General features: G+C 41.5%; 3 protein-coding genes across 6 annotated transcripts in view; 1 reads left to right on the top strand and 2 right to left on the bottom strand.

Annotated features, from left to right (window-relative positions):
• LOC110527655 (transmembrane protein 74B) overlaps positions 1 to 4,782 on the bottom strand; it is a 5,088-nt gene extending 306 nt beyond the window's left edge. The window contains exons 1-2 of the mRNA XM_021609071.2: positions 4,147 to 4,782; positions 1 to 3,131 (exon numbers count right to left, since the gene is read on the bottom strand). The exon at positions 1 to 3,131 is cut by the window's left edge and continues 306 nt beyond it. Of these exons, the coding sequence (XP_021464746.1) occupies positions 2,334 to 3,074 (741 nt within the window). The 5' untranslated portion in view covers positions 3,075 to 3,131; positions 4,147 to 4,782 and the 3' untranslated portion in view covers positions 1 to 2,333. The remainder of the gene's footprint in view (positions 3,132 to 4,146) is intronic.
• Positions 4,783 to 17,341: 12,559 nt separating this feature from the next.
• Positions 17,342 to 34,689, bottom strand: psmf1 (proteasome inhibitor subunit 1). Its single transcript, XM_021609072.2, has 7 exons — positions 34,444 to 34,689; positions 33,242 to 33,394; positions 33,041 to 33,123; positions 26,023 to 26,199; positions 20,246 to 20,299; positions 19,690 to 19,848; positions 17,342 to 18,257 (listed from the first exon to the last, which is right to left on the bottom strand). Exons 1-7 carry the CDS (start codon positions 34,570 to 34,572, stop codon positions 18,206 to 18,208), a joined length of 807 nt encoding a protein of 268 aa, XP_021464747.2. The 5' UTR covers positions 34,573 to 34,689; the 3' UTR covers positions 17,342 to 18,205.
• A 22,489-nt stretch (positions 34,690 to 57,178) lies between these two features.
• On the top strand, positions 57,179 to 119,529 carry LOC110527657 (RNA-binding protein 39). 4 transcript variants are annotated; one of them, XM_021609075.2, is made up of 17 exons: positions 57,179 to 57,850; positions 58,323 to 58,385; positions 58,568 to 58,631; positions 60,153 to 60,202; positions 60,336 to 60,509; positions 78,009 to 78,074; positions 78,185 to 78,280; positions 85,292 to 85,409; positions 85,752 to 85,910; positions 98,232 to 98,369; positions 99,999 to 100,064; positions 102,007 to 102,211; positions 117,828 to 117,914; positions 118,227 to 118,335; positions 118,514 to 118,619; positions 118,705 to 118,783; positions 118,903 to 119,529. In XM_021609075.2, exons 3-17 carry the CDS (start codon positions 58,599 to 58,601, stop codon positions 119,001 to 119,003), a joined length of 1,587 nt encoding a protein of 528 aa, XP_021464750.1. In that variant the 5' UTR covers positions 57,179 to 57,850; positions 58,323 to 58,385; positions 58,568 to 58,598; the 3' UTR covers positions 119,004 to 119,529. The 4 variants fall into 4 exon arrangements, with proteins under 4 accessions (XP_021464750.1, XP_021464748.1, XP_021464749.1 ...); XM_021609073.2 differs by lacking the exon at positions 58,568 to 58,631; XM_021609074.2 differs by lacking the exon at positions 58,568 to 58,631 and having other exon boundaries at positions 85,752 to 85,904.
• Positions 119,530 to 121,896: the final 2,367 nt, after the last annotated feature.

Raw genomic sequence — 121,896 nt, forward strand, 5'->3', positions numbered from 1 at the left:
GTGCTATCATGTCAACTCATTGTCGTCTTTGGCATGACAAAGAGCGGCAAAGAGTGGCATGACGGCAAAAACAGACTGGTACCCAAACTAAGTGAGAAGGTATTGAAGTGTATTCCAGTTGTGCATATGTGAAATGTATGTATTCACGTGTAATAACTGAAAACTTAGACTAGCAGGGCCTTTATGAGTCCAACATCTCTGTAGTAATACAACATTACCTAACATTCATCAAACACAATCAGATTAATATGGACATTCAACGGATCCTCTCTATTTAACAGTTTGAATAACAACCAATGCAACATTACTCTTGGTCATAACCTATAGACAGACACTTTATTGATTGTTGAAAACACCATTATAAGAAAAAGCCGCCTAAAACCTTGAACTGATATCTACGGCTAGATTACTCTGCAAGTTTCATCAATGTACAATACTTATGAGTAGGCCTATGACGTGAACAGCAGCAATTGTGGAGGTCAAATATTTTCTACGATACATTGATCCAACAATGGTTCTGTATATATACTGTATATAAATAGTTGTTAAATATCTGTAAACTTAATTCTCTGATATATTGTCTATATTTGTTGTGAATATAATATTAACTCCATGATTCAAAATTAAAACAATGGCCACCTTTACATAACTTACAGTATTTATGGCTAATAGCAGTAAGCCAGATATTTGTAATTTCTTCCAGGAAAATGTGCTCCTCCGTTCCAAAAGTGCACTTGCCAATATAGACCAACAATGAGTATACAACACAGCATTTGAATTATTTGATTATTATATATTATTTTACTTAGTATTATTTATATTTGTTATTATTGTTTCACTCACTTCTCTTTGACCTGCATTGTTGGAGCTCTGAGCATACGAATATCAATGTACCCTGCAAACACATCTAACCCTGTGCATGTGACTAATACACTCTGATTTAGATGTGTTTTTATGTTGGGCTATTACATTTATTACATACACTGAATGGATATCAACTTCGCAGTTGAATTGTAAGAGAAGACAAATTGCCAAATCCTTAGCCTCAGTTGATGTTAAAGGAGCCTTAGCTTTAAATCATTAATATGCTTTCTGAGCTTTATAAATTGTCTCATTCAGTTGCTCTATATGTAATGCATCACCAGATGGTAAGAAAATCATCATCTGTATACTAGTACTTTGTTCTTACCACTTTCTTTATAAGTGATTAGCTTTCTCCATTAAATCATTTGAAAAGGCCTTTGGTTTGCATTAAATAATATGGTCTGTAGTAATATATCATTTGGATAATAACTGTTATCTGGAGGCGATATATTTCATTATCATGAATGTTTGATATTTATAATAAATAAATATTGTGCTGCTGCTGTTTAACATGCTGATTTGAAAAGAGAGAGGGGGGAGAGAGAAAGAGAGAGTTTTATTCTTCCAGCTCCATTATTCCATTGCAAAGTTTCATAAGGACTTCTATGATATATGATATATGTTACCAAATGGCTCTAATGTATTTTTAAAGATAAAGGCTAAATTTGTAGCAAACAACTGGGACAATTATAGTATATAATTATGACCCCATTTCTTTGGTCAAGACCTTGCATGATGGTATGTGTGTGTGGACATTCTCCTTAACATGTTTTGGAGGAAAAGTTGTTGCCGGTTCTCCACATTTGGTATATATATTTCTACATCATTATGAAATAAAATAATCTGTTGTTTTCTTAAATTCATCAAAAACCTGGCCCAAAGCCTCTGATGCATATCTAACATTTCACTTGCTTCGATGTTATTGTTTGTGCTGCTGTATATTCTTGCCAAGACCCCGTTATAATAACAACCAACAGGTTAAGTGGCTCCAGTGAGTTGCTACATATTTAACTTGGCTTATTGGCTCACATGAGCTTAGAATGTTAGCATATGTGTACACAATTTACAGTGACTAACTTTTTAAGGCATTGTATCCTTACATGATAACAATAACAACAACAGCATTTGTAGGCCTATACATATTGTACATGTTTTGTTCATTAACAATGTGATAAATATAGTATCCAGACATATATTCAAGTCTTGAAAAGATGCTGATAGCCATCTGTTTACAGCATGTCAAGTTAGCCCATACAATGAGTTCCTCAAAGGGGCCCATTGTGCTTTTCAGTTCCATCTCAGTCTCTGATTTGATCCTACATCCAACAATACATGATGTGTAGTTCCAGATGTGCTCTTAGTCTTAACCACATTCAGCTTACCTTGCTTGCTTCACTTTTCACAAAGCCCCTCAAGCAATGATTACAACCCTTCACATAGTCTGTGGATAGAAATGTGCTCAGATTGTGCTACTCCTGTTGGGTCCCACTGGACATCTGTGTTCCATCTGTACTTATGGCTGGAGCTGTGGTGCCAGTGTGACTAGGTTCACATTCAACAATAGATTCTGCCCCCTCGCCCAACTGTCTCATCCGCAGGTGAATCGACCCGTACGTCTTCCTGGGTTGGACAAAAGTCCTCTGGCGGTACAGCTCACCTTTGCATATGGACACCATTAGCAAGATGGACAAGAGCATTCCCCCGAGAGTCAACAGTCCCAGGCCTGCTATGATACACTTGTCGAGGTGCGAGCCCAGTTGTGCGTAGTACATCTCCAGTTTCTCCATCTGACGAGCTGACACCAGGTCTGGGTTGACCTTAGCCTCTCTGGGGATGGTATAGGCAATGATTACCAGTACTATTCCACCCACCAAGAACACCAGGGCAGATATGAACCCATAGTCGACAGAATGGTCATTGAAGTCAGTCACATGGCCCTCCTCAGACCGGGGTGACAGCTCATTTCGCTGGAAAGGCTGGGGTTGTGTCTGGTAACCCCTATCATTAGACATGGACCGATGAACACTCGAGCTGGCTGGGTCACTGAACCTCATCTCGTGCTCTTCTTCCTGATATGACGTGTTCTCGATTCCAGCTTTGGGCGCTGTCCGAGGACCTTGTCCCGGAGTTGTAGCGGCCTCGCAGGCAGCGCGCTTGTCCCCATCCCCCAATTCATGGAGCTCTACGGATTTCACAGACTCCATGGACATTCAGTGGATCTGCTCATGTCGTTAAATTATGCCACCCTTAATTATTTTGCTGAACACCTGCAGAAATGTGTGAAATTATGAAATAGACATTGACATGTAGGCTTATTACGCATGCAGTGCCTGCCTCTCAAATTTGAATAGTCCACCATATTTAGTGAAATCTAAGCGTAATTTAAATCGAAATAGAATATTCTAGGTTAACAAAGGCCACAATATATTTCTTTAAATGAGATAGAATAACATATGCAGTCGTCACAAAGCAATAAGTATTTCAAATTAAAGCGTTGAAGTGTGTAAACCTTGGTCATGGAGAGCGCATTCCTTAATCAGGAAAATCACTGCCTAGAAGTGCACTAATCACATTGAACGCTGGCAATGTTAACAATCCAAACCCGCATTTACTGATCCATGCAGGCTATTTTAATTATACGTATATTAAACACTTCACTGTTGATTCGCAGATTGTAGACAATTTATTTGGGAATAAATGCATCCCTCCCACCATTTAACCTCGATGGAACGCCACCATGTAGTGCTACTGCTGGTAACACAGATGCTCCGATTATCATTAAAAAGGGTGGAGAGAGTCAAAAAACGTTGATATATTATTAACAAGAACAACCTTTTTCATTATCATAATCATAGCTCATCTGCTAATTGTATGCTACCAGATCTAGAGATTGACGAGAGTCTAGCTGTGTAACAATAGACTGTAGGCTAAATATTTACCTCAAACAGTCGGCTACTGACACATTTTCTATATGAATTAGGCCTATACATCATCAAATCCCTTCAATTTTAGGTTTAATAGTTTTTAAAAACAGTGCACAATCAACACTGGGATGACCTTGATGACCATCACAATAACGTTGCCTATTTATTAGATGAAATGTTACGTTTTAAGAGGTCGATATCTATATATAGGCCTATGCGTCAATGAATCAAAGAGGACAAATATTCAACAATAATCACATTAGCCTACAATACTATAACAAACATCCCATGCATAAAAAACAAACGGCCTACTCCTCTCTTGATATATCAATATTAAACACAATAAAGAAAAACCTACCCCAGGTGTTGATGCACCAGTGATAAGATTTTTTTTGTACAAAGATGCCGGTTGCGAGTGAGACGGAAAGACCTCGAGAGCGACTGGCCATGCGCAAACAAACAGCGCCGTGAAATTGGTGGTTGAAGGCGAGCGCATCGCTTCAGTCGGTAGTAGAGCCTTCAGTCATATTAAAAGCATAACCTGCACACACAGAGCTGTAACTACATATGAGTACGAGATCCGGACCTCGGTCATTTTTCCTCATTTGTAAAAATAAAATAAAAACTATATATAGCCTGTTTATATATTTTATACACAATCAATAAATACATTACGGATCAACATCTAAATATTATTCCCAGCATTGATCAAAGCTCAGAACGCTTATAGGCCTATTCTTGATCGACACGTGTCATTTAATTTCACAGATAGAACAATGAGACAAAAATGCATTCCCTTGGCTTTTCCACTCACTACAAAACTTAGTCCACTCTGCAGTCGGAGAAGATGTAACGAGATGGATTACATTTTATCTCAATACAATTTTCTGTTCCCAAAACTAAAATCTGTTACGAACAGAGTGAACTAAGTTTTGTAGACCTTACGCTTTGCCAAAGTTTCAAAAGATTGCGTTGTTTTGAAGGAGTGCAAATGCGAATTCAGTTATTACACACGCGCACTTCACAAAGTAGGCGTTCCCTAATGGTAATATGCAAATGTATGACAGAACGCGCCAATAGGATCTCTCTACCTCTGCTTGGCTCCGCCCATCTCATTGCTTGTTCTTCCACTATGACTCATTTGTTACCATTTGAAATGACAGGCTGTGGTCTTTCGTGGTTTATTTATTCATTTATTTGCTTGTATCATGACGTGTGAAAAATGTAACGTGGCAAAGTTATAACTTGACATTTGAATACATTCAGCACTATTTGCAAGCGTGCAGCTCAATTTGAGGTGCAACTCATTTAATAAACTTGCGACAGCTGAATCTTCTGTGAATAAAACATACATTTTACAATGTCGAAGCTGCATGCTGAAACAAGTATAGGTACAGCCCAAAGTATGGTTAACTTCACACGTGAAGTGTGTGGAAGTGGGCGTGTCAACTGAAGTGGGAGGATCAGCAGCGATAGGCGTCACATGTGCGCTCTGGTTGTGTTTGAAAGTTGGCGTGTCAACCGAAGTGGAGGAACAACAGCAATAGGCGTTAAACAAAAAGCCAGTCTTTGTTGTTGGAGAATCATTACTGTGCCGTTTGAATGTTAATAACATACAGTGTATAGTTGTCTAATGTTTGTGGGGCATATAACTTGTTTAATGATACTCCTCAATCACTACGATCAATAAAATATTTTCTTGAGTGTAATTTAAACAGAGCTGAGATTTGCTTCAAAGTGCATTCACCCTATTGCTTACACCTATCAAGTTGTTTCAGATATACACAAGTGCCTAGGGAGGAGGGGTTAGGGTTTCTTCTGGTCAGGGCCTAACTACACTGGCCCAATATTCACATTGCCTAGAAATATCACTTATCGGGACAGTGGTTTGGGTGTTTGTCATTAGTGCTGGTGACCTGGGTTCAAGACCTGTTAGGGGATACACCCTACTCTCATATTCTTAGAAATCTACTATATGTTAATGTTATTATTGCTGTTTTAAATATAATTTATCAGACATTTCAATTGTTTTTGTCAAAATGTAGTTGTATATGCATATTTGTTTATTATCATAATGTGTATAGATTTCTATGCATTTCTGGAACTTTGGCTACCGGCTTTATGGCTTTGTGCACGACCTCCAGATGCTTCTTCAGGTTTGATGTGGTGTTTCTGGACAAAGAGATCAATGCTGCCCTTGCAGAGTTTGCATTTGGCTAAAATGTTGTTCTCTTTCTCCTCGATTAACTCAAAATAATGGGACCATATTCCCAAGGAAAAGGTTAAGTGGGGTAACAACACAGCTTTAAGACAGCATGAATTCTGTTAGCATTAGACAAGGCTTTAAAAAATATATATAACACGTCGGTAGAGATATGCTTCTGAAAGTAATATATAGCTTACTTGAAAAAGTAACGAATAATATTACAATATTTGAAGACAGTAACTCGTTATATTACTCTGTTACTCATAAAAGTAATAAAACTGTAAGTAATATATTACCCCCAACACTGGTCCCAAGCTATTCTATTGCAATTTGTCTATTTTTACACATTCAAACTTGGAGATGGAACTTTGTGTTGTGTATTGTTTTGGAATAACTGGCAACATCATTGCTTAAACGGCAAATGTGAGAAAGTTTCTGATTTTCTAAGAATATGGCAACTATGTTCTGAGTACATTTCAGAAGCAACACTACCACCTGGGCCATGTTTCGGCAACAGTCCCGTTAGTTCTCTTATAAACTGCTTACACAGACAACTTATATTTGGATGATTTAGCTTATTCATTATTCATAATTTATTCATCATTATCGTTTTGGTTCATGCATGTGACCGACCAATACCTCACAAGGTTTCTTCTCTCCAAGTTGAAACACTGAAACTGAGATATCCCTTTCATTCTCAAAACAAGGTTCTGGGCATACTGACAAATTGCAGATACTGATAGTGAGGATTCCTCCGAAGCACGATCAATCAGTCACTTACATAAACCCAGAAATTGGTCATTAGAAAAGCACAAACATAACATTTTCCATCACACAGTTTGTGTTTTATGCCAATTTTCTGTATAAATAGCCTGTATATATACAGTATATATATATATATGTAAACAGACCATAAAATGTCAAAATGTTTGGTTTCTTGGAAAGCTGTGAGTGCAATTATGATCAGTACTTGTTGCATTTAGGCCTACAACAACTTATAAGTGAAATAATCTGTCTGTCAACAATTGTTGGAAAAATTACTTGTAGATGTCCTAACCGACTTGCCAAAACTATAGTTTGTTAACAAGAAATTTGTGGAGTGGTTGAAAAACGAGTTTTAATGACTCCAACCTAAGTGTATGTATACTTCCGACTTCAACTGTATATCTCGAAACAGTCATGACTATTTAGCAAAAATAATTGTCAAGTTTTTTCCCAACTATTTTCTTAGTTACGTGATTGTATAACTAGCAAAGGAGTTTTGAAGTTGAGGGTGCAGTATTTATGAAGTTTGGCAATGAGAATGAAAACTAGCAAAGTTCAGCAAGTTAAGCCAGGGAAAACCGGGAAAATTAGCTCGGGCCTAGTGCGCATGTGCGCCCATGCACAATAGTCTATTTCAGGAGACATATTGCAGTTTCTCTGCCCTGATATCAGGAGCCGGCGGCAAAAAGTTTGATTAAATAAATCAGACGACTCACATTTAAGGATAGTGAATCTATATGCAATTCCGAAATCAGCTGTAACTGTCAATAGTAAAGCTTAATACAATGTTTGAGTGAACCCTGAACACAGAAAATGAATGGTGAAGTCGCTTCCAGACACGGTAGACTACTCCTCACCACTCTTTTTTTAATTTGTATTTCACCCCCCTTTTTGTCCTCAATTTCGATCCTGTCTCATCACTGCAACTCCCAAACGGGCTCGGGATAGGCGAAGGCAGAGTCCCCCGCCAGCTTAACCCGGAAGCCAGCCGCACCAATGAGTCGGAGGAAACACTGTTCAACTGGCGATAGGTGTCAGCCTGCAGCCACCCGGCCCACCACAAGGAGTCGCTAGGGCATGATGAGCCAAGTAAAGCCCCCTCGGCCAAACCCTCCCCTAACCCGGACGACGCTGGGCCAATTGTGCACCGTCCTATGAGACTCCTGGCCATAGCTGTAGTAACGCGCCACTTGTAAAGCTGCGCCACTCTGAGGCCTATCCTCACCACCTTATTAGCTATAGAGCTCAACAGCTTGTAGTCTTAAAAACGTAAATGAGTTACCGCTGGTTCATTCAGCCATTCCTATGGGGAAAGTGAATGGGGAAAGAATAGAGTTTTGGGAGAAATGCAGAAATAAGGTCTGAGATTAACACAAGCTATGGATATCTTATATGTTTTGTTCTATGAGATAATTCAGAAAGTTAACATGACCTTTGTGAATGATGAAGCTTTTATGTGTTTATGTGCTTTTTTTGATTACATAAATGCTTCAAAAGTCACAAAAAGTGATGATAACTGGAGAAGATTATCTCATATAACAAAACATGCATTATAATGCAAAACATGATGTGATGGCGACAGATGAATGGCACTAGAATGAGCCTCAGGATATCATCACGGTATCTCTGTGCAAATTGTTGTCTGTAGCTTATACCTGCCCATACCATAACGCCACCGCCACCATAGTGCACTCTGTTCACAATGTTGACATCAGTAAACCGCGCACCCACACGATGCCATACCCGTGGGCTGCGGTTGTGAGGCCGTTTGGATGTACTACCAAATTCTCTTAAACAACGTTGGAGGTGGCTTATGATAAAGAAATTAACATTCAATTCTCTGGTAATAGCTTTGTGGACATTTCTGTATTCAGCATGCCAATTGCACATTCCATCAAAACTTGAGACCTCTGTGGCATTGTGTTGTGTGACAAAACCGCACATATTATAGTAGCATTTTATTGTCCCCAGCCTAAGGTGCAACCGTGTAATGATCATGCTGTTTAATCAGTTTATTGTTATGCCACACCTGTCAGGTGGATGGATTATATTGGCAAAGAAATGCTCACTAACAGGGATGCAAATAAATGTGAGCAATTATTTTTAGAGAAATAAGCTTTTTGTGCATATGGAACATTTCTGGGATCTTTTATTTCTGCTCATGAAACATGGAACCAACACTTTACGTGTTGCGTTCATTTTTTGTTCAGTGTATTTAGGCTTGCCATAACAAAGGCGTTAAATACTTATTGACTCAAGACATTTTAGCTTTTTTGAGGCTCAGTGTATCTCACCGTGTGTCAGCTGGTTGCAGGAGGATTTAATAAGTGCCCTGGTGTTTAAATCCACAGGATGAATAGCTATTCCCAGAGCATAACATATGCCCACAGGCAATCTGAGATCCATCCCTCCCTTCTCCCCACTCCTTTCCCTCCCACTCTCTCTCTGTCCTTACACAGCCAGTCAATGACCTAGGAAGCCATCTAAACCCCTGAGGACACATTCAACCCGGCTGGGGTTTCAACAGCACTGGGCTAGATGGAACCACAAAGCTTTTTATCATTTGGTCCCAGTCTTAACACCACACATTACATCGAGTTACTGGATATGAGAGGCTCTTCTTCTTGCTGTTGGCATCTGTGAAGAGGAGGAGCAGGACGGGAGAGTTTGGAGAATGTGAGTCAGCCATGTGATTACTCACATTGATTTCCGTTACATCTGCTCTGTCCCACTACATCATTAAGGGAGAGGGCTCCCACAGCGAATTGACAATTCCAATTTAGCAACTTTCAAGAGATTGATTATGTATATTTGGTTGGATGTTGGAGAGACAACAGTACAGCAGGTAGGTGATCCACTAGGGTTGAACCATCCTGTAGTTGGAAAACACAGAGGTAACACGTAGGCCTACTGTAACATGTACAGTGGGGCAAAAAAGTATTTAGTCAGCCACCAATTGTGCAAGTTCTCCCACTTAAAAAGATGAGAGAGGCCTGTAATTTTCATCATAGGTACACTTCAACTATGACAGACAAAATTAGCAAAAATAATCCAGAAAATCACATTGTAGGATTTTTTATGAATTTATTTGCAAATTATGGTGGCCTGTCAGGTGGTCCAGCATCCAGTTGCAGAGGGAGGTGTTTAGTCCCAGGGTCCCTAGCTTAGGGATGAGCTTTGAGGGCACTATGGTATTGAACGCTGAGCTGTAGTCAATGAATAGCAGGAACTCCTTTTGTCCAGGTAGGAAAGGGCATTGTGGAGTGCAATAGAGATGGCATCATCTGTGGATCTGTTGGTGCGGTATGCAAAGTGTTGTGGGTCTAGGGTTTCTGGGATAATGGTGTTGACGTAAGCCATGACCAGCCTTTCAAAGCATTTCATGGCTACAGATGTGAGTACTATGGGTCGGTATTCATTTACGCATGTTGCCTTAGTCCCTGTGCCCAAGAATACTATGGTGGTCTGCTTTAAACATGTTTTTATTACAGACTCAGTCTGGTTGAAAATGTCAGCTGGGCAGCACATGCTCAGAGTACACATCCTGGTAATCTGTCTGGCCCTGCGGCCTTGTGAATGTTGACCTGTTTAAAAGGTCTTACTTACATCGGCTATGGAGAGCGTGATTACACAGTCGTCCGGAACAGCTGATGCTTTAGTGTTGCTTGCCTCGAAGCGAGCATAGAAGTAATTTAGCTCATTTGGTAGGCTTGTGTCACTTGGCAGCTCGCGGCTGTGCTTCCCTTTGTAGTTTGTAATAGTTTGCAAGCCCTGCCACATCCGACAATCGTCGGAGCCAGTGTAGTATGATTCAAATCTTAGTCCTGTATTGACGCTTTGCCTGTTTGATGGTTTGTCTGAGGGAATAGAGGGATATCTTATAAGCGTCCGGGTTACAGTTCTGCTCCTTGAAAGCGGCAGCTCTACCCTTTAGCTCAGTGCGGATGTTCCCTATAATCCATGGCTTCTGGTTAGGGTATGTTGGTAGGTCACTGTGGGGACGACGTCATCGATGCACTTATTGATGAAGCCAGTGACTGATGTGGTGTACTCCTCAATACCATAGGATGAATTCTGGAACATATTCCAGTCTGTGCTAGCAAAACAGTCCTGTAGCTTAGCATCTGCGTCATCTGACCACTTCTTTATTGACCGAGTCACTGGTGCCTCCTGCTTTAGTTTCTGCTTGTAAACAGGAATCAGGAGGATTTGCCAGATTTGCCAAATGGAGGGCGAGCTTTGTACGTGTCTCTGTCTGTGGAGTAAAGGTGGTTTAGAGATATTTTTCCTCTGGTTGCACATTTAATATGCTGGTAGAAATGAGGTAAGACGGATTTAAGTTTCCCTGCATTAAAGTCCCCGGCCACTAGGAGCGCTGCCTCTGGATGAGCGTTTTCCTGTTTGCTTATGGCCTTATACAGCTCATTGAGTGCAGACTTAGTGCCAGCATTGGGTTGTGCTGGTAAATAGACAGCTATGATAAATATAGATGAAAACTCTCTTGGTAAATAGTGTGGTCTACAGTTTATCATGAGATACTCTACCTCAGGCAAGCAAAACCTTAAGACTTCCTTTAAACCTCTATGGGATTGGTGTCCCTAATCCGGACGGTTGTTGCTAACGTGCGCTAATGTGACTAGAAGGAGGTTGTATACAACAGCAAACTTTCCAGAAGATAGACATGTCTTATATGGGCAGAAAGCTTAAATTCTTGTTAATTTAACTGCAGTTTCCAATTAACAGTAGTTTTTACAGTGAAAAATACCATGCAATTGTTTGAGGAGAGTGCACAAGAACAAAACACTTATCACTGCAACTGGTTTGACTCATTCTCCTCTGAAGGTAAATAATGCATTGACACTCCGTAATCTTTCTCCGATTTGTCATCCTGAGGGTCCCAGAGATACAATGTAGCATAGTGTGTAAACTTAATCTATTACCATAGCATTTGTGCATGCTCTCTATAGTTATGTACTTGAAAATCTATCAATTGACACTTTGGGAAAACTCCTGGCAGACTTAATACAAAATATTGTGCAGTAATGTAATTCTTCACTGGATCAGTCTGAAACTTTGCACACACACTGCTGCCATCTGGTGGCAGCCAAAATCTAAATTACACAGACTTATCTGAAAGTATGGCCTTCTGCATTTCAAAGATGGAACAAAAAAAAGAGAATGCATGTTTTTGTTTGTATTATCTTTTACCAGATCTAATGTTATATATTTTCCTACATTAATTTAACTTTTTCACAAACTTCAGTGTTTTCCTTTCAAATGGTATCAAGAATATGCATATCCTTGCTTCAGGTCCTGAGCTAGAGGAGGTTAGATTTGGGTATGTCATTTTAGGCGAAAATAATTTTAAAAAAAGGGTCCGATCCCTAGAAATCCTTCGCATCCGACTCGTTGAAGACAAATTATTTGTCCAGTACGAAGTGAATAATCGCTGTCCTGATATCCAGAAGCTCTTTTCGGTCATAAGAGACGGTGACAGAAACATGATGTACAAAATATGTTACAAATATCACAAAAAAAAAACACACAACAGCACAATTGGTTAAGAGTCTGTAAAACGGCAGCCATCTTCTCAGGCGCCATTCAGGTAGTACAATGGTATTTTTCTAAGGCCAACTTACAAAATGTTCTTAGCTTTAAAAATGATAGGCTGCCAGAGTTTTACCTATGACTTCAGGAACAACATTTTGGATTATTCTGTTTATGTAACCAATTAGTGAACACCATTTCTTCTGCTTCCAGGTTGCTGACGATAATAGAATGGCTTGGAAATATAAGTTGTGTGCAACCCCATTTCACTTCAGAACACATTTACTAAAACACTATCATCTAAAGCAGTTATTCCTCGAGTCCACTGCCATGTCTTTATGAAGATTGTGTTTGCACATTTCAATGCACTTCAAACTCCTCTATCGCAATAAGGCAGGTCAGAAATACTGTTGGTCAGGAGCATGCATCTTTTGACTGCCCTCTGTGTACATTCAAGCAACCTTTCTTGTAATCTGTACTCTCCAGTCACCTTAGGGGAAATGTAAAGAAGCATGAGATGGTGGCATGCCCATTTAAGAGTTGCGATTACCGCACAAATGCATACTCATTTAATTCACACAAGAGTAGGACACACCAAGTGAGTGTTAGGTCAGGTTTCCGTGATGACATTGTCTGTCAGCAAACTGATAACTCCCCTGCCACTAGCTCAGATGACTTAAATGAAGAATGTCCCGGCCAGAGCACAGAAATAGATGCTTCAGACAATGATGACACTGGTGAATTGAGGAATCAGCTGAAACAAAATGGAACTTTATTTTAGAAAAATGCAGTCTATCCTTCATGTGTCAGATACAGCTACAAGAAATCGTTTAACACTTAAATCAGATTTTCTCCAAGTCCCAACCATTAATCAAGGAGGCAATTAACGAGGTATTGCAGAAGCATGACCACTCTATTAGTGATACTACCCTTAATGAAGTTGTCAGTGCGGTCATAGACAGTGATATTCTTGCCAGTGGTAGTGCTGAAGGTGCACAGTTATCTTCCAAGAGGAGAAAAACATTTGTTGAGAGAAACTATCCCATGGTAACGCCATTTAGACTTCGAGCAACCTGCACACACAATGGTGTATGTTCCAATACTTTAGATTCTTTAAGAACTGTTTAAAAACACTGATATTCTAAGCAAGATCTCAGCAGCAAATATTGAGCCAAGTCACTACAAGTCCCACAAAGATGGTTCATATTTCCATGAAAATGACATTCTCAACAGGAGAACTTAAACTGTCACTCCAGCTGTACAGTATATTGATGAATCAGCCTCACACGCTTAACAGCTTGCTGCAATGTGTAAAGTGACAGACCTCCAAAAGTATGGTTACGCAGCTGTACTTGTACCATTATTACATGACATTCGTTCTCTTGAATAGGATGGCGTTTTTATTGATTGGGGGGTGGGGGTAATAGTCTTTTAGAGCAGAGTATGTTTGTAGATTCTGTATGGCCACCAACAAACAGATTCAGTCCAATAAGGAGAATTTAGCCTGACAACTAAAGCCTGTTGAGCTGTCTCTTTGCCCTAAAAGAGATGATTCACCTTAAGTACTTCACTTTCGATTATTTAAACAGGAAGATAGCATTGTTTCCATATCAGCACACAGACAAAGTTGATAGACCACAGCTCATTCCCAAGACTTTCACCTATAAAGGTACAATAGGAGGAATGGACATGAGGGTGATGGTTCATGGGCAGTTTTGATGGACTTGAAAAAAAAGTGGTAGAATTGGCTTGTGTCCAGTGTTTACATATGAGACCATTGAGTATTTGCAGTGTAAAATTAGTGACCATAGACAGATTCTTAAAGAGATCTTCCCTGAGTATAGACTTCGCCATAAACATCACCATGTCGAGCACTATCCCAACCTTAAGTGTTTTGGACCCTTGGTGCACCTCTGGACTATGCGGTTTGAGGGCAAATATTGTTTCTTCAAAAGTATTGTACACGACACACAGAACTTTAAGAACATTTTGAAGACATTGGCAAGCAGACACGAGTACTTGATGGCTTATCTCAGTCCTCCATTTTTTCACACCACAGACCCAAACATGTCTATCCTAGTTTCACCACTACATTGAGGGAGAGACGACTATCAACACAATCTGCACTACATCGAAGGTCACCGTTGATGGCACAGACTATGCCCCTGGTTTGTTTGTGTCAGTTGGAGTAGGTGGGGGGGCTGCCTCAGTTCTGCAAAATTGCTCACTTGTAGATGATAGCTCATAGGAACAAGGATGTTCTACATACCATGACTCAATGACTGCATAGAAAATAAACATTGTTATTCACAAGAGATCTCTTGTGAATAACAATGTTTATTTTCTATGCAGTCATTGAGTCATGGTATGTAGAACATCCTTGTTCCTATGAGCTATCATCTACAAGTTAGCCTGTCTGTCCAATTGCAATCTGAGTTCAACGACACTGTCACCTTTTCTGCATACAACATTGATGTCCAGCTGCTGTTGACCCCCAAGAGGTTCATTCGAGTGAGAAAAATGTTGAACAATTTATGGTGTGTCATTATTTGTTTAATGAAGTGTTACCATTTGTATTGTTTTGATATTCCAAGTGCAACCTCTCAATTTGTGGATGTCATTAAGGCAGCCCCCTGCACCTCTCCAATTCAGAGGGAATGGGTTAAATGCGGAAAACACATTTCAGTTGAATGAATTCAGAAGTTCAACTGACTAGTGTTAGAGTTGTGTCAATTCGAATCTGGTATCAGGATAAATATGACATTGAGTCAACGATTGTATACTATGTATTTTTTATTAGCTAAGCAATTAGTGCCATGAGGCCGAAGGAATTGTCTGTAGAGCGCAGAGAAAGGTTTCCAAAAACAAAGTGGCCAAAAACACAAATGGAAGAAGTTAGGAAGCACCAAGACTCTTCCTAGAGCTAGGAGCCCGGCCAAACTGAGCAATCAGGGGCCCTGGTCAGGGTTCCTCTGGAGATGGGAGAATCTTCCAGAAGGACAACAGTCTCTGCAGCGCTCCACCAATTAGGCCTGTATGGTAGAGTGGCCAGACAGAAGCCACTCCTCCATAAAAAAGGCACATGATAGCCTGCTTGGAGTTTGCCAAAAGGCATATCAAAGACTCTCAGACCATGAGAAACGAGATTCTCAGGCCTGATGAAACCAGGATTGAACTCTGTCTGAATGCCGAGCGTCACGTATGGAAGAAACCTGGCACCCTTCCCACGGTGAAGCATGGTGGTGGCAGCATCATGCTGTGGGGATGTTTTTCAGCGGCAGGGACTGGGATACTAGTCAGGATCGAGGGAAAGATGAACGGAGCAAAGTAGAACAATCCTTGATGAAAACCTGCTCCAGAGCACTCAGGACCTCAGACTGGGGTGAAGGGTCACCTTTCAACAAGACAATGACCCTAAGCACACAGCCAAGACAACACAGGAGTGGCTTCAGGACAAGTCTCAATGTCTTTGAGTGGCCCAGGCATGTCTCAGACTTGAACCCGATATCACATCTCTGGAGAGACCTGAAAATAGCTGAGCAGCGACACTCCCCATTCAACCTGACGGGGCATGAGATGATCTGCAGAGAAGAAGAAATTCCCTAAATACTGGTGTGCCATTCTTGTAGCGTCATACCCAAGACGACTCGAGGCAATAATCGCTGCCAACGGTGCTTTAACAAAGTACTGAATAAAAGGGTCTGAATACTTATGTAAATTAATTTGTGTTTTATCCTTTGGCAAAAATCTCTAAAAGACTGTTTTTGATTGGTCATTATGGGGTGTTGTGTGTAGATTGAGGAAAAAAATTTAATCCATTTGAGAATAAGACTAACTTAATAACAAAATGTGGAAAAAGTCAAGGGGTAGGAGTACTTTCCGGATGCACTGTATATAAAATATATATAATTTCCCTTCATTTTAAACTCTCCCCTAATTGGAGTAAACTAATGGACTAGGCTACTACTTCTAATTTATACATTTCACGGACCTAGTATATTTTACAATAATTTTTGTTTTTAATCCTATCCTTCAGCTATCCTCAACCTCTCCCATCAGTCTCTGAAGACCATCCAGTTTTGATTTCAATTAGAATTTTTTTTGCCAAATAAGTTGCACTCTCATTTCCATTGACACTAGCGGGTGGGGAATGAGAAACAGAGGAGAAAGAGAATAGAGACAGAAAAAGAGGGTTCTACTAAGCTATATGGAATTGTTGAGGTCATACCAAGGATCATTTAGCCATTTGATTTTGAATGAAAGACCACTTGATTTAAAAAAAGGAAAAAAAAGTGGGCCTTATTGCCATTAGCCCACACAAACGCATTGAATAACATTACATGGAACAAGAGAGTTCCCACCAAAAACCTAAAGGAAGTTTGTTCTAAAGCGTCCGTCCAATATTGGAGATATAGAGATTATCAGGAAACAATCCCCAAAAAATGTTAACCCCTTATTTTAGACACTAAACAGTCTCCATACATACTTCCATTATTTTTTTTTAACTGGTAGCGGGGGACCTGAATATGATTTCTCTGTGAAAACGAAAACTGTGTATTTATCATAATGCTATCAAGGCAATCTGAGGATACCTACTTTTTAGTGTTCATGTTATTTCATCTTGCAGAAATCTGTATTTACAATTTTTGGAAAATGTACATTTATGAGAATCATCGATTGTCCAGACATATCCCATTATGCTGGGATAAACTTATATCCACTCAGATTACGTGGTATGAAAGTTCTAGAAAAAGGGAAGGAAATGACCCTTTGGCATCTCTTTTCCCAATAGTGAACGCATTTGCTACATACTTTAGTTTTATGCTCTTGTGAAGGTGAGCTGTAATAGATGGAGCAAAGAAAATGATATACTGTGACTAAAAATAGAGGGCAGGATTTCCTGAGCTCACTGAAGGCCGTTATTCAAATTGAGTATTTGACAGCTTCTAATGTAACCTATTCATTCTACAGTGTTTTTGCATTCCAGAGTTGTTTTTTTAAACACAAAAACAATTAAAATAGTAATAAAAAAACAGAATGTAATAAATATTTTATTACACCATTTTGCTGGACATAAACCAGTGAAGTCTGAAAAACATTTGAATAAGATGTCAGTAAAAGCAAACTATTATGTTAAGTTGAGTAGCAGACATAACTTGGATCAATCATTAAGTTCTAATGCTGTAGGTGTTTCCGAACGACTTAGATTGTAAAACAAATTGGACAGGTTCTCACATTTTACTTTTGTGGACACAAGCAGCAAAAGCCAGTCTTTGCAAGCAGCATTTGAAAATCAGAACAAATATTAGCTGCTTGAACATTTGACTATGAACTCCAAAATGTTTAAATTAGAACCCCACCAAATAAGCCCCCCCCAAAAAAAAAAAAATTGTACAAAGTAGCTTTATTCCTCACACTGAACAAATTAGTCAAACAGTTTTATTAAAAGGGATTCTCCAGTACTTTTGTATACTTTTTAAGCCAGTAGTTCAGAAGGTAGTGTCACCTATGTGCACCACGTTATTGCTCTCTCTAACTCTGCTGTTTGTGCATCTTGCTAGCGGTCACTTGCATGACGAGGGCTGAAGCTCATTGGTTGAAACCGAATTGCTAAGGGGCTGGCCCACATGAGGGAAAATGACAAAGCACAGCTTCCAGAAAAACAGTTACTTTCAAACTAGGGATTTCGTTGCTAATTCAAGCAAAACAAATTCTGCACATAGATCATGCATGAACAAACTACACATTGAGCTGCCAGGAAGTGTCAAAGCGGGAGGTATTTTTTAAATATATATATATATATATATCAAAATTCCAGAGCCTGTCTAAGTGTGTATTCCTCACATTAGAGACAGGAAGTGGTCCAGGAAGTGTGAGGAGCGGAGGAGTGCCTTTTCTTCTACATGAACATGTCATCATAGCCTGGCGGCGGCATGTGATCTGGGTCTGGCCTGGAAACCACAGAGCATAATACAGTCATACATCCATAAATAATACTCGTCGACAAGTGCCCCACTCAAGACATACCTGGTGGGCAATTTCTGTGACGGCCCACCACACCAGCCATTTTTTCACTCTTAGATGACAGCCTAGAAGAATTTAACCTTGACTTCAGTTACATAGACTGACATATTGCATCTCAAATACCTGTGTGTTTACATTAGCCTTCACTTTCTTACCTAACATACAGATGAAAAGCCATCTCTTTTCCTAACTCAGGCACACTTGGATTGATTTGAACACCGGAATGTTATTTATTGTGCACTTATTCATGTCAAATAAATCCCATAATATAAAAGTGAGGTTACACGCTATAACTAGTAATAAATACATAATATTGAAGGCATTTATAAATATTATGAACAAAAATAAAAACACAATTTCACTGAATTACAGTAAATTAAAATAAATGCATTAGTTCGAATCTATGTATTTCACATAACTCAGCAGTGGCGCAGCCGTGGGTGGGCATAGGCTCACCCACTGGGGAACCAGGCCTAGCCAAATCGGAAACACTTCTCCCCCTCCCCCACACAAAAATGGCTTTCTTACAGACAAAAATACTCCTCAGTTTCATCAGGTGGCTGGTCTCAGGTGATCCCGCAGGTAAAGAAGCAGGATGTGGAGGTCCTGGGCTGGCGTGGTTACATGTGTTCATGAGGGCGGTTGGACATGCAGCCAAATTCTTTAAAACAACGTTTAAGCTGCCTTTGTTTATGGTTGAGAAATTATCATTAAATTCTCTGGTAACAGTGCTGGTGGACATTCCTGCAGTTGGCATGCCAATTGCATGCTTCCTCAAATTGAGACATCTGTGCCATTGTGTTGTGTGACAAAACTGCACATTTTAGTGGCCTTTATTGTCCCCAACACAAGGTGCACCTGTGTAATGATCATGCTGTTTAAATCAGCTTCTTGATATTGTACACCTATCAGGTGGATAGATTATATTGGCAGAGGAGAAATGCTCAGTAACATGGATGAAAACAAAATGGTGCAACCAAAAAAAAAAAAGCTTTATGCGTATGGAACATTTCTGGGATCTTTTATGTCAGCTCATGTGCTCAAACTTTACATGTGCCATTATATTTTTCTTCAGTGTAGTTTATTCACCATCACTCCTACAAATGTAAGCTAGTAAGCAATAAATAGATGTATTACTTACACAACTTTCCAATTATGCATTAATGATTAATAAGGTGTACAGTTCATACATTAATACTGTAAATAATGAATATAATCAATAGTTCAAAGTCTGTAAATATCAACATATTTCTAGCTTACTAACATTTACAAATGTAAAAATACTACTACTTATGAATGCCTTCTAAAATGGTGGACATTAGTAATACCCAAAATAAAATTCAAGAAAATAACTCCTACCCAGGTCTGTGTCTTCCGACAGGCCCAAAGGGGTCAAAGCGGGCCCCGGGTGGCACAGCTCCTGGCGGCAGGATGCCAGGGAGCCCACCAGAGGGGTCAAACCCTGAGCGGGGATAACCAGCCCTCAAAGGGTCCACGATCATCCCTCCTCCACGACCACTGGGAGACACAGAAACAGAGCCGTCATTGGTCTATTGCATTAGATAGAACATGCTATTTGCTGTGATAGTGACTCAATAATAATCCACTTTCCTAATATTTGAGCCTGATCTTCATTGTCCGCATAATTTAAGGCATGTAAATTAAAATATATGAAGATAAGATGTCAACCAATTTTGAATAGTCCTTTAAATGAATACCATCTACATAGTCAAGGTGGTTGGATTAATGTCTTTAGCGCCTAGTGCTTTAAATTCAAAGAAAACAATTGCTTTGCAGTTAAATGTACAGTACACAAACATTTTTGGTAAAAAAGCCCAGCCATAGTGAGTAATGGTCCAACGCCTGCTTCATTGTCTCTTGTTCTACCATTGCTGAGTGCAGGAGGGAAACTCACCCAAAGGGATCCAGATCGGCTCCACCTGCAGCGAAAGGAGCCATGGGGTCTGGCCTGAAAAACACATGACACCACTAGAGTGTATCACAAAGCAGACTTCACGCTATGGTCTTTTAAAACCTACTTTGTTAAAATAGTGAGTTATAGCTTGCAAAATAAACAAATGTGAATCTGGGTGACAACATGAGGAAGTTTTTTTTCCTACATTAGGACTGTTTCACTCAAGAGATTAGGTCTGTGTCATGTGGTATCGTAACACACACGGAAAATTAAAGACCGCATATAGTTGCACCCATGCAAGGTATTGTCAGATGTCAACTAAATCTATTGATCCAAAGTGGAAAACTGGTTGATTTGATTGTACAGCCAACAACCAATTCACGTCAGCTGCCAACTAAATTCAATATCATTGTACATTCAACGTTGTGCCGTTCGCCCGCAGGGGTCTTGATTGAAAAACAAAATGTGAAAAGTATGCATGCACGTCAATATAGTATCACTTAAAGTTGAAGTCGGAAGTTTACATACACCAAATATATATATTTAAAAAAACTTAACTCAGTTTCACAATTCCTGACATTCCCCATCTTGGGTCAGTTATGATCACCACTTTATTTTAAGAATGTGAATTGTCAGAATAATAGTAGAGAATTATTTATTTAAGCTTTTATTTCTTTCATCACATTCCCAGTGGGTCAGAAGTTTACATACACTCAATTACTATTCGGTAGCATTGCCTTTAAATTGTTTAACTTGGGTCAAAATTTTGGGTAGCCTTCCACAATAAGTTAGGAGAATTTTGGCCCATTCCGCCTGACAGAGCTGGTGTAACTGAGTCAGGTTTGTAGGCCTCCTTGCTTGCACAAGCTTTTTGAGTTCTGCCCACAAAATGTCTATGGGATTGAGGTCAGGGCTTTGTGATGGGCACTCCAATACTTTGACTTTGTTGTAAGCCATTTGGCCACAATTTTGGAAGTATGCTTGGGGTCATTGTCCATTTGGAAGACTCATTTGCGACCAAACTTTAACTTCCTGACTGATGTCTTGAGATGTTGCTTCAATATATCCACATAATTTTCCTGCCTCATGATGCCATTGATTTCCATTTTTCGGCACCAAAGTACGTTCATCTCTAGGAGACAGAGCGCATCTCCTTACTGAGCGGTAAGACGGCTAGTGTTTATACTTGCGTACTATTGTTTGTGCAGATGAACGTGGTACCTTCAGGCGTTTGGAAATCGCCCCCAAGGATGAACCAGACTTGTGGAGGTCTGCAATTTTTTGTGGGGGGATTTTCCCATGATGTCAAGCAAAGAGGCACCGAGTTTGAAGGTAGGCCTTGAAATACATCCACAGGTGCACCTCCAATTGACTCAAATTATGTCCATTAACCCATTAGAAGCTTCTAAAGCCATGACAATTTTCTGGAATTTTCTAGGCTGTATAAAGGCACAGTCAACTTAGTGTATGTAAACTTCTGACCCACTTGGAATTGTGATACAGTGAAAAGTGAAATAATCTGTCTGTAAACAATTGGATGAAAAATTACTTTGCATGACACAAGTAGATGTCCTAACCGACCTGCCAAAGCTATAGTATGTTAACAAAAAATTTGTGGAGTGGTTTTAATGACTCCAACCTAAGTGTATGAATGCTTCCGACTTCAACTGTACATATAAATACACTTTTTTTCCCAGAAGACTATAGCTTTCAACCCTGGAACTGAAACATGTATTCATGGTGTATGGTGGCAAGGCCCACAGCAGGAGAGTGACTATCCCTTTTAATGAAGGCGAATGTTGCAACCCTAGAAGACTCTACAGGCGATGTGAGCTGAACTCGAGAAATGCCACCCATTGGCCTGCATTTTTGAACACCTATAACTGCCATTTAAATACATTTTTTTTTTTTTTGCCTTAAGTTAAATAAATATAATACGTTTATAAAGTGGCACAGCGTCCACCTTACATTTTTTGGGAAGAACACCGGATAAATTTACAGTAACTTCAGAAAGCACTCATACCCCTTGACTTATTCCAAATGTAAGTGTTACAGCCGGATTTCCAAATGGTTTAAATTGATTCCTCACACATGCAATTTCAGCAAATGAAGTACTAACATCTAATTTACATAAGTATTCACACCCCTTAGTCAATACTTTGTAGAAGCACCTTTGTTGGCAAATACAGCTTTGAGTAGTCTTGGGTATGTCTGGATCAGCTTTACACATCTGGATTTGGGGATTTTCTCCCATTCTTCCTTGGAGATTCTCAAGCTCTGTTAAGGCAGATGGGGTGCGGCAGTGAATGGCAATCAAGTATTTCCACAGAATTTAAAATGGGATTCAAGTCTGGGCCACTAAAGGCCTTTGACATTCTTGTTCTGAAGCCAATGGAGACCACTGTGCTCTTGTCTCATCACAATTCTCTCAGATATCTATGGATAGTTCCTTGGACTTCATGGAATAGTTTCTGCTCTGACATACTGTCAACTATGGGACCTTACAGTTAATTCGGAATGTATTCAGACCCCTTAACTTTTTCCAGTCTTAGCCTTATTCTGGACCAATTTTTTTTTTGTAAGTTAAAAAAAGTACACGACAAAGCTAACAGGCTTAGAAATATTTGCTAAATGACAAAAAAAATGCTAATGAGATCAGGTGCACCCTGTTTCCATTGATCATCCTTGAGATGTTTCTTCATCTTGGACTCCACCGGTGGTAAATCCAACTTAAGACATGATTTGGAAAGGCACACGTATCTATACATAAAAAAATGTTTAAAAAATTAAAAAGCCCCACGGTTGACAGTGCATGTCAGAGCAAAAAACAAGCCATGAGGTTGAAGGAATTGTCCGTAGAGCTCAGAGATATGATTGTGTAGAGGCACAGATCTGGGGAAGGGTACCAAAACATTTCTGCAGAATTGAAGGTCCCCAAGACAGTGGCCTTCATCATTCTTAAAATGGAAGAAGTTTAGGAAGTGTCTTGATGGTTCCAGATTTGGCCGCCCGGCCAAACTGCGCAATCGCAAGAGAAGGGACTTGGTCAGGGAGGTGACCAAGAACCCAATAGTCACTCTGACAGAGTTCCTCCTTGGAGATGGGAGAACCTTCCAGAAGGACAACCATCTCTGCAGCACTCCACCAATCAGGCCTGTATGGAAGTAGCCAGGCAAAAGCCACTCCTCAGTAAAAAAAAAAGGCACAACAGCCCACTTGGAGTTTGCCAAAAGGCACCATGAGAAACAAGATACTCTGGTCTGATGAAACAATGGTTGAACTCTTTGGTCTTTATGCCACGCGTCATGTCTGGAGGAAACCTGGCACCATCCCTACGGTGAAGGATGGGTAGCAGCATCATGCTGTGGGGATGGTTTTCTAGCGGCAGCGAATGGGAGATTAGTGAAATAATTGTTGGGAAAATGTGTCACGCACAAAGTAGATATCCTAACCAACTTGCCAAAACTATAGTTTGTTAACAATAAATGTGTGGAGTGGTTGAAAAACAAGTTTCAATGACTCCAACCTAAGTGTGTGTAAACGTCAACTATACGTGTGAAATTTGTTTCGATTTAGAAAATACCATTATCATGCACCTATCTCAAAATGGGCAGCGGGGAAAAAAATAAATCTCAATCTATGCACTTAAAATAGCAAATGGAGGACAATTTTCCCATGGTTCATTTTCATGCCAGCCAAGTAGGCTATACTCCTGCTGTAAAGAGAAGCAATGTGCTTAATATTAGGAAAGTTGCATAGCCTATAGAAATGTTGCGCAACATGACCACTCATGAAGTTCGAGATTAGATTTGCATTAATGTCAGTGATTAGAGGGACAGAGTAACAGGCATTTATCAAATTTGGTAGACTAATGACCAGGTAATACGGTGACCGTAACAACCCTAGCCATACCTTACTTCATTGATAAATTACAGAAATAAGAGTCACCAGATCCAATCACCAGGTTGACTAACTCTGGAGATCCCTCCATCTCCACTGAGATAAAAACAGATTAACTTTTTTTTTTTTGCACCTTACTTGTGGACTGATCTCAGAACTCTGAAGTAGGATGTTCTGGTGCAGTTCAGACAGCTGTTTGATTACTTTTTTAAACTTAGGAATGCGTTTATTTTTCCATGATCGTGTTTTGTAAATAATAAAAAAATTCACATGTAAATGTTTATTACATTGGAATTGTAAATATGTATGATTGTGTGCAGGGCTCCCTTGTAAAATAGGCCTTGGTCACAATGGGATTCCCTGTTTAAATAAACTGAGTATACCAAACATAAGAACACCTTGCTAACATTGAGTTGCAAAACATTTGGCCACCAGAACAGCCTCGATTCTTCAGAGCATGGATTGCTGGCCCATGTTGACTACAATGCTTCCCACAGTTTTGGCAAGTTGGCTGGATGTCCTTTAGGTGGTGGACCATTCTTGACCATACTGTTGAGTATGAAAAACACAGCAGTATCGCAGTTCTTGACACACAAACTGGTGAGCACGGCTACCATACCCGGTTCAAAGGCACTTAAATCTTGTCTTGCCGATTCACCCTGAATAGCGCACACATACACAATCCATGTCTCAAGGCTTAAAAATCTTTCTTGAACCTTCTCCTCCCCACTGATTGAAGTGGATTTAACACGTGAAATCAATAAGAGAACATAGGTGAAACCTAGTCAGTCTCATGGAAAAGGCAGGTGTTAATGTTAAGTATACTCAGTGTACATTCAAATTAAATTCTGTCCATAGTAAATGAAAACAGTTGACAGACTACTGTGTGAAGCTTTAACCTACCCTATCATATGTGACAGAACGGCTCGAGTCGTCTTATGTAGCAAAATTTGAAATTGTTTACATTGGATAAAAGACTCAGAAATCAAAAATGGTATATCATACACTAGAGTTGAGAAACAATGGGACAGTAATTCTGCTCTGAAAGTTGATAAACCCCACTTATGAGAAAATGGCTCTTGAATGTTTTGGTACACCTACTGGAGAGCTCTGTCTACAACCATTCAGCATCGTTCACACGCTCTTAAGCTTTAGCCCCACCCATCTCTTTAAGGATTAAAATGAGTCCATGTGCTAAACAGAGTGAGTACAGTTGTCATAGTGACATCATTTTGTCTTCGACATCAAACTTGTCCTGGTGGTCCAAAATAGCATAATTGGTGTATTTTACCACCAATAAACCAATAATTTTTAAAAAATGTAGTATGTCAATATAGCAAACCAGGCAACTAAAAGAAACTTCTAAACAATGTTTTGGCTCATTTCTAGCTTGTTAGCTAGTTAGATAACGTTAAGTAAGCTGGCTAGCCAGTTCAAATAATGACCATATCAAATAGCTGACGTCTTCACTTAAGCTAATCTGTATTCATTATTACATGAAAATAAACGTAGTCATTATTTACAAGTTAATGGCAAGCCAATTACAGAAATTAGCTTACGGTTGGTTGCGAGTTAAGAAATAAAAGCAAGGCCTTCTACTGGAGAATTTTTGAAATTGGACACGAAGTGTTTACATTCAAATGCCACTCCTGTAAATTAGTGACGTGCATCACCTACTTTCCTGAAACGAGTAACATATACATAAATACCATTTTGTAATGTTACTAGGCTAAACAGTCAGTATAAATCAGTGACTACAGCTGATATAGTTAGTATATTAGGGGTATTCAAGTCATGTTCTTCTTTACTAAGGTGAACATCAACTGGCCCAACATTCACTAGTTGAAGAACCCTGTAGTAAGGTATGTTGTACAAACCAGTTAGGCTGCCTACTGGTCTGTGGATGCCTTGTGGGAATGCGGAGAGGGTCACTGTCCGGCTGGGAGTCATTGGATTTCTCTCTGCTACTCTTGTCTTCCTTTCTTGGCGCAGGCACTGAGGGAAGGAGCTGGCTCTTCACCTTCTGAGACAAATCTTCTGCATTCTTGAATACACTGACAGAGGGGAGGATCATGTCAATACCAACACATTTTAGATACTTATAGGAATAGTAAGGTTCATTCTGTACAAATCTGGAATACAAATTGTAATGCATGAAAATGTATTTTGTCGCAAAGAGCTTTGATTCATTCTTGTCATTGGATCTACACTGAACAAAAATATAAAAACACAAGAGCAACAATAAAGGGTTTATTGAGTTCAAAGATATCAGGCAATTGATTAGGTCCTAATCTATGGATTTCAAATCGAATTTTATTGGTCACATACACATGGTTAGCAGATGTTAATGCGAGTGCAGTGAAATGCTTCTGCTTCTAGTTCCGACCGTGCAGTAATGTAACAATTTCACCAAAGTGTAAAGGAATGAATAAGAATATGTACATATAAATATATGGATGAGCGATGGCCATGCGGCATAGGTAAGATGCAGTAGATGGTATAGAGCACAGTATATACAGTGGGGAGAACAAGTATTTGATAACCTGCAAAATCGGCAGTGTTTCCTACTTACAAAGCATGTAGAGGTCTGTAATTTTTATCATAGGTACACTTCAACTGTGAGAGATGGAATCTAAAACAAAAATCCAGAAAATCACATTGTATGGTTTTCAAGTAATTAATTTGCATTTTATTGCATGACATAAGTATTTGACACATCGGAAAAGCAGAACTTAATATTTGGTACAGAAACCTGTTTGCAATTACAGAGATCACACGTTTCCTGTAGTTCTTCTTGCCCACTCCTCCATACAGACCTTCTTCAGGTTTCGGGGCTGTCACTGGGCAATACGGACTTTCAGCTCCCTCCAAAGATGTTCTATTGGGTTCAGGTCTGAAGACTGGCTAGGCCACACCAGGACCTTGAGATGCTTCTTACGGAGCCACTCCTTAGTTGCCCTGGCTGTGTGTTCCGGGTCGTTGTCATGATGGAAGACCCAGCCACGACCCATCTTCAATGCTCTTACTGAGGGAAGGAGGTTGTTGGCCAAGATCTCGCGATACATGGCCCCATCCATCCTCCCCTCAATACGGTGCAGTCGTCCTGTCCCCTTTGCAGAAAAGCATCCCAAAGAATGATGTTTCCACCTCCATGCTTCACAGTTGGGATGGTGTTCTTGGGGTTGTACTCATCCTTCTTCTTCCTCCAAACACAGCGAGTGGAGTTTAGACCAAAAAGCTCTATTTTTGTCTCATCAGACCACATGACCTTCTCCCATTCCTCTTCTGGATCGTCCAGATGGTCTTCGGCAAACTTCAGACGGGCCTGAACATGCGCTGGCTTGAGCAAGGGGACCTTGCGTGCACTGCAGGATTTTAATCCATGACGGTGTAGTGCGTTACGAATGGTTTTATTTGAGACTGTGGTCCCAGCTCTCTTCAGGTCATTGACCAGGTCCTGCCGTGTAGTTCTGGGCTGATCCCTCATGATCATTGATGATTGACCGTCATCTTGAACTTCTTCCATTTTCTAATAATTGCACCAACAGTTGTTGCCTTCTCACCAAGCTGCTTGCCTATTGTCCTGTAGCCCATCCCAGCCTTGTGCAGGTCTACAATTGTATCCCTGATGTCCTAACACAGCTCTCTGGTCTTGGCCATTGTGGAGAGGTTGGAGTCTGTTTGATTGAGTGTGTGGACAGGTGCAGTTAATACAGGTAATGAGTGGAGAACAGGAGGGCTTCTTAAAGAAAAACTAACAGGTCTGTGAGCCAGAATTCTTACTGGTTGGTAGGTGATCAAATACTTAATCTCATGCAATACAATGCAAATGAATTACTTAAAAATCATATGTGATTTGTGTTTTAGATTCCGTCTCTCACAGTTGAAGTGTACCTATGACAAAAATTAAGACCTTTGTAAGTAGGAAAAAATATAAATCAGCAGTGTATCAAATACTTCTTCTCCCCACTGTACATATGATATGAGTAATGTAGGGTAAGTGGCATTGGTGAAAGTGACTAGTGATACATTTATTATATCCCATTTTTTATTATTAAAGTGGCTAGAGATTTGAGTCAGTATGATGGCAGCAGCCACTCAATGTTAGTGATAGCTGTTAAACAGTCTGATGGTCTTGAGATCAAGAGACTGAAAAACAGCTTCTGTCCCAGCTTTGATGCACCTGTACTGACCTCGCCTTCTGGATGATAGCGGGGTGAACAGGCAGTGGCTCGGGTGGTTGTTGTCCTTGATTATCTTTTTGGTCTTCCTGTGACATCGGGTGGTGTGGGTGTCCTGAAGGGAAGGTACCTTGCCCCCGGTGATGCGTTGTGCATACCGCACCACCCTCTGGAGAGCCTTACGGTTGTGGGCTGAGCGGTTGCCATACTAGGCGGTGATACAGCCTGACAGGATGCTCTCGATTGTGCATCTAAAAGTTTGAGTGTTTTTGGTGAAAAGCCCAATTTCTTCAGCCTCCTGAGGTTGAAGAGACACTGTTGCACCTTCACAACACTGTCTGTGTGGATGGACCATTTCAGTTTGTCCGAGATGTGTACGCCCAGGAACTTAAAACCTTCCACCTTCTCCACTACTGTCCCGTCAATGTGGATAGGGGGGGCTCCCTCTGCTGTTTCTTGAAGTCCACAACCATCTCCTGTGTTTTGTTGATGTTGAGTAAGAGGTTATTTTCCTGCCACCACACTCCGAGGACCCTCAATTCCTCCCTGTAGGCCGTCTCGTTGTTGGTAATCAAGCCTACCACTGTAGTGTCATCTGTAAACTTGATGATTTGAGTTGGAGGCGTACATGGCCACGCAGTCATGGGTGAACTGGGAGTACAGGAGAGGGCTGAGAATGCACCCTTGTGCAATAAATGCAGCCTCAGGATATGTTGTTTCCAGTTAACATCAAGTCCAATGAGGTTCTTTCAGGGCAGTTGAGGTGTCTGCTTGGTGGGGGGGTGGGATACACAGGGCTGTGATTATAATCGAAGAGAATTATCTTGGTAGATAAAGCGGTCAGCATTTGATTGTAAGGAACTCTAGGTTAGGTGAACAAAAGGACTTGAGTTCCTGTATGTTATTATAATCACACCATGACTCGTTAATCATAAGGCATACACTCCCGCACTTCTTACCAGAGATGTTGGTTTCGATGCGTTTAGAATCCAGGTGGCTGTACCGACTTTGATAACGTATCCCGAGTGAGCCATGTTTCCGTGAAACAGAGAATGTTAGTCTCTCTGGAAGGCCACCCTTGCTCGAATTTCGTCTACCTTGTTGTCAAGAGACTGGACACAGGCGAGTAGTATACTCGGGAGAAGTGATCCCGTCTAAGGAGCCTGGCCAGAAGGCCACCGTTTTGGGTCGCCTAATGGGCTCTGAGCCATTGTCCTGGGTGGTGGTCCAAACCGAGGATCCGCTTGGGAACGTCGTATTCCTGGTCGTAATGTTGGTAAGTTGACATTACTCTTACAGTGGGGCAAAAAAAGTATTTAGTCAGCCACCAATTGTGCAAGTTCTCCCAATTAAAAAGATGAGGCTTGTTATTTTCATCATAGTTACACTTCAACTATGACAGACAAAATGAGAAAAAAAATTCCAGAAAATCACATTGTAGGATTTTTAATGAATTTATTTGCAAATTATGGTGGAAAATAAGTATTTGGTCAATAACAAAAGTCTCTCAATACTTTGCTATATACCCTTTGTTGGCAATGACAGAGGTCAAACGTTTTCTGTAAGTCTTCACAAGGTTCTCACACTGTTGCTGGTATTTTGGCACATTCCTCCATGCAGATCTCCTCTAGAGCAGTGATGTTTTGGGGCTGTTGCTGGGCAACACGGACTTTCAACTCCCTCCAAAGATTTTCTATGGGTTTGAGATCTGGAGACTGGCTAGGCCGCTCCAGGACTTTCAAATGCTTCTTACGAAGCCACTCCTTCGTTTGGGATCATTGTCATACTAAAAGACCCAGCCACGTTTCATCTTCAATGCCCTTGCTGATGGAAGGAGGTTTTCACTCAAAATCTCACGATACATGGCCCCATTCATTCTTTCCTTTACACGGATCAGTCGTCCTGGTCCCTTTGCAGAAAAACAGCCCCAAAGCATGATGTTTCCACCCCCATGCTTCACAGTAGGTACGGTGTTCTTTGGATGTAACTCAGCATTCTTTGTCCTCCAAACATGACGAGTTGAGTTTTTACCAAAAAGTTATATTTTGGTTTCATCTGACATTCTCCCAATCTTCTTCTGGATCATCCAAATGCTCTCTAGCAAACTTCAGACGGGCCTGGACATGTACTGGCTTAAGGAGGGGGACACGTCTGGCACTGCAGGATTTGAGTCCCTGGCGGCGTAGTGTGTTACTGATGGTAGGCTTTGTGACTTTGGTCCCAGCTCTCTGCAGGTCATTCACTAGGTCCCCCCGTGTGGTTCTGGGATTTTTGCTCACCGTTCTTGTGATCATTTTGACCCCACGGGGTGAGATCTTGCGTGGAGCCCCAGATCGAGGGAGATTATCAGTGGTCTTGTATGTCTTCCATTTCCTAATAATTGCTCCCACAGTTGATTTCTTCAAACCAAGCTGCTTACCTATTGCAGATTCAGTCTTCCCAGCCTGGTGCAGGTCTACAATTTTGTTTCTGGTGTCCTTTGAAAGCTCTTTGGTCTTGGCCATAGTGGAGTTTGGAGTGTGACTGTTTGAGGTTGTGGACAGGTGTCTTTTACAACGATAACAAGTTCAAACAGGTGCCATTAATACAGGTAACGAGTGGAGGACAGAGGAGCCTCCTAAAGAAGAAGTTACAGGTCTGTGAGAGCCAGAAATCTTGCTTGTTTGTAGGTGTCCAAATACTTATTTTCCACCATAATTTGCAAATAAATTCATTAAAAATCCTACAATGTGATTTTCTGGATTTTTTTTTCTCATTGTCTGTCATAGTTGAAGTGTACCTATGATGAAAATTACAGGCCTCTCTCATATTTTTAAGTGGGATAACTTGCACAATTGGTGGCTGACTAAACACTTTTTGTCCCACTGTATATCCAATAGTTCTTCCTGGCTGTATGTAACAAGACTTAAGATTTCTTGGGGTAACAGTAAGAAATAATACTTAAAAAATAATAATGCTGCATAGTTTCCTAAGAACCCGAAGCGACCATCTGTCAGCGCCAAATCACATGACTGAATAGAGATATGCGTCAGTTGGTCACAGATACCTTAAAAAGTAGGGGCATGGATTAGAAAAACAGTTAATATCTGGGGTGACCACCATTTGTCTCATGCAGCGTGACATCTCCTTCACATGGAGCTGATTAGGCACCAGTAGAATGTTGTGAGGAGTTTCTGGACATTGGTGGGTACTGGAACATGCTGTCGTAGACGTCAATCCACAGCATCTCAAACATGCTCAATGGGTGACATGTCTGGAGAGTATGCAGGCCATGGAAGAACTGGGACATTTTTGGCTCTCAGGAATTGTGTACAGATCCTTGAGACACGTGGTCATGCTGAAACAAGAGGTGATGTGGCAAATAACCGGCACAAAAATGGGCCTCGGGATCTCATCACGGCATCCCTGTGCATTCAAATCGCCATCGATAAAAAGCAAGCATGTTTGTTGTCCATAGCTTACGCATGCCCATACCAAAACCCCACCATGGGGCACTCAGTTCACAATGTTGACATCAGCAAACCTCTCACACGACACCATCTGCCCAGTACAGTTGAAACAGGGATTCATCCATGAAGAGCTCTCTTCTCTAGCATGTCAGTGGCCATCAAAGGCGAGCATTTGAAGTCAGTTATGACGCCAAACTGCAGTCAGGCCAAGACCCTGGTATGGACGACAAGCAAGCAGATGAGCTTACCGGAGACGGTTTCTGACAGTTTGTACAGAAATTCTTCAGTTGTGCAAACTCACTGTTTTATCAGCTTTGCAGGTGGCTGGTCTCAGACAATCCATGTCGGTAAAGAAGCAGGATGTGGAGGTCCTGGGCTGATGTGGTTACATGTGGTCTGCGGTTGTGGGGCCGGCTGGATGTACTGCCAAATTCTCTAGAATGACGTTGGAGGCAGCTTATGGTAGAGAAATTAACATTGCATTTTCTGGCAAGAGCTCTGGTGGACATTCCCAGTCAGCAAAACTGCACATTTTAGAGTGGCCTTTTGTCCCCGCACAAGGTGCACCTGTGTAATGATCATACAGTTTAATCAGGGGCTGCAGGTAGCCTAGCTGTTACAGCATTGGACTGGTAACAGAAAGGTTGCAAGATTGAATCCCCGAACTGAGAAGGTACAAATCTGTCATTCTGCCCCTGAACAAGGCAGGTGACCCACTGTTCCTAGGCCGTCATTGAAAATAAGAATTTATTCTTAACCGACTTGCCTAGTTAAAATAAAAAAAAATACTCAATATGCCACCCCTGTCAGGTGGATGGATTATCTTGGCAAAGGAGAAATGCTCACTAAAAGGGATAAACACGAAATTAGAGATATGCTTTTTGTGCATATTGAACATTTCTGGGATCTTTTATTCTTCACATGTTGGGTTTCTATTTTTGTTCAGTGTAAAAGGATTGCTGAGAAATATTTACTTGAAGTTGCGATATTTGGACTTAGCCAGGCCTCATCGAAGACTCTAGGCAACAAAGCAAGAATTGGTGTAATATAAAGATTTACAGCATGGCCTATAATATGGAGTAGTATTTCGGTAAGTCACTATATTTTTTGTGTGTGGAAAAAAAATATTAAAAGAATGTGGTACAGTGGATTTCCCCTTAGCCAAATACTTATAAATCTGTTGTTCGTCACTTTTGCTCCATTAAGTACGGTTCAAATTGAGCAAGACTTCAATACATCCCCAAAAATATGACATACTGACCAACCTTTCAAATGTCTGCAAATGATCTGCATCCACATAATCACTGACATTCATTGTCAGGTCTGACACCTGTTCAGTGGCCGAGTCCTGACACAATAGAAAAGAGTCACACTTAGGCCTACTTACTGTGAATGTAGGCTAACTACATTTCTGAGAAATAACCACTTAAGATTTGAAATAACATTTTGAATAGCTGTATAGTTACCATTAAGTTGAAGATCAAGGTGGAATCCACAGTGATGGCTTTGACCAAGAAATTAGACTTGTCATCATTTGACTTGTACCGAAGGGTGTACAATTCCTTGCTGTCATTCCACCCTGTAGGAAGCAACTCCGACTTCTTGTCACCACTCCGAGGCTGAATTAAATGTAAATAACAGATTTATTCATTCATAATTACAGGTATGCATCGTCACGTGTCATGTTGCATAACGTCAGACCCTCTCAAGATAACTATTTAAGGCCACAATCATGAGTGTTTCAGCCCAATGTTAACCCCGCCACTTTTTAAAATGTAAACAAAGGATGAGGCTGAAAGAACGTAATCACACATATTCATAGATGGATCAGATACAAAGAATGACGGTTCTAGCTACAGATTTTAAGAGCAAAGAACTTGATTTAACCAAACAGATGTGGTATCCATTGTAATTGGGGGTTACATGTTAGGTACGGTTAGGCGTAGTACAGCATTTCAACCAACTTTAACTAGGCGATAAATCTTCGTTCTCGTTTCGGTCAAACATGCATCTCCTAAAAAGTGTCCAGTTGCAGGTGGTTAATTTACGCAAAAAGGCCCGAAGAAGTGTGGTATATGGCAAACAACGCGGAGTGCCTGGATACAGCCCTTAGCCGTGGTATATTGCCATATACCACACACCCACGAGGTGCCTTATTGCAATTATAAACTGGTTACCAACGTAATTGGACCAGTAAATAGTATTATCGTTTGGTCATACCTATGGTATATTGTCTGATTAGCGTGTCACAAAATCTAACTAGAGACCTGATTGGCAAGCTAATTCACAAAACACATAAGCAAAATAATTAGTATTAGTTACATATTGCCATTCATACAAATTCAAGAAATTTATTGATTTGTCAACCCAGTTTGCTGACACCATCACAACTAGCTACCAGCGACAGATTAGCAGTCTGACATGCCTTGCTAACTAACTAGCTAGCTATTTTTAGCCAATTGACAACAGTACCAACTAATATATATATATATATATAAATGCTTGTAAATTAACTAGCCAACTATAGTTGGTTAGCGAGGATACATGTCAGACGGCTAATCTGGCGTTGTTAACAAATTGGGACGTTGTCAGTAAACTCTAAAGCACTTAGCCATAAAACATGGAATTATAAATTAAATCATTTGTAGCCTGCAGGCATCACACTCACCTCATCTCCTAACCCAAGGCATTTGTACCCACTCTTTACAATTTCCCAGTGAACAAAACACACAACGACGTCTTGTGGACAGGTAATACTGCCTGCTACGCAGCTGTACAAAAGCTCTAAACCAGCCATCTTTCGGAAAGTTATGAATCGATAGCAATGTTTGACCGAAAACGAAAGACTTGCGAGAGGCACGGCTGTTTATGTTACTCATTGGGTCGATCTCAATGGCTGAACAACGCGATCTCTCCTTTCCCCTTGTCTCCTTCTCAAAACCCATTGGATGAGAAAACCAGAGGTACCGCCCCCTGACCGTCTCCTCCAATGTGTTGTGAGGAGACGAGGAGAAAAGACGCGAGGACGATACAATTGAGATATTCCCATTTTTAGAATGTGAAAGTGATCCCTGGGGGAAGTGAACTCATCTCAGATTTTCAGAAAATGATGCCTAAAAAACAGTGTCTCGTGAAATATATGCCACTCAGAAGAGGCTTTCCATAGCATTGTACAGTACATTGACTGCATACATTTATAATAGGGCTATGGGAACGTGATCCCTGCGAGAATTGAGGACCACAATACGAGTCATACCCATAAAGCCTAGCGGTGACACCCGGAAATGATTCCAATCGTTTTTCCACCATTAATTTTACCATAGAGGATTTTAGAACTGCTTCATATAAGGTCTGTGTAGGCTTATCCTGCAGTGACTTTTGATACTGAGCAAATCTTTCTCGGACCAGGTCACTTTTGTCAATATATTCACCTGTATACTATGTACCAGATTGTAACCACTACTCAGTGGTGGAAAAAGTACCCAATTGTCATACTTGAGTAAAAGTAAAGATACTTTCATAGAAAATGACTTGAGTAAAAGTCACCCAGTAAAATAATACTTGAGTGCAAATCAAAAACTATTTGGTTTTAAATATAGTTAAGTATTAAAAGTAAATGTACTTGCTGAAATATACTGAAGTATAAATGAGATCAAATTCCTTATACTAGGCAAACCAGATGGCACAATTATTAATATATATTTTTTTTACATATAGCCAGAAGCACTCTCCAAAACTCAGATATAATTTACAAACAAAGCATTCTTGTTTAGTGAGTTCGCCAGACCAGAGACAGTAGGGGTGACCAGGGATGTTCTCTTGATAAGCGTGTGAATTGGACCGTTTTCATGTCCTGCTAAGCATTCGAAATGTAGCAAGTACTTTTGGGTGTCAGGGAAAATGTATGGAATAAAAAGTACATTATTTTCTTTAGAACTGTAGTGAAATACATGTCAAAGTTGTCCAAAGTATAAATAGTACAGTAAAGTACAGATACAAAAAAAAAAACGACTTAATTAAGTAAGAACTACAATAACTGACCGCTGAAGCGCCTAGGGGGCTGGGACCAGCTCGTGCACCTACAATCAACGATAGGCTAAGTGAGTTTAAACCACGCCCAGTCTCCACTCTGACAGGCCGGCTCGGAAGCAGGAACTACTTCTGTCAGAGTATATTATAATAACTGTGTCAGGAACAAGTCAGTTCTCTGTTCTACCCTGCGTGGTGTTACAGCGAACCCGTATATACGAAAATTGCATTTACCACTTATTGCTTAGCTAATAAAAAGTACATAGTATACAATATGGTGACTCAGTGTCATATTTATCCTGATACCAGATTCGATTGGCGCAACCCTTAACACTACATTGGCTAAAGTTGCACCGTATCTCATCGTGGTGTAATCTGACTTTCCCAAGCGGTGACATGCTAGCGAATGTGCCTAATGTTAGCGATTAGCACTAACTAGCTATCGTTAAATATTCCTGCCCTGGTGGAATAGCTAACATGTGGGGTCTGGGGAAAAGTTTGACTACACTAACAATGAGCTAACGTAATTAGCTAGCTAAACATTAGCTAAATATCCCTGCCCTGGCATGTCACCACATGGAAAAGTGTGACTACACAAACGGTGAACTAACATTAACTAGCTCGCTCACAAAGTATTTGTGGGCTCAATGTTTCCACATACAAAACACAAACAGTTTTGTTCCACGATTGCATCTGTTGTTTCTGACTAATCAAATGACCTGGAATTCATTTATACATGTCAGCAGGGATGGAAATAATTTTCAGACTGGACTAGTAGACAATGTGCCAAACTAGCCTGACACAGCAGTAAAATGGTTAGTAGAAAATGTGCCAAACTAGCCTGACACAGCAGTAAAATGGTTAGTAGAAAATGTGCCAAACTAGCCTGACACAGCAGTGAAATTTTGCCTATACAAACATCGCATGCCACAGATTTAGGACCTGACTGTTATCTGGGCTAGTAGAAATCATGGTCTGCTGGCCAGTGCCCAAAATCGTTATGTTCCATCCTTGCATGTCAGTCCCTTTCAGACGATCCTTGTTTATCACTGTTGGTCCTCCTCGGTGACCTCACGGCTGAGGGTTTTAACTTTTCTCTTGAGAATTAGAATCAGAAGTACAGCGTACAGTTAATCGCAATATTTTACCTCTTCAGGCAAATAGTACCCTAGACTCAGTGACAACACACAGTTTCAGCAGCTGCCATTTTCCGGTGGGAAAGTGAAATGGCCCTGTATTTCCCAGAAAAGGTAGCTCATCCACTATGGCAGAAGAGGAAGATCCAGACTGTTGATTGGGGAAACAAGAACAAACAATGAGGCATGAGGATTGGGTGTTGAGGGATTACTTGTCGCCTTGTCAAATGTGGGTTTGTGTTATGATAAATAATGCGTTTTCGTTTCAGATAAAGATCAATCAATCATCAATGAAATGTATTTTAAAACCCCTTTTTACATCAACCAATGTCACAAAGTGCTATACAGAAACACAGCCTAAAACTCCAAACAGTAAACAATGCAGATGTAGAAGCACGGTGGCTAGGAAAAAAACACCTAGAAAGTCCAAAACCTAGGAAGAAACCTAGAGAGGAACCAGGCTCTGAGGGGTGGCCAATCCTCCTCTGGCTGTGCCGGGTGGAGATTATAACTGTACATAGTCAAGATATTCAAATGTTCATAGATGATCAGCAGGGTCAAATAAAAGTAATCACAGGGGTTGTAGAGGTGTAACAGGGTGCAACAGGTCAGCACCAGTAGTAAATGTTAGTTGGCTTTTCATAGCTGAGCATTCAGAGTTCGAAACAGCAGTTGTGGTAGAGAGAGAGAGAGAGTCGAAAACAGCAGGTCCGGGACAAGGTGGCACATCCGGTGAACAGGTCAGGGTTCCATAGCCAGAGGCAGAACAGTTGAAACTGGAGCAGCAGCATGATAAGCCTGACTGTGGACAGCAAGGAGTCATCGGGCCAGGTCATTCTGAGGCATGGTCCCCGGTCCCCCGGGAGGGAGAGAGAATTAGAGGGAGCATACTTAAACTCACACAGGACACCGGATAAGACAGGAGAACTACACCAGATATAACAGACTGACGCTAGCCCCCAGACACATAAACTATTGCAGCATAGATACTGGAGGCTGAGAAAGGAGGGGTCGGGAGACAATGTGGCCCCGTCCAACAATACTCCCGGACAGGGTCAACCAGGCAGGATATGACCCCACCCACTTTGCCAAAGCACAATCCCCACACCACTAGAGGGATATCTGCAAACCACCAACTTACTACCCTGAGACAAGACTGAGTATAGCCCACAAAGTTCTCCCACACGGCACAAACCTGAGGGGGCGCCAACCCGGACAGGAAGATCACGTCAGTGACTCAACCCACTTAAGTGACGCACCCTTCCTAGGGACGGCATGGAAGAGCACTAGTAAGCCAGTGACTCAGCCCTCGTAATAAGGTCAGATGCAGAGATTCCCAGTGGAGAGAGGGGAACCTGCCAGGCAGAAACTGAAAGGGTGGTCCGTTGCTCCAGTGCCTTTCCGTTCACCTTCGCTGAAGAGATGAGTCTTTAATAAAGACTTAAAGATGATGATACAGCATTGAAAAAGACCTACCACTGTGCCAGTGTGATCTGAGCGCGAGGACTACAACACCTCGTGCCCGTGAAGACCGAGTAACTCATCAAATATGATACAATATTGTTTAAAACATTTAATATGTAGATGCTTTTACCCATGTTTTAGACATAAGGCTTGACATGTGGAACATCAGGCTCACCCCACTTTGAAACAGGGAAGGATCAACGCTAGAGGTCGACCGATTATGATTTTTCAACGCCGATACTGATTATTGGAGGACCAAAAAAAGCTGATACCGATTAATCGGACGATTTTTAAAATGTTAATTTGTAATAATGACAATTACAACAATACTGAATGAACACTTATTTTAACTTAATATAATACATCAATAATATCAATTTAGCCTCAAATAAATAATGAAACATGTTCAATTTGGTTTAAATAATGCAAAAACAAAGTGTTGGAGAAGAAAGTAAAAGTGCAATATGTGCCATGTAAGAAAGCTAACGTTTAAGTTCCTTGCTCAGAACATGAGAACATATGAAAGCTGGTGGTTCCTTTTAACATGCGTCTTCAATATTCCCAGGTAAGAAGTTTAAGGTTGTAGTTTGTATTTCATATACCTTTGACTATTGGATGTTCTTATAGGCACTTTAGTATTGCCAGTGTAACAGTATAGCTTCTGTCCCTGTCCTCGCCCCTACCTGGGCTCGAACCAGGAACACTTCAACAACAGCAACCCTCGAAGCAGCGTTAGGGGAATAACTACTCTAAGTCTCAGAGCGAGTGACGTTTGAAACGCTATTAGCGCACACCCCACTAACTAGCTAGCCATTTCACATCGGTTACACCAGCCTAATCTCGGAAGTTGATGGGCTTGAAGTCATAAACAGCGCAATGCTTGAAGCACAGCAAAACGCAGCACAGCTGGCAAAACGCATGAAAGTGCTGTTTGAATGAATGCTTACGAGCCTGCCATCGCTCAGTCAGACTACTCTATCAAATCATAGACTTAATTATAACATAATAACACACAGAAATCCGAGCCTTTGGTCATTAATATGGTTGAATCCCTGAACTATCATCTCGAAAACAAGACGTTTATTCTTTCAGTGAATTATGGAACCGTTCCATATTTTATCTAACGGGTGGCATCTATAAGTCTAAATATTCCTGTTACATTGCACAACCTTCAATGTTATGTCATAATTACGTAGAATTCTGGCAAATTAGGTGGCCCAAACTGTCGCATATACCCTGACTCTGCGTGCAATGAACGCAAGAAAAGTGACACAATTACACCTGGTTAATTGTGACTAGGGGGCAGTATTTTCATTTTTGGAAAAATAACGTTTCCGTCGTAAACAGGATATTTTGTCAGAACAAGATGCTAGAATATGCATATAATTGACAGCTTAGGATAGAAAACAATCTAAAGTTTCCAAAACTGTAAAAATATTGTCTGTGAGTATAACTGATAACTGATGTTGCAGGCGAAAGCCTGAGAAAAATCCAATCCGGAAGTGCCTCATGTTTTGAAAGCTCTGCGTTCCAATGCTTCCCTATTGACCAGTGAATGTGCTATCAACCAGATTACTCTTTCTCCTTATTCCCGAAAGTGTCTACAGCATTGTGACTAGTTTTACGCATTTATGTTGAAGCATACCCGTAAGCGGCTACATTGCGCAAGTGGTCACTTGATGGCTCCCATAGTGACTCTCGCGTAAAATACAGGAGGTAGCCATTATTCCAATCGGTCCTACTGAAAAACTAATTGTCCGACGGATATATTATCGAATAGATATTTGACAAACACCTTGAGGATTGATTATAAACAACGTTTGCCATGTTTCTGTTTATTATGGAGCTAATTTGGAATATTTTTCGGGGTTTTCGTGACTGCAATTTCTGGGCGATTTCTCAGCCAAACGTGAAGAACAAACGGAGCTATTTCACCTACAAAAATAATATTTTGGGAAAAAAGGAACATTTGCTATCTAACTGGGAGTCTCGTGAGTGAAAACATCCGACGCTCATCAAAGGTAAATAATTTAATTTGATTGCTTTTCTGATTTCCGTGACCAAGTTACCTGCTGCTAGCTGGACAAAATGCTATGCTAGGCTATCGATAAACTTACACAAATGCTTGTCTAGCTTTGGCTGTAAAGCATATTTAGAAAATCTGAGATGACAGGGTGATTAACAAAAGGCTAAAACTGTGTCTCAATATATTTTGTTTGTGATTTTCATGAATAGGAATATTTTCTAGGAATATTTATGTCCGTTGCGTTATGCTAATTAGTGTCAGGCGATGATTACGCTCCCGCATGCGGGATGGGTAGTCACAAGAGGTATTGCCTGCTAACCTGGATTTCTTTTAGCTAAATATGCAGGTTTAAAAATATATACTTCTGTGTATTGATTTTAAGAAAGGCATTGATGTTTATGGTTAGGTACACATTGGAGCAAGGACAGTTATTTTTCGCTAATACCTCATCGATTATATGCAACGCAGGACACTAAATAAACGAGAAATATTATCAGCCATGTGTAGTTAACTAGTGATTATGATTGATTGGTTGTTTTTTATAAGATAAGTTTAATGCTAACTAGCAACTTACCTTGGCTTACTGCATTCGCGTAACAGGCAGGCTCCTCGTGTAGTGCAACGAGAGGCAGGTGGTTAGAGCGTTGGACTAGTTAACTGTAAGGTTACAAGATTGAATCCCCGAGCTGACAAGGTAAAAATCTGTCGTTCTGCCCCTGAACAAGGCAGGTAACCCACCGTTCCTAGGCCGTCATTGAAAATAAGAATGTGTTCTTAACTGACTTGCCTAGTTAAATAAAGATTAAATTTAAAAGACGGCCAAAAATACAGATTTCCGATTGTTATGAAAACTTTGGCCATTCCGATTAATCGGTCGACCTCTAATCAATGCCACCCTCAGCAAGGAGATCTGCTGGAAGTGATGTACTCTCACGGTCTCTCACTCTGGGGGTAAGATACTATTTAAACATCAAGGATATACATTCCCACTGTGCCCATGATAAAATGCAATGTGATTTGTGTTGTACTACTGAATGAAACTGAGGAGATGCACTCAGACCAGACTTTGTGATTGGCTGCTTTGAACAAAACTTGAATTTAATATAGCCTACTCTAGGAGCCTATTGTTTGTGTATGATTCATTGTTCACTTGTTTTTCAACAATGTCAGGTACAGACAGGGATGACTGGGACCTACAGCAAGTAAGACAGGGGGTAAGAAATAATTTGAACATCACAGATATCAATTCCCTCTGTGCCCATTCCAAAGTTAACTAAATTACATTAGTTGCCTGCTTTGACCAAAACTTGTATGTAATATAACCTATTCTGGGAGCCTAGTGTGTGTGTATGAACTGGAATATTTTTAGACCTTAGGCTTCCCTGAAATCAGGTACTGACAGGAGGTCCACACAACGAAGAAGCAGGTGTCCCTTCCAGTGATGTGGAGCTAACCTTGGACCTAGTGCCAGTAAGGATGGTCTTGACAGAGGCGGTAAGACCCTCCTGCCTTGATATATAAATCCTTCGAATTCACTGCCTCGTCAATTTAATACTTTTTTTGTATTTTATTTAACTAGTCAGTTAAGAACAAATTCTTATTTACAATGACGGCCTACCAAAAGTCCTCCTGCAGGGACGGGGGCCTGGAATTAAATAAAATAAATACAATATAAATATAAATATAGGACAAAACACACATCACAACAAGAGACACAACACTACATGAAGAGAGACCTAAGACAACAACATAGCATCGCAGCAGCACATGACAATACAGCATGGTATCAACATAACAACAACAACATGTTAGCAACACAACATGGTAGCAATACAACATGGCAGCAGCACAAAACATGGTACAAACATTATCGGGCACAGTCAACAGCACAAAGGTCAAGAAGGTAGACACAACAATACATCACACAAACCAGCCACAACTGTCCATAAGAGTGTCCATGATTGAGTCGTTGAATGAAGAGATTGAGATAAAACTGTCCAGTTTGAGTGTTTGTTGCAGCTCGTTCCAGTCGCTAGCTGCAGCGAACTGAAAAGAGGAGAGACACAGGGATGTGTGCGCTTTGGGGACCTTTAACAGAATGTGACTGGCAGAACGGGTGTTGTATGTGGAGGATGAGGGCTGCAGTAGATATCTCAGATAGAGGGGAGTGAGGCCTAAGAGGGTTTTATAAATAAGCAGCAACCAGTGGGTCTTGCAACAGGTATACAGAGATGACCAGTTTAAAGAGGAGTATAGAGTGCAGTGGTAAAGGTCCCTTGCGTCAAAGGGACACTTGACCTCCACCACTGCTGTGCTGACCATCTGTGGTGGCACCCAGGATCCCAGATGCTGTGACCCAAAGCCCTGACTCCTGCACATCAATACCTGTAGCCATTTTGGATGCCTTGATGCTTTCCTCTTCGTTATCTGTGCCCCACTTTACAGACGACACCCTATCCAACAACTGTGATCTGAGGTCACCTATAGAGACCTACCAATCATATAGTAGGAAAGATCCTATAAATCAAGACTGTGAATGCATGTACCACCATGAATAAATAAATACTTTGAATATTTTTCTCTGGTACAGGCTGGATGTCTAACAAAGTTCATTCAGAATATTAATAGATTTTCTCATTAATGACAACATTCTAGAACTGAGTTATCACTCATCTAAGTCTAGAATTGTTTACTTGTAGAATGTTGACAGCTGTATAGAACACATTGTATTGCTAAGATGCTCAAACTTAACTTAATAGTTACACTCACCAACACAGGATAAACTTCCCTCAGGCTGGCCCTGACCAAACCAGTAAGTTGCATCTCACTATAGCTGCACCTCTACACATTGCCAGATTTACAGTACAGTGGTCTTCTCCCCTTTTAATGCTCTTATGCTCATCGTTGGAAAAATGCCATAAGGGCTGACATAGACAAAGTCAACATATTGTACAAACAATTATCTAGGTTAAGTAAAACAACATTTTTTTTATACAGTGGGGCAAAAAAGTATTTAGTCAGCCACCAATTGTGCAAGTTCTCCCACTTAAAAAGATGAGAGAGGTCTGTAATTTTCATCATAGATACACTTCAACTATGACAGACAAAATGAGAATGAAAAATATCCAGAAAATCAAATTGTAGGATTTTTAATTTATTTATTTGCAAATTATGGTGTAAAATAAGTATTTGGTCAATAACAAAAGTTTATCTCAATACTTTGTTATATACCCTTTGTTGGCAATGACAGAGGTCAAACGTTTTCTGTAAGTCTTTACAAGGTTCTCACACACTGTTGCTGGTATTTTGGCCCATTCCTCCATGCAGATCTCCTCTAGAGCAGTGATGTTTTGGCGCTGTTGCTGGGCAACACGGACTTTCAACTCCCTCCAAAGATTTTCTATGGGGTTGAGATCTGGAGACTGGCTAGGCCACTCCAGGACCTTGAAATGCTTCTTACGAAGCCACTCATTCGTTGCCCGGGCGGTGTGTTTGGGATCATTGTCATGCTGAAAGACCCAGCCACATTTCATCTTCAATGCCCTTGCTGATGGAAGGAGGTTTTCACTCAAAATCTCACGATACATGGCCCCATTCATTCTTTCCTTTACACGGATCAGTCGTCCTGGTCCCTTTGCAGAAAAACAGCCCCAAAGCATGATGTTTCCACCCCCATGCTTCACAGTAGGTATGGTGTTCTTTGGATGCAACTCGGCATTCTTTGTCCTCCAAACACGACGAGTTGAGTTTTTACCAAAAAGTTATATTTTGGTTTCATCTGACCATATCACATTCTCCCAATCTTCTTCTGGATCATCCAAATGCTCTCTAGCAAACTTCAGACGGGCCTGTCCACGTCTGGCACTGCAGGATTTGAGTCCCTGGCGGCGTAGTGTGTTTCTGATGATAGGCTTTGTTACTTTGGTCCCAGCTCTCTGCAGGTCATTCACTAGGTCCCCCCGTGTGGTTCTAGAATTTTTGCCCACCAATCTTGTGATAATTTTGACCCCACGGGGTGAGATTTGCGTGGAGCCCCAGATCGAGGGAGATTATCAGTGGTCTTGTATGTCTTCCATTTCTTCAAACCAAGCTGCTTACCTATTGCAGATTCAGTCTTCCCAGCCTGGTGCAGGTCTATAATTTTGTTTCTGGTGTCCTTTGACAGCTATTTGGTCTTGGCCATAGTGGAGTTTGTAGTGTGACTGTTTGAGGTTGTGGACAGGTGACTTTCATACTGATAACAAGTTCAAACAGGTGCCATTAATACAGGTAACGAGTGGAGGACAGAGGAGCCTCTTAAAGAAGAAGTTACAAGTCTGTGAGAGCCAGAAATCTTGCTTGTTTGTGGATGACCAAATACTTATTTTCCAACATAATTTGCAAATAAATTCATTAAAAATCCTACAATGTGACATTCTGGATTTTTTCTCATTTTGTCTGTCATATGTTGAAAATTACAGGCCTCTCTCATCTTTAAGTGGGAGAACTTGCACAATTAGTGGCTGACTAAATACTTTTTTGCCCCACTGTATACTGGTCTGCTAACTAGCTAGCTAAAGATTAGTCAGTGGCTAGCTAAGACAGAGAAAGAGGACTGAATAAGTTCAACACTGTATTCAAATAATTTCGATACAGCACATGGATTCATCATGGATTGGGCACAGGTCTCTGATCGTGCTGGTGAACGGTTACTGACAGAGTCAGAGTTGATGTGCAGGAGCTTCCGGCAGGAATTTGTAGTTTTGCTGAAGTCTTCTCTGTTGCTAATTAGCGTTTCATTTTTTTGTTGTAAATTGAGGCGTATATATTGATTAAACTCACCTTGTCCGAGAGAGAATTACAAGGCTATCAAAACGTGACTCCAAGGTTAACCTACACCAGACACATACTTTGTTTAAAAAAAATAAGAATTGTGAAAAAAAGATTGGAACCATTTCCGTGTTTGACCGCAAGGTGTTAAGGTTATTATGAAGCGTCCACTGTGTCGCACTATTGTCTTTCACAGTATGAGTCATAAAAATCTAACCATAAATTGTTAACTTTTCCCATTTTCTACTTGACCTCTATAGATGCAGACCCGAAGACATTCAAGCAGCACTTTGAGAGCAAGCATCCCAAGTCTCCAATGGTCCCAGTACTGGTAGATGTACAGGCCTAAGTCAATCAAATCAAATGTATTTATAAAGCCCTTCTTACATCAGCTGATGTCACAAAGTGTTATACATAAACCCAGCCTAAAACCCCAAACAGCAAGTAATGCAGGTGTAGAAGCACGTGACCACACACATTCAAATGGACCTACAGCTGGGGTAAGATTCTTCCGTCATTTACACACAGTAGACACAATGTAAACCACCAAGTTGAGAACAAAATGCTGTCCTCAAGGCTTATGTTGTATTATGTCGTGACTTTACTTTCATTAATCTGATGATTTATTTATCGAAAAAATTAACTACGGTTAATTGTTACCAGATTTAAATGAATAATGTAACAATTAGCTCATTGGGAATTTGGCACAACAGGAGAGCGGTTGATTAAAGAGTTACCATCTCCCAAATTAAACTCTGAAGGTCTTTACCTATCACATCCATAAAACAGTCAACGTATTAATCATAACCTCTTATCACATCATCATTCTGAACAGTCGTAACCTCCTTGCAACTGCAAAAACCCCAGCCTTACTTATGATTCAGCACTTCACAATTTGGTTGAATTATTTATTTACTAGCAAACTAAATGATAACACAGGATAAATATACACACTTAATACATTACAAAAAGGTCCCTAGCGGACTGACAACAAATGGCGACTTGTTACAAAGGAGATGGAGAGGGAGGGAGAGAGAAAGACACTTATCATTGAAACATTTTCCGAACTACCTCCACAGTAATCATATACTTTGCACACGAAACGCCGCCCGTTTGGAGTAAAAAATCATGAATGTATTTACATGTCAATGTCTTCGTTCACCGTGTGTCCTTTTCCACGGCACGCTTGTAATGCTCCGATTGTCCACGAACTGATTGTCCCCCCGTCTCTTCTACTGTTGTTCTCCTCTGCTGACGCCTGGCATCCGGGGACCCATCATGTAGTCCTGAACAGAACGACAGAGCTCAGTCTGCTTCCACTCACTCTGGAAGATGCTTATTTGAAGATAGGCTAGCCAGCCATGTAGACGGCTCTCAGTGGTGATGAGAGTAGTTAAATACGTTGGTTTGAAGAGTAGTAGAATGGTCCCAATTCGATTTTCTAGATACTTTCCAGAGGACAGTTAAGTAGCGGTGCCAGGGATTGTCCGGGAGGTGACATCATTGTCTCTACCTCGTGTTGACACTTCAGAGTTCGAACCACTTTGGACGTGAGCTGCAGCTGCATGCCTCTCTGGTCTAAATGTTCATTTCTTTGCCCATTCTTTTATACACTCGGGTCGAAAGGGGCGGTTCCATCAGGCTGACACACTCTCTGACCTCACTCGTGTGTGGCTACTCACTGTGCAAAGTTTATGGAAAACAAATAATCTCTGATGGCTCCTAAAATCACAGCCATATCTTAACAAAAATACATTCATCATATTTAATGCACAATATAAAGGATGGAGACTTCGTACATGTAGTGTATATACTTTAAGTTACAGTAGTTCCTCTACAACATTTTTAATGACATCACAAAATAATATAAAATGAGTTTTCTATAGCTTGCCTCTGACCATTCCCCACGTTCTATGTTAGAAATATTGTTAGAGTTTTGGCGGAACAACCCTCCTGAGACAAAGTACAATCCTTGGTGAATTTGGAGAGGGAGACCCTGGATCTCTCCTTTAACTTACAACAGGGCGTGAGGTATCACCCCCCCCCCCCCGATTAGGATACATTCATGCCAATTGTCTATGGCTCAATTTGTGGAAATCACTCATCGCCTTTAATGTTGTGATTCATTGACACACGATGACCACGATTTGAATGCTGCAACTGAGACGGAACACACGCCGAGACCCCGAGTATGATTGGACTTGGGCCGGATATTTGTGACAACCACCTAAAAGGGGTGCAGAAGCACACCAGCTCCCCATTTTATGTTTATTCCATGGCCAACCATCTCTCTAGCTACTTCTTATTCCACACTATGCCTTTAATGTCTCATAGTCCCTCAACTTTGGAACTCTCCATCTTATCTCTATAAACCCACCCTACCTTAACCCATTTTCCCTATGCTGCTTCCTCCACTTGATCTTCTCCTGATTTTGATAACATTTACACTCAGTAACAAGTTTAAAAGTGTTGTAATGTTTTTGAAGAAAAAAAACTGTGCAATGCTGTCCTCCTGGTAAATGTGCTGCTCACAATTGACAGCAGAAACATGGACCTGTTAAATTGAAAAGAAGGGTGTTGATATAGCTGCGTTTAGGCATAGCTTCCTTGTTCTGAGTCTGTTAAGTGTGTTTCTCATTGTGCTGGAGTTGAACTAGTATTTTATATAAAACCTACCGTACGCATCCAGTTTTTCCATTTTCCACCAAAATCACAATATGCGGTTTGCATTGTGTTATTTGTGCAGGTCTAATTCCTTAAAAGGAAAAGCAGAATCTCTCTTGGATAGTAATAATAGTTCATATGGTGCTCTTTGATGCCCCAGTTTTGGGGCATTTATGAATAACTGTTTACTTAAATTCAGATGTTTATATGTTATTGATTTCTTTACAACAATGTAATTGTTTGAGTTCAGGTGAAGGATGAGTGACTAGGTGCATTCTTGTCATATAAATATGCTTATTCATTCATGATGTTTGATACATTCTGCAATGAGTTAATCTGGCTTTGAATCTGCAACAGAACGTGTCAACAAGTTAGGTCTGAATTTATTTAATACAGCAGTGCATTCTGACACAATTAATTGAATCTTGTTCAAATAGTTGGCAGAAATGATAAGGTATTAAATACAGATCTCCACTGGCTGAAGGAGAAGAGGATCTGGTAAAACAAAATAAAAAAATGCATTTTTTCTAATGTTGCTAATGTCATTGTAGGTAGCTAGCTAGCTGTATTTGTATTTGTATTAATTATGGATCCCCATTAGCTGCTACCAAAACAGCAACTACTCTTCCTGGGGTCCAGCAAAATTAAGACAGTTTATATAATTTTTAAAACAATACAATACATTCACAGATTTCACAACACACTGTGTGCCCTCAGGCACCACTACCACATATCTACAGTACCAAATCAATAGTGCATATATAGGTTCTTTGCTAAACCTATCCTAGTATTTGTGGAACATTATAAATATCTGACTGCTACTAGAATAGTATTTTGTACAAGACAAGACCAAATGCATAAATAAAACAACCAATATTAGTTTTTTTTTTACCCCTTTTTTCTCCTCAATTTCATGGTATCCAATTGTTGTAGTAGCTACTATCTTGTCTCATCGCTACAACTCCCGTTGGGAGAGACGAAGGTTGAAAGTCATGCGTCCCCGATACACAACCCAACCAGCCGCACTGCTTCTTAACACAGCGCGCCTCCAACCCGGAAGCCAGCCGCACCAATGTGTCGGAGGCTACACCGTGCACCTGGCAACCTTGGTTAGCGCCCACTGCGCCCGGCCCGCCACAGGAGTCGCTGGTGCACGATGAGACAAGGACATCCCTACCGACGCTAGGCCAATTGTGCGTAGCCCCACGGACCTCCCGGTCACGGCCGGTTACGACAGAGCCTGGGCGCAAACCCAGGGACTCTGATGGCACAGCTGGCGCTGCAGTACAGCGCCCTTAACCACTGCGCCACCCGGGAGGCTAACCAATATTAGTTAAATAAAATATGTAACAGTAAATTAAAATGTTCAATATATCTTTCGATTTGGATCAAGGTAGCTAATGACTAGCTAGCCGACAGCAAAGGTTTCAGTTAGAGATGACCTGCAGGAGCTTGCGGGGATTTGTCGTCTTGCATAATGTCTACTTTGATGCTAATTAACATTTATGAATCGATCAGTAAATCGAGCTGAATATTGATAAGTCACCTTTTTCCCGAGAGATTTGCAAGGTTATCAAAACGTCACGCAACAGCCAACAATAAAAACACAACCCATATTTGACATATTTTTAAAAATCCACAATGGATAAAACGAATGGTGGAAAAATAATTGGAACCATTTCCGTTTTGACCGCTAGGTTTTATGGGTATTATGACACGCCCACCGTGGGGCTCAATTCTAGGGGTGTGCCGATCTCGTCGTACTTGTATTCTTAATCATATTCGTTTTATAAAACTTGATAATCATAATTAGATTTACTCGTGATTGGAAAACCTGAAAGTGCGCTTTAAATGCCTGGTAAAGCCTATACTTTAAGTGTGCATTACTGCGCTATCACTCAGATTGTATCTTTATATTCCTTCACTCATTCACACACATTGTTCAAAGCTAAATGACCCTGACAGATGAAAATGCACATAAGGGCTATTTACTTATTCAGTCCTATTCAATTATCAACAAATTAGGCTAATAAATACCCTGATGAATGACTGGCTACTACTGCCTGTGTTTATTCCAGACTGATTTAGATTAAGGTAGGCTAATTTGTTTGCCCCATATATTGTTTCACTTTAGAGAGGATACATTTTTTTCTCTCTCGACACTTATGCCACAACATTTGTTAAATAAACATGCCTGGATGAGAATAAATAATAATAGCAAGAAGAATGGTCTTGGATCACGAAATAATTTTCAGCAATGGAAAAATTAAACCGACAGACTGATTGATTGATTGAATTTATTTGACAATTTATGAAATAAACTCAGTAAAAAAGGAAACATCCCTTTTTCAGGACCCTGTCTTTCAAAGATAATGCGTAAAAATACAAATAATTTCACAGATCTTCATTGTAAAGGGTTTAAACACTGTTACCCATGCTTGTTTCAATGAACCATAAACAATGAATGAACATGCGCCTGTGGAACGGTCGTGAAGACACTAACAGCTTACAGACGGTAGGCAATTAAGGTCACAGTTATGAAAACTTAGGACACTAAAGAGGCCTTTCTACTGACTCTGAAACACACCAAAAGAAAGATGCCCAGGATCCCTGCTCATCTGCGTGAACGTGCCTTAGGCATAATGCAAGGAGGCATGAGGACTGCAGATGTGGCCAGGGCAATAAATTGCTATGTCCGTACTGTGGGACTCCTAAGGCAGCGCTACAGGGACACAGGACAGACAGCTGATCATCCTCGCAGTGGCAGACCACGTGTAACAACACCTGCACAGGATCGGTACATCTGAACATCACACCTGCGGGACAGGTACAGGATGGCAACAACAACTGCCCAAGTTACACCAGGAACGCACAATCCCAGTGCTCAGAGTGTCCGCAATAGGCTGAGAGACGCTGGACTGAGGGCTTGTAGGCCTGTTGTAAGACAGGTCCTCACCAGACATCAGCGGCAACAACGTCGCCTATGGGCACAAACCCACCGTCGCTGGACCAGACAGGACTGGCAAAAAGTGCTCTTCACTGATGAGTTGCGGTTTTGTCTCACCAGTGGTGATGGTTGGATTCGCATTTATAGTCAAAAGAATGAGCGTTACACCGAGGCCTGTACTCTGAAGCGGGATCGATTTGGAGGTGGAGGGTCCGTCATGGTCTGGGGCGGTGTGTCACAGCATCATCGGACTGAGCTTGTTGTCATTGCAGGCAATCTCAACGCTGTGCGTTACAGGGAAGACATCCTCCTCCCTCATGTGGTACCCTTCCTGCAGGCTCATCCTGACATGACCCTCCAGCATGACAATGCCACCAGCCATACTGCTCGTTCTGTGCGTGATTTCCTGCAAGACAGGAATGTAAGTGTTCTGCCATGGCCAGCGAAGAGCCCGGATCTAAATCCCATTGAGCACGTCTGGGACCTGTTGGATTGGAGGGTGAACGCTAGGGCCATTCCCCCCAGAAATGTCCGGGAATTTGCAGGTGCCTTGGTGGAAGAGTGGGATAACATCTCACACCAAGAACTGGCAAATCTGGTGCTGTCCATGAGGAGGAGATGCACTGCAGTACTTAATGCAGCTGGTGGCCACAACAGATACTGACAGTTACTTTTGATTTTGACCGCCTCCAGTTCAGGGACACATTATTCAATTTCTGTTAGTCACATGTCTGTGGAACTTGTTCAGTTGATGTCCCAGTTGTTGAATCTTGTTATATTCATACAAATATTTACTCATGTTAAGTTTGCTGAAAATAAACGCAGTTGATAGTGAGAGGACGTTTCTTTTTTCACTGAGTTATATACATAAGTGGGCTCCAGCCGGTGACACCTCCACACACAATTTAAGAAAATCATCAAGGACAACACAAAGCTTAACAGCTTATTTCAATTATGGTCCTGTCAAATAGGGCAGGGGAAGTGTGAATGCAACAAGGTTAGTCAGCAATTGTAATGGCAACAGACAATGACAGACTAAATTGTTGTTTGTTTCATAACATGAGATACAGTGCCTTGCGAAAGTATTCGGCCCCCTTGAACTTTGCAACCTTTTGCCACATTTCAGGCTTCAGACATAAAGATATAAAACTGTATTTTTTTGTGAAGAATCAACAACAAGTGGGACACAATCATGAAGTGGAACGACATTTATTGGATATTTCAAACTTTTTTAACAAATCAAAAACTGAAAAATTGGGCGTGCAAAATTAAAGGACACCAGAAACAAAATTGTAGACCTGCACCAGGCTGGGAAGACTGAATCTGCAATAGGTAAGCAGCTTGGTTTGAAGAAATCAACTGTGGGAGCAATTATTAGGAAATGGAAGACATACAAGACCACTGATAATCTCCCTCGATCTGGGGCTCCACGCAAGATCTCACCCCGTGGGGTCAAAATGATCACAAGAACGGTGAGCAAAAATCCCAGAACCACACGGGAACCACACCTAGTGAATGACCTGCAGAGAGCTGGGACCAAAGTAACAAAGCCTATCATCAGTAACGCACTACGCCGCCAGGGACTCAAATCCTGCAGTGCCAGACGTGTCCCCCTCCTTAAGCCAGTACATGTCCAGGCCCGTCTGAAGTTTGCTAGAGAGCATTTGGATGATCCAGAAGAAGATTGGGAAAATGTCCTATGGTCAGATGAAACCAAAATAGATTTTTTTGGTAAAAACTCAACTCGTCGTGTTTGGAGGACAAAGAATGCTGAGTTGCACCCAAAGAACACCATACCTACTGTGAAACATGGGGGTAGAAACATCATGCTTTGGGGCTGTTTTTCTGCGAAGGGACCAGGACGACTGATCCGTGTAAAGGAAAGAATGAATGGGGCCATGTATCGTGAGATTTTGAGTGAAAACCTCCTTCCATCAGCAAGGGATTTGAAGATGAAACGTGGCTGGGTCTTTCAGCATGACAATGATCCCAAACACAACGAAGGAGTGGCTTCGTAAGAAGCATTTCATGGTCCTGGAGTGGCCTAGCCAGTCTCCAGATCTCAACCCCATAGAAAATCTTTGGAGGGAGTTGAAAGTCCATGTTGCCCAGCAACAGCCCCAAAACAGCACTGCTCTAGAGGAGATCTGCATGGAGGAATGGGCCAAAATACCAGCAACAGTGTGTGAAAACCTTGTGAAGACTTACAGAAAACTTTTGACCTCTGTTATATACCCTTTGTTGGCAATGACAAAGTATTGAGATTAACTTTTGTATTGACCAAATACTTATTTTCCACCATAATTTGCAAATAAATTCATTAAAAATCCTACAATGTGATTTTCTGGATTTTTTTAGTTGTAGTGTAGTTGAAAATAGTTGCAGTGTACCTATAATGAAAATTACAGGCCTCATCTTTTTAAGTGGGAGAACTTGCACAATTGGTGGCTGACTAAATACTTTTTTGCCCCACTGTATATAAAACAATCAACCCCTAATATATACAAGAAAAGCACAATACAATAAACAACAGGTAGCAAAAGGCAGACCATAAGCTATCCCGGGCATTTCCTTCTCAGCCACATACTATAATCTTATGACTCACTTTTGAGACATACTACTATTTAGCCATTTTTTTCAGTGAGAACTTGAAGCTACCTATGGAGGTTATAAGTTTCAAATTATTTTAGAAGACTATTGCAAAGAATGGCAGCGGAGTATGAAAAAGTTTATTTCCCCATACCGCTTTTAAATCTAAAAGGAACAACATCAGTTTCAGTCCTTCTCGTGGAATAGTTATGGTCATCCCTTAATAATTTAAAGACAAAGTAGACCTACAAAACAACAAAAAAGTAGGCCAAAACAACCATACTGTATGGCCTTTGCAAGGTCTACAAAAAATAACTAGATTGAACAACACATGACAAGCTATAGATTCTGATTCATACATGATGTTTGGAGAAGGGTGAGACTTGTGCCCAGAGACGAGTGACTGAGAGTGAGTGAGTGAAAAGGCAGCACGTGTCTGTCTGGGGAAATGAGAGCAGACGGAGGGTGGCTTGTTCTAATCCAATCATTGCAGCAGGTTCAACAGATTCAACCAGTTTCTTTTCAGACAGAAGAACTAGACAATAGTTGTTTGGAGCACACAGTGCTTCACACTGTTTGAGTGAACGAGAGATGCGTGCTGGCAGCTAAAAAATATATTTCTTCAGATTTGCGGATAATTACAAAAAATACTAATGTCATCATCTTATTTGGGAAATTCTCCATATCCGTTATGATACTTGTTTAATCTGAGTACTCTGCAAACCCCTACTTAATTCCCCCTAGTTACGCTCACTTTTTTGGCAGAAACTAGCTACCACTCATTTGTTGCAAAGTTGTTATACTACACTCAGTGCATATTATAAAAAATGTCAGGTTTGAAGATAATCACTATTTAGCTAAAGTTTGTGATGTGAAACTCAGGCTTTCTGAAGCTTTTGGGGCTTTCACCAAATTGTGCACTTTTAGTTAACGGTCCCACCAAGACACTCTAGACCCAAACTGCTACAGACCTGTATCTATCCAACCCTGCCTTTCTAAGGTCTTCGAAAGCCAAGTCAACAAACAGATTACCGACCATTTCTAATCCCACCGTACCTTCTGCGCTATGCAATCGGTTTCAGAGCTGGTCATGGGTGCACCTCAGCCACGCTCAAGGTCCTAAATGATATCATAACCGCCATCGATAAAAGACAATACTGTGCAGCCGTATTCGTCTGTAGTCCGGACCTCTGGCAGTCTCTATGAGGGTGCCACAGGGTTCAATTCTTGGGCCGACTCTCTTCTCTGTATACACCAATGATGTCACTCTTGCTGCTGGTGATTCTCTGATCCACCTCTACGCAGACGACACCATTCTGTATACTTCTGGCCCTTCTTTGGACACTGTTTCAACTAACCTCCAGACGAGCTTCAATGCCATTACAACTCTCCTTCCGTGGCCTCCAACTGCTCTTAAATGCAAGTAAATTATTGCATTTAAAAATCTCCTTGCCAACAAAGCCAAAGCTTGGCTTCTCCTCTTGGCCTTTCGGCCCAAAACCGAATGAAGCCAACCCTCTCAGCACTCTTAGCATGGAGCGCCTTGACAAAATTGTCAAGAACTTTTGCACCTTTGACCCCATTCCAGGGAAGCCAAACAACACAGACATTCTTATCAGACATAAAATATGTCTTGGATGGCTACCCAAACACTACGGGTACTGAAAGGCTTTAACTGTTGAATCAAACATTGAATAGACACATGACAAGGTTCATCCGTCTACAACTATATTTTAACATTATAGATTTCAGTTACAGTTTTTTGGTTATCCCTTACATGTAAAACCCTGTTTTCAAAATGCCACCAGCTGTCCATCACTACTGTAAATAAAAACACAGCATCTTGTTTACATTCTTTATTGTAACCACAATGTCACAAATCATTTGCATCTACCTTTCCAATTACTTTTAGAGTTTGGGATTTACAAATGTGTGCTTTTCATGTAATTTTTCGTTAATTCCAGTTAGGATTTAAGTATAACACTTGAGTGGTGGCTTTAGTGAGAGGTCTAATGCTTTAATATTCAATAATATCTGCCCTCCGAATTCATATCGAAGGATAATTTTTCACGCCCTTATTAGTTACATTGTTTAAGTTTGAACGTGCAGACCGGCCCTAAGAACAGCGGGAAAGTTCCCCTAGTCAACGCCATTATTAGCGCTATGCCCTTCCCCATGGGCTAGGTCCGTCTTCTGTGCGCGGCTCTGTCGCCCATCCCATGCCCCCTGCCTTGAACCTTGCGCGCCCACGGCTATTTCAGTGGATACAGCTGGAGAACTGCAAGGCAATCCCATTGTGCGCCACTCAGGAGCCATGACCTATATGACCAATAAATATTGTCCTGCTAATAACAGGGTTAATAATATATCTGTGAGAATATCCAAGGGGCTTTTATATAATTCTAAATTAATAATAATAATAATAATCGCTTTGTTTAAAAAATAACAATATTTTGGAGATGATTTTGTTTTCAAATAACGTAAAATGAGCGAGAAAAAGGTCATCCTTGAACATGGGGTGAAACATTGTTACTAATTTGTAATAAAATTATTGTTACTAATTTGTAATTAAAGCCAGTTTGTTATTTAGAATGATTTATTTTGGTTTTTAGAGGGAGAGAAACCAAAAACCTTCAGTCATTTTATGGATCTGACAGTCGAGGCCGGCATGTGTATTGAACCAGCATCTGTAGCAACACAGCTTGCACTGCGTTGCAGTGTCACCGCTGGCCACTAAGGTGCTGTACAATACAACCGGTCGGGAGTAGGCCACAGTACTACAGAGACACAGTAGCGCCGTGTGACCCAAAAGCATAATCAGTGCTCTAACTCCCCTTTGGGCTGGTCTGGAGCAATGAAGTAGTGACTCAGGGTACAGTACTAAACCACAAATTACCTCTAAATCCCAGAGAATAGTCACAAAACTTTTAGTGGAGCAACCACTGTACCAAGCAGTCAAACAGGGAAATGGCTTCAATTTTTCCACCATTCATTTTTCCCATAGGGAATTTTAGAAACACTTAAAATAAGGTCTGTGTTTTGTGTAGGTTTACCCTGGCTTGACGTTTTGACAACCATGTAAATCTCTCTCGGACAATATGACTTTTATTATTATATTCGGCTCGATTTACGTTCAGATTCGAAAATGCTAATTAGCATCAAAGTAGACATCATGCAAGACTACAAATCCCTGCAATCTCCAGCACATCTTCTCTAGCTGACACCTTTGCTAACAGATATTGTGTCAATTTAAAACTTGCACAAGACAGTTCAAATAATTGTCAATTTAATCCAATGAACCATTGCATTTCTGTTCAAAATCTTGTAACAAGACTGCCCAAATGTGCCTAATTGTTTGTTTAATAACTTTTCAAGTACACTCTCCTGAAACAATATCATGGTATTATTTCACTGTAATAGTTACTGTAAATTGGACAGTGCAGTTAGCTTAAATTATATTCTTGTTAATCTTTCTGCCAATATCAGATATGTCTATGTCCTGGGAAATGTTCTTGTTTATCGCATTAGCCTACGTTAGCTCAACTGATCCTGAAGAAATTAAAGAAATGTAGCCAATTTCTTAATTACTACATTTAACTACCATTAAATAGTTAATCCAGAGATTCTTACCTTTGCCTCGATTTGGCAGTCTCATCCAGATCATCATGGCATTTGTAGCTCTTCATGATAGCTACATTAGCATCTAATTAGCGGTTAATTATTATTATTATTATTATTTTATTTTTTTTTTGGGGGGGGGGGTAAATACAGGCGAATATATCGCGATTTTAGAGATATACACGGTTATCAAAACGTCTCGCCAGGGTAAGCATACCTACACGAAACACAGCCCTTATTTTAAGTGTTTAAATCCCCTATGGGAAAAATGAATGGTGGAAAAACGATTGGAACCACTTCCTTGTTTGACCTCTAGGTTTTATGGGTATTATGACTCATACTGTGGTACTCTATTGAGTCTTAACATAGCAATCAATGGTTCAGTACAGTGTATTGATACATACTGTACCATAGATCTGGCAGACGACTGCGATGAAATTTCTCTGGACCGCGACCACAGATTATTTATAGCATGCGTCATTAGATGAGCACGGGAAAAAAGAAGCAACAACAGTGTTTCGCACTCATACATATTTCTCAGCACATCAAGTTTTTTTTTTATATTATTGTCTGTTTACACGGTGTATACCGTTTGATTTGGGATTTAAAAAGGTACCTTTGCAGTTACATGTAGCCATTGTTAGTTTGTATTAGCAACGTGGAAGAAAATATATTCGTAGCTTCAAAACGAGAGGCCTGCTAGCTACTGTTTGCTTGTTGCAACAAGAACCAGCTACAAGAAACCCTCACGAGTTGGTCTTGTTTGAGCAGAAACGTTTTCCACAAATTTCAGGTACGTTAATGTTCGCTACTTGTATATCTGAACGTTGTCTTTCGTAACACGTTGTATAACTAGTTAATTAACTTGCATACAGTATCTTAGTACAGTAACGATCTACGTGTGTGGTCATAGATTGCTACGGTTGTTACCTCCCCTGTCCATCTGTGCTAGCTAGCTAACGTGGTCAAGTCAAATAGGGTCTTTGGTCAAATGAACAACCTTGGCTAACCAAGATCAGCCGGTGTGTCAAACACACAGGCCGGTCGGATTTAACTAACTAGTAATGTTATGTGGAGTAAACTGAAACGTAACTGTTCGCTAATTAACTAACTATGTTAGCAGCATGTGTTGGCTAGCTAATGTTAGCGTAGGCAGCAAGTTGTGGTACAATAAATGCAAACAAACTTGCATCAACGGGGTGTAAATCCAAGACTAACGCCGTTTATTATGACCGTGTTTAAATTATGTTTATCTTCCCCTCTAGTGCTCAATCATCATGGCTGATGACTTTGACATAGAAGCAATGCTTGAGGCTCCATATCGAAAGGTGGGTTTTGGCCTAAGGTATTGTTTGTGATTGTAATGCACTTTATTGTAAATACTGTGGTGGTCTATGTCACTTCTTTGCCCCAGACCCAAAATTTCTAGCCTATTCTATGTGTGTTTCTGATGTGATGCTGCAGTTCCTTTTCAGACTATGAATAAATGCCCATCTATCTCTTTTTGTAGACTTGCCTAACGATATCTCACCTCTACTTCCATGAATTCCAGTGTGATCTGTCAAAAAATGAAGGTAGTAATTGCCCAATGTATTGCTGTACTGTGGTCCCCTTGGTAACATAATTGTGGTCATTGAATGGCCAGTCTACAAGGCGAATGCAGTGGATGCACAATAACATTTAATTGAGGGACTGGGTTCTTGATCAGGCCTAGTTGGCATTCTCCTTTATCTCAACAACTGGGCTAATGTTTTGTGCATGGACTATGCCGAACCTGTCAACAAATGCCTAAACCATCTTCTGAGCATGTGGGTGTTAACCAAGAGTTTGACAGCTGTCAAACAATGTCTGTCACATATCTGAGAAGTTTGTCAAAAAGTAGAGAAGTGTTCAGAATAGATTCTGACTGTTTCACCTCACATACAGCCTTTCTGCTTTGTGATAAACTGCAGAACTTTAGCCAGCTCGATTAGAAAAACACAAATGCCCATCGGGCCTGGTTGAGAAGCCAGTTCCTTTAATTTAAAAGACATACCATGGAGACAGTATTCAAATATCTGTATGCATGGTGTGGTTGTTCCACATGATTGACTTTACCCTGCTATTGATTTAAGACCGATATAGTGAAATCGGCCTCTGTAATGATAAAGGTTTGGTAAGCTGACACATTATTGAAAACATGATTGCATGTCCTTTACTTTCAATACATGAGATGTGTATGGTTAAGTACAGGACGCAGGTATGTTAGTTCACAATGTTCACTCTCATTTCTCATTCTAGTGAGGAAGGAAGTGTGGGTTTTGTCGTTACACTGCATTCACCAACAAGTTATACATTTTACATAACCTGTATAACTGAAAATTGCTTTTTCTCCATGGTTGACCAGAATGTAATTTTTTTGCATGCTCATTCACGAGGAGTACATGTTTATTTATTCATATGTCCATTATATTTGCCACACTTTGATGTAAGGCCTATATTTAATAGAGTACAAACAGTAGGAAACATGGAACTCTTCTATGCTGCTGGCGACAGTACCAACTAGGGAGTTTCATATACCTCATCTTATATTTAATCATGACTTTCCTTGGTAGTTGATATTACTAAGCAGTGTGAATCCCTGTTTGCTTCAGGGCGAGATGTGTGACAGAGGTGGCATCGAGCTCTTACAGTCCACGAACGAAAATTGGTGAAGATCACTGGAATGGCATCCCCCCCCACTGGAAATCGATCCGTTTTGGGTTGCTAGCATGGCCACATTGGTCTTAGGCAAAGAATAGCCTTGGAACTGATCTGGATGGGGCTGCTTCAGAAAAATGCACCAGAGATATGACTTTAGATATGGATAATTACTCATAGAACTTGACTAGATGCTAAATGTCTCATCGACAGTATGATTGGAGAGAGAGAGAACAAGTGAATAGACACTATTTAAAAGCCCCTAACTGTAGATCTCAGTCCCCATGTAAACTTTAGCATGAATACTTTTTTTTAACAATTATTATATTTTCTCTTGTTCCCACCCCCCGTTTATCCCGACAACTTCAAATGTTGCCTCTTCGTCCTCATGCTGTTCTTCTATCAACCCTGCTTAGGATGAGATCAAGCACAGTAGTCCAAATGGGCACAAGGAACGCAGCAAGAAGTAAGTGAAACAGACATGGTGTAGTAACAAGCAACGCTCACCCAAATCTATTTATTATTTTGACAATTGTTCTAAAATGTTTATTGATCTTTACTTATTCACTGCCTCACATTGAGTCATTCTCTTTCCTCAGGAAAAAAAAGAGCAGGAGTCGAAGCAGAGACAGGAAGAGAAGCAAAAGCCGGGATCGCAAGAAGAGCCATGACCACAAGCGGAGCCGCAGCCACGAGCGAAAGCGGAGCCGCAGCAGGGAGAGGCGCCGGAGCAGAGAGCGCAGCGGCCGCTATAGGGACCACAAGACCACCTTGTATGTATGCATGCCTCATCTGGTGTCAGTATTTCCCTTCAGTCTGCATCACCCTAGTTTTAGAGGCTGCTGCCCTATGTACATAGTCATGGAACACTGGTCACTTTAATAATGTTTACATTCTGTTTTACCAACTTCATGTATATACTGTATTCAAATCAAATCAAATTTATTTATATAGCCCTTCGTACATCAGCTGATATCTCAAAGTGCTGTACAGAAACCCAGCCTAAAACCCCAAACAGCAAGCAATGCAGGTGTAGAAGCAAGTATTCTAGTCGAGGCCTCCTATTTAACTATTGCTGTACATATAATATTCTTCAGATACACTACATATTCTATCCATGTTGTCTTTATATATATACAGTGGGGCGAAAAATTATTTAGTCAGCCACCAATTGTGCAAGTTATCCCTCTTAAAAAGATGAGGCCTGTAATTTTCATCATAGGTACACTTCAACTATGACAGACAAAATTAGAAAAAAAAATACAGAAAATCACATTGTAGGATTTTTAATGAATTTATTTGCAAATTATGGTGGAAAATAAGTATTTGGTCATCTACAAACAAGCAAGATTTCTGGCTCTCACAGGCCTGTAACTTCTTCTTTAAGAGGCTCCTCTGTCCTCCACTTGTTACCTGTATTAATGGCACCTGTTTGAACTTATCAGTATAAAAGACACCTGTCCACAACCTCAAACAGTCACACTCCAAACTCCACTATGGCCAAGACCAAAGAGCTGTCAAAGGACACCAGAAACAAAATTATAGACCTACACCAGGCTGGGAAGACTGAATCTGCAATAGGTGAGCAGCTTGGTTTGAAGAAATCAACTGTGGGAGCAATTATTAGGAAATGGAAGACGTACAAGACCACTGATAATCTCCCTCGATCTGGGGCTCCATGCAAGATCTCACCCCGTGGGGTCAAAATGATCACAAGAACGGTGAGCAAAAATCCCAGAACCACACGGGGGGACCTAGTGAATGACCTGCAGAGAGCTGGGACCAAAGTAACAAAGCCTACCATCAGTAACACACTACGCCGCCAGGGACTCAAATCCTGCAGTGCCAGACGTGTCCCCCTCCTTAAGCCAGTACATGTCCAGGCCCGTCTGAAGTTTGCTAGAGAGCATTTGGAAGATTGGGAGAATGTCATATGGTCAGATGAAACCAAAATATTTTTTTTTGGTAAAAACTCAACTCGTCGTGTTTGGAGGACAAAGAATGCTGAGTTGCATCCAAAGAACACCATACCTACTGTGAAGCATGGGGGTGGAAACATCATGCTTTGGGGCTGTTTTTCTGCAAAGGGACCAGAATGGGGCCATGGGGCCAAAGAATGAATGGGGCCATGTATCGTGAGATTTTGAGTGAAAACCTCCTTCCATCAGCAAGGGCATTGAAAATGAAACGTGGCTGGGTCTTTCAGCATGACAATGATCCCAAACACACCGCCCGGGCAACAAAGGAGTGGCTTCGTAAGAAGCATTTCAAGGTCCTAGAGTGGGCTAGCCAGTCTCCAGATCTCAACCCCGTAGAACATTTTTGGAGGGAGTTGAAAGTCCGTGTTACCCAGCAACAGCCCCAAAACATCACTGCTCTAAAGGAGATCTGCATGGAGGAATGTGCCAAAATACCAGCAACAGTGTGTGAAAACCTTGTGAAGACTTACAGAAAATGTTTGACCTCTGTCATTGCCAACAAAGGGTATATAACAATGTATTGAGATAAGTATTTGGTCAATAACAAAAGTTTATTTTCCACCATAATTTGCAAATAAATTAATAAAAAATCCTACAATGTGATTTTCTGGGTTTTTTTTTCTCATTTTGTCTGTCATAGTTGAAGTGTGCCTATGATGAAAATTACAGGCCTCATCTTTTTAAGTGGGATAACTTGCACAATTGGTGGCTGACTAAATACTTTTTTGCCCCACTTTACATACATACATACATACATTCATGCATACATACATAGTTGAAGTCGGAAGTTTACATTCACTAAGTTGACTGTGCCTTTAAACAGATTGGAAAATTATGTTGTGGCTTTAGAAGCTTCTGATAGGCTAATTGACATAATTTGAGTCAATTGGAGGGGTACCTGTGGATGTATTTCAAGGCCAACCTTCAAACTCGGTGCCTCTTTGCTTGACATCATGGTCAAGTCAAAAGAAATCATCCAAGACCTCAGAAAAAAATTGTAGACCTCCACAAGTCTGGTTCATCTTTGGGAGCAATTTCCAAATGCCTGAAGGTACCATGTTAATCTGTACAAACAATACTACGCAAGTGTAAACACCATGGGACCACGCAGCCGACATACCGCTCAGGAAGGAGTCGCGTTCTGTCTCCTAGAGATGAACGTGCTTTGGTGCGGAAAGTGCAGCTCTATCCCAGAACAACAGCAAAGGACCTTGTGAAGATGTTGGCGGAAACGGGTACAAAAGTATCTATATCCACAGTAAAACAAGTCCTATATTGACCTAACCTGAAAGACCCCTCAGCAAGGAAGAAGCCACAGCTCCAAAACCGCCATAAAAAAGCCAGACTACAGTTTGCAACTGCACATTGGGACAAAGATTGTACTTTTTGGAGAAATGTACTCTGGTCTGATGAAACAAAAATAAGATTGTTGGCCATAATGACCATTGTTATGTTTGGAGGAAGAAGGGGGAGGCTTGCAAGCCGAAGGACACCATCCTTTTGCTGCAGGGGGGACTGGTGCACTTCACAAAATAGATGGCATGATGAGGGAGGAAAAGTACGTGGATATATTGAAGCAACATCTCAAGACATCAGTCAGGAAGCTAAAGCTTGTTCACAAATGGGTCTTCCAAATGGACAATGACCCCAAGCATACTTCCAAAGTTGTGGCAAAATGGCTTAAGGACAACAAAGTCAAGATATTGGAGTGGCCATCACAAAGCCCTGACCTCAATCCCATAGAAACGTTTTTGGCCGAACTGAAAAAGCGTGTGTGAGCAAGGAGGCCTACAAACCTGATTCAGTTACACCAGCTCTGTCAGGAGGAATAGGCCAAAATTCACCCAACTTCTTGCGGGAAGCTTGTGGAAGGCTACCCAACACATTTGACCCAAGTTAAACAATGTATAGGCAATGCTACCAAATACTAATTGAGTGTATGTAAACTTCTGACCCACTGGGAATGTGATGAAAGAAATAAAAGCTGAAATAAGTCATTATCTCTACTATTATCTTGACATTAAACATTCTTTAAATAATGTGGTGATCCTAACTGACCTAGACAAGGGATTTTTACAAGTATTAAATATCAGGAATTGTGAATAACTGAGTTTAAATGTATTTGGTTAAGGTGTATGTAAACTTCAGACTTCAACACTAACGTGTGTGTTATATATATATATATATATATATATATATTTATTTGTACCAGTCAAAAGTTTTAGAACACCTACTCATTCAAGGGATGGATTTTCTCCATCTTTGTCTCAGCCATTGATGGAAAGCTATGCCTTTCTGGTCAATTTAAAATCAAGCTGAATGTGAATGAAACTCACTTTACCTTGTACAATTTTATTGCTCGCATAAACTTATTTGGCAGATGTTATTGCGGGTGTAGCAAAATGCTTGTGTTCCTAGCTTCAACAGTGCAGTAATATCTAACAATACACACATCTAAAAATGTTAAGCATGAAATAAAAAAATATATAGGATGAGAAATGTCTGGAGTATGAATGTATGTCTCATTCAAGGGTTTTTCTTTATTTTTCATATTTTCTACATTGTAGAATAATAGTGAAGACATCAAACCTATGAAATAACACATATGGAATCATGTAGTAACCTAAAGTCTATTTATATTTGAGATAGTAGAAAGTAGCCACCCTTTGCCTTCACAGCTTTGCACACTCTTGGCATTCTCTCAACCAGCTTCACCTGGAATGCTTTTCCAAGTTCCCACATATGCTGAGCACTTGTTGGCTGCTTTTCCTTCACTCTGTAGTCCAAACTCATCCCAAACCATCTCAATTGGGTTGAGGTCAGGTCATCTGATGCAGCACTCCATTAAGCTCCTTCTTGGTCAAATAGCCCTCACACAGCCTGGAGGTGTGCTGGGTCATTGGCCTGTTGAAAAACTAATTATAATCCCAGTAAGCGCAAGCTAGATTTAGCGTATCGCTGCAGAATGCTGTGGTAGCCATGCTAGTTAAGTGTGCCTTGAATTCTAAATAAATCACAGACAGTATCACAAGCAAAGCACCATCACACATATCCTCTGCGGCAGAGGTAACTCTGGGACTTCCTTTCCTGTGGCGGTCCTCATGAGAGCCAGTTTCATCAGTGTGCCTTGAATTCTATCACAGACTGTGTCACCAGCAAAGCATCCCCACACCATCACTCCTCTTCCTCCATGCTTCACGGTGGGAACCACCTACTCTGCGTCTCACAAAGACACGGCGGTTGGAACCAAAAATCTCAAATTTGGACATATCAGACCAAAGGACAGATTTCCACCGGTCTAATGTCCATTGCTTGTGTTTCTTGGCCCAAGCAAGTATTTTCTTCTTCTCTTCTTATTGGTTTCCTTTAGTAGTGGTTTCTTTTCAGAAATTCGACCATGAACGCCTGATTCACACAGTCTCCTCTGAACAGTTGATGTTGAGATGTGTCTGTTACTTGAACTCTGAAGCGTTTATTTGGGCTGCAATTTCTGAGGCAGGTAACTGTAATGAACTTAACTTCTGCACCAGAGGTAACTCTGGGTCTTCCATTCCCGTGGTGCTCCTCATGAGAGCCAGTTTCATCATAGACCTTGATGGTTTTTGAGACTGCACTTGAAGAAACCTTAAGTTCTTGAAATTATCTGCATTGACTGACCTTCATGTCTTAAAGTAATGACGCACTGTCATTTCTCTTTGCTTATTTGAGCTGTTCTTGTCATAATATGGACGTCGTCTTTTACCAAATAGTGCGATCTTCTGTATACAACCCCTACCTACCACCCCTACCACAACACAATTGATTCAAATGCATTAAGAAGGAAAGAAATTCCACAGGCTAATAGGGATTAAAAAATAAAAAAAACTTACTCTCATCAGACTGAAACTTTACCAGTTAAAAGTATACATAAATACAAGATGTTATTGTACTATACGTTTTATTTATAAATGTATTTTAAATATGCAAATGAGGCAAACCCTCCTTAAATATGTGCTACTTTGCATATTATGAGAATCTGTTTCTCAACACATTGCTTCAAGGCAGAATGTTTCTTGTTTTTATTGTGATAAGACACTCAATGGTCAGACTTTTACAGATCAATTTATCAAAATATTGAAATTTAATGGAATTGTATGTATGACGGCTGCATATTTTGTATATACAGTGCCTTGCGAAAGTATTCGGCCCCTTTGAACTTTGCGACCTCAGGCTTCAAACATAAAGATATAAAACTGTATTTTTTTGTGAAGAATCAACAACAAGTGGGACACAATCATGAAGTGGAACGACATTTATTGGATATTTCAAACTTTTTTAACAAATCAAAAACTGAAAAATTGGGCGTGCAAAATTATTCAGCCCCCTTAAGTTAATACTTTGTAGCGCCACCTTTTGCTGCGATTACAGCTGTAAGTCGCTTGGGGTATGTCTATCAGTTTTGCACATCGAGAGACTGACATTTTTTCCCATTCCTCCTTGCAAAACAGCTCGAGCTCAGTGAGGTTGGATGGAGAGCATTTGTGAACAGCAGTTTTCAGTTTTTTCCACAGATTCTCGATTGGATTCAGGTCTGGACTTTGACTTGGCCATTCTAACACCTGGATATGTTTATTTTTGAACCATTCCATTGTAGATTTTGCTTTATGTTTTGGGTCATTGTGTTGTTGGAAGACAAATCTCCGTCCCAGTCTCAGGTCTTTTGCAGACTCCATCAGGTTTTCTTCCAGAATGGTCCTGTATTTGGCTCCATCCATCTTCCCATCAATTTTAACCATCTTCCCTGTCTTCCCCATCTTTCCTGTTCCCTGCTGAAGAAAAGCAGGCCCAAACCATGATGCTGCCACCACCATGTTTGACAGTGGGGATGGTGTGTTCAGCTGTGTTGCTTTTACGCCAAACGTAACGTTTTGCATTGTTGCCAAAAAGTTACATTTTGGTTTCATCTGACCAGAGCACCTTCTTCCACATGTTTGGTGTGTCTCCCAGGTGGCTTGTGGCAAACTTTAAACAACACTTTTTATGGATATCTTTAAGAAATGGCTTTCTTCTTGCCACTCTTCCATAAAGGCCAGATTTGTGCAATATACGACTGATTGTTGTCCTATGGACAGAGTCTCCCACCTCAGCTGTAGATCTCTGCAGTTCATCCAGAGTGATCATGGGCCTCTTGGCTGCATCTCTGATCAGTCTTCTCCTTGTATGAGCTGAAAGTTTAGAGGGACGGCCAGGTCTTGGTAGATTTGCAGTGGTCTGATACTCCTTCCATTTCAATATTATCGCTTGCACAGTGCTCCTTGGGATGTTTAAAGCTTGGGAAATCTTTTTGTATCCAAATCCGGCTTTAAACTTCTTCACAACAGTATCTCGGACCTGCCTGGTGTGTTCCTTGTTCTTCATGATGCTCTCTGCGCTTTTAACGGACCTCTGAGACTATCACAGTGCAGGTGCATTTATACGGAGACTTGATTACACACAGGTGGATTGTATTTATCATCATTAGTCATTTAGGTCAACATTGGATCATTCAGATATCCTCACTGAACTTCTGGAGAGAGTTTGCTGCACTGAAAGTAAAGGGGCTGAATAATTTTGCACGCCCAATTTTTCAGTTTTTGATTTGTTAAAAAAGTTTGAAATATCCAATAAATGTCGTTCCACTTCATGATTGTGTCCCACTTGTTGTTGATTCTTCACAAAAAAATACAGTTTTATGTCTATGTTTGAAGCCTGAAATGTGGCAAAAGGTCGCAAAGTTCAAGGGGGCCGAATACTTTTGCAAGGCACTGTATTTACACATAAAATGACAAAACGACAAGATATTTAAAAAAATTGCCTCTGTAAAAATCTGACTACAAGACCTAACAATCTGTGGAATAATGTGAATGTACGTCCATTGAAGACTGAGAAAAATAAATTGGCGCACGGAGAACATGTCATTTTGAGAAAATGGCCGATTAAAGATAGTTTTGCTGCTCTAGGGATGTAATTATTGTTTAGATAATCTTATTCACTATTATGTATTGATTTACTTATAATTTCATCACTCGTTATGTGATGTGCAATGCAGAGAACGCTGGAAGAATGATCATTTAATTACGATAGTGAGTTATTGTAATGTTTGTTTGTGTCAATTAATCCCATAAAGGATGGGTTGGCGATTTGACACAAATACAATTGCATTCATTCATTCGATAGGGTAATGCAATTAAAATGTACTTTCCATAAATATGACAATTTGTCACATTTAATTCAACTCTCATTTATATATCACTTCTAAACTGTTTCAAGCAATAGAGCATATGCTTTGAATACTGGTCTGTTGGGCAAGTATGCAGTTTTAGGACAATTCTCATATCACTTTGCTCAATTTATCACATACAATGACTTTGTATGGCTGTTGAAATGTGCAGAACATTAATCAGCAATGCCTGCCCCATATGTAAGGCCCTCTTTGAGTTGTTGCTGGTGCCCCTTTATTTTTCTTGACTGTGTCATGGGACCTGCGCCTACGCTTGGCACTCTCCATTGAAGCAGCATCAGCTCTCACAACTCCTCTCTGATTGCTTCCAGTGTCACCAAAGTGCTGTCAAGCCACAATTTGTTCATCACATTTGATATAGCAGTGGCTTCAACATTGAACGTGGCTACTGCCATACTGGTTGCTCCGTCAATGTGGCTTTTGCCCATGAAGACAGTTTTGGGGTATCGTGACCATATTACAGAGTTCAGACAGTCATTTGTATTCTGGGATTCTCCGTGCTACATTCTTTTGAGGTTATCATTTGACATTCTATGATAAACAGTTACCATTTTCTGTGCAACCTCTCACATTTTTTGAATTATGCTCTCCAAGGTTTTTGTGACAGGGTGGATCTTCATTTCTATGGCTCTCTGGTACCAGCACCAATGCTCACAACTGTCCTGTTGTTGGAAGTGAATCCTCTCTTGTGCCAAGTGCCATCAAAGGATACATGAATGTCTATGATGGCATCCTCATCTTCCTTCAGCAACTCTGCTATGTCTGGGTCTATATCTGCATATGCTCTTCTAATTATCTTTGCAGCACTCTCCATTGACTGTAGCCCTCTCTGAATATCTGCAACTAAAGTGGGGGGCAGGACTTATGTCTGTCAACATTAGTCATAACTGCAGGACTAAATATCAGCATGTTACCCATTGTAAATATTTGCATATTTGCATGTAGTTACTTTATTTAAAACTCATTTCTCTCTAATCACATTAGGCTACAGCCCTATGACACTGTAGGCCTATTTGACAGTCTCATTGTATAGTTATGTTTTCCTATCACTCTGTTTTATTAACTTTGAATACATTTGGAAATATTATTTATACACAGCAAGTCACCTGACAATAATGGTCTACTCTCCCTTTTTATTTACCTGTCATTCTCCTGTCATGTCTCTATGAGCTGAGATGCAAGGAAGGAATCCTTAGGACTTATTTTCTTGAGCTGCATAACCAAGTCCAAGTTCGTGGGCTAGAAGAACCATCCTCACATTTCTATCAAATGCCACATCTCCCCTGGAGCACTCCTGCAGCCTGGAGGAAGTGGAAACACACCTCAAATTCATCACGATCACCTTCACAGTCTGCACATTCTATCACGACAGAATCCCTGGTTGGTGGGGTCTATGGTGATTTTTCAGTCCAGTGTTTAGACCCTTAGGGCAAATCAAATTGGTATATTTGTGACGTTTGTGACGCTGATTGCTGCTAGTTGTCATCTTCATCTCGACTAATTTGCTTCTCTAAGTACACACCCCTGAGGTGCCCCAGTGTTGAGGATAAGCGTGGCAGACGTGCTTTACCACCTTGGGGCGGCCCGTCAAGAAGTCCAGGATCCAGTTGCAGAGGGAGTGTTAAACGCTGAGCTGTAGTCATTAATTGTTTTTATTTAGCTAGGCAAGTCCGTTAAATTATTATTTACAATGACAGCCTACCGGGGAACAGTGGGTTATCTACCTTGTTCAGGGGCAAAACAACATATTTTTACCTTGTCAGCTTGGGGATTCGATCCAGCAACCTTTCAGTTACTGGCCCAACGCTCTAACCACCTAGGCTACCTTCCACCCCAAATTAACAGCATTCTCACATGGGTGTTCCTTTTGTCCAGGTGGGAAAGGGCAGTGTGATTGAGATTGTGTCATCTGTGGATCTTTTGGGGCAGTATGCCAATTGGAGTGGGTCTAGGGTATCCGGGAGGATGGTGTTGATGTGAGCCATTTTCAGCCTTTCAAAGCACTTCATGGCTACCAACGTGAGTGCTACGGGGCGGTAATCATTTAGGCAGGTTACCTTCGCTTCCATGGGCACAGGGACTATGGTGATCTGCTTGAAACATGTAGGTATTACAGACTCAGATAGGTTGTCAGTAAAGACACTTGCCAGTAGGTCCACTCATGCTTTGAGTACACATCCTGGTAATCCATCTGGCCCAGCGGCTTTGTGAATGTTGACCTGTTTAAAGGTCTTGCTCACATTGGCTACCGAGAGCGTTATCACGCGGTCATCCAGAGCAGCTGGTGCTCTCGTGCATGCTTCAGTGTTGCTAGCCCCAAAGCTAGCATAAAAGGCATTTACCTCATCTAGTAGGCTTGCGTCACTGGGCAGCTCGCATCTGGGTTTCCCTTTGTTGTCCGTAATAGTTTTCAAGCCCTGCCACATCCAACGAGCTTCGGAGCCGGTGTAGTAGGGTTCAATCTTAATCCTTCATTGACTCTTTGCTTGTTTGATGGTTCATCTGAGGGCATAGAGGGATTTCTTATAAGCGTCCAGATTAGTGTCTCGCTCCTTGAAAGCTGTGGATGTTGCCTGCAATCCATGGCTGCTGGTTGGGATATGTACGTATTGTATAAACTGCCTTAATTTTGCTGGACCCCAGGAAGAAAGCAGCAGCTAATGGGGATCCATAATAAATACAAATGCGTACGGTTTCTGTGGGGACGATGTTGTCGATGCACTGAGGTGGTATACTTCTCAATGCCATTGGATGAATCCCGGAACATATTCCAGTCTGTGCTAGCAAAACAGTCCTGTAGTGTAGCATCCATGTCATCTGACCACTTCCGCATTGAGCGACTCGTGTACTTCCTGCTTTAGTTTTGGCTTGTAAGCAGGAATCAGGAGGATAGAATTATGGTCAGATTTGCCAAATGGAGTGCAGGGGAGAGCTTTATATGCATCTCTGTGTGTGGAGTAAAAGTGGAATAGAGCTTTTATTTGATTTATTTTCCCCTCTGGTTGCACTGATTTTAAGTTTGCCTGCATTAAAGTCCCTGGCCACTAGGAGTGCCGCTTCTGGATGAGCATTTTCTTCTTTGCTTATGGCCTTATAGAGTTGGTTGAGTGCGGTCTTCGTGCCAGCATCTGTCTGTGGTGGTAAATAGACAGCTACGAATAATATAGATGAGAGCTCTATTGGTAGATAGTGTGGTCTACAGCTTATCATAAGGTACTCTACCTCAGGCGAGCAATACCTCGAGACATCTTTAATATTAGACATCGCACACCAGCAGTTTTTGACAAAAAGACACACACCCCCACCTCTCGTCTTACCAGATGTACAGTTTAAGTCGCAGGTTTACATACACCTTAGCCAAATACATTTAAACTCAGTTTTTCACAATTCCTGACATTTAATCCAAGTAAAAAATCCCTGTCTTAGGTCAGTTAGGATCACCACTTTATTTTAAGAATATGAAATGTCAGAATAACAGTAGAGTGATTTATTTCAGCTTTTATTTCTTTCATCACATTCCCAGTGGGTCATAAGTTTACATACACTCAATTAGTATTTGGTAGCATTGCCTTTAAATTGTTTAACTTGGGTCAAACGTTTTGGGTAGCTTTCCACAAGCTTCCCACAATAAGTTGGGTGAAATTTGGCCCATTCCTACTGACAGAGCTGGTGTAACTGAGTCAGGTTTGTAGGCCTCCTTGCCCGCACACGATTTTTCAGTTCTGCCCACAAAATTTATACGGGATTGAGGTCAGGGCTTTGTGATGGCCACTCCAATACCTTGACTTTGTTGTCCTTAATCCATTTTGCCACAACTTTGGAAGTATGCTTGGGGTCATTGTCCATTTGGAAGACCCATTTGTGACCAATCTTTAACTTCCTGACTGATGTTGCTTCAATATACCACACCATGATGCTGCCACCCCCGTGCTTCACCTTTTCCACTGAAAACATAACACTGGTCATTATGGCCAAACAGTTCTATTTTTGTTTCATCAGCTCCTTCCTGAGTGGTATGACAGCTGCGTGGTCCCATGGTGTTTATACTTGCGTACTATTGCTTGTACAGATGAACGTGGTACCTTCAGGCGTTTGTAAATTGCTCCCAAGGATGAACCAGACTTGTGGAGGTCTACAATTGTTTTTTCTGAGGTCTTGGCTGATTTCTTTTGATTTTCCCATGATGTAAAGCAAAGAGACACTGAGTTTGAAGGTAGGCCTTAAAATACATCCACAGCTCCAATTGACTTAAATGATGTCAATTAGCCTATCAGAAGCTTCTAAAGCCATGACATCATATTCTGGAATTTTCCAAGCTGTTTAAAGGCACAGTCAACTTAGTGTATGTAAGCTTCTGACCTACTGGAATTGTGATACAGTGAAATAATCTATATGTAAGCAATTGTTGGAAAAATTACTTGTGTCATGCACGAAGTAGATGTCCTAACCGACTTGCCAAAACTATAGTTTGTTAACAACAAATTTGTGGAGTGGTTGAAAAACGAGTTTTAATGACAACAACCTGAGTGTATGTAAACTTCAGACTTCAACTGTAGCTCCTCTGTTCTGCCGGTGCATGGAAAATCCCGCCAGTTCTAAATGATCTGTGTTGTCGTTCAGCAACGTCTCGGTGAAACCTAAGATATTACAGTTCTTAATGTCCTGTTGGTAGGGTAATCGTAGGTCATCAATTTTATTTTCCAATGATTGCATGTTAGCAAGTAGGACGGATGGCAGTGGGAGTTTACTCGCTCGCGGCGGATTCTCAGAAGGCAGCCCAATCTGCGTCCTCTTTTCCTTCGTCTTTTCTTCACGCAAATGACAGAGATTTGGGCCTGTTCCCAGGAGAGCAGTATATCCTTGTCGGACTCGAAGGCACACCTGTTAATTAAAATGCATTCCTGGTGACTACCTCATGAAGCTGGTTGAGAGAATGTCAAAAGTGTGCAAAGCTGTCATCATGGCAAAGGGTGGCTACTTTGAAGAAACTCAAATATAAAATGTATTTTGATTTGTTTAACACTTTTTTTTTGGTTACTACATGATTCCCAATGTGTTATTTCATAGTTTTGATGTCTTCATTATTATTCTACATCGTAGAAAATAGTAAAAATAAAGAAAAACCCTTGAATGAGTAGGTGTGACCAAACGTTTGACTGGTACTGTACTCTGGACTCGGACATTCCTCGTCCTCATATTTCTATTTTTTTTCTTCCATTCTTAACATTTTTTAGATGTGTGTGTATTGTTAGATATTACTGCACTTACTTCAAGGAACACAAGCATTTTGCAACACCCGCAATAACATCTGCCAAATAAGTGTATGCGAGCAATACAATTGAACAGGGAAATGGGAGTCTCATTCACATCCAGCTTGATTTTAAATTGACCAGAAAGGCATAGCTTTTCGTCACTGATTGAGACAAATATGGGGAAAATCCATTTATCCTTGCCGGGTAAAGCCGGGTGTACACTACATGACTTTCAAAATCCTAACATCTCGTCGCCTCTCACATTAAACTATCTTTCCTGTAGTTTTTTGTCTTGTCAACGTAGTGGTGCGCACACTAAACAATGTGGCACAGATCGGAGGAAGGGGGATGCCTAGTCAGTTGTAAAACTGAATGCATTCAACTCAAATGTGTCTTCCACATATAATCCAACCCCTCTGAATCAGAGAGGTGTTCGTTTGGGGCTGCCTTAATTGACATCCATGGCACTAAGGGGCAGAATCACAGATTTTTACCTTTTAGGCTCTGGGATTCTATCCATCAACCTTTTCGTTACTGGCACAACGCTCCTACCCACCAGGCTACCGGCCGCCCCACACCCTTGGCCATGAGGATTCTTGACACTGCGCTGTCTCGCGAAAACAAATATGTAATTGTAAACATATTCAGTCAGACATTTGCTCTTGTCATGTAGAGTTGAAATATCTAGCCAATACCTTTTTAAAAAAAAATATTATTATTATTTATTTTTTGTGATATCCAATTGGTAGTTACAGTTTTGTCCCATCACTGCAACTCCCGTACGGGCTCGGTCGAGAGCAGTGCATCCTCCGAAGCACGACCCCGCCAAGACGCACTGCTTCTTAACAATGCTTGCTTAACTCAGATGGTTGCATAACCCTTTCTCTGGGAACTGAGAGGTAGTGTGAAAACTACTGTGTTCCCTGGCGCTCGCAGTGCAATCCTTTAGCAATGGACCCGGGTTGCCAAAGTCCCCCAGAACCGTAGGTAAACAAGCTCATAAGGGTATGAGGCTGAATTCTATGGTCCCCAAGCAACCAAGTACACCATTCATGGGGAGACTGCGCATGCGTGGCAAATCTTTCCCAGCTAGTGGGGTGTGTAGGTGCTGAGACTGTTGTATGCCTGAGGCAAGAATGCCTTCTACCAGTGCCGTCTGTCGGCTATACAGCAGACTAGTCATTTTTAGCCGGTTACTTTTTAGGCTTTTCAAATCGCTAGTCAGAAAATAGTCTGCAGAGCCCTATCCTGCTAGAATGAACAATATGCATCTTCTAGCGATCTATTGATGGGACAGTCGCCTGTCAGTCACAAAGTGTATTGCAGATAGCTGAGAATAATGCCAATGAAATGGAAGCTTGAAAAAAAGTGCAACTGCCAACCCTACCACTGTGTAGTGAGGTCAAAAACAAGAGCCGCTGTATAGTGGATAGGTATAACAAACGTAGAGCAATTCTTCCTTATCAACCCGTTCTACCTAGAGAGATGTCTATGCTGAACTGGAGAGAGGGTAGGGCAAAGAGCATGGAGTTCTTTGTGAACTGCCTCTTATAGGCTAGGGTGATACTCCTAGGCTTTCTAGTCCTCCAGCCTACCATGGGGCTTGAGAGGTCAGAATTTCACTGTGATAGCAGCAAAGGACTGTTTGTGTCTGTCTGCCCTGGTTCTGGGACTTCGCCTGGGTATTAAAAGTCGGCTTTTCCGTTCTCCGTCCCCCTTGGTCCGGCGGGACATTGGACCACTCTATGCCGAGTTTGGCCGCGGCTTGCTTGCAGATGTCGATGAGCGTGTAACCTGGGAGGGATTGGCAACCTTGTTACCGTCTGTGCCCTTGGCTAGGTGCCTCGGGACAGGTGCTGTGCTTGGGAGGGAGGTTGCGGGGGCTCCCCCTCACTTGCTCCATCCTCGGGCTCAAAGTTGGAGAAGCTGCTATTAGCTTGAGCCTCCTATCTCCCCTTCTCACAAGATTGTGTCATCGTTAAATGAGGGAAGAGAATTAAGGTTATCCATCTCCTCTGCCCAGCTTTGTACAGACAAGCGCTTGTCCCCTATCCTGGGGGGTGGCTCGGAGGCGGGGGTGCACAGAGCAGGAACAATCTTTTTGAGTCTCCTTCTCTTGCTAACCTTCGACAGTGTACTGCAGTGCAGACACGACTCTGGGTAGTCGACTGTTTCTTGAGTATGCTTGTGTCCTAAACAGGCAAAGCATAGAGATTGCTCTTTCTCTGAGATGCGAGAGCAACAGGGGGTAGAGCTGGGGCTCAGGTGCCTGTCTTGGGTCATCCTGGCAAGGGTAAGCGGTAGCAATGACTCTGTGGAGAGGTTAATGGCACCCAGTAAGCCGGGGAGCACCGCAAGGTGGAGTTGCTCTGTAGGCTAGCAGTGGTGTAAAGTGCTTAAGTTAAAATACTTTAAAATACTACGTATCAACTTCTTAGGGCTGAAATCCCATTAACGGGATCGATATGACAACAGCCAGTGGGCGCCAAATTCAAAACAACAGAAATCTCATAATTAAAATTCCTCAAACATACATGTATCTTATACCATTTTAAAGGTTATCTTGTTGTTAGTCCCACCACAGTGTCCGATTTCAATTAGGCTTTACAGCGAAAGCACCACAAACGATTATGTTAGGTCAGAGCCAAGTCACAAAAACACTCACAGCCATTTTTCCAGCCAAAGAGTGGAGTCACAAAAAGCAAAAATAGAGATATAATTAATCACTAACCTTTGATGATCTTCATCAGATGACACTCATAGGACTTCATGTTACACAATAAATGTATGTTTTGTTCGGTAAAGTTCATATTTATATAAAAAAAAATCTCAGTATACATTGGGCGCGTTATGTTCAGTAATTCCAAAAACATCTGGTCAATTTGCAGAGAGCTACATCAATTTACAGAAATACTCATCATAAATGTTGATGAAAATAGTATTATTAAGTATTATACATGGAATTAAAGATATACTTCTCCGTAATGCAACCGCTGTGTCAGATTTTAAAAAAGCTAATCATGCTATAATCTGAGAATGGTGCTCAGAGAACAAATACATATACCTGCCATTTTGGAGTCAACAGAAGTCAGAAATAACATTATAGATATTCACTTACCTTTGATGATCTTCATCAGAATGCTCCCAGGAATCCCAGTTCCACACTAAATGTTTGATTTGTTCGATAATGTCCATTTACGTCCAAATAGCTACTTTTGTTAGTGCGTTTGGTAAACAAATCAAAACTCACAAAGCGCGTTCACTAGTTGCTGACGAAATGTCAAAAAGTTCCGTTACAGACCATAGAAACTTGTCAAACGATGTATGGAATCAATCTTTAGGATGTTTTTAACATAAATCTTCAATAATATTCCAATCTGAGAATTCCTTTGTCTTCAGAAAAGCAAAGGAACGGGAGATACCTCTCGTGAAATGCATGTGACCAGCGCGTGACTGCTGCCAGACCTCTGACTCATTCAGCTCTCATTCGGCCCCACTTCCCAGTAAAAGCATCAAACAAGTTTCTAAAGACGGTTGACATCTAGTAGAAGCATTAGGAAGTGCAAGATGACCAATATCCCACTGTATCTTCGATAGGGGCTGAGTTGAACATCGAAGAACCTCAGATTTCCCACTTCCTGGTTGGATTACTTTTTAGGTTTTTGCCTGCTATATGAGTTCTGTTTTACTCACAGACATCATTCGAGTGTTTTCTAATCAAATATAATAATAATAATAATAATAATAATAATAATAATAATAATATGCATATATTAGCAACTGGGACTTAGGAGCAGGCAGTTTACTCTGGGCACCTTATTCATCCAAGCTACTCATTACTGCCCCCCAGCCATAAAAAGTTAAGTAGTTTTTTTTGGTATCTTTACTTTACCAATTATATTTTTGACAACGTACTTTTACTTCACTACATTCCTATCCTACGCTCTGCGGTGGAGTCCTTGAGGGTCCACCTGTGAACAGGTAAGTAGTAGAGCAGAGGTCCTAGTCAGTAGCTGAAGAGAATAGAGGCTCTTAATCATATACGTAAGGAAGCCAAAAAGAATGGAAGCTGGGAGCGGACTACGGCCCGTAATGTGAAGTGGAGTGGTCCACTATTGGCCGTTGCTCCTGTCTCTCTTCGAGAGATATTCATGGACTCCGATCCTAAAAGCGGACGCTACCCATAATTGAGAGACCTAACGAGTAATTGAAATAGAATTCATTCTAGGTAATGCAATACAACATCAACGTCCCACTGGCTTCTTATCTGGTGAGCTCTCATTGGCTATTGCTTACCACCGTTGTCAAAACTTGTCGTTGCACATCTCACTACAAGAGCATTGCATATTTTGTGCTGATAAAATAAAAAGTTGGAAAATATCTGGACGGTTCAAAGACTGGATCAGTGGCACTCAGATTGTGTCTCTGAGGGAGGAGAATTAACGCTTACATTAAACGAGTGTCAATGACGGCCGCGTGCCTCGAGTAGGCAATGACATGGGGATTTTGTCTTCAATCTCTAAAACTTGTCTGGCAAAAATTGTGTAGTGTACGTCTGGCTTAAGGGTTTTGTTCAAGAGAAGTGATACGGAATAAAGAGTTCCGACCCTTGACTAGGCCAAGATAGCAGTGTTTAGAAAGAACAGAGCCATCACATGTTCCCCAATACCCCCCACTCCCACCTACAGTGTAATGACTGGCATACTTTAAGGTCTGGAGTGCCTTTTCCCTCTTATGAGATCTGTAGTAGTGGACTGAGATTAACCTTGTTTTCAATCGCAGCTCTGGGCCGAAATTTAATGGTGGTTCCAGAGGGAAGATTGGCCCCCCACCTGTCATCAAGCTAAGGTTTCTATTTCACAATTTTTTTCTGTTGTTTGTGTAGGTAGTTTTGTGCTGTGTATGTGTGAATGTGATGAAGCAACTCAAATAGATGCTAATGGAACCCTTTCTTTCAGCCGAAGACGTTCCAGAAGCCGAAGCCCTTTCAAGAAAGAGAAGAGTCCTGTGAGGCAAGTGTTCCTTGGGGAGATGACGCAAAAGACCTCAATCAGGTTGACGTTCCACTTTTAAAGCTTGTGTACCCTTGTTCGACAAAGTAGGCTTACCATTTTGATAATACCTTGTTGACAGACATACAGTGGGGCAAAAATGTATTTAGTCAGCCAACAATTGTGCAAGTTCTCCCACTTAAAAGATGAGAGAGGCTTGTAATTTTCATCATATGTACACTTCAACTATGACAGACAAAATGAGACATTTTTTTTTTCTCAGAAAATCACTGTTAAGGTGCGTGAATGAGGACCCAAAAGCGAATTAACAAAACAGAGTTACTTTAATGACGAAAACAAAACGTAGGCTCAGACGGACAGGCAGATTCCGACAGGACAGGACAAGGTTACAGTAACACGACGATGGTCTGGTTCAGGCATGAATGACACAAACAAACAAACAAACAAGAATCCGACAAGGACAGGAGCAGAAACAGAGGGAGATATAGGGACCTAATCAGAGGGAAAAAGGGAACAGGTGGGGAACGGGGTGAATGGGTAGTTAGGAGGAGACAGGGAACAGCTGGGGGAAAGAAGGGGAGAAAAGGTAACCTGACACGACCAGCAGAGGGAGACAGGGTGAAGGGAAAGGACAGAGACAAGACAACATGACAGTACCCCCCCACTCACCGAGCGCCTCCTGGCGCACTCGAGGAGGAAACCTGGCGGCAACGGAGGAAATCCTCGATCAGCGCACGGTCCAGCACGTCCCGAGAGGGAACCCAACTCCTCTCCTCCGGACCGTACCCCTCCCAATCAACAAGGTACTGGTGACCACGGCCCCGAGGACGCATGTCCAAAATCCTGCGGACCCTGTAGATGGGTGCGCCCTCGACAAGGATGGGGGGGGGGGGGGGGGGGAAGACGAGCGGGGGCGCGAAGAACGGGCTTAACACAAGAGACATGGAAGACCGGGTGGACGCGACGAAGGTATCGCGGAAGAAGAAGTCGCACTGCGACAGGATTAATGACCCGAGAAATACGGAACGGACCAATGAACCGCGGGGTCAACTTGCGAGACGCCGTCTTAAGGGGAAGGTTCTGAGTGGAGAGCCAAACTCTCTGACCGCGACAATATCTAGGACTCTTAGTTCTACGTTTATTAGCAGCCCTCACAGTCTGCGTCCTATAACGGCAAAGTGCAGACCTGACCCTCTTCCAGGTGCGCTCGCAACGTTGGACAAAAGCCTGAGCGGAGGGGACGCTGGACTCGGCGAACTGAGATGAGAACAGCGGAGGCTGGTACCCGAGGCTACTCTGAAAAGGAGATAGCCCGGTTGCAGACGAAGGAAGCGAGTTGTGGGCGTATTCTGCCCAGGGGAGCTGTTCTGACCAAGACGCAGGGTTGCGAAAAGAAAGACTGCGTAAGATGCGACCAATAGTCTGATTGGCCCGTTCTGCTTGACCGTTAGACTGGGGGTGAAAGCCGGAAGAGAGACTGACGGAAGCCCCAATCAAACGACAAAACTCCCTCCAAAATTGAGACGTGAATTGCGGACCTCTGTCCGAAACGACGTCTGACGGAAGGCCATGAATTCTGAAAACATTCTCGATGATGATTTGTGCCGTCTCTTTAGCAGAAGGAAGCTTAGCAAGGGGAATGAAATGAGCCGCCTTAGAGAACCTATCGACAACCGTAAGAATAACAGTCTTCCCCGCTGACGAAGGCAGTCCGGTGACAAAATCTAAGGCGATGTGAGACCACGGTCGAGAGGGAATGGGAAGCGGCCTGAGACGGCCGGCAGGAGGGGAGTTACCGGACTTAGTCTGCGCGCAGACCGAACAAGCAGCCACGAAACGACGCGTGTCATGCTCCCGGGTGGGCCACCAAAAACGCTGGCGAATGGAAGCAAGCGTACCCCGAACGCCAGGGTGGCCGGCTAACTTGGCAGAGTGAGCCCACTGAAGAACGGCCAGACGAGTAGGAACGGGAACGAAAAGAAGGTTCCTAGGACAAGCGCGCGGCGACGGAGTGTGAGTGAGCGCTTGCTTTACCTGCCTCTCAATTCCCCAGACAGTCAACCCGACAACACGCCCCTCAGGGAGAATCCCCTCGGGGTCAGTGGAGGCTACTGAAGAACTGAAGAGACGAGATAAAGCATCAGGCTTGGTGTTCTTAGAGCCCGGACGATAAGAAATCACGAACTCGAAACGAGCGAAAAACAGCGCCCAACGCGCCTGACGCGCATTAAGACGTTTGGCAGAACGGATGTACTCAAGGTTCCTATGGTCAGTCCAAACGACAAAAGGAACGGTCGCCCCCTCCAACCACTGTCGCCATTCGCCTAGGGCTAACCGGATGGCGAGCAGTTCGCGGTTTCCCACATCATAGTTACGTTCCGACGGGGACAGGCGATGAGAAAAATACGCGCATGGGTGGACCTTGTCGTCAGAGAGGGAGCGCTGAGAAAGAATGGCTCCCACGCCCACCTCTGACGCGTCAACCTCGACAACGAACTGTCTAGAGACGTCAGGTGTAACAAGGATAGGAGCGGATGTAAAACGATTCTTGAGGAGATCAAAAGCTCCCTGGGCGGAAACGGACCACTTAAAGCACGTCTTGACAGAAGTAAGGGCTGTGAGAGGAGCTGCCACCTGACCGAAATTACGGATGAAACGACGATAGAAGTTCGCGAAGCCGAGAAAGCGCTGCAGCTCGACGCGTGACTTAGGAGCGGGCCAATCAATGACAGCTTGGACCTTAGCGGGATCCATCTTAATGCCTTCAGCGGAAATAACAGAACCGAGAAATGTGACGGAGGAGGCATGAAAAGTGCACTTCTCAGCCTTCACAAAAAGACAATTCTCTAAAAGGCGCTGGAGGACACGTCGAACGTGCTGAAGATGAATCTGGAGTGACGGTGAAAAAATCAGGATATCGTCAAGGTAAACGAAAACAAAGATGTTCAGCATGTCTCTCAGGACATCATTGACTAATGCCTGAAAGACAGCTGGAGCGTTAGCGAGGCCGAAAGGAAGAACCCGGTATTCAAAGTGCCCTAACGGAGTGTTAAACGCCGTCTTCCACTCGTCCCCCTCCCTGATGCGCACGAGATGGTAAGCGTTACGAAGGTCCAACTTAGTGAAAAACCTGGCTCCCTGCAGGATCTCGAAGGCTGAAGACATAAGAGGAAGCGGATAACGATTCTTAACTGTTATGTCATTCAGCCCTCGATAATCTATGCAGGGGCGCAGAGACCCGTCCTTCTTCTTGACAAAAAAAAACCCCGCTCCGGCGGGAGAGGAGGAGGGGACTATGGTACCGGAGTCAAGAGCTACAGACAAATAATCCTCGAGAGCCTTACGTTCGGGGGCCGACAGAGAGTATAGTCTACCCCGGGGGGGAGTGGTTCCCGGAAGGAGATCAATACTACAATCATACGACCGGTGTGGAGGAAGAGAGGTGGCCCTGGACCGACTGAACACCGTGCGCAGATCGTGATATTCCTCCGGCACCCCTGTCAAATCACCAGGCTCCTCCTGTGAAGAAGAGACAGAGGAAACAGGAGGGATAGCAGACATTAAACATTTCACATGACAAGAGACGTTCCAGGAGAGGATAGAATTACTAGACCAATTAATGGAAGGATTATGACAAACTAGCCAGGGATGGCCCAAAACAACAGGTGTAAAAGGTGAACGAAAAATCAAAAAAGAAATGGTTTCGCTATGATTACCAGAAACAGTGAGGGTTAAAGGTAGCGTCTCACGCTGAATCCTGGGGAGAGGACTACCATCCAGGGCGAACAAGGCAGTGGACTCCCTTAACTGTCTGAGAGGAATGTCATGTTCCCGAGCCCAGGTCTCGTCCATAAAACAGCCCTCCGCCCCAGAGTCTATTAAGGCACTGCAGGAAGCTGACGAACCGGTCCAGCGTAGATGGACCGACAAGGTAGTGCAGGATCTTGAAGGAGAGACAGGAGTAGTAGCGCTCACCAGTAGCCCTCCGCTTACTGATGAGCTCTGGCTTTTACTGGACATGAAGTGACAAAATGACCAGCAGAACCGCAATAGAGACAGAGGCGGTTGGTGATTCTCCGTTCCCTCTCCTTAGTCGAGATGCGGATACCTCCCAGCTGCATAGGCTCAGCTCCCGAGCCGGCAGAGGAAGATGGTAGTGATGCGGAGAGGGGGGCAACGGAGAACGCGAGCTCCTTTCCACGAGCTCGGTGACGAAGATCAACCCGTCGCTCAATGCGAATAGCGAGATCAATCAAGGAATCCACGCTGGAAGGAACCTCCCGGGAGAGAATCTCATCCTTTACCTCTGCGCGGAGACCCTCCAGAAGACGAGCGAGCAAAGCCGGCTCGTTCCAGCCACTGGAGGCAGCAAGAGTGCGAAACTCAATAGAGTAGTCTGTTATGGATCGATTGCCTTGACATAGGGAAGACAGGGCCCTGGAAGCCTCCTCCCCAAAAACAGATCGATCAAAAACCCGTATCATCTCCTCCTTAAAGTCCTGATACTGGTTAGTACACTCAGCCCTTGCCTCCCAGATTGCCGTGCCCCACTCACGAGCCCGTCCAGTAAGGAGAGATATGACGTAGGCGACACGAGCAGTGCTCCTGGCGTAAGTGTTGGGCTGGAGAGAAAACACAATATCACACTGGGTGAGGAACGAGCGGCATTCAGTGGGCTCCCCAGAGTAACACGGCGGGTTATTGATTCTGGGCTCCGGAGATTCGAAAGCCCTGGAAGTGGCCGGTGGATCGAGGCGGAGATGGTGAACCTGTTCTGTGAGGTTGGAGACTTGGGTGGCCAGGGTCTCAACGGCATGTCGAGCAGCAGACAATTCCTGCTCGTGTCTGCCTAGCATCGCTCCCTGGATCTCGACGGCTGAGTGGAGAGGATCCGAAGTCGCTGGGTCCATTCTTGGTCGGATTCTTCTGTTAAGGTGCGTGAATGAGGACCCAAAAGCGAATTAACAAAACAGAGTTACTTTAATGACGAAAACAAAACGTAGGCTCAGACGGACAGGCAGATTCCGACAGGACAGGACAAGGTTACAGTAACACGACGATGGTCTGGTTCAGGCATGAATGACACAAACAAACAAACAAACAAGAATCCGACAAGGACAGGAGCAGAAACAGAGGGAGATATAGGGACCTAATCAGAGGGAAAAAGGGAACAGGTGGGGAACGGGGTGAATGGGTAGTTAGGAGGAGACAGGGAACAGCTGGGGGAAAGAAGGGGAGAAAAGGTAACCTGACACGACCAGCAGAGGGAGACAGGGTGAAGGGAAAGGACAGAGACAAGACAACATGACAATCACATTGTAGGATTTTTAATGAATTTATTTGCAAATTATGGTGGAAAATAAGTATTTGGTCATCTACAAACAAGCAAGATTTCTGGCTCTCACAGGCCTGTAACTTCTTCTTTAAGAGGCTCCTCTGTCCTCCACTCGTTACCTGTATTAACGGCACCTGTTTGAACTTGTTATCAGTATAAAAGACACCTGTCCACAACCTCAAACAGTCACACTCCAAACTCCACTATGGCCAAGACCAAAGAGCTGTCAAAGGACACCAGAAACAAAATTGTAGACCTGCACCAGGCTGGGAAGACTGAATCTGCAATAGGTAAGCAGCTTGGTTTGAAGAAATCAAATGTGGGAGCAATTATTAGGAAATGGAAGACATACAAGACCACTGATAATCTCCCTCGATCTGGGGCTCCACGCAAGATCTCACCCTGCGGGGTCAAAATGATCACAAGAACGGTGAGCAAAAATCCCAGAACCACACGGGGGGACCTAGTGAATGACCTGCAGAGAGCTGGGACCAAAGTAACAAAGCCTACCATCAGTAACACACTACGCCGCCAGGGACTCAATTCCTGCAGTGCCAGACATGTCCCCCTGCTTAAGCCAGTACATGTCCAGGCCCGTCTGAAGTTTGCTAGAGAGCATTTGGATGATCCAGAAGAAGATTGGGAGAATGTGATATGGTCAGATGAAACCAAAATATAACTTTTTGGTAAAAACTCAACTCGTCGTGTTTGGAAGACAAAGAATGCTGAGTTGCATCCAAAGAACACCATACCTACTGTGAAGCATGGGGGTGGAAACATCATGCTTTGGGGCTGTTTTTCTGCCAAGGGACCAGGACGACTGATCCGTGTAAAGGAAAGAATGAATGGGGCCATGTATCGTAAGATTTTGAGTGAAAATCTCCTTCCATCAGCAAGGGCATTGAAGATGAAACTTGGCTAGGTCTTTTAGCATGACAATGATCCCAAACACACCGCCCGGGCAACGAAGGAGTGGCTTCGTAAGAAGCATTTCAAGGTCCTGGAGTGGCCTAGCCAGTCTCCAGATCTCAACCCCATAGAAAATCTTTGGAGGGAGTTGAAAGTCCGTGTTGCCCAGCAACAGCCCCAAAACATCACTGCTCTAGAGGAGATCTGCATGGAGGAATGGGCCAAAATACCAGCAACAGTGTGTGAGAACCTTGTGAAGACTTACAGAAAATGTTTGACCTCTGTCATTGCCAACAAAGGGTATATAACAAAGTATTGAGATAAACGTTTATTATTGACCAAATACTTATTTTCCACCATAATTTGCAAATAAATTCATTAAAAATCCTACAATGTGATTTTCTGGATTTTTTCTCTCATTTTGTCTGTCATAGTTGAAGAGTACCTATGAGGAAAATTACAGGCCTCTCTCATCTTTTTAAGTGGGAGAACTTGCACAATTGGTGGCTGACTAAATACTTTTTTGCCCCACGATAGCATAAATGGTATCGTAACATACGTTACCATACTGGGATTTAAAATGTAGGCCCACAGTAAATTTGCCCGAAACTTGCAGACAGGAGCAGGCACAAGATTTTTGTTCTGGGTTATCCAGATTACCAATTTCCTGACAAAATATAGTAAAATAAATACACAAGTGCTTTTACAGTGCTTTTACAACTTTTACAGTGCTGATACAAGATTGGGGCCACTGGAAAACAAAAAATGGCTTTACCACATAAGAGTAATTCAATGCTTTGTTTCTACAGGCAGCCAATAGACAACCTGACTCCAGAGGAAAGGGACGCTCGCACAGTGTTCTGCATGCAGCTGGCAGCCAGAATCCGACCACGTGACCTGGAGGAGTTCTTCTCTGCAGTAGGAAAGGTGAGTGTCTTTACTTGTAATGTCATTGTCATTCTTGCCGAAAAAAAATGTGGCCACCGATTTGCTAAGCATTTGCACCAGGTGAGATGTTTGCTCCAGTTTTTTTCAGAAAGGTATTTAACACCAAAGTAAACATGAAACTTTGCAATTTACAACAGTTTTTTATTTATTTATTCTAACCTTTTAGTTCAAGCCTCAATGTTTTATTTAGAAAAGATGGGTGTTAAAAAAAGTAAATGTATTTAGGTGTTATTCACAGCCAACAAGAGCAATGGATTTAGCAATGTCTTCTCTTCTTATGCTCCATCCATTCTAAAACAGATTATTTTGTTAATTTTCAAGGTGAGAGATGTGCGCATGATCTCTGACAGAAATTCGAGGAGGTCGAAGGGGATTGCTTACATCGAGTTTGTGGAGGCCAACTCGGTGCCACTGGCTATAGGATTGTCTGGCCAGCGACTTCTGGGGGTGCCAATAATTGTTCAGGCCTCACAGGTAATGGTTAGTAATCATCTCACAGGGATTTTATTCTTTCTATTTATTTTAACTAGGGCTGTCAATGTTAACGCGTTAATTACTGTTACATTTTGAAATCTTCATGCCGCAATTAAAAAATAACACATTTAAAGAGCAACTGCCCCTAAAAAACAACTTCTCATTTAGAAAACAGCCTATGTGTCATCAATATGAGTCAGAAACATTTATTCTGTCAAAATTGACTACAAAGTGTAAATAGAATAATTATATTGAATTCAAAACCGCTACTTGTCTTGACTGCTTCACAACATAAATGAAGGTTGTAATACCTGATCGTAATACCTGTGGTAAATTTGAGTTGACTTTGGATATCCTTATTGGGCTAGTTGGGAACCATTGGCAAATTACACAATGTACATGGGACAATGTGTTAACTGTAAATTGTAGACATGCCTATACAAATATTAAAAGCATTTAATGAGAACTAAAAGGTGTGCAACATGAAAAGATTGTCTCATATACATTGTAATTTATTGACAGTCCCTAGCCCCGGAGATGATCTATCCAAAGTTAAATTAATTTTGCCACAGTCGCACACCAACCGGCTGAAGCTAATTGGCTAAATAATTTGGCTAACTTGTCCCACCTACGAACACACACATGAGTCACCCACATCAAACCACCCCCTGAATTTAGTAATGCCACTAACCAGCATTTCTTAATTAACCAAGCCTTAAACGAGGCCAAATCATGAAGTGCAGTCACCCTTTAATCGCATATAAAAAAAATTTGACCACAGTCTGTTTCCGCACACATTCCTTTGAGCTCACACACTCTTTGCTCTCGACAGCTAGCAACCTTTCTTGTGGTGGAGAGACCATCCACTATGCGTGCAGCTTTCAGCTACAAATGTTAAGGAAAACTTACAGAAAGTTCAACCATAAACACTTTCTCAGGTATTTCTTTAAATCATAGCAAAAACATATTTGCACAGAAGTAGCTAGTCAGTTATGCTAACATTAGCTAGCTGGCTAACCAAACAAGAATATTTAGAATGCCATGGCTGATTGCCTCTAGATTCAACACTAATTTCCCACAATGATTTGAATTCAAACAGAACTTCAATTCCATTTAGCTATTGTTTTTGTTGTCTCATTTCTAGTACAGTAGCAGCTTGTGACTAGTTCATGTTGGGCATGGATAAGAAGTAGCCTAGGCAAGATCTAATAGCTGTATGATATTTTACATTTATATCACACCTGAGGCGAGTTCAACAAGGCTTCTGTTTGTGGTGAACATGTTGCCAGAGTAACAATTTCAGTTGAATGAACATTGCAAAATGTTATGGTGAAGCATCAAACATTTACTTTTTGTAAGGATTACTGTGACTTTTTAGCGACAATGTTCAAACTGAAAATGACTTCGCTATTCCTACTAAATATAGTGGAAAGTCTACATAGCCAATTAATATATTTTTTTGCGCCAGTTAAGACCTGAAACACACACTTATGTTCGCGGCACACTACCTTCTCAGACTGTTAGCTAATGTTACGAACGGTCGCTGCTAACACAAAACAAATGGATTATGTTAACTATTTCCCTTGTTGAATGCACCTTGGCTGAGATATTATTGTCTTAGAAAACAGTTTATTTTGAGGTTTCGGTGAGGTTCTGTTGACATGCATTGAAACGTGTGGCCTTTTCATGGATTTATTTTCCAAATTACTACCAATGAACATACAAATTTCCTACAACTTCCTAATACTAAACATAAAATACTTTAAATAAGGTGTGGGACATCATTGGTCTATTACATTTCAGCAAGTAGCAGGTCTATTACGCACCAGCAGCTAGAATTTGTCCATCCACAATTCAACTGTGGGAACATGGCAACTATCAACAGCAGACAACTGAAAGAGCTGGCCTGTACTATACGAGAGATTGTTTGTGAGGAGATTACCTCTGCCCTCGATTTACAATGAAAACCTGTAAATGAATCACTGGTAGTGCTCACTGCTAAATTGGATACCTGTTCAACCGAAGTGTAAAGTCTGGAGAAGACAGCCAATGCGACACAGGTGCGACTCCATGACCTGAAAACAGCGCAAGCTATGTTTGAAGGGATAATCAAACTCTTAAAAGAGTTAAGTCTCTGAAAGACTACAACTTGTGTTGGGTGGTACTTCCTGCTCTGGGCCACAGTCTCTTCCCCCAAGGTGGGCTTTTTTGAAAAGGAGGCAGACACTAACAACACAATCCTTTGTTTAGGGACAATGAGGGGACATTGGGAGCTGCTTTTAAGAGGAAAGCTCAGTCAACATAGTGAATGGGTTGGGGGCCTAAAGTTTTAGGAGGGCAGTTCTTACACAGTATAAAATCAGAGTGTCTTGTTTGTAAATAATGCATGGGACAGTATTGTAGGATTTGGCTATACCGACATCTATGGATAGCATAATTGTGTTTGTCAAACAGGTACAGTGCCTTGCGAAAGTATTCGGCCCCCTTGAACTTTGCGACCTTTTGCCATATTTCAGGCTTCAAACATAAAGATATAAAACTGTATTTTTTTGTGAAGAATCAACAACAAGTGGGACACAATCATGAAGTGGAACGACATTTATTGGATATTTCAAACTTTTTTAACAAATCAAAAACGGAGAAATTGGGCGTGCAAAATTATTCAGCCCCCTTACGTGAATACTTTGTAGCGCCACCTTTTGCTGCGATTACAGCTGTAAGTCGCTTGGGGTATGTCTCTATCAGTTTTTCACATCGAGAGACTGACATTTTTTCCCATTCCCCCTTGCAAAACAGCTCGAGCTCAGTGAGGTTGGATGGAGAGCATTTGTGATCAGCAGTTTTCAGTTCTTTCCACAGATTCTCGATTAGATTCAGGTCTGGAGTTTGACTTGGCCATTCTAACACCTGGATATGTTTATTTTTGAACCATTCCATTGTAGATTTTGCTTTATGTTTTGGATCATTGTCTTGTTGGAAGACAAATCTCCGTCCCAGTCTCAGGTCTTTTGCAGACTCCATCAGGTTTTCTTCCAGAATGGTCCTGTATTTGGCTCCATCCATCTTCCCATCAATTTTAACCATCTTCCCTGTCCCTGCTGAAGAAAAGCAGGCCCAAACCATGATGCTGCCACCACCATGTTTGACAGTGGGGATGGTGTGTTGCTTTTACGCAAACATAACGTTTTGCATTGTTGCCAAAAAGTTCAATTTTGGTTTCATCTGACCAGAGCACCTTCTTCCACATGTTTGGTGTGTCTCCCAGGTGGCTTGTGGCAAACTTTAACCGACACTTTTTATGGATATCTTTAAGAAATGGCTTTCTTCTTGCCACTCTTCCATAAAGGCCAGATTTGTGCAATATACGACTGATTGTTGTCCTATGGACAGAGTCTCCCACCTCAGCTGTAGATCTCTGCAGTTCATCCAGAGTGATCATGGGCCTCTTGGCTGCATCTCTGATCAGTCTTCTCCTTGTATGAGCTGAAATTTTAGAGGGACGGCCAGGTCTTGGTAGATTTGCAGTGGTCTGATACTCCTTCCATTTCAATATTATCGCTTGCACAGTGCTCCTTGGGATGTTTAAAGCTTGGGAAATCTTTTTGTATCCAAATCCGGCTTTAAACTTCTTCACAACAGTATCTCGGACCTGCCTGGTGTGTTCCTTGTTCTTCATGATGATCTCTGTGCTTTTAACGGACCTCTGAGACTATCACAGTGCAGGTGCATTTATACGGAGACTTGATTACACACAGGTGGATTGTATTTATCATCATTAGTCATTTAGGTCAACATTGGATCATTCAGATATCCTCACTGAACTTCTGGAGAGAGTTTGCTGCACTGAAAGTAAAGGGGCTGAATAATTTTGCACGCCCAATTTTTCAGTTTTTGATTTGTTAAAAAAGTTTGAAATATCCAATAAATGTTGTTCCACTTCATGATTTTGTCCCACTTGTTGTTGATTCTTCACAAAAAATACAGTTTTATATCTTTATGTTTGAAGCCTGAAATGTGGCAAAAGGTCGCAAAGTTCAAGGGGGCCGAATACTTTCGCAAGGCACTGTAGGCCTACCACGTTTTTGAATAGGAAGAAATAGGCTCAAATTCTATATGTAAATCTATGATTAGGCCCATAAAAAAAATTGGTGCGCACGTGCACATATAGCGGGCATAAAGGAATTTTACTTTAACCCCTGTATCGGAAAGTTACAATGTTTCAATCACTGTGCAGCCAACTGCCTATAGTAGGTAACAGTTTATTTCTAATAAAGACACCTGTTATCACACATGGCACGACCCGACCATTGTTACAATTAGAATAAAAATAACATATTATCATTTAATAATCCTGTAGAACTGTAAAAAGAGTGAGATCATTTGAACTTTGGAAACAAGTGCTTTCATAAATGCATGGCGGGCCTCGTTTTGCTGGAGCAGTGTAAAATATTGTTTTTGTCAATGACCCAACCTTAACTAATTTTGTTTATTTACATATTGAATTGGATTGTCCAACATTAAATTTCACCATTTCTTCATTTTGTGGCCCACATAGTGGCCTCTTCCCTCTGCTGTTGTGCTGCATTGCAGTCAGCAATGTTTTCTCTTGGTAGCTTCTCCATGGTCCTTAAATCAAATCAAAGATACCCAGCATTTCCACATTCAGCCTGTCGGTGGTCCCATGTATGTTCTGGGTGACCATTACGTGTATCAGGGCTATGAGCCTCTGCAGCACCTGCTGCCAATGGAGAGTCTCTCCGTCAATAGCCCGTTGGGATTGGGCATTGATAGTTTGCTTGGACACCAGCCTGTTCTCCAGCTCCTTCCACCTCTAGAAACTATCTAGATGGTCATGCAGCTTCTCATGTGAGCTGAGGAGGTGGCACAGATTCTTCCAGTACCTGGTTTCATCCCTGACCAGCTCAGATTTGCCCTCATGTGAAAACATTTTGCAGCAAAAACAGAAGGCTGCATCATTTTGCTTGGAATAAATGAGCCATGGTCTCTCCACTCTCACCCCGTTTCCCATCCTCCTATTGTAGTGGGCCACCGAAAATATTTGTCTCATCTCTTGGGAAATTCCCCACCTTATTCTGATATTGCCCAGCATGCACTAAAATGTCCCGTAAAGATCCATTCATATCTTTTGGCCACTCCCTGGGATCGTTTATGTTTTTTGTCTGGGAGTTGGATTTAGCAATAGCAGCACCACTGTCATTGGGGACGTAGAAAGACAAATCTGAGTCCGTGTCCCAGATAGTAGGGTCTCCGCTGGCATTGTTTGGAGGTGTGGCTCAACTGGTGCACAACCTATTATTGTCCACCCAGAGAGCGGTCATCATAGGTGGAAATGGATGGCTCGGAATCCTCCGGTTCGCCCTCTTTGCTGCTAGAACTAGCGAACGGGGTCTCGTCTGTCTCTGTGAATTTATGTCCTTGGAGACTTGTTCTCGACAATGGCTTGATGGGCATTGCTGTACGCTGATACATTTCAGCAGCGAATCTCTTTGGCTTAGAGATTGTGCCTCTTCTCTCATTATTTCTACAATATTTTTTATATATATTCGCTTCCTGATATTTTTGGTCTCTTAGACATGGTAGGAAATTTGGTTGCAAATCTCTGAACTTCGGGAGAAGCGGGAATGGGGTGGGAATGGGAACTGCAGCAACAGCTATGAGCTGGTTGCTTGGGTACCGCCGGCGGTGTAGTAGCCGATCAGGGGTACCGGAGGGCAGCAGCCAATTTCCAAATTGCCGCCCCAAATTCAAGTGACCGCTTCAAATCAAATTGTATTTGTCACGTGCTGAAAACAACCTTACAGTGAAATGCTTACTTACAAGCCCTTAACCAACAATGCAGTTTTAAGAAAAATACTTAATAAAATAAGAAATAAAAGTAAAAAATAATTAAAGAGCACCAGTAAAATAACAATAGCGAGGCTATATACAAGGGGTACTGGTACAGAGTCAATGTGTGGGGGCACCGGTTAGTCGAGGTAATATGTACATGTAGGTAGAGTATTTAAAGTCACAATGCATAGATAATAAATAGAGAGTAGCAGCAGTGTAAAAGAGGGGGTGGCAATGCAAATATTCTGGGTAGCCATTTGGTTAGGTGTTCAGGAGTCTTGTGGCTTGGGGTTAGAAGCTGTTTAGAAGCCTCTTGAACCTAGACTTGACGTTCTGGTACCGCTTGCCATGCGGTAGCAGAGAGAACAGTCTATGTCTAGGGTGACTGGAGTCTCCGACAGTTTTTAGGGTCTTCCTCTGACACCGCCTAGTATAGAGGTCCTGGATGGCAGGAAGCTTGGCCCCAGTGACGTACTGGGCCGTACGCACTACCCTCTGTAGTGTCTTGCTGTCGGATGATGATACAATCAGTCAGGATGCTCTCGATGGTGCAGCTGTAGAACCTTTTTAGGATCCATGCAAATCTTTTCAGTCTCCTGAGGGGGAATAGGTTTTGTCAAGCCCTTTTCATGACTGTCTTGGTGTGCTTGGACCATGTTAGTTTGTTGGTGATGTAGACACCAAGGAACTTGAAGCTCTTCACCTGCTCCACTACAGTCCCGTCAAGGAGAAATGGGGCGTGCTCAACCCTCCTTTTCCTGTAGTCCACAATCATTTATTTTGTCTTGATCACGTTGAGGGAGAGGTTGTTGTCCTGGCACCACAAAGCTAGGTCTCTGTCTCGTTGTTGTCAGTGATCAGCCTGTTGTGGCCAACTTACTTTTCTTTTTTTTTTTTTTACCTTTATTTAACTAGGCAAGTCAGTTAAGAACAAATTCTTATTTATAATGACTGCCTAGGAACAGTGGGTTAACTGCCTTGTTCAGGGGCAGAATGACAGATTTTTACCTTGGCAGCTCGGGGATTCGATCTTGCAAAGTTACCGGCCCAACGCTCTAACCACTAGGCTACCTGCCGCTCTAACCACTAGGCTACCTGCCGCCCTAACTTAATGATGGTGTTGGAGTCATGCCTGGCCGTGCAGTCATGAGTGAACAGGGAGTACTGGAGGGGACTGAGCACGCACCCCTGAGCAGCCCCATCAGCGTGGCGGATGTGTTGTTACCCTTACCACCTGGGGAGGGCCCGTCAGGAAGTCCAGGATCCAGTATCCAGTTGCAGAGGGAGGTGTTTAGTCCCTGGGTCCTTAGCTTAGTGATGATCTTTGAGGGCACTATGGTGTTGAACGCTGAGCCGTAGTCAATGAATAGCATTCTCACGTAAGTGTTCCTTTTGTCCAGGTGTGAAAGGGCATTACGGAGTGCAATAGAGATTGCATCACCTGTGGATCTGTTGGGGCGGTATGCAAATTGTAGTGGGTCTAGGGTTTCTGGCATAATGGTGTTGATGTGAGCTATGACCAGCCTTGCAAAGCACTTCATGGCTACAGATATAAGTGCTACGGGTCGGTAGTCATTTAGGCAGGCTACCTTAGTCCCTGTGCCCAATAACTTTATGGTGGCTGCTTGAAACATGTTGGTATTACAGACTCAGACATGGAGAGGTTTTAAATGTCAGTGAAGACACTTGCCAATTGGTCAGCGCATGCTTGGAGTACACGTCCCTGTAATCCATCTGGTCCTGCGGCCTTTTGAATGTTGACCTGTTTAATCAATAAAGTAAAAATTTGACGTACGTATCTGATCATCGTGCTTATTACTGGCAGATACAGATGTCAGAATCTCCTTTAAAGAGCCACAAGATGGCGCTTTAGTGGTTCCTTACTAGAAAATTAACCATTTTAAACTGAATGAAATGAATTAGTATTGATTAACAAAACATTTGTTGATGATCCTCGGATTCTATGGGGCGCATCAAAGGTTTTAATAAAAACAACGCAACTGCATTTGCATCTGGGCTGAATAAATCACAAATAAAGAAGATATCAGAATTGGAAAAGTTGTTAACAACGTTAGAGCGTTCTCAACAAACACTTTTTTTGGATTAGGTAGCTACTACTCTCTTCAAATTTGTGTCAGAACTAACTCTATTAATAAGACAGAGCGAAATTGCTATCCATCGAGTTGGACTCGCAATATCCGCTTACTGCAACTATTGAATCTGATTCGGGTGAATTTTCAACCACAAAGATTTTCCCGTTTCAATAAAGAATACACCTCTGATTGTAAATCCACACCAAGCCAGATATATCTTTTAAAAAATAACTAAGAACTCCTCTTCTCTCAACTGATGAAGCCGGTGTGCTAGGAGCCCAAATCTCTCTCTATGAACTCAAAAGGGCATTTGATAACATGAATAAAGGCAAATCACCTGGTTGTGACTGTATTCCTCTTGAGGTCGATTTAAAATGTTGGGTTCAATTAGGTCCACTGTTACCTGAAATGATGATGATTATTATTTAACCAGGCAAGTGAGTTAAGAACAAACTCTTATTTACAGTGATGGCCTACCCCGGGCAACACTGGGCCAATTGTGCGCCGTTCTATGGGACTCCCAGTCACGGCCAGATGTGATGTGGCCTGGAGTCGAACCAGGTACTGCAGTGACGCCTCTTGCACTGAGATGCAGTGTCTTAGACCACTGCGCCACTCGGGAGCCCATAACACCGCCGTTAACAGAGGTTCATTTAGAAGGGCTAAATACAGCACTAATTTTCTTTTATAAAAATTTTAAAAAGGCAAGGACGCTCGCTATCGCACTCTATCTTTGATGAACTTAAACTTTTATTTTTTATTCTGTTGTCTCGAAGCTTACTTACCCAAATTGATACATCTGGACCAAAGCAGTTTGTTTTAAAAATGTATCCTCAGATAACCTCCTTCTATTACGTATCTTACATGCTTCATCAGAAACCAAAGCTCCTTGCGCAGTTCTATCTCTCGACGCAGAAAAAGCTTTTGATAGACTAGATTGGTCGATTTTGGAAAGGTTTTATTGATATGATTAAAATACTGTATATTATGCCAATCCCACAGCCACAGTAATAACAGGCAATACCTGCTCTATTCATTTCAGAATAACTAGAGTAAGGTGATCCCATCTCACCACTGCTGTTTTTGTTGCCTATGAAGCCATCTCTACTAAACAGAATCCCAATCGGTTCCCATTTTAAATATTTGGGAATAGATATATTTCCTTCCTTAGATAACCATTGCCAAAAAGTTTAACAGCACGCTCAAATCAATTCAATCCGACCTCAGTAGATGGACTAATATCCCAGTTATTTTACCGGCAGAACATTGTCAAAATAAATTAATTGCCACGGCTGAATTTCTGTTGTCTCCCCCTTCCAGCTATTGGGGTAAAATTCATAGTGTGGTTTCAAAATATATATGGCACGGTAAGCAAGCCCTGATATAAAATTAACAAATTGGAAAAGAGGGAGATGTGTAAGAGGACTATCTGTACCAAACTTGAAATTGTATTTCCAGGCACTAGCATTTCGTCCCATCCCAAATTGGTTTACAAATTATAATTTCGCACCCTGGCTGAGTATAGAGAGAAATATGTCGTCTCCTATTGCCCTGCAAGAGGTGGTCTTCACTAATATATCCCAATGTAAACTACGCTTTGGTCCTATTATTGCTCACACAATGTAACTGGGAATCAAAATTGCATGCCCATTCACAATAATGCCTTGCGATCTGGAGGGCAGCCTTTTGCATCCCCCAAATCCCCCAAATGGTCCATATGTGGAATCCGTACCCATGCCATTATCATGGACAGTATTGGTTTGAGAACATTCCAAGATTTGAAAGACATATACACCATTTCGGACTACAACATTTTCAGATGGGATGGACTAAAAAAGGGGGGAGGGGGGATTATTTATGTAAAATCTTCTCTTATGGCATCATGCTCTCTCAGCATCTCTGTTCCCAAAATATGTGGCCATAAGCCCCCAAAAAACTATCAAACTCCTCATTGATTAACCTTTTCCTGACTAACCGTCGCCACTGCCCTATTGTTTGCATTTGAGATACCAATTTGAAAAACTCTGACCCTCAAATAATTGTGCAGAGAATTAAAAACAAAAAAATGTATTCACCGCTCCAGGCGTTCCTTAATTATCTGTATTATTCAGAGCTTTTTTCTACTAACTACACCCTGTTTTGGAACTTGAATTTTCCTCATCCATTTTTACCTCTGGCTGATAAACATGCCCTGTTTAAAAACCAAACTAACTCTTGGTACTCTCAGACCTCCTCTTGATAAGGAATCAAGCCTGGGCCAAGGCTCAACAAACTGGCTAGTTAGCTGATTTGCAGCTATTTAGGCTATTGAGAAATAGGAGCACTGTCTCGGTTAAACAGGCCAAATCATACAACTTCCTTAGCGCTATGACAGACTGTTAGTGATCCCTCTAAATTACATAAAGGGGTGCCCCAATGTTTGATACTCGGCCCACTACTGTTTACAATGTATATCATATACAGTGCCTTCGGAAAGTATTCAGACCCCTTGACTTTTTCCCCACATTTTGTTACGTTACAGCCTTATTATAAAATTCATTTTCATCAGCAATCGACACACAATACCCCATAATAGCAAAGAGAAAAGTTTTTTTTTTTTTTTTTATGTTTGCAAATGTATTAAAAATCAAAAACAGAAATACTTATTTTATATAAGTATTCAGACCCTTTGCTATGAGACTCAAAATTGATCTCAGGTGCCTCCTGTTTCCATTGATCATCCTCAAGATGTTTCTACAACTTGATTGGAGTCCCCTGTGGTAAATTCAATTGATTGGACATGATTTGGAAAGGCACACACTTGTCTATATAAGGTCCCACATTTGACAGTGCATGTCAGAGCAAAACCCAAGCCTTGAGGTCGAAGGAATTGTCCGTGGAGCACCAAGACAGGATTGTGTCATGGCACAGATCTGGGGAATGGTACCAAAACATTTCTGCAGCATTAAAGGTCCCCAAGAACACAGTGTCCTCCATCATTCGGATCCACCCCTTTTTTTCAATTTTCACCTAAAATTACATACTCAAATCTAACTGCCTGTAGCTCAGGACCTGAAGCAAGGATATGCATGTTCTTGATACCATTTGAAAGGAAGCATTTTGAAGTTTGTGGAAGTGTGAAATTAATGTAGGAGAATATAACACATTAGATCTGGTAAAAGATAATACAAAGAAAAACACATGCCTTCTTTGAAATGCAAGAGAAAGGCCACAATTAATTATTCTAGCCCAGACACAATTTAGACTTTGGCCACTAGTTGGCAGCAGTGTGTGTGCAACGTTTTAGACCGATCCAATGAACTATTGCATATCTATTCAAAATGTTGTATCAAGACTGCCCAATGTGCCTAATTGTGCCACCAAGACTCTTCCTCGAGCTGGATGCCCGACCAAACTGAGCAATCGGAGGAGAAGGGCCTTCGTCAGGGAGGTGACCAAGATCCCAATGGTCACTCTGGCAGAGCTCCAGAGTTTCTCTGTGGAGATGGGAGAACCTTCCAGAAGGACAACCAACTCTGCAGCACTCCATCAATCAGGCCTTTATGGTAGAGTGGCCAGACGGAAGCCACCCCTCAGTAAAGGGCACATGACAGCCCGCTTGGAATCTTCCAAAAGGCACCTAAAGACTCTCATACCATGAGAAACAAGATTCTCTGGTCTGATGAAACCAAGATTGAACTCTGGCCTGAATGCCAAGCGCCACATCCCTTGGAAACCTGGCACCATCCCTACGGATAAAGGGAAAGATGAACGGAGCAAAGTACAGATAGATCCTTGATGAAAACCTGCTCAGGACCTCAGACTGGGGCGAAGGTTCACCTTCCAACAGGACAATGACCTTAAGCACACAGCCAAGACAACGCAGGAGTGGCTTCGGGACAAGTCTCTGAATGTCCTTGAGTGGCCCAGCCAGAGACCGGACTTGAACCCGATCGAACATCTCTGGAGAGACCTGAAAAAAGCTGTGCAGCAATGCTCTCCATGCAACCTGACAGAGCTTGAGAGGATCTGCAGAGAAGAATAGGAGAAACTCCCCAAATACAGGTGTGCAAAGCTTGTAGCTTCATACCCAAGAAGACTCGAGGCTTTACTCGCTGCCAAAGGCGCTTCAACAATGGGTCTCAATACTTATGCAAATGTGAAAATTACAAAGCAAATAAAAATGTGTTTTCTTCCCCTATAATCAAAATATATTATACCTAAATAGCTTCAAATTTGAACTTGAATTTCTTACGTTTCTTATGATTAATTAATTAAGTTATGATTAATCTCTGCGGTTAACTCTGTTGTTCATTCTTTTAAATAATTTGACAGCCTTTTATTTAAACAGCCTGAGGCAATCTGCACCGTTTCCCTACGTTCACTTTGTGTGTGCTTTCTCTAGGCTGAGAAAAACAGGGCTGCTGCCATGGCCAACAACCTGCAGAAGGGCAACGCTGGCCCGATGAGACTCTACGTCGGATCCTTACACTTTAACATCACAGAGGAGATGCTACGAGGAATATTTGAGCCTTTTGGAAAGGTGAGAGGCGTTGTACAATGTACCATAGGCGTCGCATAAATGTCAACTTTGGGGAAGCTGTTTTTTCACACACACCACAAAAATCATCTTTCTAATAACGCATTGCATGCATCCATCACATTTGCAGACTAACATAAGGTAAAATGCCTAATGTGATGAGTAGATTTGTGAACCGTAGGCCAAGTCATTGTTATAAGTATATATAACTCAGTGAATGTTTGCAAAAAGTAGAATGCAGGTGAGCGATTGCAGGGGTTAAAATTCTCCGTCACTGCAATAACAATCTCTGGGGGGTGGTTTAGAGATGACATAACCTAATCCAGAAGCATGTCTGTTCTACGAAATATATTCCCAAATATTTATCTTCTCTGTTAAGCTGTGTGCACTGAACTGACATGCGTGACTGTTACTGACGAACAGCTCTTTGCGCAATACCAAGTGTCGGCTGGAGTGGTGTAAATCTCACCGCCTTTGGACTCTGGAGCAGTGGAAACGCTTTCACTGGATGGTGATGAATCACGCTTCACCATCTGGCAGTCCGACCGAATAATCTGGGTTTGGCGGATGCCAGGAGAACGCTACCTGCCCCAATGCATAGTGCCAACTGTAAAGTTTGGTGGAGGAGGAATAGTGTTCTGGGGCTGTTTTTCATGGTTCGGGCTAGGCCCCCAGTGAAGGGACATCTTTATGCAACAGCATACAATTAAATTCTAGACGATTCTGTGTTTCCAACTTTGTGGAAACAGTTTGGGGACGGTCCGTTCCTGTTTTAGCATGACAATGCCCCCTTGTTCAAAGTTAGGTCCATACAGAACTGGCCTGCACAGAGCCCTTACCTCAATCCCATCGTACACCTTTGGAATGAATTGGAATGCCAGCTGCGAGCCAGGCCTTACTGACACCACGATGTTCAGAAGAAGGGAATGAAATAGTCTATAATGTGGCGCTCAACCCAACTGTGTAGCCTACTGCAGCTGCTTGCAAAGCAATTCAAAGCCACTACTTTTAGCATTCAGGTAAGGATGTAACTTTCCAGTGCTACTATTTTTGCCATGTAATGCTGTTATTAAAACAAAATCAGACAACCCCATAGTAGAGTAGTTTACCTATTTACATAGTCGGCTTGTTGTGTGTTCTGTAAGATATATTCCTCTCGAGGCGCATTCAAGTTGCGATAGGGAGGCGAACCTGCATTCTGACAAGCAGTTAATGCACAACAATTCTTAATAAATTTACAAAATGATCCTCTTTCCCTAAAAGCATGATAGTCATCATCACTTTCTTACATGGAAGGGGAGGTTAACCCTGCTCCGTGTGTTGCATAGAGCAAACCTAGAGCTGAGCAGAAGCGTTTATTAGGATCTGCATGCAGGGCCTGGGAAAAATAAATATTTACCCATTTCATCCAATTCTATGTCATTTCACATGACTGGAGAAATTAGCATCTTTTTAATACCACAACATGACCGAAAAGACAGGCTACCCGACAAACTGAGATAAATAAAAACGACATCGTCTTGAATGCAACCAATTGCGTAGTCCTTCAAAAAGAAGGGGGAGACAGATTGTAGGTCTACAATATATCAGTGCTATGTAGACTTTAATCTGTAATCCATTTCCTTCCACCAGATTGAGAGTATTCAGCTCATGATGGATAGTGAGACGGGGAGATCCAAAGGATATGGCTTCATCACTGTAAGTAGCACATTCAATCCAGTCAATGGATGCACACAATACTACGATTATTGTGAATACTCAGAATAATGAAATTGTTCGATTAAAACGTTTACATGCTTTGCAAATAGAACAATTTCCCTTACAATCCGATTTCCATGGACATATATTATAATCTGATGGGAAATAAACGTTATATCACAACGACCATATTGTTATTCCCAGGGATCTCATTATACAATGTTATCATCACGATAATTAGGTGCGGATACGATATATATTGCGATTCTATATGCATTTCAATTCTATATGTAAACTATTTATACAAAAGTATGTGCACACCCCTTCAAATTAGTGTATTTGGCTATTTCAGCCGCACCCCTGGCTGACAGTTGCACACGTGCAATCTCCATAGACAAACATTGGCAGTAGAATGGCCTTACTGAAGAGTTCATTGACTTCGAATATGGCACCGTCATAGGATGCCACCTTTCCAACAAGTTAGTTCGTCAAATTTCTGCCCTGCTAGACCTTCCCCGGTCAACTGTAAGTGCTGTTATTCTGAAGTGGAAACCTCTAGGAGCAACAACAGCTCCGACCGCGAAGTGGGAGACCACACAAGCTCACAGAACGGGGGTGCTGAAGCGTGTAGCGCATAAAAATCGTATGACCTTAGTTGCAACACTCACTAACGAGTTCTCAGACTGCCTCTGGAAGCAATGTCAGCACAATTACTGTTCGTCAAGAGCTTAATGAAATGGGTTTCTATGGCCGAGCAGCCATACACAAGCCTAAGATCACCATGCGCAATGCCAAGTGTTGACTGGAGTGGAAACACGTTCTCTGGAGTGATGAATCACGCTTCACCATCTGGCAGTCCAACAGAAGAATCCGGGTTTGGCAGATGCCAGGAGAACGCTACATGCCCCAATGCATACTGTAAAGTTTGGTGGAGGAGGAATAATAGTCTGGAGGCTGTTCTTCATGGTTCGGGCTAGGCCGCCAGCGAAGGGAAATATTTTAGCTACAGAATACAACGACATTCTAGACTATTCTGTGCTTCCAACTTTGTGGCAACAGTTTGGGGAAGGCCCATTCCTGTTTAAGCATACCAATGCCCTGTGCACAAAGCAAGGTCCATACAGAACTGGCCTGCACAGAGCCCTGATCTCAACCCCATCAAAGACCTTTGGAATGCCGGATGCGAGCCAGGCCTAATCTCCCAACATCAGTGCCGACCTCACTAATGCTTTTGTGGCTGAATGGAAGCAAATCCCCGCAGAATTGTTCCAACATCTAGTGGAATGCCACCCCAGAAGAGTGGAGGCCATTATAGCAGCAAAGGGGGGACCAACTCCATATTAATGCCCATGATTTTGGAATGAGATGTTCGACAAGCAGGTGTCCACATACCTTCGTCATTGCAATTCAATACTGCAGTTTTATTGCGATTCAGTGTTCCGACCATATTGCTTGTGCTCATTGCGGTAAAACCATGTGCCAACATTATAAGCAAGAAAACATTGAATGTTGGGTTCAACTTGGCTTTCCTTGGAATGTGTTCTATTATAACATGATTAGCTACCACTACTTGGACAGTGTGTTTGTGTCAGGAGCACCTTCCAGTATAAAAAAAAAAAACGCCAATAATGCATGTAGTCCATTTTTAGAGCCCACATTATTCTGACATATTTTAGAATGTAGTAATAATGTGGTTGTCAATGCTTAATGCCATTGGGAAGACCATTCATTATTGTTATTGTTAATGCATACTTTTTTGCATGCATTTTTTGGGGGGAGTGCTTTTTCTATATTACTACAATTAAATATAAAATTGAGGTCCTTGAAAATGACAATTAAGTGCTTAAGAAACTCCTTGAATTTGACTCTTCAATGTCTTTATGAATCCTGATTGGTGTGCATGTAAACATAGTCAATTCATTGGCATGTGTTGTCTCTCCAGTTCTCAGACACAGAGTGTGCCAAGAAGGCTTTGGATCAGTTGAACGGCTTTGAGCTGGCTGGCCGGCCGATGAAGGTGGGCCATGTGACTGAGCGCACAGATGCCTCCAACGCCAGCTCCTTCCTGGACAACGACGAGCTGGAGAGGACAGGCATCGACCTGGGCACCACTGGGCGCCTGCAGCTCATGGCCAGACTGGCTGAAGGTAAAGCCAGAGAGAGCCCAGGGCCTGTATTCACAAAGAATTCTGAGGAATCATGTAAGGGATGGTTCACAATGTACAGAATGGGGATCTGCAAGGAAAGGGGGAGGGTCATGTCATTTGTAATTGATGAAAGCAATGTCAGCACAATACTAATTTCAACATTTCTCAGTGTTTTAGAATTAGTTGCTTATTAGGCCTGACGCTGCCCCTCATCTCTGATTCTGAGCTGGGCACGCAATAATATCAAGTGCGCCTTTAGGTATTTAGTGTGGTGTCAATCAAATGATCCATAGGCTGTACGAAGTGCATGCTCGGAGAAGCAAAGAGCAAAGTAATATTTTGATGAAAATGAACTTAATTGAGTCATTTGCACTGCTGGTATGGAGTAAATAAAACGAGGCTGCATTACACATTACAATGGATGAGCCCGGACAGCTTTTTTTTGTGTGCTGCCGAACCAGTGGCTGTGCATGTAGGCAGTTCAGGAGGAGAGACAAAGGCTTTTTCCCAAAATATATTTTTTTAAATAATTCTAAATGTAATATCGTGCGCGCGGACTAGCCTATATATTCTGTTCCGTTTGAGAAGGGGAGCGCTTTAGATGGTAAGTAGGACCGGAGGTAAACTTTGATAGCTTGCTACTACTATAATTGATATGATTAAAAACAAAGTTTCTTGCTCATGATGTATTTATCAGAGTTATTGACCTCACAACAAGCCAGATTCGAGTAACTAACATTGTGGTGCTGAAACTTGAAGTGGCAGCGTGGCGAAATCTAGCGGAAATCGACAGCTCATCAAATCAAATTTTATTGGGCACATACACATATTTAGCAGATGTTATTGCTGGTGTAGTGAAATGCTTGTGTTCTAGCTCCAAAGGTGCAGTAATGTCTAACAATTCACAACAATACACACATCTAAAAGAAGGGAATTAAGAAATATATAAATATTAGGAGGACGAGCAATTTCAGAGGGCATTGAGTAGAATACAGTATATACATATGAAATTAGTAAACATTATTAAAGTGATCAATGATAACATGTCCTATGTACATTGCATTTGGAAAGTATTCAGACCCCTTGACTTTTTCCAAATGTTGTTATGTTACAGCCTTATTATATGTTAGTGATCCCTCTAAATTACATAAAGGGGTGCCCCAATGTTTGATACTCGGCCCACTACTGTTTACAATGTATATCATATACAGTGCCTTCGGAAAGTATTCGGACCCCTTGACTTTTTCCACATTTTGTTATGTTACAGCCTTATTATAAAATTGATTAAACACCCCAACCCCAATAGCTATTTTCAGGTCTCTCCAGAAATGTTGGTTTGGGTTCAAGTCCGGGCTCTGGCTGGGCCACTCAAGGACATTCAGAGACTTGTCCCGAAGACACTCCTGCGTTGTCTTGGCTGTGTGCTTAGGGTCGTTGTACTATTGGAAGGTGAACCTTCGCCCCAGTCTGAGGTCCTGAGTGCTCTGTAGCAGGTTTTCATCAAGGATCTGTCTGTACTTTGCTCCATTCATCTTTCCCTTGATCCTGACTAGTCCCCCAGTCCCTGCTGCTGAAAAACGTCCCTACAGCATGATGCTGCCACCACCATACTTCACCGTAGGGATGGTGCCAGGTTTCCTCCAGACGTGACACTTGGCATTCAGGGAAAAGAGTTCAATATTATTTATCATGGTCTGAGAGTCTTTAGGTGCCTTTTGGCAAACTCCAGGAGGGTTTTTTACTGATGAGTGGCTTCCGTCTGGCCACTCTACCATAAAGGCCTGATTGATAGAGTGCTGCAGAGATGGTTGTTCTTTTGGAATATTCTCCCATCTCCACAGAGGAAGTTTAGAGCGCTGCCAGAGTGACCGTCAGGTTCTTGGTCACGTACCTGACAAAGGCCCTTCTCCCCTGATTGCTCAGCTTTGCCGGGTGGCCAGCTCGAGGAAGAGTCTTGGTGGTGCTGTCTCTGAGCTCTATGGACAATTCCTTTGACCTCATCGTTTGGTTTTTGCTCTGACATTTACTGTCAGCTGTGGGACATTATATGTGACCAACTGGCTCAAATCGGTGTTATGTAGAGCTACAAAATGGAATATCATACACTGCATTTTTGAGGAACAATGGGAAAGTAATTCTGCTTTGAAAGATGATAAACTCGTATAATCACTTTTGAGAAAATGGCCTTTGAATGTTTTGGTACCTACTGGAGAGCTCTCCTTTGTCTACACCCATTCAGCATTGTTTACACCCTCTTAAGCCAGCCCCACCCATCTCTATAAGGATTCACATGTGAGCTCATGTGCTAAACAGTGAGTAGTATAGTAAAGATTAGGACTAAAAGTGGTAAAAGTAGTAGCCTACAATAAGGACAAATTCCAGGTAAACAAAGTGTCCAGATAAAAATATTTTATAGATATCAGATGATGCTTACCCAGACACACTTGTCTAAATTTGATGGGTCATGTGAAAGAAATGCTTTAACCTACAGCCACATTTTGCCAAGTGGATGGGTCTCTACATAAGGTGTAAACGGTACAGCCAAATGGGTACTTGCATAGTAGCAAAATCAGAAATAGATGGTGTCAATATAAAAATAATAATATACCATATGTACAAGAACAATATCAGTGATAGATGAGGTAGTTATATACTTACAATCAGGGGTAAAGTGGCTGAGCAGCAGGATAAAGAAAAAATAGTAGCAGCAACGTATGAAATCCAATATTATTGGTCATATGCACGTGTTTAGCAGATGTTATTGCGGGTGAAGCGAAATACTTGTGTTTCTAGCTCAGACAGTGCAGTAATATCTAACAATTTTATAACATATACCCAATAAACACAAATTGAAGTAAAGGAATGAAATTAAGAGTATATAAATATATGGATGAGCAATATCCGAGCGGCACAGACTAAGATGCAGTAGAATAGAATACAGTAGACATAAGAGATGAGTAAAGCAGTATGTAAACATTATTAAAGTGACTAGTGTTTCATTTATTAAAGTGGCCAGTGTATTCAAGTCTATAGGCAGCATATAGGCGGGAGACTAATGTGATAGTGATGGCAAATGTGCTAGTAATGGCCTAGTGGTGTGTGTGTTAGGAGAGAGTCATTTGAATAGAGGCACTGCAGATAGTGCTGATGACGGGTCCCTCCGAACCACACATGATCAAGGGAATCTATTTTTGGAGATCCTGTTTCTGTCCTGCCCATGACTTTGGTGCAGGGCATTTGATGTCCAGATCCTCTTCGTTGCAAAACTCCCTGATCTTCTCAAAAACATAACTATGTCTAGCTGTGTCCAGTCCAGGTGGTGCTTGTACAGGCAGATCATCTATGGAAGGATGATCTTGCGCAGCAGCTGAAACCTGGTCCGACTGAGTCGGAACACTCCTTGGTGACAAAAACACCAGGCTCCAGAGCATCGACGCTGTAAAACAGGAAATAACCAAAACATTTAAGACATTACATCCTTGCGTAACATCAATTCACCTCCTAAATTTAAATAACCTCATACAATGCAATGAAAATTATATTCAGCTGAAGTGCTGGTACTGCTTGAACTGTGGCAGCGGCCTGAAGTACGGAGTCAGGTGTTGTTGCCAGCAATCTCAGGCAGTGTTCACTGGTCTTTCTGAAGTGCTGCTTGATGAGCACCAGTCAGGGGGCAAACTTGATGTGACCTGTGATCAGGAAGTGATGGTCCAGACTGATGGAGCTTGTGTGTGGTCCGCCAGGCCCAATACCAGAGCACAAACCTGTTCTTGTTTTGGCTACTACAGTTGCGAGGAGTTAAAAAGTAGATGGGACCTAGCGGCAGAAGGATAGTGCACTTGCAAACAACAAAATTACATTAAGTTAATGAAAAGAAAATGTAATGTAAAACGTAATATTTTTTTATGCATCATTATCATGTTAGTTTCACAGACCAGCAGCACTGCATACAGAAACATCTTGTAAACTGGAAGTTAAAATGATAACACGCAGCCCGACTACACATACCTCTGGAAAATACAGAAATAATGTGAGATCAATAAAAGTAGTGCCAATCATGTTGGAGGTCAATTAAATAATCAAAATGTGTTGTTTATGCTTTACATACCAAGTGTTGTCATCGATTCCTTGTAGAGACGCCACACTGCTGCTTTTGTCACGTGGGATGGCAGCAGCTTTCCACCAAAGTGTTTGTGTCCTGGGAGGAGAGTCAGGCGTGTTCTACTAATGCTGAAAGATAAATTCCAGATACAAATATTTTGGCATTATTATACAATAGATAGCCGTAATCACCGTCAGACACACCTGGCTAACTTGGTGGGTCATCATCTGGCGAAGTGGAGTCTTTTGTTTAGACATGCTAGCTAAACAATGAACCATAATCCTAATCCATAGAGTACTAGCAAGACAAACCAATTGTCATAGCTAGCTAAAGTTAACCAAATTTGTTCAATTTTTTGGCGATGTTTACTGACACAGACCATATTCAAACGATGTTGAGCGTTCGTAAATTAAGCGGTTATTCTACGCTCAGGTACACAGACGAGAGTGCTCTAAATCAGTTGTTGCAGTGACTGTCTATTGAAATGCATACTTGCATACTGGAGTCTTTTGTTTGGCCCTAATGTGTCTGTTACATCTTCTTTTTACCATCACCCACTGTCCTGGCACTACGTCATGTCCCCCCTCGGGTGTTATTCCCCAAGCCTCTTTTACTTGTATGTAATAGTTAATAGTTAAGCATTGTGTCACTCATAAAGTGAACGTCTGCTTTTCTCAAATCTAACGTGCCTGGTAGTGACATGGGTCGACCTGTGACGACCCCAAACAGACTCAACCCTGTGGTTTTGTTATGTGTTGCCCGTATACTAAATAATACAATGCATCCGGCCATGCAATCCCTCCTTGATGCATCTTTGAAAGTCTCTCTTTCAAAACTTAATTTTTGCGTTCTACCTGCCCTCTCGATCGAGGATGGTACGGGCAGTGTAGTTGCCAGTCTATGTTCAGAAGACAAGCTACGTCCTGACACACTTTTCCTGTGAAATGAGTGCCTTGGTCAGAATCTAATAGTTCTGGAAATCCCCATCTGGGAATGATTTCTCAGTCAGAATTTTAGCTGTGTGTGCAGTTCCTTTTTTTGTAGTGTTGGCTTCAACCCATCATGAGAAACGATCAACAACAACCAGCACATCTTCATGTCCTTTACATTTGGGCAGTGTTATTTTGTTAAGCTGTAGATGTCTGAAAGGTCCTGGTGGGGCAGGCGCTCGTCGTGTCTGTACTTTCCCTCGGCCCTTGGTGTTGTTTTCCATACAAATGTTGCAATTCGCCACAACATCCTCAGCCTCTTTCAGCACACCAGGATTCCACCATTTGCCCACAAAACGGTGGACTATCTTGTCCACACCAATGTGTGCCAAAGAGTAGATCTGTGTCACCAAGTAGGGTAAGAGTGCATTTGGCGCTACACATCTCAGGTTGTATTTCCACACACCTTCTTGATTGAGTTTGCACCCTGCAGCCATCCATTCCCACACTTTATCATTTGGTGCACTGCTTTGGATGTTTCTAATGTGTTGCAATGTATCCAAGGTGTATTTCCTAATCAGGTTATGTGACAGCCAAATCATTACCTTTACTCTCGTCTGTAAATATTTTTCCATGTGCTTTCATTTTCAAAATTGCAACTTGTCCAGGTAACTGGAGAGCATTCAGTAGAGCCATCACCTCTGGTCCATTCTTCACAGGAACTCCCAGCGATGTCATGAATCCTCAGTTTTTCCATATTTTCCCTAAATCCTGGGTAACGCTCAAAGCATACCTTGAGTCTGTGTAGATATTAGCTGTTTTTCCTTCAGCCGGTTTGCATGCGTCTGTCAAAGCCACCAATTCTGCCACCTGTGTTGATGTTCCTGCAGGTAACGTGTCTGTCACTATCACATTGTTCACTGTAGTAACTGCCCAGCCTGCCTTCCTCACACCCCTCTACACAATGCTTGAACCATCTTTGTAGAACATAAACTCAGAGTTTTCCAACGGATGACTTTTAGTAAACACATCGGAAAGCTGTTTCATATGTCTTCCCCCCCACTCCTGTTGCTCTCATCTTCTTGCCCGTGTACTGAGGACATATATATTTTGCATAAGATATGGGCAATACAGTGACTTCAGTGCCCGTATCTACTAAACAATCTACTGCAAAGTTGTTAACCATCATGTTCACATATATTCCATCCGATTTCATATGTACACCAGCTGAGATGGGATGTAAGAGGGGGTGTGTTAGTTTACCTCCACGACATCCAGCAAACTCCCCTGCTGACTGCTAAGCCGGAGAGAGCTTCATAAATTTGCACATCAGCATTGTGTCGTTGGGGCTGTTGTCCTGTGTCCATTTTCCCTTAGACAGACCATGCTTCTCCTCGCCATTTCTCATAAATATTTTATTTTCCAACATTCTCGATGCCAGAAATCCAGCAATAATGACATACACCAGGTTTTTCTTCTGCTGAACGAATAATGTTGACCTGACATGATGACTCCTTGCTGTCCCCAGTCCACCTGACTGTGCTGCTGCTCCAGTTTCAACTATTCTGCCTTATTATTATTCGACCATGCTGGTCATTTATGAACATTTGAACATCTTGACCATGTTTTGTTATAATCTCCACCCGGCACAGCCAGAAGAGGACTGGCCACCCCACATAGCCTGGTTCCTCTCTAGGTTTCTTCCTAGGTTTTGGCCTTTCTAGGGAGTTTTTCCTAGCCACCGTGCTTCTTCACCTGCATTGCTTGCTGTTTGGGGTTTTAGGCTGGGTTTCTGTACAGCACTTTGAGATATCAGCTGATGTACGAAGGGCTATATAAAATAAATTTGATTGATTGATTGATTGAATGTTGTTGGTTTCACTTAGAACCTGCACAACTCTGATGACAGCAGGTTTATTGTGTTGATTGATGTCTCTGTCCAGTTGTGACAGCCTGTCGATGATGTTGGCGTAGTTTTGTTTCTCCCAATCAGTAGTTGTGGAAAAAAAAGTTTTTCGCAAATCATTGTGTATGGATTGCACCATCTGATGTGTGATTGCCCATTTTTGGAGGAATTGAGTGCATCTTCATCTTCCATGTCAGGTAACCCTCTGTGTCTAACCACCTTTGCTTTGAACCTTTCTTCAAATTCAGCAAATGGTTGTTTCAGTTTTTGGACACATCTCTCCCCAATTGGTGGTTGCATTGGTCAGACCCTTAACTTATTGGTGACGGGGCAGTATTTTCACGTCCGGATGAAATACACGCCGAAATTCAACTGCCTGCTACTCATCTCCAGAAGATAAGATATGTTAGTAGTATATTTGGATAGAAAACACTGAGTTTATATTGGGAATCCAGATTTCTAAGGGACCTTCTTGCAGTTCCTATTGCTTCCACTGGATGTCAACAGTTTTTAGAAATTGGTTGAGGTATTTCCTTTGTGTAATGAAGAAGTACGGCCATCTTGGACGAGGATAACTTGAAGTGTACTGATAGAGGCGCGTGACCAGAAAGCTAGCTACAGTTTGTTTTCCTCCTGTATTGAACACAGATCATCCCGTCTTCAATTCTATCAATTATTTACGTTAAAAAATAACAAAAGTTGTATTACAAAAGTAGTTTCAAATGTTTTGGCAAAGTTTACAGGTAACTTTTGAGATATTTTGTAGTCGACGGAATTAATCGAACAAAATGACCATTTGTGATGTTTATATTGGAGTGGCAACTAAAGAAGCTCATCAAAGGTAAGGTATGAATTATATTTTTATTTCTGCGCTTTGTGTCGCGCCTGCAGGGTTGAAATATGCTTCTCTCTCTTTGTTTACTATGGTGCTATCCTCAGATAATAGCATTGTTTGCTTTTGCCGAAAATACTTTTTGAAATCTGACATGTTGGCTGGATTCGCAACAAGTGTAGCTTGTGTCCCACATATCCCAGAGAGGTTAAGGAAATAATGTATGGCTCTCCATCCATCGGCCAGATCTTGCTTTCCACCACCCACAGCTCTATAAAACTTTACGCCATGTTCACGGTTGTTCAAAACAAAGGCTAATAACTGTAACCCATCATAAGGATGTAAATTGTAGAGTTTCTTATCACTTCAAATGGTCCCACGTCTTCATACCCACTTCTCGTGGATGCTTCAAAGTCTTTGACCATTCATCCAACTGTTTTGGAGATGCTGATTTATGTGTGATTACTGTCACTGGAGGTCTGTCTTCACTTCCTTTAACAGCCTGTGTTCTGGTTGGCCTAAGACATCGTTCCTCAACGCTGTCAGAATCTGTTGACTCAAAGCCAGGCAGTGCTGACCAGATGCCTGAAACCCGATCTGCCTTGCACAATTCAATGTGAGGGTAGATGGAGGGAACAGAGAACCCACAGGTTGGGGTCAAATCTAGCCTTCAATATCGCTTGTTTCATAGTCTGCTAATCATCATGATCTACTTTTACATAATGATGTTCAGTGGCAAAGGTAATAATGCTCTCAAGAGAGCGGCCTTATGTGAGCTTAGGGAAGAGATAGTTGCTTTTCTCTGCGATTGCCGCCACAAGAAAGCCAACACATACATAATCTAGCATCAGGAGGATTTCTAAGGGATGTGAAAGATTCAGCAGACTGCTGACATTACACTTCTGGCTAAAATATTACTGTAGCTCTGCTGGAGTCACTTTTATTAATATCTTTGATACCTTCTTGAAATAGAAGATCCTCTCAAGGAATGACGGAGTCCATCCAAATCATCTTGGCTCCTGGTCTCTGTCCACGCATTTCAAGGCTGTGTTGATACAATGACTGGTAAATGATCCAAGACCAACTCAGTTAATCCCTACCATTGTGACAATGAGTCGTCATAATGCTGCATCAAATGTACATGATCTTAGGGGCATTGGCAAACACAATGTAAGTCGTTTAATTTATGTACCCCTAATTGCACCTAATACATCTGTTTATCCTACAGCTATTGTAAGCAGTAATCATGAGCCTATAAACAGAGTTACATTGTTAGCACTGAGGCGGTGTGCAATAGTAAGAAGACCACTTAGTGCAGGGTGAGCTGCATAATCACTCCAATGTAAATAACATGAGTAAGTCTACCTCTGATAAGCTTCCCAGTAAAGCATTAAAAACAATCAAGCAACCCAGAAAAGTGCTAAGAAACAAGGTCCATGAAGTCAATAACTTGCTTGTAACAGGTGACATTCATATTCGGACTATCTCTTAAACTCACTTAGGTAATACATTTGATGATACAGTGGTAGCAATACATGGTTATAACATCTACCGAAAAGACAGTAATGCCGACGGAGGCGGTGTTGCGGTCTATATTCAGAACCACATTCCTGTAAAGCTTAGAGATTATCTAATGTTAAATACAGTTGAAGTAATATGGCTACAGGTTCATTTGCCTTACCTAAAGCCCATTCTGGTGGGAAGCTACTATAGACCACGAAGTGCTAACAGTCAGTATCTGGATAATGTGTGTGAAATGCTTGATAATGTATGTGATATCAACAGAAGTATATTTTCTGGATGATTTAAATATTGACTGGCTAACATCAAGCTGCCCACTCAGGAAAAAACTTCAAAGTGTAACCATTGCCTGCAACCTGGCAATGGAATCAGGTTGTCAATTCAACCTACCAGGGTAGTTACAAACAGCACAGGAATTCAATCATCAACTTATATTGATCACATTTTTACTAACGCTGCAGGTATTTGCTTTAAAGCAGTATCCAAATCCATAGGATGTAGTGATCACAATATAATAGCCATATCTAGGAAAACCAAAGTTCCATAGAGAATAAGAGGTCATACAAGAGGTTTTGTAGTGATTCATACACTGCTCAAAAAAATAAAGGGAACACTAAAATAACACATCCTAGATCTGAATGAATGAAATATTCTTATTAAATACTTTTTTCTTTACATAGTTGAATGTGCTGACAACAAAATCACACACAAATTATCAATGGAAATCAAATGTATCAACCCATGGAGGTCTGGATTTGGAGTCACACTCAAAATTAAAGTGGAAAACCACACTACAGGAACTGAGAAGTGGTCTGTGGTCACCACCTGCTGAACCACTCCTTTATTGGGGGTGTCTTGCTAATTGCCTATAATTTCAACCTGTTGTCTATTTGCACAACAGCATGTGAAATTTATTGTCAATCAGTGTTGCTTCCTAAGTGGACAGTTTGATTTCATAGAAGTGTGATTGACTTGGAGTTACATTGTGTTGTTTAAGTGTTCCCTTTATTTTTTTGAGCAGTGTATGTTGATGATGTAAAGAATATTTGCTGGTCTGTGGTGTGTAATGAAGAGCAACCAGACACTGCACTTGACACATTTATGAAACTACTTATTCCAGTTACTAATAAGCACCCACCCATTAAGAAAATTACTGTAAAAACTGTTAAATCCTCCTGGATTAATAAGGACTTGAAAAATGGTATGGTTGAGAGGGATGAGGCAAAATTTATGGCAATTAAGTTTGGCAGCCCAACTGATTGGAAAACATACTGCAAATTAAGAAATCATGTGACTAAACTAAAAAAAAGAAAGTACACTATGAAACAAAGATAAATTATATAAAGAATGATAGTAAAAGCTTTGGGGCATCTTGAATGAAATTTTGAGGGAAAAAGCCAACTCGGCTGCTTCATTCATTGAATCAGATGGCTCATTCATCACAAATCCCACTGATATTGCAAACTACTTGAATGACTTTTTCATTGGCAAGATAAGCAAACTTAGGGATGACATGCCAGCAACAAACGCTGACACTACACATCCAAGTATATCTGACCAAATTATGAAAGACATGAATTGTACTTTTGAATTCCGTAAAGTCAGTGTGGACGAGGTGAAAAAATTATTGTTGTCTATCAACAATGACAAGCCACCAGGGTCTGACAATCTGGATGGAAAATTACTGAGGATGCTGGTAGACGATTTTGCCACTCCTATTTGCCACATCTTCAATTAACCTGTAGTGACACCCCATCCCGTGAACGGGACCGTTGTCATCATCTGACACTAATTAGCATAACGCAACGGACGTAAATCTTCCTAGAAAATCTTCCTATTCATGAAAATCACAAGTGAAATATATTGGAACACAGCTTAGCCTTTTGTTAATCACCCTGTCATCTCAGATTTTTAAAATATGCTTTACAGCCAACGCTAGACAAGCATTTTTGTAAGTTTATCATAGCCTAGCATAGCATTATGCCTTGCTAGCAGCAGGCAACCTTGAAATCAGAAAAGCAATCGAATAAAATTGTTTACCTTTGATGAACTTCGGATGTTTTCACTCACGAGACTCCCAGGTAGACAGCCAAAGTTCATTTTTTCCCAAAATATTATTTTTGTAGGCGAAACAGCTCCGTTTGTTCTTCACGTTTGGCTGAGAAATCGCCCGGAAATTGCGGTCACCACAACGGCGAAAAATATTCCAAATTAACTCCATAATATCGACAGAAACATGGCAAACGTAGGTACATTCTTGGCCATCTGAAAATACAATGATGCTGTCTTTGCTAAAGTTTGTGCTTGCCGAACTGACTCTGCTCAAATACTAGAGAATAGTGGGCCTGGAAACACACACGATTGGTAGGCATTGATGTCGATAGATCCCTTTCATTTCTGAAAAATAAGCAATATTTTAGTTCAAATGTATTTTCTTTTTAGAGCTTTGTCGTCAAATAATGATCATGGCTATTCCTAGCCTTTTTACTTTGGGAGACCTGTACACATTCAGCCCAATGTAGTGTGAAGTAGCTAGCTAGCTAATCAGATGCATCAGAAATGTAACAGAAGGTCAATGATACATATAGTTAGGGCTGTTACCATGACTGTATTACAGCCACACCAGCGGTCACGAGTCAAGACTGCAGTCAAATTCCACGTGACCGTTTGCTTCCTGCAACACTAACTCAAAAAAGTTCTGGGACACTGTAAAGTCCATGGAGAATAAGAACACCTCCTCCCAGCTGCCACTGCACTGAAGATAGGAAACACTGTCACCACTGATAAATCCACTATAATTGAGAATTGCAATAAGCATTTTTCTACGGCTGGCCATGCTTTCCACCTGGCTACCCCTACCCCGGTCAACAGCACTGCACCCCCCACAGCAACTCGCCCAAGCCTTCCCCATTTCTCCTTCTCCCAAATCCAGTCAGATGATGTTCTGAAAGAGCTGCAAAATCTGGACCCCTACAAATCAGCCGGGCTAGACAATCTGGACCCTTTCTTTCTAAAATGATCTGCCGAAATTGTTGCCACCCCTATTACTAGCCTGTTCAACCTCTCTTTCGTGTCATTCCCAGCATTTCCATAGCAATTGACATTTCACATGATCATGAAAGAGACCTTGCATTACTCTAGAGACGGCTTCACTACAGTGTCAAATCAAATTTACTTATAAAGCCCTTCTTACATCAGCTGATATCTCAAAGTGCTGTACAGAAACCCAGCCTAAAACCCCAAACAGCAAGCAATGCAGAGGTAGAAGCACAGTGGCTATGAAAACTCCCTGAAAGGCCAAAACCTAGGAAGATACCTAGAGAGGAACCAGGCTATGAAAGGTGGCCAGTCCTCTTCTGGCTGTGACGGGTGGAGTACAAATGTATTCCCTACAATATGTTATTATTCCCCAATGTCCCTATTCTGATATCTTCCCCTTGCTTGTTGTAAATATATATAAGCTTGTAGACAAATACATAAAAAAGATAGGCAAACAATAAACACATTCAATTATAAAACAGTTCTCGACAATAGAGAGAAGAGAAAAGAGAGAGTGAGAGAAGAGAGCGAGATCAGGTGTGTGTATGTATAAGTCTGTATGTGTAAGCAAGCATGTAACTGAGTATGTGTGTGTTCATATCCACTTAATAATGTTCCCATACTTTCTTTTTTTCGTAACCTGAAGTCCCTGTAGAATTTAGTACAGCCATGGTGTTATGGAGCTGTCTCGGAATAGCTGTCCATCTATAAAGAGTTTGTCCACAATGAGAAAGGCATGCTTAGCCTTCTCCCTTTGTTGCCTTTGTACCGGATACAGTCTCTCATGATGTTCGATTATCTCCCTTGGAAATTGGTCATTGAGACAAAAATTTGGTCCCTTTAAGCTGCCTTCCCCTGCTTTTGATCAGCTCCTTTTGTTGGTAGTGTTCAAATTTTGCGATGATCGGTCGTGGACCCTTGGTCTTGTTGCTCCGAGCTCCAAGTCTGTGTACTCGGTGGAAAGCCACCTTGTTTCAAGTCTCTATAGGAAGTTTCAAGGCGGATTGCATTAATTCTCTGATCCCGCCCCTCTGGATTATTGGATGCGTCCTCAGGAATTCCAGAAAAAAAAATATTTTCAAGCATGCTACGACTTTGTATGTCTAGCGACTCCTTCATTAACCCATTTTTCCTTGAGTAGACAATCCATGTTGGAATCGTGGATTTTTACCGTGGCTGTGAGTGCCTTGTTTTCTCCTTGGAGCGTGAGAATTTCACTCTGGCTGAACTCCAAACTCCCCCTCAGCCCTGCTACCTCCTCATACAACTTTTCCAGTGTTGCATGGATTCCAGCCAGAGCACTAGCCTCTACTTCAACGGGAAGTAAATCATCCTTGTCTGTAGATAAATCTGTTTTTCTTTTTTTTGCCGGGTTAAAGTTATTTTGTGAGGTAGTCGGATCTTTCCATGGTGAGAGTATGTTGTTCTTCCATAGCGTAAAGCTGTTGGTTCTCGTCGATTTTCCTCAGGATCTCCTTAGTATCCAGATTGGTTCTTTACTGAAACCAGTTGTTTTACGAAAGATAACAATGAGTCTTTCCCACGACGACAACAGGTGCCTGTAGTACAGCCAGCTATCACTTGCGGTATTCACGCAAAAAAATGGAACACAAACTTGCAGTCCCAGCCGTAAAGGCTAACCGCGTCGTGAAAACCTTAGCAACAAAATGTTATTTCTGATTAAAATCGATTTAATGAAACAATTTTAGTATAAACAACAAACCGAGTGTAGACAGTACAATGTTCTGTTGCGCACTCTGATGACATATCTGATGACGTATATCCGTCTCTCAAAATACCCAGATCATTTACAGGTGATGCTCAAAGACGATCTGGGCTTTATAATACTCTAATGTACTTGTCCTCTTGCTTAGTTGTGCACCGGGGCCTCCCACTCCTCTTTCTATTCTGGTTAGAGCCCGTTTGCGCTGTTCTGTGAAGGGAGTAGTACACAGCATTGTACGAGATCTTCAGTTTCTTGGCAGTTTCTCGCATGGAATAGACTTCCTTTCTCAGAACAAGAATAGATTGACGAGTTTCAGAAGAAAGTTATTTGTTTCTGGCCATTTTGAGCCTGTAATCGAACCAACAATTGCTGATGCTCCAGATACTCAACTAGTCTAAAGAAGGTCAGTTTTATTGCTTCTTTAATTAGCACAACAATTTTCAGCTGTGCTATCATAATTGCAAAAGGGTTTTCTAATGATCAATTAGCCTTTTATAATGATAAACGTGGATTAGCTAACACAACTTGCCATTGGAACACAGGAGTGATGGTTGCTGATAATGGGCCTCTACGCCTATGTAGATATTCAATACAAAAATCTGCAATTTCCAGCTACAATAGTTATTTACAACATTAACAAAGTCTACACTGTATTTCTGATCAATGTTATTTTAATGGGGAACAAATGTGCTTTTCTTTCAAAAACAAGGACATTTCTAAGTGACCCCAAACTTTTGAACAGTAGTGTATGTGGATACCAAAATATGTTTCAATTTCAATCGTTTTCTGGAAAAAATTGTGCATTATTTGAAAAAAGTGCAAGGGTGCCAATATCTTTTCAACAGAAAATAAATCTTGTCTTGGTCAGATTTGAGTTGAGCTAGCTAGCCCAGTTTGAATGCAAATCCGAGGTTCAGTAATTTTGGGCTGGTTTCTAAGGTTATTTTGGTGTGGCAGGTATCCTAGTGGTTAGAGCTTTGGGCCAGTAACCGTACGGTTGCTGGATCGAATCCCAGAGCTGACGAGGTAAAAATGTGTCATTCTGCAACTGAACAAGGCAGTTAACCCACTGTTACCCCAGTAGGCACTCATTGTAAATAATAATTTGTTCTTAACTGACTTGCCTAGTTCAATGAAGGTTAAAAAATATTAAATAATGTTTTCCGTTTTTGCCTGTTGGCTCTCCAAAGTTCCCAATTTCTTTGGGTTTGATTGCGCAGCTGCCATAACTGTAAGCTATACACTAGCGAAAGCGAAGACTCTTTGGCCCAATATATATTAAATTGTGTCAGCTGAGCTCATAGTGGAACTCATCATTCATTATGTTATTCAGTATGTGCAGCACTAAATCTGGTGGGAATACTGAACCGACAGGGAAAATGAATGGAGCGGTTTCCAGGCAGGCTGGTGGGGCAAAATTATCACAGATGAATCACATTCGTGACTTATTATAACTTTTGAGTATTAAAAAATACTAAAAGCTACATAATTCAGCTTTAAGAACCGTGTCATAAAGTGTGAACAAGGACGAATGTCAAGCCCAATGTCTTCTGTCTTTCAGGCACGGGACTGCAGATTCCCCCAGCAGCACAGCAAGCCCTGCAGATGGGTGGGGCCATTGCTATTGGTGCCATGGCCGCTGTATCAGGTAATAAAATGATGATTAATTGGACAAGCCTATCTGACTGCCATTATTGCTTTTCTCTGAGCTATTTGGAGAAGGCTAATATCATCCAGCATTGATCAAATCTGTTGGTTTGCAAGTAAGACACTGATTGGTTGATTTGGTGTGAGGAGCTGGTCTGTTGTGAGACTCGTGTCAGAATTAGGCTGAACTGAACATAAATAAATAATAAGGAACATTAATAAATGTAACATTTCTAGCACATAGTTTAGTTATTTTAATGTGATATGATGCATTTTTACAATTTAAATTTTATTTTTATTTTTTTACTTTTAGCTGCCATGAATCCTGCCATGAATATGAACATGAATACAGCTATGAACTTGCCCTCACAGCCACTTGCTACACACTGTTTCCAGCTGTCTAACATGTTCAACCCTCGGTCGTAAGTATTTAACATTTAATCAAGTTGTTCAATCTAGCATATTCGTATCCCAAGGAGGCCAGCTGATGAAAGTACACAAACTTAAGACTTCTTAGACCTTAAGATGTTATTTGTTCCCATAGACTGGTTCCCAATCACTAGTCCTTTGTGGGTGATAATTTCCCATCTGATTTTACAGTGAAGATAACCCAGGCTGGGATGTTGACATTCAGCATGATGTCATTGAGGAATGCAACAAACATGGAGGAGTTGTGCACATATACGTTGACAAGAATTCCACTGAAGTAAGACTTTTAAGTGTATTTGAATGGTTTTGAAATGGTTGCTGTCTTAAATAGCAACTCAATAAAGTTATTATAATTTTTTTAGGGCAACGTGTATGTGAAATGTCCATCCGTTCCTGCTGCCATGGCTGCAGTAAACGCATTACATGGTCGATATTTTGCAGGTAAGAGGGACTGACTAAAGAATGTGGTACTCAATTATGAATTGTCATTGACGCAGTCATTTAAAAATATATATGTTTTTTTCTAAACTGTCATAATATCCTTAACATTTTCTTCACAGGTAAAATGATCACAGCGGCATATGTCCCTCTCCCAACATATCACAACCTTTTCCCTGACTCTGTGAAGACTACCCAGCTCCTGATCCCTCTTGCTCACTGATGATCTCTCACAGCAAGACACGAAAAACCCAGATTGGTGGGACACTGTATAATAGATTTTTTTCCCCTTCAATCTTCTCTCTTTAAAAGTTTGACATTTTACAGTCTGTGGTCGTTTTTTCATTCCTGCAAGTTATGGCAGTATGTTTTTATTTTATGTTAGTAGATGGAAGTAAAATCTTCTGTTTTTTGGCTTTCCATATGCAAAAAATAATCCAAGCTTTACTTGCATAGCCACGTTCAAACATTTGTTGGGCATTGAGGGTGGAGTTTCAGCCAGTCTGGTTAATCTGGACAATTTACCATTTTATATTTTGTGAAGCTTATTCTTGTTCATACATTCTTGTGCTTGAAAGCTTTGATGGGCATGTTGTCCCTGATGTAGTGTACAACTTACAGTTGAAATCGGAAGTTTACATACACTTAGATTGGAGTCATTAAAACTTGTTTTTCAACCACTCCACAAATTTCTTGTTAACAAATTCAAAATATTATAGACCTCCACAAGTCTGGTTTATATTTGGGAGCAATTTCCAAACGCCTGAAGGTACCATGTTAATCTGTACAAACAATAGTACGCAAGTATAAACACCATGGGACCACGTAGCCATCATACCGCTCAGGAAGGAGACGCGTTCTGTCTCCTAGAGATGAACGTACTTTGGTGCGAAAAGTGCAAATCAATCCCAGAACAACACCAAGGACCTTGTGAAGATGCTGGAGGAAACGGGTACAAAAATATTCACAGTAAAACGAGTCCTATATCGACATAACATGAAAGGCTGCTCAGCTAGGAAGAAGCCACTGCTCCAAAACCGCCATTGAAAAGCCAGACTACGGTTTGCAACTGCACATGGGGACAAAGATCATACATTTTGGAGAAATGTCCTCTGGTCTGATGAAGCAGAAATAGAACTGTTTGACCTTAACGAGTATCGTTAAGTTTGGAGGAAAAAGGGGGAGGCTTGCAAGCCGAAGAACACCATCCCAACTGTGAAGCACGGGGGTGGCAGCATCATGTTGTGGGGGTGCTTTGCTACAAGAGGGTCTTGTGCACTTCACAAAATAGATGGCACAATGAGGTAGGAAAAGTATGTGGATATATTGAAGCAACATCTCAAGACATCAGTCAGGAAGGTAATGATTGGATGCAAATGGGTCTTCCAAATGTACAATGATCCCAAGCATACTTCCAAAGTTGTGGGAAAATGGCTTAAGGACAACAAAGTCAAGGTACTGGAGTGGCAATCACAAAGCCCTGAAATCAACCCTATAGAAAATTTGTGGGCAGAACTGAAAAAGTGTGTGTGAGCAAGGAGAACGGCAAACCTGACTCCGTTACACCAGCTCTGTCAGGAGTAAAGCTGAAATAAATCATTCTCTCTACTATTATTCTGACATTTCACATTCTTAAAATAAAGTGGTGCTCATAACTGACCTAAAACAGGGAATTTTTACTAAGATTAAATGTCAGGAATTGTATAAACTGAGTTTAAATGTATTTGGCTAAGGTGTATGTAAACTTCCAACTTCAACTGTAGATACCCAGACATAAGAAAAGAGGATGTTGAATCTTTTTGGAAAGCAAAAATAAAATTCAAACATTGCAGTTTTGTTTATACATCAGAATATTTTTGGCCATTGTGGAGAGGTTGGAGTCTGTTTGATTGAGCTCGATGAGCTCTGGAAACGTAATGACTGACTTAGAGACCATTTGGTTTTTCAGTATATGTTTTCTAATCAAGATTAGATTTTATAAAGACCTTTATTAAAATGTATTTTAGTTACACTCAAGTAGTTTCTTTCCTTGCTCAATACTGTCTGTAGCACATCATTCTATGATCCTCCCATTTGGTATAAGCATACATAATATACCCACAAAATATATACACTTCTAAGAAAATCAAAAACTTAATTGGAAAAAATGTCAATGCTGATGAGACGAATCCCAAAACTCAGAGTTACGGATTTACTGGTCAGCCGAACAGGCAATATAGATATGCTATTAAAAATCTTCTGTAGGCAACAGACTAATGTAAAGGTTGCTTTAAAGGGGCAATCTGCGAATATAACTTAGCTTAGTTCAACTGTCATGCCCCATCCCTCATCTCTTTACCAAAACAGTGGTGGGGTGAAACATTTTGTGTGAGGAAAAAAAACTCGGCTAAACAGTTAAAACATGTTTAGACAATTTAAGATTTTCCCACAAAATGTACTCTGTTTATTTCAAAGTAACAAACATTTCAGTATTACGAACAATGTCCTTTACCAACTTATCTGAGATCCTACTGTAATTAAGCTTTGGTATGAATTTGGAGCAAAACTGGACTATGTAGGCCGTCATTGTAAATAAGAATTTGTTTTTAACTGAATTGCCTAGTTAAATAAATGTTCAATAAATAATAATAATAAAAATATATATATACAGTGGGGAGAACAAGTATTTGATACACTGCCGATTTTGCAGGTTTCTCTACTTACAAAGCACGTAGAGGTCTGTAATTTTTATCATAGGTGCACTTCAACTGTGAGAGACGGAATCTAAAACAAAAATCCAGAAATCAGATTGTATAGTTTAAGTAATAATTAGCATTTTATTGCATGACATAAGTATTTGATCACCTACCAACCAGTAAGAATTCCGGCTCTCACAGACCTGTTAGTTTTTCTTTAAGAAGCCCACCTGTTCTCCACTCATTACCTGTATTAACTGCACCTGTTTGAACTTGTTACCTGTATAAAAGACACCTGTCCACACACTCAATCAAACAGACTCCAACCTCTCCACAATGGCCAAGACCAGAGAGCTGTGTAAGGACATCAGGGCTAAAATTGTAGACCTGCACAAGGCTGGGATGGGCTACAGGACAATAGGCAAGCAGCTTGGTGAGAAG

Source organism: Oncorhynchus mykiss, chromosome 7, assembly GCF_013265735.2.
Source record: "Oncorhynchus mykiss isolate Arlee chromosome 7, USDA_OmykA_1.1, whole genome shotgun sequence".
In the NCBI taxonomy this organism is placed as follows: domain Eukaryota; kingdom Metazoa; phylum Chordata; class Actinopteri; order Salmoniformes; family Salmonidae; genus Oncorhynchus; species Oncorhynchus mykiss.

Coding starts and splice junctions, on each gene's coding strand:
- LOC110527657 (XM_021609073.2), top strand. CDS start 58,335: ATGGCTGATGACTTTGACATAGAAGCAATGCTTGAGGCTCCATATCGA. Junction 60,203..60,335: donor CACAAGGAACGCAGCAAGAA/GTAAGTGAAACA, acceptor CTCTTTCCTCAG/GAAAAAAAAGAGCAGGAGTC. Junction 118,620..118,704: donor TTGACAAGAATTCCACTGAA/GTAAGACTTTTA, acceptor TAATTTTTTTAG/GGCAACGTGTATGTGAAATG.
- psmf1 (XM_021609072.2), bottom strand. CDS start 34,572: ATGGCTGGTTTAGAGCTTTTGTACAGCTGCGTAGCAGGCAGTATTACC. Junction 33,395..34,443: donor GCCTTGGGTTAGGAGATGAG/GTGAGTGTGATG, acceptor CATTTAATTCAG/CCTCGGAGTGGTGACAAGAA. Junction 19,849..20,245: donor GCCGATCTGGATCCCTTTGG/GTGAGTTTCCCT, acceptor TGTGTCTCCCAG/TGGTCGTGGAGGAGGGATGA.